The sequence below is a fragment of the Apostichopus japonicus genome, chromosome 19 (genome assembly GCF_037975245.1).
Source record: "Apostichopus japonicus isolate 1M-3 chromosome 19, ASM3797524v1, whole genome shotgun sequence".
NCBI lineage: Eukaryota > Metazoa > Echinodermata > Holothuroidea > Aspidochirotida > Stichopodidae > Apostichopus > Apostichopus japonicus.
Window position 1 is genome coordinate 22,249,361 of NC_092579.1, and position 133,798 is coordinate 22,383,158.

Below are 133,798 nucleotides of genomic sequence, written 5' to 3' on the forward strand. Positions count from 1 at the left end.
ATTTTGTAATCACAGAAATATTAATAGATCGAGGATGATTTTCAATTCTAATATTTTCTCAATATATGACAAAGACACCTTGACTATAATAGTGACTCAAAAGAACTGTATTATTTACAGGATACTACTATCAAATTGAATCGAACATACCAACGCTAATTTATAAACCTATCTAGCTGTATTAACGACCGATCACGTTACTTCTACGAAACCGCCTCTTAACAATGACTTGCGCAGCGAAACATCGCCCGTCATGGAAACCTTTCTTCCCTGAAATGTTTATTTTTTTGCATAATCGTATCGATGTTATGTACAAGTTCATACAATATTCGGGTTATATACCTTTTTTTGACTCGTTTCCTGTATTCGTGTATGTTAACCTTTCTTTTGGATTGCCCAAATTGCTCGGAAATGATATATATTTAGCTTTTTTAAAGAAAAGATAAAGTGGCTGAACACTTAATTATCTCTTACGTGATATCGTGTACTATATGTAATGACACCAGGAATGATGGAACATTAAATTTGTGGGACACAGAATATTCTGTATTGTAACCCTCGGTGATTAGAAGCAGTTAATGCAAATGTGGGGTGGGGGGGGGGGGGGGGGTGGGAGACTCCGCATATTTCTTTTATGTTAGAACGAGGGCTGTCTAATAGTGTGTGAATATCAGGGTTCCCAAAACCCGGGGTGGGTTGGGGTGGGGTGAGGTGGGCGGTGAACCATGACCACCACTAATTTGCGAAATAAAGATTTCCACGCGATAATGCCATGGTTAGTCATCATCAGAAGGCCACAGGCGGCAATTCCATCCCCATTGAACATTTGTCTGACCCCGTTTACCCACCACACCCTACCCACTACACCCTACCCTCCGGATTTTCGTAACCTATGTCGAGCCATAATGGTTTTCTTTTCTTTTCTTTTTTGATGTCACGTTCGTTTTCTCTAATCAGTCGAAGGCCTTGAACGGTTGAAAAGTGTATGTTTGGATCAAGTGTTTTTTAATGATATACACTGTTATAACTTTTATCATTTTAAAAATTGATGCTGCACTTACTCACTTATATTACATCTTTAATATGTTGATATGATTCATGTTAAGAAAAGAAACATGATGCATGTGTTCGAAACCGTTTATTTTTTCAAAAAGCCAGGATGGTTTCCTTTTCTTTTCGTTTTTGATGTCACGCTCGTTTTCTCTGAAGAGTAATCAGTACCCGCAAAAAGTAAATATTACCTTGGATAACAGGATGCAGTGTAATTGTACAGTAAAACGTATTAATTTACAAATTCTCGTTAATCTGTGGTTTAAGCCCCGGTCACGCTTGGATCACGAACGCCTGATTCAGAGGAAATCTTAATAGAGTTTCCTTTTTGGTTAACAACTTTACCTACTCTATCATTAACCTTTTTCTAATGAAAAAATATTACAAAATTTAAGAAGTCGTCTTTATATATCTGTATCTATATCTGCAGTCTATTTTACCAACTGCTTATAAACAGTTAGTCCATATAGACATTGATCTCACTTTCTAACTTTTTTTCCTAATATTTCACACCAAAAAAGAAGATATAATAATATATAATAATAATATATAATAAAGTTTTTTATATTTAATCCACCTCATATGAACTCCGACTCATATTAATTTACAGGTTCAGAGAAACTGACATCTGAAAATAACCTCACGCCCATCCCCACGTCCCACCCCCACCCCACTACGCCCCCCCCCCATTTTAAACGATACGAACATGATTGTGACGTCACTAAATTCACTCTGCGTTCATATACATCCAAGCTAGGTGGACCAGATAATACCCCATGCCCATAGCATTGTAGAGAATGCCTATATTTGCCAAATGTATATAGATGTTTAAGTACGGGTATATAAGACTTCAAGACACAGAACCAAAGAAGATTTTTGCCATTCTAAAATTCCTTACTCTGTTTAAAAGCTTGTATGAGTTCTATCTACTCTTTATTGTGAAATTTGACTAATCACAGATTACGAGGAATAAATTTAAAAAGTCTAAAGGCGAGTGAAGCTCTAAATCCTATTGACCATACCGCCAAACCGGCCATTATAGCATCGACAATTCTCTTCTTTAGCTGTTTAGTTACTTGTATACTTCGCTTGACTTTTCTAACACACTGTTACAGCGTGAGTGAGACATAATAATAATATATATATATATATATAGTATATAGATATATATATATATAGTATATAGATATACATATATTTAGTGATACTATACATTTATGTAGGTAAAATAGTCTGAAATATTATTACACTTTTAATGGGGCTAGGAAGGTATCTCCTTTGGAAACAGGACCCAGCGATTGAGAGAGGCCTTGGAAATAATGAAGGTTGTCTGGACAACGTGAATCTCTGACGTCACAACCACGTATATGCACGTATTTTTGGGGTGCTTTCTGGTAAGATTCAAAATGTCACTTTTCTCTCAAGAACCTATATTACATCAGATAAGTACATCCGCGTTAAATGAAAAATTTAGTTTTGTGGTTTTTCGGGCTAGCTATATATACTTGTCTTATGAACAGCCTCTGGACTAATTTTATAATTTAATAGTTTCTTTGTGTTATACTTTATCGCTTTAAGATACGAATAAAATTATGTACTAAAGATTCCTCCCGTAAGTGCTTAAAATGTACTGCCATATATTCTTAAGTTAGGTAAGTTCTTTTCTTGCTTTTCGGGTGCTCAATTATTAAGAAAGAAAAAGCGAAAAGCAATCAGTTCCGAGAAGATATTTGAGGCATGTTATACGTAGCGTACGTTTTTTTTTTTTTCTTATATTCCTTTCTGTTTGCCTCATTTTATTTAATTGCTGACAAAGAATGACAAATATGTTCTTAAACCACATTTAACGCCATTAATAGCGATCTATATAAAATGCTTAGTTACATTATAAACACTGCCACGGTTTTCGTTGAAAAAAAAAGAATAAACCTGTCTATGCAATTAACAAAAAACGATGCAAATTTTTTATAACCACAAAGCCAGAATAACCTACGGGTCTGTTTTCGGTCACTTCTTGCGATGAAGATAACATTTAGTGTACCACTATGATGAATATTTCTAGGAATTTGTGTTCATTTCAGGTTTTGTCGATTTCTCTCCGTTTTGCAATAATTATGGTTAAAAAAAACCTCTGAATACATAAAAATGTATTAACACAAGGCACTTATTTATCCGTCATCGTTACTGTGTTAAATTAAAATGCCATTCAAAAATCATGATAATCATTTGACGTTAACGATGTGATTTTAATTTATAATAGACATGCTTATACACACTGCATACGAAGGTTGAATCCTGATATATTTAGCTCAGACAAAAAAATGACTTTTTAGGGAATTCCTGAAATTGGGGAAGTGTAAGGATACGGTGGAGAAAGAAAGGGGGGTATCATATAGCTTGGTTGGGCGGCGGGGGGGGGGGAGGTTGTGCCACTAGTCGTTTTGTGATATTTGCATCAAAGTCGACCAAAATTCGACTCAAGACCATTCGTGTAGAATGTTGCACAATGTATCTACAATGCTGTCTGTGCAAAAAACGTTTATGAAATGAAACCCATCCATCTTTTTCGCCTAATAATGTCTTTACATACATATGCCATATACAGAAAAGGAAAGGATTTGTAAATAGTAACTACTGCTGGCATCCCACTCAACATGGCAAATACAGAAACGCCAACGCGCGCGCGCTCTCTCTCTCTAGCTTACTCTTTGACATGATTTGCTTAAAAAAGTATAAAGTAAAATTAGAAGTACGCCCCCACTTTTAGTTGGAATCTTGACGTAATAAACACTTCTATTATTTCAAGGAAATCAGCCACTCATTGTGAATAATCGATAACGTATACGACGTAACGAGGTTTTAATATCCGTTATTTTGACCTACTGATGTTGTTTCGGACACGAATCAATTTTTCGCGGATTTTCAGTTTCGATAAACTGTACTGTAAAATATTATCTAAGAAATAATAGCTATCACGTGGTTTATATATATATATATATATATATATATATATATATATATATATATATATATATATATATATATATATATATAGTACATGAATCCGATCACACTCTGCATGGGTCATCATTGGACGTTAAAGCCTATACGATAAAGTAGCTGCAACGTATGTCTATGTAGAATGGTTAAAGTGTTATAATGTTTTGTACATAAAAATACAAAATCCGCAGTATAGACTATTATATATAGAAATAGAAATATTCTACCATCAAACCACTTGTTCTGTGATTGTCTTAAATTCTAAGAATTTCAACTGTATTATTTGTAACATCCATCATTTGACACATTTGTGAGGATTACGCACTCCGACATTGTGTTGCTGTATTAACCGAACGAGGCTGTATGTGTGTGCCTGTAGGGAGGGAAAGAGGGTGATTGAGATTAGGGGAAAGGGTGGTCAGATTTATTACCTCCCCCCCCCCCTACCTCACCGACCCAAATTCTAAGTAATTCAGAGAAAAGGAATCGTGTTAAGTGAACACAAGTTAAACAGTGTCTTATCACCACAGTCGATATAATCAGGATGAACTCGTCCCCGTATGTATAGCAGAATGGGAAATTCTTGTTAAGTCTATTCTGGTCACTCTATCAATTTCATCTCGACATTCGATCAATCATTTACAGTGCCCCATATAGTAATGAGCTTGAAAAGAAGTCAATTAATCCGAGAAAAAATAAACAAAATCTGATTTCATCTGACAGAGCAACTAATTTAATCTGACGAAGCAACAATAACAGTAAACAAAAGGAGAAAGCCTTTGTTTAGTATGACTCATCCTTTGTCTTCTGCATACATAGGTGATCTATTGTATGGCGTTCAGACGTATCCACCGTCTGGAATGTAAAGGATATGTTTCAGAATCCCGCTGTCAGGGGACTAGAAACAATATCCCTGCTTTGACTAGCTAGGTTCCCCCTTTGGTGGACTGAGCAAAGTTTATTCGTTTCTCATTTGTTACGGTTAGTTCACGACTGACTTCCCTTTTTTTAAAGAACAAAAAAACCTATAAAACAACAGACGGTTGTGAGGAGTTAAAATTCAGTAAAACTCTTATTCCACATACCGTTAATAGAGCATTTCATTTGATCACACTAGACTACGGCAGGGATTCCCTTTTGCGCGTTCCCACGAGCCAAATCCGGTTGTTGAACGATATTAAAAAAATAGATATATACAACAACAACAAAACAGAGGCCCACATTCTTGGTATGCGGCTTGAGTAGCCTACACTATACCAGCCTATCCTGTACGTTGCTTATTCTAGGTTTAGTGTGACATTGATGATTCTAGGATTTTGCTGGCCCTCGAAGAAAATTAATTTAGCCATTGACCTCCGTATACATATTTCATGTAGCCATACTGCTATACATATATCGTGTAGAAAACAAAAAGACAAAATGATTTATCGGTAAAATTTACATATACATCACGAACGTCACAAGAGTTCTAAACTTACAAGGAAGTACCCGTAGGTATACTGTCTAAAATTGCGATTTGTTTCATATAATGCGACCCGCAGAATAATCATTACCTATATTCTTGGAAGGTATTCACATTTAGCGGTTAGGTTAAAGGTGTGTGCACATAACCAATGATAATTATATAGGTATTAAAAAAAAACTACCCTGTTTATAACAACAAATAGTAGACTGAATCACTTTGTTTCGTATGCTATGCTGCACGCACACTTTGTACTCTCATGTGTCAAAGAACAACCGGCATTTCGCGGAACTGTGTGTCATATAAACCGTTATCGAGTCGTTGCCATGGTAACACAGATTGCCAATGTATATAGGCTTACATACATTGAAGTATGTTTAATTGCAGCTCTCGGCATACGCAAATAATCATAAAACCTTTCATGCATATCTTCTTTATACAATATTAAATAGGGAAGGGTAGTGACTTTGTAAAAGTTTTTGAGATGGACAACGTGGGTCTGACATAGACGTACTGTCACGTATTGTAACCCTATTTGCTAATGATGGTTGCCTGTATATGTATACGATCTTGGAATAGCGACATTTATACTTGGCTATACTTCAACGTTATAACCATGCATGTATAGATAAAATAGGTATTTGCAAAACAATGATTCCTAAAATAAAACTATTGACCTATACTCCGTGAATTCTTGGCACGCGCTAAACTGTTTTCTGACTGAACACAGTATACTGTGTGTACGGTGTACCAAATAATGGTATATTGCCATGGGTTGGTGGACATAATGCATAAGAGAGGGAATTACGTATTAGGCAAACACTAATACCTAAGTGCATCCTGTAGATATAACATCGGATATTGTATATAGGTTTCATTAGTATAGAAACCAGTGGCGGAGATTTCTTGTCAGAAGTGGGGGGGTTGCAGGCCATTGATGAAATAAAAAGTCATAACTGCTGGCTCACTATCTAAGTGGAGCGCCACCATAAGTTGGCGCGAAGTGCACAAGAATTTTTTGGCAAATATTGCCTCCCAGATTGCAGTAAATGACATTGCCCAGGCCTTGAAAAGCTGCATTTAACCAGGGGCGTTTGCAGGATTTTCTAACCCGGGGGGAGCGTATTACTATCTAAGCGGAGCGCCACCATTGGTTGGCGCGCAGCGTACAAGCAAATTTCTGGTTTTGGTACCCCCAGATCACCGGAAATGGCACTTCTCGGGCTTGAAACTGACCAACCATAATATGTACACTTTTGCCTGAGAACCAAGTTTTTTCCAAATACTTTTTCTCTCATCTATAACCTTTTTGAAGATTGTCACCAGTCACACATCATGTTCGACTTCATCACATATCCTGTGGATCATTGCTTTTGTAGGTGATTCTTCATCGCGGCCCACAATATCCGTCAGCCCCACTTTTCAGAATTTGAAAATTCACAATTCTCGTGAATAAATTCACTTCAAAACATACCCATAATGTTGCACAAAATATCATCTATGGACAACCGATATAGAAAAACCTCCTTCAAACCCTAACAGACGGGTCAAAATTGCACGAGTATGATGAAGTATGATGAGGAATGTTGGTTAGGGAATTTTCGAAAATTCAGACGGCTACTAAAAAATTTCGTTGAAGGAAATAAAAATATACCAGATATTTCCGAAACCGAACACTACACACATCGACAGTTTTGAGCATGGGCGCAGATCAGTCTTGGATAATGGTGGGGACACGTGTCTGTTCTATGACACTATCTAAGCGGAACGCGACCATGGGTTCGCGCGTAGCGTACGAATTTTTTGGGCAAATATACCTCCCAGATCGCCGGAAATAACACTTCCCAGACCTAATGATGCTCCTAAACCTCCTTAAGTTTTAGATCTCATGGCTTAGAAATTTAGTTTGGAGAAATACATGGGCGTCTGCAGAAAGAAAATCAGGGGACAAATAATCCAAGTAGACTTTTGTATATACGATGGGTCTGGTGTCCTCTCCCAGAAAACAAATATAGACTGCCGCAAATGCGATTTCCGTCCTATATTTAACAACTGTGGATAAAATACAATAAAATGAGAACTGCTGCATGTCAATTGCACAATGCTGGATCAAACTGCGCCAAAGTTCAATACAGGGGAACTTGAAATGCAGCTATTGGTCAAGACAAATTGGTGGGGACACGGTATATCATGTCCCCACTACTGAAAAAGTTGGTGGGGACGCGTCCCGCTGTCCTCACCAGGATCTGCGCCCATGGTTTGGAGGCTGTTTATCGTGGAACGCCATTTTCATGCTCACTGATATGATGTGATATCTGCTGTTTGCTTTACAAATTCGAATAATTTTGTCACTGTTCCTCTTTCTCTTCCCGTTTTCTTGCCGTATTTTCTACTCCATCCTTTTCTCCTTTTCTCTCTTTCTTCTTTTTCTTTTCCTTCCTTCACCTCGTTGAAGTTGGCAAGTGTATACAGTTCCAAAGCTATTCAACAGCAAAACGTTATTTTGTGTATGTCTGTTGTGGAGTGAAGTTAGCGCTATGAGCTACTGTACAAGTTCCAATGCGCAAGGTGGGGGAAAGGGGCTAGAAATAATGTGTGGGTCAATTCTAACTCGGTTTTCTATCGGTAATTGTTGATGTAGCCTACCAGGTAAAAGGTTGAAATGACTAACAATTTCAAATTTAATAATATGATTAATTATGCCATTTGGAGCACATAACATAGGCCATAACATAACATTACTGGCAAAATCTAGGGGGGGTTGATTGTGTGGGCCAACCCCCCTCTTCAAAAAGTGGGGGGTTAAAACCCCCCAACCCCCCCTGTTTCTCCGCCACTGATAGAAACGATAAGTATCAAGACGTGGAGTGAGTAGCTGACGTCATCTAGGAATTTATGTTAAAGGGGTATTCCTGTCAAGTAAAACAAATAACGAAGGTCAAATATCTTGGAAACCAAGGGAGGTTATTCAAACATCTCTCAGGTAGAAAGAGAGAACGAAGCTAGATAATATGGGCAGATTTATATACATATATATATATATATATACATATACATATATAAATATATATATATATATATATATATATATATAATATGGGCAGATTTATATATATATATATATATATATATATACATATACATACATATACATATATAAATATATATATATATATATATATATATATATATATATTTGTATATATATAAATATATATATGATTTAGGTTCCCATTTAGATCAAAACAGTTAGATATTTCCGAGTCGTTGAGTGAGAAAACGGACAAACGGACAGATAAACTAATCAAACAGTCAACACAAGGATAAATTTTTCGTATTCAATGTGTTTTATATCAGTGGTGATTTATATGATACGTACTGACTATCCATTTACGAGGTCAACCTCCAGCGAAGTTTGAATTTTACAAAAGTGACACTCGGTTTTAAACTTGCCAGCTCTGTGATTTTCCGGAAAAGTGTCAAAAGTATTTCATTACATGAGTTAAAAAGTCAAAGGTTTAAATTAATAATAAAAATAGTAATATATATATATATATATATATATATATATATATATATATATATATATATATATATATATATATATATATATATATATATATATATATATATATAAATATATATATATATATAATATATATATATTTATATATATATATTCATATATATTCACTTTTCGCGTCCATTAGCAATTCCCCGCCCCCAAAAAAAAAAATCACCTTGCTCCCTTTTAATTTGCACCTGTGGATAAATGCTTTGCACATAAATGTGTTGCTTATCCCCTTCGGTCCTGTCTCCCACCTCTAGCCGAGAAAAATGATAAAGTAGTGACCGAAATAACGGAAAACTCTAGTGTTAACAATGTTACTATAGCCTCCCCGGTTTCCAACATATATTCAAGCTGTAAAACACATTTAATTTCCGGAAGGCTCATTAGTTTAAAGGCTAAATCGAAGACATTAGCTCCATAGTCCATGTTAAACTGTGATCGTAAATCAATTGTTTTATACAAATTGTAATTTGGTTAGATTAAGTTTTCTTGCTCAAAAAATCGACCTTCATCGTGTAAAGGAATAACCAGTAAACTGTGACTCATTATTGTCGGTAGGGCTACTTCCACGATTGGGCATTAAAAAAAGGAGAAATTTTGTTCATTTTATGTGTATATACTGTTTTTGCTTTTAACTTTATCGAGCAAACGCAGGATACCCTTTTTTTTAAATGTACTTTCTCTCGTCGAGAAATATACATTAATATAACTTACGTTACTAACCATACACCAGGAAAAGCGATTTCCGAAAAAACAAAATCTATTTATCGTAAACTTTTTCAATAATTGAAATTACGATTGACCGTGATTTGTTAAGGTCACGTCGTGTATGTGTTGAGGTGGGACGTTGTAACAAACATGGCCCGAAGGACCAGAATGAAGTAAACAGCAAAAACATACTATTAAGTTAATATAAACCACCTGTCAGGAATAATGATCATCTTGATAGAACCAGGTCGAACAAACTGATCTTTAAAGCAGCATCTTTAAAAAACATTTTTTTAACACTTTTTGTAGGCGATTTTTTTACCAAAGCTATCCGATTTATTAATCATAATAAGATTGCAAATTTATCGCAGTAATATTCTCACGTAGCTTTGTTTTTCCTCCACATTATCCCATATTTCTTTTCCTATATATAGACACTTTCAATATTAAGACTATAATCACATGTAAAAAGGCAATGGAACTTTTCATTTATTTTTTTTTATGTATTTGTCGGTACTTATAATGAAATTTGGCAATATATCAAATAACCCACAATTCTATTGGCAGTTGTATTTTACAGCACATTGCATACATTTTTGTTACAAAAATCAAGTCAAAATGCTGCTTTAAAGGAGGGAAAACGTTCCAACTTGTCTCATGCATCGTTAAAAATGTAGTTACTAAAATACGCCACAATTTCAAGAAGAAGAAGACGGGTTGTAAAATGAAATGAAAATTGAAAAATACCAGTAAAACGAGTGTCCAATTATATTTGACCTATTTGGTTAAGTTAAGTAGGCCGATGTATATGGCTTGTTAGATCTCGCATATATCCATGTAAAACCGCATGTATTTGGCTAGCCTACATATACCGCCCGTATATTTTTTATACAGGCCTAGTATAATTATACAAATATAAAAAAAAGGTGAATGAATCGAAGGGCATGGACTATTGAACCATTTAGTTTGGGAGATATAAGTTATGGAGAATATTTTTAATGCATGCATCCATGTATCCATCCATCCACCCATCCATCCATCCATCCATCCATCCATCCATCTATCCATCCATCCGTCCATCCATCCATCCATTCATCCATCCATCCAACCATGTTGAAAGGTCTGTTTTCTCTTTACGTAACGTATAAGGTTGACACTCCCGCAATCCAACTATTTCCCCCTACCGGATACCCCAGGCAACCTCCACCAGCCCCCCCCCCCTCCTCCACGTATCATTGAAGTAATTGTCAACGGAGGCCACTGGCTCGAATCCAGTTGATATGCTAACAATATCAACATTTGTTAAAATTTTTCCCATCATTATGGGATAGTAGATATACACGCTTTTGTGCCCTAAATCACCTTTTGACCTTTTGTGTGCACGTTCCGTTCATGATTTCACTGTCGAAAATGCAATCTTGTCTCCCTCGCCACTACACACTGCCTCTAGTTTGGACAGTTTGGATACGGACGAAACTTCAGACATCAACAAAACAAAAACATATCTTGACCTTGCGATGACCTTAACGTTACAGGCCATGGTACTGCAAGCTTTCTTTGCTCCTGCAGTTAGAGAGCGTATTATTTATTCAGTTACCCTGGATAAAATGATCAAAGACGTTACATTGACCAATCGACGCGTCAAGCCTTCAATTTCTTGGAAAAGGCGACTTCTCTATCCTTGAACCATTTAACTGACCAGGTCAAATTCCTACCGACTGGAGAAAATTAGAAGCCTCGGGTTATGTTTGTGTTGAAATTGTTGATGATTGGGTTTCGAGTAAAACGGAGACATATTTGCAGAGACGGAAGCTGTAAAACGACGTATATTTTTTTTTGGAGATCAAGCAGTATAAGAAGATTTATGGGGAAACAGTAAAAACAATCGATAAATAGGTGGGTGATGAATGCTTCATTCGCTGAAAGCATTAACGTGATTATTTCGACATCTAGTGCTATTGTCAGTTTTGGTTCTGCTTTGTTTCTATGCATAGGGGGAGGAGGAAGCCTCTAACAGTGTCCTATAGAAAGTTTAATAAAAATCACATTTCAACAAAATTCAGTTTACCCATACAAATCATAAACGATACACACCCATATCATTTCCTATTGTCGCATGAACATCCTATATGTTCAAAGAGTCTCAGTGTATTGCTTGAAATAAACGTCATGCAACGTAATAATATGGAACCTTGACTCAGGGTTTTTATGTGTAGGGGGGGGGGGAGGGGTTTGGAAATCACATCTATGTGAAGCGGTCCTGAAATTGTTACTTAAGGCGACACAACGAAAATTTTTATAGGCCATGGCCCCGCCCTTCCTTCACCAGCTTCAGGGCAGTAGAAGCGTTATGTCGGTTGTGCGTACCCCTCCCTCCTCGCCCCGGCCTGGTTTGAAGCTCCTTGAATGAATTGGCTATCTCGTGACAGAGACCTTTACAGAGCAGTGCATTATGGGAAATAAGATGGTTTCATCATGTCGGGTCTACTTTATGTAGTTAAGGGACGAAGTGTGTGTGTGTGGGGGGGGGGGGGGGGCAGCGGTGCAGATTGGGCATGTGTGGGGGGGGGGAGGGTCAGCGGTGCAGATTGAGCATGTAACTCCGTTAAATCCTACATATTATGTTGGAAGATTCACGTCTCCCTTTATTACAGTTGGCCTTAAGAACCACACTCATTTCAGAAATATTAATAGTGGATTTGTATCGGTGATGCATGTACAGTCTGATATACATGCACGACACAATAGATTATGTATCTGTGTGACAAGCCCAGTCTCATGATGGTGCCACAAAGACACCGTACGGGGTTGAAAGTTGAACTAAGTATCTCCAGGGCAAACCCTGTGTTATATACTCTTTGAAATCAATTTGAAATGCCGTCTGGAATGTAACTATGGTGAGAAGTGACCGACAGATGAAAATCTAACTTGTAACTAACCTGTATCAAGTCTACACAATGACAAACCTTTGTGTGAAGGAAGTCAAATACACAGACTCTATTCTTGTAATCTCTTGCTTTTCCCAACGTTTTCATGGAAATTACTTGACCATTGCGGGTCAAGTGGTGGGTATACGGACATACACAGATTAGCATATATACGGGGTATGTTATATAGCACATGTTTGACCTGACAAAGTTCCCTGCTAAAGCTGGCTACGGATCATAAGTCCATGATAGCTGGATAGAAGCTGTATAGGCAGATGTTCCTCGCTAAAGTTGATCAGAAGCTATTCTCCGCTTTATCTGGTCAGTAATAAGTCAATGATACCCGGAGAAGAACAATTTCAATGATATAATCATTTCTACCAGGTGGCTTAGAAGAAATCCCCAGCTTTGATAGAGAGATAATTCAAAACTGTTGGTTATAGTAAGTTGGTTATAGTAACTCATTCAATAGCTGGATAGGATAAACCACTCCCAACGACTTGGCTACAGGAATGACTGCTCTGTTAGCTGGCAAAGGACCAACTCCTCCCCATACGAAGTGGCTATAAGAAAGAATTTCTTGCTCACTGCATGGCGAGTGATAATTCCCTGTGACCTGGTTATATAGGAACAATTACAAGTTGGTTTCTGCAGTGGCTAGGTGTAATTCCCTAACAGCTGACTATATAGGAACAATTTCCCCCACTATAGGCTTACCTGCATGGCCAGACATTATTTGACCGCTATTTGGCTGTCCAGGGACAGGGTTCCACGTTAGTTGGTTGGGAACAATTCCCTGTGAGCTCATAATATCATTGGGCATATCACTATTCGTGTCATTTGCGTGAACTCAGAATTGGGGTCACTGCTAGAATGGTTCGCAATAAGAAACTCCTTATATAAATTATCTTTGCACTTTTAGTCACGTGACAGTCTGACCCGAGGGTACTGTTTGTGTGGCATAAAAATGAACCTAAATATAATATACCCTTTAGGGGTGTGGTTTTACTCCCTATTGTGTTCTGTGAAATCGCGGGTCCGACGGTGGTACCTTTTGCAGGCGTCCAACGGGTTACCAACAAGAACAGAAATTATCCATTGAGAGTTATGTATTAAATGATGGGGTTAAGGGAACTTGTGTAATTCTTATAAAGTAGGATTTTCATAGAGAAAAAGTATCACACGGCAAAAAAATATATGTACTTTTACATAAACATTTTCATGTTTTCATTCCTTTAATTCGAAATCACACCAGGTAGCAAAACAAGATATTTAAAAGTCCCGGAACTAGGCCATCGTAATAAACAGTTGAGTTTTGCACAAAACAGTATGCACACGGGCTCATGGTTATTAACGGCGCATATACCGGGAATAGATTTTACCAGAGATACGAAATTGCGAACATAACACATTATAAACGCCTCATCCTAGTCACGGGGAAGAGAAGAAAAAACTAGGTTTAACAAAATGAAAGCGGAAAATATTGTAAGCATCCTGTTGACATTTTGCATTCAATTCCTGAACACAGCTAATGATAGTTGAAATTGTCCGCACAGTTTGTATATACAATAAAGGGAAGTTGAATCGAACAACCCTGTGATGTCATAGTTGCAAAACTGAGAGCAAATATTTTCTGTTTTCCATAATATTTTCCCCTAACTTTATTGTTTAGCTTAGATTCAGAACAGGATTACAACTTAAAGTTACTTTCTTACGGGATTTGCCGAGGCTATCAATATCCGAAGTTGACTACAATATATTCATACGTTAATATGCGCCCCAAGTTTGAAAATGGAAACTGGATGTAAACAGTTTGGAAGAAAAACATCAACATATATATTTGCTTCAAGTTCACGTTTAGTACAAAACATTTCATCATCAAATGTTGTTATCTCGAAAAACGATACAGATATGGGAATTGAATGCGAATTTCAGCAGGATGCCCCTCCTCCCCTCCCCTCTCCTCCCCCTTCCTGATTTCAAGTCTATGTCGGCGCCCATTTTATATGGGTTCTGTAAAGAAACTTATCCAAATATTGTTGAATTCATCATCAGCATGGCGGCGTCGACTTCATCATCGTATGTTGCTAAATCATCATCGTAACTTTTAACATCATCATCGTAATTTTTAACATCAATCACCGTCATATAATGTTCACTATTTTGGCGTTCCATATAAAGCTAATAACCTACCTGTGTGTATACGTGTACATCGATTTCTTCGGTTTTGGAGCAAGGCTGACCCCCGTATAACCCGCCATATGCCGCTATTCATCTTTGTTCCGTGACTTCTGTCTCTCACTTCTCAAGTTTCTTTATTGTTACCTGTGCGATTCTTTGTTCATCGAAATCGAGAGATTTACCTGAGAGTATAGAGGACTGAGATGGGCAAAGGACATGCCGTCTGTAAAGTCACTGATATAAATTGGTTGCAAAGTGGGGAAAAAATAAGAATTTCCTAACTGTTGTATCGGCGGAGTTTGTACCTTTACTAGGATTGGATTTCTTGTATTATTGGTATACAGTCTATAATATTAGTAAGTTATATAGTATATGAACTAATTATATTCATGTTACATATACGAAGTAGCAAAACAGGGCTTTTCCTTTAGGGTGGGTTCAAGGGGAAGGAGTGGGGGGGGGGGGTATCAAAAAAGTTTATTTGTAATTGAAGTATATCTCGTTGCGAGGTTTACATGGGGTTATATGAACACACTGATGAATTAGGGAATTAGCAAATCATGAATGAACCAAAATGAACCAAAGGTGCTCCGTCTTGTACGGCTATATGCCACAATCGAATGATTAATTACTGCACTCGTTAGTTGGTTTATCTTTAATTCAGGAAATAAATTGTCGTACCAACAGTTTTATGAATTACAACAAATTACAACTTATAATATTGGACAATATCTTAGAGATGTATATGGTCCATCATATTCAAACAACTTGTACACAAGCGTAAAAATGTAACATATTGGATAAGGATGTCATGGAGGCTATAGTGGGCCCTCCTATTGCTCCGGTGCAACCCGATTGCCCGACCAATCAGTCGGCCCATTGACATTATTACAAATGTGCATCCGGCTTAGGCCTACTTGAAACAACGCAATGGCTCAACCATGTCACCATATAGCTACCTACATGCGTGACTGTAACTTGAAGTATAGCTTAACCATCCTCAGACAACTGCCTCGAGTGCACAAAAAATTCTAAAAATAAGTTCTTCGCAAATGCGAAACTTTTTCTAAAGATGACGCTACCAATATGGTTAATTTTAAGTTTAGAAACGCTTAGACTTGGTTTTAGCTTCTTTTTTTTTCTTCTTTTTTTTGGCTCTCATATTTTGCGGGACAATATAATCTTTTATCATCCTAGTCAAATCATGGTTATAGGCCAAGTAGCCCGGCGGCGGTGGTGGTGGTTATGATTCTTGCATAACCACAATTCTGGTTCAGTAATAATTTATGGAGTATATACGTCTATAGGCCTAACTTGAGAATGATCACAATAGGAGATTTGTTACTCCATCAGAGCAATCTTTTATAACAGTTCTTAACGATCTGTGTCTGAGATCAAAGACATACTTCTTCGCATTGATACCAGCTAGTTAGCATTGTAAACACTTCCCCCACATTGTGTCGGGCTATTTAACCCATTGTTAATCAAATTTACTCACACAGTAGGGAGGAAGTGATTCTCAGCTAGTAACCCTCCTGGTCGAGAAGTCTGCGCAAATTTAGCTCTTGAAAAAAAAAAGTTTGGAGAGCCACACAATACCGCAAACTCCCTTTTCTTCAGGCTTGAATAATACCTGGCGCGATTGTGGTCGACCACAACCATCGTTCAGTTTAAAAGTTAGGTCTAAAAAACTCAGACAGGCTTAACCCACAAACGCGGAGGAAAATGGACCAAAATGTCACCAAAGCGGTTTGGTCAATAATTCTCATGACTGTGTAAGACATTAAAAGATCGTGAGCGAGGCTGCAACGTGAGATACTGAACAGTTCTGTTGTTAACGGTACTGCATATACGAATAGCTATATATATATATATATATATATATATTTATATATATATATATATATATATAATATAATATTATATAATATATATATGTACTAGCGGGACAGCTAAGGTTAAGTCAGTCTGGGGTATCACTACACCGACAAGACGTTTAAAACTCTCAATAACTTGAAGGTCGTACATAATATATTCACCTCCACATACAGTTACTGGTCCTGTTAATCCACAGTATAGGCTATATACTGTGGACTATATACAGTCCACAGTATAGGCTATATACTGTGGACTATATACAGTCCACAGTATAGGCTACATACTGTGGACTATATATAGTCCATAGTATAGGCTATATTCTGTGGCCTACGTATATTCCACATGCATGCGTCAGTGACGTGCACACGGTTTCAAAAGTAGGGGGTCAAGTTCTAAATTCAACCCCACCCCCTCCCGGACTGGTTGTTAGAGTCATACAGGCAGATGCAAAAATGTAACGAAAAGAGAGGCGCGACAGTGGTTCTATGTAAGGGTCCTCTGGGGTCCTCCACAAGAAAAGACAAATGTGAAAGTTAAGACGTCCAATATTGAATACTTCTGAGGCGTGTTTGTACTATACCCCTGTATGGGGTACAGCTCTTTGCATCGAAACACTGAAAACCGCACATCCTGGAAGACATCATTTACTTTAGTGTATAGTACAGCATTCACTAATTGTAACATATATACTGACACATATTTAGCAAACAAATTTGAACTGAAGATAAATTTCCGTTTTGAGCTCAAGTCTCGAATTGAGGGTCACACACTGATAGCTCACATTTCAAGGAGATTATATAGGAAAAAACTATAGAATTGAACGGGGAAAAATATACAATGTATCCAAAATATCGTTATATGGTATCGTTATAATTATTGTAAAATAGTATTAACCAGTGTGCCTCTCTTTTTGGTGTACATGTTAAGAGCTAGAAGATCCTGGTTGGCATATATGCATCAAAGTAGTGGTTTTCGAAGCCGAAATAAGTTCATGAATTTTCTCAATGTTTCTCCTGCAGTAAGTGGAACAGTGTCTGTGTGTCAAGAGATTAGTAAGTTACAAATATAGTCCTGAATTTCGCCCACGTAATCTTCCCCTATTCAAACTCAAGGAGCTTGAGTTATAACAACTCCCTGTTCAAACTTGGGATTCAATGCACGCGGTCAATTATTCACAGTATTTATAACTAATTATATACCAGTTGGATAAATCCTAGTATATACAATCTTTTAAGATCGAAGTTTGATCCAATTACGCAACATTGTCAGCAGGAAATACTTGACATGGCTGTTTCACTGGAATGATTCAGTTTGTTATAGGCTATATTGGGGGTAAACGCTATACCACGATCGCAGAACAGGCTATATATAGTGTGTATATACATCCGCGTGAAAGGTAGGACATTGCCAAGTACAGTCTGTAAATGTATCAGGTATATATTAGATCCTCCTGCAAGCAGGAACTCGCGAAGAAGCCGCATTGGCTTATCAAAGCCGCAAGCTGACCGAAGTCAGTCTCTAACATTCATATTTAACGTCAATGATTATGAATTGTTAATTGTCAACAACTCTGTAACTGGACGACATACATTAATCTGGGAGTGACTCGAACCGGGGACCTTATGATTGAAAGGCACCGGCGTTAACCACTGAGCTAACACTCCATAAATGGATCATACTTAAATGACTTTCTAGCCATGCTTTCAAGCCATGTTTTCAAGCCATCGTTTCAAGCCATGTTTTCCGTCATCAACATTATTTATGATGATTGTTTGTTAAATGGGATGGAATTAAAGCTAATATATCAGGAGGATTGAAGGTCGCCTATATGCACGGTCATGGTGGGTAAGCGTGCAATGATAGACTAGTCCAAGCATGGACTTTCAAGCCGATGGCCCAAGTCATCAGTTATCATACGGGCAGATGGTAGATCATTAGGACATTTAAGTTCTACATATGCTTTTCAGCGACCTTCGACCTATGTGGATGTCAGAAATCATCTTGTTGCTCTACCCTGCCGAGGTATGGAACGCCAAAAGGCTAACCGGATTTCATTGAATAAAGCCAAAGATTTGTCTTACGTGCTCCTTTTGGCGTTCCATGTATAGGAACAGAGTCAATATATACAGTCCGCTAACCGATGAAAGGCCACTCATCATTTTCAAAATTATATGATAATATTTTAATACATCATGAGATTTAACCTTTCTGATGCCACTACGCTAACGCCTCGTCCGGCCTATCCCACCCCCGCTCTCTCATACCCCAACAAAGCCTCAACCCCCCACCCCCCCGTTCCCTCCTCTGTCCCTTCTTACAAACATAAAGTTTGTCTCTTATCAGGCACAATACGACATAATTTACGGTCATGCATATTGGGTCACGTTTTTTTTCAAATTTCTCCAAAAAAAACAACAAAAAAACACACACACACACACACACACACAAGAAAGGTTTCAAAGTAACTGCATTTATAACACTATGGTTAAAAATAAATCGCTTTATTAAAACACCTTTAAGTACCTGTGAGAGGAACTAATTTCTTGTTCATTGAACAAACTGAAGCGTGAAATAAAAACGAGTGTTAAAATAAAGGAAGTCATACTTGAAATCAGGAAGTTCTCTCTAGGGTTTGAAATAATTCCATGTATACGAGGGTTGGGTGATTCATCTTATAGCAACGACACTTTTTGGCAATATCCACAGACGATTGTTTCCGTATAGTGTAGTGGGTGGTAGCTGACCAGCAGACAGACTTGTAAATATGCCAGATTTAGAAACACTATTTTACTACATATTAGACTTTATAATACCATAAGCGATGTTCGTGGACTATTGCAAGCAGTGTGTGTATTTAGCCACCCTTTGTTTTAAGGCTTGGAACAGCTTATCACACAACATTGTGGAACATTCACAATGGGGGTGGGCGGAGGGGGGGGGGGGGGGAGGGGCAAAGCCTTACAATTCGCCTCACTTTTGAAATCCTGTGCACGTCACCGCTTAAATAAATCCCTTGATCCACAATGTCCTACTACTACTAGCCTCTCGCGTTCTAGATACTACCGGTGTCTTCCGAAATTTGCTGGTAATATTTATGGAAACTCATTATTGTGTTGGCTGAAAACTACCGGCGATTTTGTAAGACAGTATTATTGACAAAACATCGGGCTTCAGATTCATTGAAAAATGTTTGAATTTACTATCTTTTGACCAGCCCTCATTTATTTTATTTTTTCTTGTGTTCACGAAGCATGCACTGTACAGCAGTTGTCTCAATGATACATACTTGATCATGTATTGCACATACGGACGTTTTGACATTCAAATTTACCTGAGCTTATTAGCCCCGAAGATTTTCGCAGGCCTTAACCCTATACAATATGTACAATGCTCCATACATAGCTAATGAAAGAGAATCAATCGTTTTAGACAAAACAAGAATCTGTCTCCCGCCCAGTCATGTCTAGCCAACCACCCCCCCCCCCCCTCCCCGTCCCCTTTCCCTTCCCTCACGCCGGCCACGCTCTGTCACTCTGGTATTTATACTCTTAGTACATAACATTGTTACTTCGTAAACTACACACAAAAATACACAGACGACATCGAAAAAGTACCTCAAAAATCATTGATTTTTACACCAGTAACAAAAATGCCCAAAAGATATATACTTCCGGGATTTATTACAAAACAAATTGAGGATTTTTAAATAGATAGCCTGCAGGGAATTTGTGGGGCAAATGCGGATATTTTGGCTCTTTTCCAAAGTAAATATTGATCTGTAAAATTTGTTTTGCTTTTATTCCAGTATGAAAACGATCCTTCCATTCCATTTGTTCATATAGGCTATATATATATATATATATATATATATATATATATATATATATATATATACTGGTATTTTATAATGCTGCACGCCAACGACCTATATAACTGATATAAATAGCCGTTTCGTCAATAGCTTATAATCGGCCATAATGGTCATAGTCATCGAAATGATTTTAACAACCTCGTTTGATAAACTTTAGTTTGTAGAAAACAATTCCAGGAAACTTGAAACAGTATAAGTTTGGTGAATGGGGTGGTTTGTCTGTATGGGACGATTATAGGAAACCTCGCTATTCGAGTTTGCACGAGTAGCTGTGACATTTTTGGGTATTTACTGGCCTCCTTCCAAAAGTGCGTGGTTAAACTGCCAATAAAAAGAAGGATTCCCAAAGCAATAACTTCAGAAATAAAAAAGTTGCCACTTTGATGTGGAATAACAGTGTTGTGTAATACAGACGTGAGAATCCATTCAACATTCCGCGTTGACTTATGTTATTGTATCATTCTGAACAAGGCCAGTCATATTCGCCCATATACACTGTATACTCCTCTCTATCATGCCCATGCGGTGATACCTATTCGGTTCCTCCCCCCCCCCCCCCTCCCCTTCTCAATTGCAGATTTATGAAAGGATCACTATTAGCAGAATTTTAGTCTCGATGTGTTATATTATATATGTTATACTGTACCTATCTACGTTAGAATAAAGTCAATTCATTTCCTACAATGTAATAATATAACTACGTTGACAGGTTCATGGGGTCGTTTTACTCCTGTAGAATTACCCAGCTACAATATATTATTTACTCTACTATAGTCGCATTTAATGTGCTTTGAGATAATATTATATTATTTTTTATATGTAAAAGCGCTATATAAGTATATAATGATTATTATACCAGCTGCAGAAGCAACCTAACGTCACCACGGACCGTTTAAAAAATCACGGCTAATATTATCTGCAGTGTATACTCGACCGGCGGATCACATATTAATGATATTATCCGCAAACATTGTGTAAAGTCCAAGTAAAACACCGGATACCATGCGTAGGTCCATATACAGCCGAGAGATTTCCTCTTTGATGTGATCTCTGTATTGCGTTAATTGTCCTTGACGGAACATGACGATTGGGTGCCCGGGTGAATTGTAAATCACCCCATGCTTCTCTATTCGACGAAATAGTTGTTTCACAGATTGCAGACGGCGAGACTTGAGACATCGCGGCTGGACTGAACCCTCATTGATTATAACGATAAAGAGAAGTTAATACCGTGACATGTGCAATGAATGTAACATTATTATGTTCGTCGATAATAGCAGAAATGTCGCAAGATGCGTGGTCTATATATAGTTGAACAAAATGGAGTCGAGACATTAAAGTATGGTTTATAATACAGAGGTAGGTCATCTGTTAAGTTATACCTGGGCCTCTATAGCGCAGTAAAAGTGTGGATTTAATTCTTAATATTTTCATGCCAAACTAGACTACTGACGTAATAGAAAAGGCATCGCTATTGTTTGTTTCATGATATCTTTTAGGACAAACAGTGGCTCTTGCAGAAAAATAAGAACCGTGAACTTTGGCCCCGCTGTAAATATCAACACTATCGCATCCTATTTTAGTCTGGTTAAAATTGCTTAAACTTCTCAATAGTACTTTTCTAAAAGTCTTGACCGCCCCACCCGCCACTCCCACCTTCCAGAGGATAAATGTAACTTGAGGGAATACTATCTTGGGTGTGGCTGTATACAATGCAATGAAAATTGGGCATTTACTCAAGGGCGTAGGAACCGGGGGGCTGGGGGCGCAAGCCCCCCAGTGAAAAATAGGGGGAGGAAGTATCATTCCGCCCCCCCCCCCCCCGCTCCGCAAGTCAGAAAACCCCTTTTTCATTTCCAAATGAGAAAAAAATCTCATTTGGAGCACCAAATTGCATTTAAGGCCAGGTGAAAATGCAAAATTCTTTACAAAATGGAGTGGGAGTTGAAGTGTGCTATATTGCACCAAATTGCATCTGAGGACACCTGGAAATGCCAAAAAATTCCAAAGGGGAGGGGACACCCCCTCCCCTTAAGCCCCTCCCCCAGGCCGGCCATCAGTCTTCAGCCCCCCACTCAAAAGTACCTTCCTACGCCACTGCATTTACTAGAAATCGTTTCCATATTCATTTGGTGTGTGTGGGAGTTACTTTAAAATTGGTTATCAGAATTTGGGGTGAGGGAGTAACAAGTTACGTTTACCTAAACATTACTCAAGGTGACTTATTGTATCTTTCAATTTAATAAATATCTTTGAATGGAGGATTAACTGGACAAAGTGAACACATTCTGCTGTAAACCGGTATCTTCTTGTATATATATACCACACCCAATTCCTGCTACATCTGGGTTTATAACACATACGGAAGTTGTTACTTTACACATCACAAGTGTTCTGTCATTTGTGTAATCAGACTATATTAAACTTACATACCCGTCGTCCTGGACACGAACTCGGCGGCAAAGCCGTCTGCTCGGTGGGATATTACAGGGCTGTACCGGCATCTTTACCTAACACTTCAACCAGTCATCTATGAAGCCTCGAGGCTTTCAAATAGCACCCATGTTGGCCTGGGAATTCCAAGTAAACGAGGAGAGATAAACAGCTGCCTGTTGCATTTACAGCTGAAGCTAGACTATATATAGTAAACAAAATCGTAATATACTGTGCAGTTGGAATACCAACAATTTGATCAAACTTAGATAACAATATTTGTCAATATGCTGATTCATGTTCCAGCTGCAGTACCTGCCTGTGATTCGTGAAATTTCTCTTCAAAATGGGAAACTGACTGTAAATCGAATAGAAGTTTATTAATAGGCGGATTCTGTTAACTTTCAACAATTGCTCCTATTTCTCTCTCTGGTCACTCTTGATGTATTGAACGCCAACAGTGTTCCCCGACTAGGTCCCATGTATGTTTTCAATGATGTAGAATGCTCATGTTCTCAATGAAGGCTGACAAAGTTATGCTGATTCATGTTCGAACTGTACAATGTTTGTACTTCAGAAAGTTTCTCTCAATATAGTATACACTATATCGAATTAAATTCTGTTATACGGTTTCTAATAACTTCAACGCTATGACTATCTCTGGTTACTCTTGATATATGGAACGCCAAATGTATCTCCTACTTGATCCAATGTATGTTCTCAACCAACGATATAGGATGTTTTTTTAGTGGTCGAGTTTATCAAATTTACCTCAATTAGACTTTAAGGACCACCTACAGAATTTTTTTTCATCACAAACATTTAATGGCCTAACTTGAGGTTCCAGGTTCTTTTCAGGCAGGTATTTTGATTGTTGTGAGATGCACTTTTGAAACTTTAATCAATTGTTTTCTCTGGCTACAAATTGGTGGCAAGAAATAGATATGACCAAGGTAACACTGCATGGATAACAAGATAATCTGTATGATGGGTTCATGTAAAATCTGTTTGACCAAGCAGAGAAATGTTACATTGAGCATATAATGTATCTGTGTGTATATGGTTGACTTACACCCTGGTGTTTCATTTTTCTCCTTCGCTTGGTGACCCCCCCCCCGACCCTAGTTTGAATACCAGGAAACTATACTAGCCTCAGTTGTAGTAAAATATTTGCAAACTAATTACTGTCTTACAAAGTCAAATAAGACAACTCCCAAACAGTGTGAGACGTATAAAGTCATTGGAAAATAACGTATGGTCATTTTCTTCGAGATTCAGAGTGACCCCGATAAGAATGACATGCCCTTTACACTAACCTGACCGTACTGATATATCAATGTCTAGCCATTTCTGTGTGCGTGCCGTGTCGAAACGGGATATTTGTTAATCATGATATACAATGCTTTACTTTATATCAGCCTGTGACTTGCGAAGGATTGCAAACTCTGTGGGCACAAACTTCTAAATTCCCTGATTTAGGCATAGGGTATGAGAGGGGGAGGGGGGGGCATGAATCTTACTGGAAGAGTCAGGGGCGCACCAAGGATGTGGCCCATGTTCTTGAAGCCGACTAGCCAGGAGGGGAGGGGATGGCTATTGGGGTCCTACGTCAGAAAAGAAAATAGAAATTTTAGGCTCCAAATGCATGGTTCATTCTGAGGCACGTTATAAGACTATCAGTTAGGTCCAGATTTAACTCTGGGTTGTGGTTTTGCTAATGACATTCTTGCAGTTTTGTGTTACGGTGGAAAAAAAAAACTGGGTGGGGGTGGCGCTTAGAAGTGGTCTTATTCTTTCATGACTCAAAGTAAAAAAATTAAAAGCATATCCGGGATTTGAACCATTTCCCCCTATTGGCGATGTAGGTAGCGAGAAATGACCCTCCAGGACACCCTCTTTGCACCTCTTTGGACAGCAAGGCAAAATCGACTTTTGAAATTTCGTTATGAATAAGAAGAAAATAGAAAACCGGCTAGAAAACTATAACAAGTGAAAGAGCAAAGACATAAAACCACACTTGTATAGTCTGTGTAGGCTACATATGTTCAAGTTAACCGCTTGTACTAGCAGAACTGCAGTGAACGTTGTTATTTTGCTTGTATTACCGAATAGTTTCCTGGAAGAACTTGTTGGAAGTTGTATTGCTATGAATAATAGCAAGTGGGCTACGCCTAACTCTTGATCAGTAATAACCGTTAGATTATCTGTCGGTCGGTGAGGTATATTCTGTGAATTATATCCTATTTGGATTTTATAAGCATCAAGAATGGTTATATTCAGGTAAGCACTGCGTGGGATCTATAAGAAGGTCTACTGCATATTGTTACAATAAATATACATGAACCAAAGTAGGTTCGCGTGCATGACGTCACAAGGATGGAGCTTGTTGATTGGATGGACAGCGATGCTTGGTATGGATGATTAATTATATCGAAATACATAACTTTATAATTAATGGCAATATTCAATGGACCGAGAAATGTTTAAATCACCGATTCGGTGGGGTTAGGAGGGGCTAAAGAGAAGAGGGAGACGGAGAATGGGAGAAAGAGGAACACAATTTGGATACGATCAATCAAAGTAAATTATGCACACCCACTTTGCTTCACTGACTTGGACAACATTTCAATGGTCGGGGGGTAGGGAACGTTCTAAATTCCCTCCGACTGATTAAGGTAAGGGCATGGACCTTTATGGAAGGCCGTCTTCGTCACTGAGGAGTGGTCTCATTCTTTGCTGACTGAATAGCCTAATAAATATCTCCCGACTGAAATTTAATCCCCCCCCCTTCCCACCTCCCCTTACTGGAGATAGCCTGAGGTAGTGGCATGACCCCTACGGTGGCCCCTCCTCTCTAGTCGATTATATATTTCTTTCTTTTTATATATAGGTTAAATTTTACAAAATCAGAAAAGAAAAGGATGTAAAGATTTGCAATAAATCATTAACCAAGGAATGGTAATTCTGTGTCACTTTACAAGAAACGTTTCTGGTGATGAGCAATGTAAAAATTATGATGAAAAGGAAAGTATTCCAATCTATACTGGAGTCTGAAAACCCAATCTCAATAGTATTGCTCCTCACTCGAGATATGGTTGGTTGAATGTAACCAATTTTGACTTGCATAAACCTTCGACTATATTCAAGGATGGTGAATCACCGTGACGTCATCTGTGACGACGTCGGTTTCTATGACGTCATCTGGGCTGTTCAAAAGCTTCACTTGAAGTGTCATGAAGACATTATCCATTCTGCCTGATCCTGCAGAAAGTGTTCGCATATGATTGGCTAATAGTGTTCCCAGGCACTCAAGTTCAACCAAACAGTTCGCATATAAGGTTCTCTATATACAAGCTTCTCATTGACTTCTACTATCTTGACTCTATGCCTGTCTACTGTTACAGGCCATAATACAAAAGAATAAGGATATTAGTATAGGTTTTGTTACTTTTACCCAATCGGGCGTGTTATCTTAACTTCGAGGAACTATATGCGCGCCTGTATACACACGAGCAATTCCTCCTGTGTACACAAGAATGACCTTTTACTCTAGAGTTGGTATGTTGATAGAGGGAAGATGATCAGTACTTTTCCACTGAAAGTGTACCAACGGTCAAACCACAGGAGAAGCCATATTTCCATGGGAGAACCATGCATGGACAGCTCCTTGTCCAACCAGGCCTTAACTTGCTATACTGCAGTGACCCTGTGAAAGTACAGGAAAACTCGCGGATGTTGCATTACTTTGCGGTCATTTATTATCATCAGTGTATCATCACGCGAACTTTCAAAAGGAGTCCTATAATTTTGCTTGTTATACAGTTTTCGCTTACTAATAAATTGAAAACGACCTTAATCAAGTCCTATGCAAGCAAATGTACATTCAGGTTGCAAAGAGACTATGGAACGCCCAAAAAGAGTCTACAATGGTGTAGCGAAAGATACCCCATGACCTGAAGAATATGTCTTTAATGTCATGATTATTGCCCCCCCCCCCAACCCTTAGCCTGCTAAAAAAAAATGCTGAAAGTTTTTTCCTAAAGGTTCTGAATCACCAACATAATCATAAATTATATATATAAATATATATATATATATATATATATATATATATATATATATATATATATATATATATATATATATATATATATATATATATATATATATATATATATATATATATATATATATATATATATATATATACTGCGCAGTGTATGACTTTATCCACAAGAACACAATGTTGAGGTAGAACCCATTACAGCAAGTAAAGAGAAAAGAAACAAGATTATCCCATAGACAGTCGGTTCATTTTGATAATATAACTTATTTCTTATATTTTACCTACAGAGTACTCAATTCGCGATAACAGTGACTATACTTGGCAAGCTTTTCCAATCGTTGGTATTTCCAATTTCGTTTGTATGATGAGGAAAGAAGAGAAGGGTGCGAAGTTTGCGATTGAACGTTTCTAATCATCCTCCTAACCTAAATGGAACACTGGATGCATCGGACCGTAGTCTTGATGATACATGGATGCCCTACTTTGATGGTACCACCCGTCACGGGGTAAGTGAAAAACTCAAAACTGTTTACGACCGAAGTGACTCATGTAGGAAATATCAGATATGACATAAATTGGAGATATATGATAGGAAAGTTACCCCCTGCAATGACCTCCACCCTCCTAACCCCCCCCCCCTCCCCTTCCCCTTCCCGTTCCTCCTCAACCCTGAAACTTTCGGCTTATAACAATAACAAACAAGCGTAATCGTACTAACAAGGTTTTTCAGACTTTGACCTCTATTGACCTCAAATGACATGAAAACCTCCAACACTTTCAACAGGGTTCTTTTAATCACTAAGCCAAAAACCATACGCTCTATAAAAGTCCAGTTCAGCCGTCACGTTTACTTGTTTCAGTTATCGTGCATATATACAACAGTGTCAGATCCACACAGACGCACGCACGCACAAACACACACACACACAAACACCAGTACGCCATCACGACCACATAGATTCCTAATGCCTCCTGCAAGTAATAAAAAATACGTGCCACCAAAATGCTATATAATAAATACAACACATTTATACCCTTGACTGAGGTTATGATCTCTCCTTTATCACAACCTTCAAACAATAGTTAAACGGAATCATCTATAAGCCAGCGGCTAACAGTGGGTTTTTTTCAACCCGTCAATGTAGGTAGAAAAAGAAAATGGTTAAAATGACAATGTCATAGATGATGAGAATAGCTAACGTCTCTCAAAAATGTACCCGTTTGTTATGACCATCCGCTATAAACGAACGTGATGGTAGTTTCAACTAACAATACAGGCCTATAATCAGTATATAACACCTACCATGCAGTATATATAAGTACCACGCTATAGTTGGATTCTGAGAATTTCGAAAATGGATCAAGGTCATACACCGCACGGTACAACCGGGTAAACCACAACAAATATATGCGTCGCCATACTGTGTCCTCCCCATAGATATGTATATATTTATTGACAGTATCAACCTATGTGTATCTTTTGGCACAGTCTTGTAGGGTATAAAGCCCGTAGTTGACAAGAGACCACCATAAAAAAAACATGCCAAATGAGTTATTTGCCCCTTTTGTGAACTTTTCCTTTTTTTTAAATATAGAGAGACGAAACCCAGCTATTATTATTAATATTAATAACAATCAAGATGAAAAGACACAGTATGATGAACGCCCCCCCCCCCCCCCTTTCAGGATATAAAACAGAATTAAAGGGAGTCTCAACGTATTGAATGCTCATTGAAAATTCTACGCGAAGACTTAAAAGTTTATACGTCCAAATATCGCTGTACATATTGTTAATGGTTGTGAAATTCGTATGAGAATCTTTGTTTTATCCAGTCTTTGGCATAAAGTGGTTTTTTGGAAGATTAGGTGATAGGATCTTTTACAAATTCCTCAAACTAGGCTATCCTGCTGGTAGTGTTACCATGCAGAAGCAACTCGGCTTACTTCCAGAATGAAACCATGGCAACGAAGAGCAATGTGAAACTAGAAGAGACAACATTGAGATTTGGACATCAAAGATTGACAAGATGGTAGCTCCCTGGATTGATTTTTTAATCAATGATATCTCCTCCCGCACCCCCTCCCCCCCCCCCTCCTCCAACCGTAAGCAAGACTTTTCTTAACTGAGAAAGCGTTTTATATGTCACTATATGCATCTGTATCTAAAGGACGCGACATCCTTGATTTCCCTTTGGTAAGATAAGGTGACATACGTCCCCGCTATAGTCCGAGGACAGACCCAGCATGTTATGTATCGTCCCCGGATTAAAAGAGTCCACGGAAATTTCTGCCCGCACATATTAGGAGGCGTCCTCGTTTCATTACCAGTGTCGCGGAACTGATCCCGAGTCAGCAAGTAAATGCCCTGCACACTGCTTTATGTGCAGTGTTTTCTGTCCGGTTATCTGTTATTAAAAACATCTTCAACGGAAGCCGCATGCTTGGCAACTACAAAATATAACGTCCGATGATAACTCACAGATACAGGCATTCCAGATTTTAACAATTAAAACCCATTTTTGATTTGTAATGAGATTTTGTGTTTCTTTCTGGCATTGGGTTTTTATTTGGACAAAATACTTGTTTATGGATGATGTGTTCTTCTAATCTTGGGAACTTTGGCCATGATCCCTTTTCCCCTCCACACCTCACTATACAATCGTACATTATAGTATAGGTATACTAGCCCTTGATATGATATAAGGGATAGACATCAAACCATATCCCTGGATTTCCTGGAAGAGATATGATCATATTATTATAAGAAGATATACGGAGTACATTCACCAGAATACTTGCTTGTCCTTTACCGTTCGCGTTGCTATGGTGAAACTGAACGCTCCGCTTCGCGTTGCGTACCGTGCCATATTATAAGGTCACATGACTCTATATCCCTGGTAGGCCAACTGTCATGAACTGTTTGGCCTACATTAATTATTGTAATAGGCTCGGCTTGACAAAGCGATTTTAAAGAAGCTTGAAGGGGCAAAGGTTTACAATACTGGAGTCATAGCATCTATATATACTCACCAGTAAACAGATTCTAGGCTGCTCCCCTTCAAAGCTAAACCGAGTTGTCAATTTATCACATATTCACCCAATTTTTTTACACCAGGAATATTTGAAGATAAAGCAAACATTTTCTCATACAAAATGCCAAAAATAAATGGAAAGGGTTTGATCACATTTTTTCAAGAGATGTTTCTCTGTTACTTATTTGGAACTTGGAGTATGCCGCCCTAGACCAGTATAGTCTATAGCATTATCTAGGTATAATATTATAACTATAGCACATTGTTGAAAAAGCATCAGTAAGGTATGTACATGTGTTATCTCTACAATGCATACATGTAAGTCACTTGAAAAAAAAACCGGAACTTACTTTTGTGTGAACTTCTTCCCAAAAAGATGTTACTTCTCATGATTGCTAACTGAAATGACATTTAGACGTTGGAAAGGTTAAGAAACAACCATTAATAGGTCTAAATAAAGCTATATATGGATGCCTATACTCTACAGGTCGGGGAAATGTGAGACCTCATATCAGGCTAGTCACAACCAGGTGTTATGGTCTGTCTTTTTTCTTCTTTTGAGGGTTGATTATACTTTTTCCCGGGTGTATTTCTTCCCCAGCCAGTAGGCCTACTCGGGCTGCTTCTCATCAGGAGTCCGAGCCATTCCCATCTGTATGGGAGCTTAAAGTGCCATCAACATAAGAAAACTTTGCCCGCAATAAGCAATAAACATTTTCCAGAAAATTGTTCAATTGCTCAGTCACCAACGGTTTGAATGAAGTGAAAAATTGAAAATTTTGCAGAAAATAATGTTGAATTGAAGAGATACGATAAGTTGCCAATTAAACATTTTGCAGAATATTGTTCAATTGCTCAGATGGAATGAAGTGAACAATTGAACAATTTTCAGAAAAATGTTGCATTTACGAGATATGATAAGTTGTCAATTAAACATTTTGCAGAAAATTGTTCAATTGCTCAGTTAAAGCAACTGAGCAATCCAACATTTTTCTGATTTTTGATAAGATATTATCTTGAAAATGTCAACTTATGGGGCCAAGATTTTCTTATGTTGATGGCTCTTTTAAGCTTCCGTACATCTGTATTAGTTCTTTCTTTTGTATCTCTCCCTCATAGTTTCGTCTGTCTGAAGATACAGCCTGTCGGCCTATATATACTCATCCTAAATTTTGCATACAAGAACGTTCGACAGACGGTATAGGCTATATATAGGAGACTATATGCATGTAAGCAATTATATTTTATTGTTAAGCGGTTTGCGGTTATTGTCTCGACGGGCATGCAACAAAAAGTGATATCAACTTAAAACCGTATTTCCGTTATAACTTAGTTGATAACTCGTCGCCATGGAAATGGGTTGTAAACTGAACACCGTAAAAACTGGCTATTACTCCTGCATGTGTTTTGGACTCAGATTAAGTATGGCACATAATAGGATTGACAAGTATGCCGTTTCTTCTAAAACATAATCTTTTGAACACCGGGCTGGATATGAACTTGTCAGATTTATTTGTATAGATTTACCATATGCATAGATTTACCATATGAATATGCATAGATACATATAGATATACCCAAAATGCATTAGATTTATACAATCGCCACACCCCAATTATCCATATGCACTTTCGCTCCCTTATACTATCCATGAGGGAAGTGTACTTGTGTGTGTAGGATGTATGTTGAGGAGGTATGATTTGATTTGATTTTGATTATGGGTATACACTTTCCTTCGAATATAGCCTGCCTATGTCCTTAATTAAGCCAAACTTGTGTCAACACTGTTTACGTTCACCGTCCAAGAAACTAATGACAAACCAATGACATATCTCCCTGTAGAAGCAACCAATTTCTCATTAGATATTATAGTTGCGTTAGTCATCTATTATAAAGTATTAAATATTACAAGCTAAAGATGAAGCCTGAGCTTCTATTTTAATTTTTTATTTTGCTAAACCAGAGTCTGATTATTTACCATCCAAGTCTATTTGACGAAAGATTTAATATTAAAGTCGAGTTCAATTTAAAGAAACAGCTCAGTGACCAACAGCGAGAGTTTGACAAAATGCCTTCTTTTTTTTTCAGGGCAGGAAGTCATTGTTAATTCAGCCAAATACCAACGGGTTTGTACTTTTGGCATGAAAGACAGAAACAACAAAAACAACATTTTCAAATGTTTCTGGCGTCTGTAGTAATCACTTATCTGTATAGCCTTATATACAGTAGTTTCCAAAACAGTTATCTGTTGCCAGATACAATTTGGCTCGCTTGGGCAGACGGTATTCATTATGACATTCCTCTGCAGTCTTAACAAAGAAAAGAAGAAGAGTCGCGGAAACGTGTAACATCCGCTTCGTTGGTGAGATGGATGATAGGATATTATCAAACAGATTCATAAGATGGTTTCTGTAAAGGTATTCACTGAGGTTACGTCAATATAGTCTGTTTTTATTTTAGTCAAATCTTTCGCGCCAAAAATGTAAAAAAAAAACCTTTAAAAAGCAACATTTACATTAGGAATCTTTCAACGAAACCAATGAACGGGGTATGCGCGTCATCTAGTTTTTAAAATGACCTTTGACATTGTAATCCACCATATAAAGGTACCTAGCTTCCTGTATTTTACTACGACTGGAGTCGTATAAAGCTATTGCGCATGCTCCCCACTGTCTCCACCCGATTATCTACAGAGTGAATATTCACTTTATATATATATATATATATATATATATATATATATATATATATATATATATATATATATATATATATATATATATATATATATATATATATATAAATATATATATATATATATATATAAATATATATATTTATATTTATAGGCTATATTTATAGGCTATATTTAAGTAACAGCTTCAGCCCAAATCTTATATGCAAATTAGGCTAGATCTAGCTACATGTCTTAACTTTGTACCGGCAAGACATCGTCCCCTTTGACGATATAACCATCATATTTAATAACAAGCAAGCAAGATAATTTTACGCTTGTACTGTGAAAGCAATTAAGAAGCATCTATCGTTTTGTTTCCATTATATATGTGCCGTATTTGCTTTGTAAACACTACCAGCTGTTTTTTAAACACACACTAAATGTGAAGTACTGTAACTTATATCGATGCAATCAATATTAATGTTTCCATGTTTTGGACGATGAACTCCGCAAATATTAATACAGATTTCCACGGTTAAATCTGTGTGTATGTATATGTATGCCCGGTAACTGCGGTAACCGAACGGTGAATTCTGCACAAAATAATATTATTTATGGTGAAGGTGTGGTGTAGTCTTCTGTAGATTTGGTATATATATATATATATATATATATATATATTATTGGTTTGCCAATTTGAAATGGGGTCATTTGGTTCCGATCTTCCTATGTTTTGCGAACGATTTCTTCCACCATAGCCTGCAATGCAATGTGATGATGAATGGAGTGCGTCCACCTTCCTCAGTATTTGAGAAAACGGTGGCCAGATGCTGAGGATATACTCTCATGTGTCCGAATGGGTTGGGGGGGGGTGGTGGTGATGGGTGAGGGATATAACCGATGGCGGAGTGGTGATTCGACGATCATCACATGGAAAGGGTTTAAATGAATTAGTTCTGTAGTGGCTTTCCTAAACATTTAGAGATATTAAAGCATAAGCTAGTTGAACTAAAACCGTCCATGTATTATCTTTATGCGGTTCGTATAGGTGTAGTGCTTGTAAATTTTACAAAACGTACATGGAGTACATTGTGGAAAGATAAGTAGAAAACAGTTGGGGCAAGCAAATAAATCCAAGCCTCGAACAGGAATCGAACCGTTGACCTGTGGATTACTTTTTTATCACTTTTCTTAAAATAAATTTCTTTGCTCTTTTCCACTGTGAATAATTTCCCAGTCGGTTTTCCGTTTTTCATTTACTTGTATAAGTATTAGGACATACGCAAAATACATTACGCAATAATAATAATATTACGCATTTATAAGACATTTACGCAAAACTAACACTTCATCTGCTGCAAGGTTTATCCCACTCCACACCCACCCCTCCCCATTACCTCTCTCCTATAAGCCTAGTTCCCCCTCCCCCCCCCCATTTGAGAATTTATTGTTCACCCTGTAGGGAAGAGTCACTCACTGTGCTTGAAAGTTATTCTAAGCTTATTCACTACCAATATTTCTTTCCTAATTAAATCATGAACAGCCACACGAACAGAACAGAAACTGTGATAATACGTCAAGGGTCTCAAAAGAGCAAAATATTTTATTGACATTCCTGCCTTTTTTTGTTTGGAAAGAAACTGTATAGTCCTTACACGAATCTAATCCACCTGCAAACGTACACACACATGCACACACACATACAAAATCTCAGCGTGAAGTTTAATCACCATCACAGAAAATCCAATAATAAACTCTTCAAGGTATATTACCCCTATTTTCATTGTCCAGAGAGCCAGAACAGAATATATCAAATGAATACCTGCATGGGGTTAAGTCTATACACACACCCGCCGCCACTATAACAAACTCGTGCAAGGGAGAACTTTATAATCTCATTGGATGTTTGAACAACAAGAAGCAAAAAAAGCTTTCTCGGCTGGTATACACAGGAAAATAGTAGTTACCGTTTGACCATACAACTTCGAAATGAGTTTCTTGGAAAAACACCCGCAACAATCTCCTAATTAAAGAGAGAGAAGGGATTTAAAATTAAATCCCCCTGGACTCAATCGATGGGTTTTAAGCATAGGTCAAGTATAGGGTATTTCTTTTCTTGTAGTTATTCTCTGAATTGTTCGACTTAACAAAAGTAGGACGCGGGCTGTATAAATAAATATACAATTACAAGGATCACAGACTATCAGGCAAGGATGCAACGATATACACTATACATGATATGTCATCATTTACATGAATCATATGCATGCATTACAAACAAGAGATATTTTGTTCAAATACTAAGAGATATTTTAACGGAAAAAAAAGATAAACACATACGACCATCAGTCCTTAAAAAGGGTGTGAAGACTCGCGCAAAAAGAAACGTCTAATGCCGTAATCTGACCTAGTTTCGAATGAGGTGTAACAGAAGTGTTAGACACCACCATCGATCCCAGAAAATACACACACAGCTTGTTACCGTCGGTATAATTAGACACTAGTGTACAGTCAGTACATACAGCTGCGATCAATACCCACAGCACAATGTACAAACGATACAGCGATAGATATCTCAGGTCCTGCTAAAGATAACAAGGTATCACGTTTCATTACTGTCTGCATTTTGTAGCGACAAGATAAAAACTTTACTTGCAAGCAACTGAAAGTTAACTTTTTAAAGATGGCGGCACGCTGTTTGGGGCGAGTCTTCAATGCCTTTAAATTTCGTGTGTATATGAAGTTTTCCTTCCGAACGGGGATCAGGTTTGGGAGAAGGGAGGAACAGGGATGGGATGGGATGGTGGAAGAAGGGAGAGGTCCAGTTGCGGAGATAGGGAGAACATTCGTTGTTCTTTAAGCAGGTTGTTGCGCATAATTTATATATACTCTTTATTTATTCATTTATTATTTATTTATTTCATTATATATTTATATTATATATTTATATTTTTATATTACATATTTATATTTTATTGATCAGTATTCTATTAGGCGATCAGTTTTAAAAGTACTTGGTTCTGACAATCAGCAATATTCTCGGACATTCATGTACACAGATCCTGGGATAGAGTAGGGTGTAAACACCCCCCACTCCCCCCCCCCCCCAAAAAAATATAAACACACACAATAAAAGTATAGATATTAGCACAAACTTGCGTGTATATACCTAAACATATAGTCCTTATTTGTAGCGTATAAATATACCTCAGAATGCCTCAGAATAATAATAATAATAATAATAATAATAATAATAATATTCATAGGCCTATGAGAAGATTCCATATATATTGTGAGATTATGTAAGATATCCTATAATGGAGAGTATTAGAAAGTATAGGAGAAGAAGGAGAATAAGAGTTAATGATAAAACTAACTTATCATGTTCTACATATTTTTATCATATAATATTAAGAGGCAAAAAAAACCCGGTGAACTTTGACCCAAGACGGTGGGTGTTGTTCTCTTTGAATTGATCTCAGTTCCTTTGGTTCCTTTGTTCTCATGTTTCGTCAAGAGTCCTTCTAAAACCCTGGGTGTAATACGAGCAGTTGAGAACACCGTGAAAGCGAATCCCCCAGCCTTATCTTTTTCAGTTGAAGCAGTTGCCAAGTGTCTTTTCCACGTAAAAGATTTCGCCTGGATTTCAAAGGTTTTCAATTAAATGTGTAAGTCCCTAATCCTCGTACTTATAGTTCGAGATGAAAGTATAACAAGAAGAGTATATAACTGTGTCATTGAAGGTCTACGCCCTCAGTCGCACGATCTAACAGCGTGCTAGTGAATTATGGAGAAACAGGCACTGGATTATTTTGAACCTATATATACTTGGCTTTATATTAAATTCCTGTACCCAAATGTGATCTTTCCTGCTCGTAAAATTGATAACATTTCTCAGAAACACAATCTTGAAAAAAAGAAAAACGAATATAGATAGGCTATATTATGCGTAGACGAATCTGACATTTCTGTCACCCTCAGGTGCAAAAAATTCATGAGAAATGATAAGATTATTTATCAGATAAGCCTAGGCCTATAGCTTTCATATGAACAAGATGTTATTATGTTATGAACGTTCTCGTGGGAGACGAACTTATTTTTATACTGCTATATAAAACCCATCTCAATACAGTGTTACTAACAGGCTATTTACGAGCTATTTTGTCTCGATGTAACGTTATTATAATTTTTTTTTTATTAACCACATTGAAACTGCCTTCACTGTCTCTAGAAAGTGAAACTCCGTAAGGTAATCTGTGACGTCATTTGGGATCGTTGAATGGAATCAAACATCATCTTTCTCAAAAGAGTAGTTTCCCTTCTTGGATAAACGCTGTCTGTTATTTTGGAAGTAATTACAAAACGGACAAACAGAAAAGTGAATTGACTTGATGAAGTCACTCGCTTTTGAGTCATATTTCACGAAACTTATAAGAGTTTGTATATTTCTAGGATAACTGATAGTGGTATTCACCGTTAGCCTGTGGGAGGGGGAGGGGAGAATCAAGAGAGAAAATGTTGACATTCGGAAATAAACTTAAGGTACCGTACCAGAATATCTATTTGTAGTTTCGCGTCATTGCTATATGCAGAGCATATGTACGTTCATATAGGCCTATTCATAATATATAATTGTATATAATATAAGATATTTCTGAAAAGCAATTACTTTATAGGCACAAAATATAGATGTGATAACGGTATGCCTGCAAACTGTTATATCAAACAGTACTTCTGTTCCAACTGTATTTTATTTGTTGAAATATGACCCTCTGTGCAACTGCATGATGTTCATCAGTTAAAGTGACTGGACTATTTAGTCTAACAGACTGACCATTAAAGTCCGAGTTCCCCGGATGTGACACAAAATTCACTAGGCGGAAACATAGGACTTTTATGTCCTCACATAACGTGTCAAAACAAGGAAGTAAAAATATTTTCAAGGACATATGGTGTTGAAAATCGTTCAAGGGTTTTAATTGTTTTAATAAAATTAAAAGAACGTGTTTCAGTTACGTTAACTGATAATTAATAAAACAAAGTATTAACACTTAAACCTGCACTGAGAAGCTGACGTCATCATCAAATTGGCCGAGGACTTCGCCCTCTGGTCTCCCCAACCCCACACCCACCCCCACCCCACTTGACGGCACCATCATACATCCAACCGATAACAGTGTGACTCGCTCCCGAACCAGAAATTCCCTCCTATATAACTATACGCATGCATGCACATGCATGTTCGTCTAGTCGTGATGTCTACAAATGAGGCTATAAACACGATGACGTCACGACACGAGTCCGTCTGCAAGTATTGACCCATATCGACAACCATACATCCTTCCTCAAGCATCCTCCCACAAGTTCCTCTCTCTATTCGTTCCCTCAAATTACCCCCCACACACAGCATGTGCATGAATTATACAGCACCTAACCGAACCACGTTTTTCATCTCACCATAACTCACCACCTGACCACGGCCGAAACTCTTCTCTTTCCATAGCTCTCCACGAACGAGATCGGATTTCTAGGAATTATTCAGATGAGAAAACCAGCCTTTTGAATCTTGTCGTTTTTTTTTCCATTTAATTTGAAGCACTCAGCCCTTTTCATCTCTTGAAACCATTTGATATTTTCCAGATAAATGAACAGCTCAATGACGTCACATATTATGTGAAAGAAATTATAACCGCATTGAAAATGAATACACGGAATATGGTTTCCACTCAAAATTCGCTTCTGTAATTGATATTTTCGAGGTCTTCTATTCAATCATGATTACGCTTTCGTAATCTTTGGCGGTATCTTCTCATCCCGACACCCTGATGACGTCATGAATATTTAATTATAGTTACGTTAATGATATGATATGATATCATATGATATGGTATATAAGAGTGTTATAGTTCGTCGCATATAATGAGTAAGCTTGCGAAAACAAAGCATACATATTATGTTTGAGGCAAGTTGAACGGCATCATCTCATAAACATATTAGGATCATCACAGAAATTTCATTTTCGACAGTGTATGGATTCTTGTTTTCCCCGGTTTTCGGGAATAACGAGCCAAACGAAAAGCATATTTCATGTCACTTTAGACAACAGTACACAATCACATGAGTTTATAACGGAAAAACACCGAGATACAACAATTGGACCTTGTTATGGCACCAACATACAACCAAGGAAAAATGATTATGGCAACACTGCGATGCGACGATGTATATACATAAACTCAAACACATGGAGCCAAATAATGACACCTTTGGGCAACTCTGAAAAATTATTTCTTCAAGGGGACACAAATTCAACCATCAATCTTTGGCTCATATATATATACAGTTATACGACAGAGATCTTTGTGCAGATCAACACACCCAGCCAGCTAAGACATATGATGTTCCATTTGTGAGATATCTCACTTTTTAAAGTCGTGTTTGGATGTTGTCATTTTGTAAATCAGTGATGTCATAGTATCCACTGTTCTGCCTTGCGTGTGAAGAAAACATGCACTAAATCTGTGATATCTGCAGTCAAACTATGGGATAAGACTGGTTTTTTGAGCTGTTTCCGGGAGGGTTGTTCATGACAGGGTATCTCTTACATAAGGAATCAATAATGAAGGGCTGGGTTAGTGTCACCTTTTAATTGAGACAAATATTTGACAACCTGCAATTTTGTTGCTTATGATAGCTCAATTACACAACGTGCTGAGACTTGTTAGCAGTTCTACTCACTTCACAAGTCATTGACACTTTAATCAGATCATAATGTCGGAAAGGGATTACGTAATCAGCAGGATAAGTACATGCACTGGGTTGAGAAAGTCGATAGTAAACGATTAGCCAGCGATCGATTGGATTATAACACTTCTCGACCAATCAGAAGACGCTATTCTCCTCACGCCCGTTCTGTCTTGCATCCTCTTCTCCTTCGACAAAAGGCTAAGAAAACGTTGTATACATCTACGTAGAGTGTGATATCTGTGATATCTGTGTTTACAGTAAATGCTAACAGCTTTAGCCAGATTGTATCCCCATTGTATTGCCACAAAATCATCGAAACTTAACATATATACCACCACTGTATATGTTTAATGTCCAACCATGTATATGTCAAATGTCAAAAACCATGTATTTTAGATCCTCCTGCAAGCAGGAACTCGCGAAGAAGCCTCATTGGCTTATCAAAGCCGCAAGCTGACCGCAGTCAGTCTCTAACATTCATATTTAACGTCCATGATTATGAATTGTATGTATGTATGTATGTATATTAGATCCTCCCCCAAGCAGGAACTCGCGAAGAAGCCTCATAGGCTTATCAAAGCCGCAAGCTGACCGCAGTCAGTCTCTAACATTCATATTTAACGTCCATGATTATGAATTGTCAAATGTCAACAACTCTGTAACTGGACGACATACATTAATCTTGGAGTGACTCGAACCGGGGACCTTATGATTGGAAGGCACCGGCGTTAACCACTGAGCAAACACTCCAACACCCCATAATTTCACCTCCCAAAAAACACCCCATGATTTCAAAGGGAGTCGTCTTACGAAATAAAATGTCGCGTAAAAGGAAAGACAGAAAAAAAACTGTTGTTGTTGTTGTTGAGTTCCGCAGAAGAAATTATCTGGCAAAATGTTTACACATAGTGAAATGTTTAGAAGAAATTTGTAGATAATCAATCTGTTTGTCCGTTCCTCGCCATCCTTGTATCTTCTATAGCCCCCCCCCCCCCACCCTCACACAAGAGCATAGTTAAATGCCATTTCTATGGTAACTGTATACCGCTACACAAATATAAATATATGTATTTAAAAAAGAAAAGAACAGTTTATCAAAGTAAATGCAAGAAGGAAAGCTGTCGTGAAATTGTTGGCATGAACCTTGTTATTGTTGTTCGCTTAAGGAGACGTAAACCCACCCATCATCTTTAGTTTATATGACAGAGCTCCTTGTTATGTAAACACCCCCCCCCCCCCCGAACATTTAAGTAAGAAACCTGTTCCGTTTGAGAGATATACTTTGGTTTATATGACAGAGCTCCTTGTGATGTGTACCCCTCCCCCCGCCCCCACAAAAAAGTAAAAACCTTGTTCCGATTGGGAGATCTCCTTGTTTGGCGAGGAGGGAGCGGGGGGGGGGGGTTGGGGTTAGGAGTCTCATTTGAAAATATGTGATATATCATAATGCCAATAAAAGATCAGTAACCTTTGACCTTTTATTTGTTTTTCTTTACACATTTTCAGGGTAGACTGTTTACAGTGTTGACAATAAATTCAAAGCAATGTCATCGTTATACTTTCAAGAGCTTCAATAACGTAGAGCTAGAAATCATGATATCCAATCTCCATTAACAGAAAAAAAAACAAAAAAAAACAAGTTAAACAACACTTTGCAAAATAGAAGCACATGACTCGATGACGTCATAGATGGACTTGTTCAAGTCTTCTGCCATGCGTGAGAAGGAATGAAGATTTTTCCTTGTGTGTGTTTGTGTACGGGGAGGGGGGGTGTTGAGGTTTAATCACATGATGGCCCGCCTTCAAGCTACCAATGCCAATTTTAGATATTGTGTCTTAAATAGAGTCTAGTTTCTAGCATATTTGTAAATTATTGAAATGATATAAACAAAACTTCACTTTTAATGACGTCATGCGTGTTATAATAAAGAGACCGCCTAAGTATCAAAACAAACAAAAAAACTAAACTAAGGATTATTTTCATGATATGACTTGATTTCCATGCAAGTCTACTTCCTGTTTGTGTTTTCAGTTTATTAATCCCTCAGCTTTTTTATGTTTCCCCTTCAAAAATGAAGTAGCACTCAAAATCTATGTTTGGAATCATATATCTATTTTTGGAATCATATACTATTTCGCAATGCTTCCTGAAAACGGAACTGGGAGCTAGCAAGACTTATACTAACGAGTACTTTTCATTCCGTTCTCAAAATATCGAATTGTATATTATATATTAATAACATGTAATAATCACATACACAAGAACGTCAGCGCTGAATAGTATCGTGCGTAAAATGGGGGCGGGGGCTTTTACCGCATCTTCGATCTCAGTCGGGGGATTTTTTTTTTTTAACTCAGCCGTGGAAGAATCGTCAACCACGTATATTTGGTTATTTAAAGCTCTACTTTATTTTAGATTGTAAACACTTTCATATTCATATCCTGTATAACCCATGTAATACTGGTAACCCAACATAAACTATAACATCATTAGGGAATCGAAAGAAATTCGATTCGTTGTCAATATACAGAACATTTTGTGTAGGCTGTTGTTACCACCCACTCATTGCATGATTCATCGTTTCCTGGCTCGAATTTGGTGTTCTAAATTCTAAAGAGCAACTTGTTGTGGTTTTTAAAGCTCCCTCACTTTTCATTTTAAACGGTCTATTGGTTTTATATGATCCGTTTATGGAAGCGAATTCAACTCAAAAAGATGTCAGATACAACAACACACGTGATAATATCATTAAAACGTGAATTCAAATACAGAAGGCCAACGGGGCCAAAATGTCTATACGTATCACAGGACGGTGAAAAATTGGTTCCCTGATTGGTTGTGTTTGGCACCGGGTATGGTCGACATGCACTATATCCTATTGGCTTGCCAGATTTTCTAAGGCGCATACATATACGTTATACATATATACGATATACATATATATATACACCTATACATATACGCATATACATATACGCATTTAACATATACGCATATATATGCATACACATTAATATATACATATACGCATATATACATATACGCATATATATACATATATACGCAGACATATACGTTATTCATTTCAGTTTGATTTTGTTGTAATATACGATTTATCTATTGTAAAAGTAGTTTATATATTACATGTGGATTAGGCCTATATTTCCAAATAGGCCTACAACTTTTCGACGAATGTACTACCACTGCCACTATTTTACATGCACTTCCTGTTCTTAGTTTAATTTAGACTACAGCTTTAGTCGTTTCATTTCTTTAAAATTTCTGGCAAATATGATTCCCCCCATTTGCAAAAATAAGTTCAGTTCCTTTTTCATTTTCTAGTTATCCGTTACAATTTTTTTTTTCACTCAATGTAATCGTGTTGTTTACTTTACAAGTCTGATCATATGTAATTGCCTCCGATGACGCATATGTGGGGCTTTCCCAATTTTTTGGCTTGCTATTGTATATATATATATATCTATTCATAAGTACATAGAAACGGTTTGGCAAACACACTGAAAGCTATTTATAGTCAATAGCGTTCTTGGTAGTAATAAGGCCAATAGAGAGCAATCATTTTGAGCAGTATACCGCGAAAAAGGGCAAAGGGGGATAAACGATAAAAGTCACGCGTGCATGCAGTTTTAATTATTATCGCATATAAAATATCTCCACATAAGCAAACTCTGTGTTTTTGTATTTAATGAAGCTATGGCCTGTTACTGCAGGTTACACTGACTTAATATCTACCCCCAGAGAAGCCTAAACGTTTCTAAAAAAATTTAGACTCGTATATAAGAGAGTCGACGCGAAGACGATTTCGCGGAATACATACCCCAGTGGTGCCATGGTTACCCCAGTGGTGCCATGGTTACCCCAGTGGTGCCATGGTTACCCCAGTGGTGCCATGTTAAGTTCATCCCGCTCTTGTGTCGTTTAGTTTTGTTGTGTTCATTTTAGAGCATATGATGGTGCATTGGGCGCGTTGGGTTGGGGGGTGGGGAGGATGGGGTGGTTGAGGAGGATGGGGAGTGGTTGGGGGGGGTAGGGGGAAGGATGGGGGACGGGACTCCAAACGAAGAGCATGAAGCACATTCCCAGCCTAAACGCTTGACCAGTGACTGGTGACCAGATTTGGGGTAATTCTAGCATCTTTGAAGGAATGATACTGCTGACCGTTAATAAAATAAACTTTAAACTGTATGGGTTGTCAGCTGATGGATTATACGTTAAGTCAAACGTGCGTCACGGGGGACCATAACTCGACTGATAACCGTGTAACGAGGGTTATCTGATGGATAGGGCTGTGGTTGAATTCCTGAAGACTGGCCGATAACACTGACATGCTAAGGATGAACAGAACTTTTCTTGCAAATGCACGTTGCTGTTTTTTTATTTATATAATGCAGGGAATGATTTGCACCTGATACTTCCTGTACATCATACTCATCTCTTTCCATGAATCATGTCTTTTCATGTTGTGTATTTTTTTAGAGCACATAATTTGGCAATGTAGGTGAAAAGATAAGGAAAATACAGCCAACTGACGCAACGCATGATAGTATTTTACGTTGGTTAATTTGTTTGGCAATCAAGAAAAAAAGAGTCAAACCTAGAGAGAGAGGGTAGTTATTAAGTTTCTGACACGCATACATGCACATACGCACGCACACGCAAACACGCAACGAACGCACGCACAGACACACACACACACACAGAATATTGAACTTAAATAATATAAAATTTAACAAATTAATCCAGATCAATATAGAAGAAAGGAGTTATTGTACTACGTTTGGAAGATTTTGAATCAAATACTCGAATACTGCTTTAATCCAACAGACAGCCTAACATAAAGATAAGATAAGAAAAAGAAAAAAAAAATCGTAAAGTAACTTTTGAGTGCTATGGTGTGAGGAATATTAATAGCAACTAGGTCTGACAGAAGAGATCCTGTTACATTGAGTTTTCCTCCGTACATAGTGACATCCCAACCCGCACATTTTACGGAGATATCGTAGACAACCAGCGCAAATAGTACACATAGCATATATATATATATCTTACTGTGGGATGCATATATGTAACACACACACATATCTAAATATATATACATATGATGTACCGTCGTCAATATATGGCGAAAGTTTCCGCGTATATATATATATACAGTGTTTCATTAAAAACCTGTGGGCGTGTGTTTTGACCGCAACTGTGGGGGTTTTTGCTTTGCGAAAATTTGGGAATTTTGCCAGAGTGAATTTTATTGGGGGAAAGGGAAAAGCTGAGATGAAAAGGGTCAAAAATAGTTTACCACCTCTTCGTTTTTTTTTCTCTCTCTTTAAATAAACTCGAATTATAGGGCATAGCCGATACTCATGAATCACTGACTTCTCACAAGCCAAGATGACTTCGTTATACTCTAAATGAAACACACATATACGCCCCTACTACATTACTTTCCTGTAAGTCAGTTTAGAAGCATCACGAACTTACAAGACTGCGTGTACATGTTCCTTGTACACGTGGTACACTAGTTTCGTTAAGTATAGCCTACTATATGCGCTACTACAGTGTTCAATAACAGCCTTGTGCGGCCTTGTGTCGCCACTACCTCGTTTCCCCTACCCCTCCCCCCCCCCCCGTGGGACCCCCCCCCCCGTGACAACTTCAAAGAGAACTTGAAGAGACTATTAAACATTGCCTCTCAGCAACAGCATTTGATTGCCCAACTTAGTCAATACACGCAAGCGTCAAACAAATAAAGAGTGTTCTATAAAACATATCGTGCTCTATAAAACATACCGTGCTCTATCAAACATACCGTGTGATTCCAGGTATTGTCACTTTCTCTGTTTTGGTGCCTATATACTGTCAGAGCTTGCCTTGTGTTCAAACCAAGCTGATGTCAGGCCTATGTATTACTATCTGTGCAAAAAAGTACCTGAAATGGACCATAACTTGATATTGTTACATTTTTTTATTGCCATGCCAAAGAAAACAAAAATCTACAAATGATAAGTGTATGATACATAGTATGCAATCCATGATTCTTCAATATACACCTTGCTTTTTCTGTTGGCAAACCCTTCGGAACTTAATCTTTGTTAAACTTTGGTGACCTTTGGTCGGCACAAAGGCAATAGGGCTGAATCAACTCATGATATGCTCTGCGTGAAACGTTACGGTGTACAAGTATTATTTCATCGTGACGGTCTTCTGTTGACGTTTGTCCCTGTCAGCCTGATAAGCAATGGGTACACAGAAAATCTGCTTACTCGTCTGTTAGTAAGATGTTATACCTTTAATGAGTAGGGATGCACCTCAACTCGTAGTGCGACTCTTATTTCACAAAATATGCGCATACATGTACTTGCAAATTTTAATCAGTACTGAAAATACATGGGGCAATGTGTACAGATGCTAGACGCCGAATTCTTAGGTACTCAACTCATTGATCTAATTCGTAAACTTACTCATGCATTGAGTGACGATACTTCCTTAATGCTTACAATAAACGATGTGAACGAAGTTACTCATCGTGAGTAGATTAAGAATGTTGTAGTTGGTCGAAATACTAACGTGACACGTACATTTACAGATTGTTTCCAAGTATTAAGAGTGATCAACTAGTGATTCTACAACTCTACATAGCGATCATAGCGATTAAACTACCCGCCTCGTAATTGTGCGAACTGCCTTTCGTAGAAGTACTGCCCATGCCATTCAGTTAGTACTATGTAGTACCAGAGCGACGCAACGACCAAGACATGCACGATAAGACACAACTGCTCCTTCTAATTTATGGACATATTTGTTGATATTTTGGAAAATCAAGGTAAGCTGTCATGTGTTTTGTTTAGTACTATGATGTATGTTATTTTTAAGTAGTTAAAATAAATATTTTCTAATTTTGATGCAATTATATCACATTATTCTGAACATCTTACTGATCATTAGCGGGAGAGGCCTCGTGTTAAACTCTGCGGTTAGCCTAACGTATTGAGTCATGGTTCAACTACAACGTTAACCCAACACAAAGCTTTTGCATTGATATGCCTGATTTTGGAACCAGTCATTTCGTCCAAACAAAGTCAGATTACAACAAACTGCCCAATGAGTTTAGCAAAGTTAGTAATATTGCGGAAAAACACGGCAACAACCGAATTTCGCCTTTCCAAATAGTCAAAGGTAATGGCGGAAAATTATTACTAACAACATGATCATCACATGACCACTGGCGTACTGTATGCTATGGAAGCAATCTCCATAGGCCTAAGCAATTTACGTTTAGTTTGACGTTTTCTTTGCACTGCAGCAATGCACTGCATTGAACGTATGTAGGATCCAAGTGCATATTATAAGTGATACTGTAATAAGCCCGCCAGCTTAGGCCTACACGTACTGCCCAAGTTATAAAAGTAGTATGTGAAAGTATTGGACACATTGTTATGATGTGATCGGTGTGGTAGCTACTGTGAATTGAACAATGTAGTCAGCGTTACCAACGGCATATGCCCAAAAAACGCTAGATTTGCAAAAGTAAAACCCCAGAAAACGCTAGATATAGATTTTCATGAACATACTGTATGTAATGTAGCCTATTACCTTCCATCACAAGTTGCACTTATTCATATGATAGACAGTTTTATGATTATTTTAACAAATTTCAAGTCATAATTGCTCAGAACCATAACAAAACAACTGTAGAATCAACAAAATTACAACTAATTCAGACGAAATTTAACTGCAAGAAACGATTATCGTCTCAATCCGCGGTAAGGCTGTGTGCGTATAGTGTGTACATAAACTCACACAATAGCCCACAGTTCCGCTCCTCACATTTTCTACATGCACACGTGCTGCACATGTACTAATAGTGGTACGGACTGGTTTGATACAGTAAACTTTTTATGTGCAGTGGTATACGGAGTAGTATAATTAGTACAGCTAGCACATGTAACAAACAGCAAACCACAGGGAAATTTGAACAGCTGATATAAACCTTTTCAAGCCTGCGCAATATGTTAATCGTGCAGGCGGACTTATGAAACTAAATCATTCTAAAATGTTAAGGCGTCTTGTTCTAAGTAACTGATATAATCCTCCTCCCGGACTTAATAACAGCTCTTGCGTTATTTAATGTGAACATGGCTACTAGGTTAAACTGCACAAAACATTGTACAGCATTCTCAAATTACTGCAAGGTACTCAGGATACAGTATTCTTTGAAAATTGTTGGTAATCTACTTGTTGTGTTAGAAAGATAGCTGTGGGGGAATGAGACTAATCTGTGGGGGTGCAAGGAAGAGCTAAACTTAACTATGTTGGGAGAATATGAATCATCTGGATTGATGAGTGTACAGCTTTAACCATAGACTTTCCCTAGTAAATAAGGTACACATACAGGTCAGTGTTCAAGTGTAATTGAGTACTGTAAGATACATGTACTATGTACAGGCCTGTGTTTCTAGATTTTAGTGGCTGTTTTATATTATTGGCATAGACATGTGGTGCACATGGTGTACTACACATCAAGGTGCCTAATTTGACAGCCACTTTGAATTTAAACAACCTGCTTGCCTTTTCTTGCAAATCCAGACAATCATTTGTGTCCTTATCTTGTCATGATAAATATATTTCACTAAAGAGTCACTGACTTCGAAGACTCCTTTAGGAGGATTTCCTTGCTAACTAAACCTGGCCTCCTGTTCAACACTAATGAACTGTTTCTGTTAAATTGCACATTATGAAAGCACTTGAATTAGAGTTTAACTTCCCATGGTAGTGCCTTTGCTTTGTTTAATGCAAAACTTTTTTATGCCTCTCATTTTCAAACAGGTGCTGTACTTCAAGGGCAAGCAAGATTTCTTCACATTAAAGTTGGTACATTCTTAATTGGCCTCCCTGATTTGATTGAAAATTTTAGCTGGAAGAGTCCATTGTGACAATACTGAAATACTTTCTCAAGTCTTCAACTAAGAATGGCTTCTTCTTCTTTCAGTCTTACTGATTCAGAAAATGTGTACACACAACATTCAGGCATCTTCAGATGCTGCCATTGTAGATATGAGAGCAGAACTCGAATTAACCTTCTTAACCATCTTCAAATGGTCCACTCAGGAGAACAGAACTTCAGAGTTTTCTGTGGAATTAATCATTGTGAAGCCTCATATAGTATTGTCAATTCTCTAAAAAAACACATAAGAAGGAAACATGGCAAGAACTATCTCCACACCTGTGGTTCAGAAAGATTGACAACGTCGGGCCTCAGTCCTCAGCGCCATGTCTCATTGGATCAGGACCGAATCACTTAAGTGCAAAACACATTCAGATTAAGGCGGAGAACGAAGTTGTGAAGTAGACTCAATCATGGAAGGGTTTGAATGCTTCATTGCCGCCTTTTATACATTCAACATCAGCTTCCCAAAGAAAAGTAACAAGACTTTATTTTCCTGGATTTGTTATTGGGCTTTAAATCCAAAAAGATCCCAAGATCTGTTGCAACTTTCGTAACAAAATATAAAGACTTTTAATGTTTATATGATGCAAAGCTTTGCTACCTGAGGATTTTTATCTTTTTGTGTTCGTTACTTTTACATTTTTGTTGCACACTGTTGCAATATTTCTTGCCTTAATTAGATCACTTATGTACTTGTCGAGAGAAGACATTTCTATTTGTTTTGACGTAGAATGGGGACTTTTTCTGAATTTTGGATAATCAGAAGAAATCTCTTTGTGGGATAACAGGATGGAAAGCTCAAAGCATGTTCAGAGATTCATTGCAAAGGAAGAGATCGGTATTTGTGTGATTTGTCATGGTGGTTAAATTATACCATCAAAATAAAGCAAGGGCTGGTTTACATAGAAACCAGCATTAGTGTTTCAGTCTGAGCTTGCCTGATTTGATCGCAAAAGTAAAGATAAGTCAAGGCCAGAATTAATTGATTTTTTAAGCTTGATTGATTACCAAATGGTTAGCATTACTGATTCAACGGTTCCAAAATACATATAAGTTTTCTGTTATTGCATTTGTTTAAATCAAAAGCTAACAGTATCACATTGCAGGATGTGCATACTTAAAGAAATCAGTGTTTTAAACATTTTGTTCTGTGTTTTGTTCATGGTTGTTTATTTATCTGTGTTAGTCATTTATCTGTGTTTCTTGTATTTCACCTAATTCAGTTTTTAGGGTTTGTCCTTGCAAATGTGTCGGTGAGGTCTCATTGAGTTTAAGTGTATAAAGTAGCTGTTTTTTAGTTAAAGTTGCCAAAATACTTTAGAGACCTATTGCAATATTTATAAGAACCTAAGAAGATGGATTTTGTCAACTGACTTTACCACAGTAGCAGTTGTGTTTCTCTCGAAGTTAATCGTAATTTCTCATGCATTTTGCTGCTTGATTATTGTCAGAGGTTTAGTATGTCATGGGGAAGTACAGCATCAGTTTATTATCATATGTATCTTAAGAACTTCATTATCAAAAACATGGTATTTGTGTTTTGAGATGTTGGAATATGAAAGTACTCTTTACAAGTTAAATAAAAAGAGAAATAAACTCTAAATTTCTGTTTGTTATCATCGCTCATCTGTGTATATCTACTAACTAGCATATCAGTACTATAAATATGTATTAGTAAGTTTACATGCCTGACCATGTAATGTTACTACTTTGGTTAGTGAAATCAGGGACAACACTGAAAGCAGTACTTTCACTATCTGCCTAGTAATTGTAAACATTTAAACTAGTAAATCAACTGCTCCGAATCAGTATCTTTACTCAATACCGGCAAGTATAAATACTACCACGGATAGTAAAATCAGGGATCTAAGTTTACTCGCATTTGTGAGTACTTGTGTTTTCTGTGTATGGTAAGCCGAAGTAAACTCTCTGATTAAGTCTTGCGGTTATAGGGTGTTTAGCCGCTGAAATGAGGTATGATAAACCTTAACCTGTTACTCGAAATTGTTGATACTTCATTTCTGATTCTTCTCAATTTCGTCGTCCATACGTCACCCCCCTCCCCCCCCCCCTGCCACCTTACCTTCCGAATTCCGCCTTTGGCTCTAGGCCTATGTGCTATGTCATACCCTGTTAATGCATTTTGTCGTTAAAAATGTTATCAATCGCTTCACTTTTCGCCACATTAAGTAGCCAAAAAGCTATGTCACACAATCCGCGAACAATTTTCACCCCCCCCCCCCTTCGCCCACCCCCAATGTAGCTGAAAGTTGATTGGTTATTCATAGAGCAAAAGGTGATCATTGTTATACCAATGGTGAAGTTTTGACATGATTATTTCCCCAACTCAAAAATTGTCCCTATTGTGCCTGTCTAACCCAACAGTTTTCTATATACAAACCATGAAAAACCGACAAAAGTCGAAGTCGGTTTTCTTTTCTATATATATTTTTTTTAGTATGCTACATGAATAGTGTATATCGTAAGACACTTTATACATATGCTGTACATATTGTATTCTGTGGGTCTGTAGTTTAAAATCGAAGGAAAACTTGAGTTTTTCAGAAAAGTCCACCCCCCCCCACGAAAGAACATGGCCCACGAGAAACCAAACGACTGATCAGCTGTCAGCCCCAGTCTTATTGCATCGAGACTGTGACTGTGTGATCATCATAAGGTGTGTGTGTGTATATATGATTCCCCTAGAAAGGGGAATGTATACCACACACAATCTTAGCCAAAAGGCCTACAGAAGCGACATATTTCAGTAATCGTGGTAATACCACTTTTGCCTTCATAGGCTAATGATTGCAAAAGAAAAGAAAAACGTGCGTATAGGCCTATGTACATGTCTGAGTTCCTACTATAGACAGAAAGACGGTCACTCCGCTCTTCATAAATGGTTGTATAGCGTTTCTGTACACTGGAAACCGACCATTGTAAAGAGCCATTTGTTAAACCACAGACTAACAAACAAGACCATTCCAGGAAACTTGAGTTATCGTCTCGCGTGAATACAAGCCACAGATAGATGTGTTTGTTGGATGCACACCAAGCATTCATAGATAACCACCCACCCCTATATGTATGGACGGACGAATGGACGGACGGACTTTTACAAGAGTCACTAAACAACTCTTCTCACACTAAGTCGTGTGAGATTCGAAATTGATTTTTTTTTTGCGGTAGAGCGTTCCATTACCAGCCGATGAGTGGCATATTGGAGTTTCTACAAACCGGCTGGACATGTTTCGAAACAAAATGACGAACTTGAGACTTCTGCTTAAAGCCTTAAAGCAATCATTTTCGATGAAACCGCTAATAATTGATTGAGAAAGAATGTTAGGGATGTTTAAAAGTAAATATTCTTCTATAGAGACTTCTAGATAATGTATAGTATAACATATAGGGATTCAAGTGACCAGAACTAGATAACAATTAAAAGCTAGTGAGTTTTTTTTTTTTGCTCAACTATTTTTCATTAATTTTGGATATCGAGTTGATTTTATTTAACTTTTTGCTTCTTTTTTTTTGGTCACCCGGTGTTTAAAGCATTATTCGTTAACTTACAAATTAACCTTCACTCGTGATTCAAGCACTTCGTGTCAAAATGGTGAACATCTAGAGCAAAAAAATGCTGCATAATCTATATATTCCTTTCCCTCACTCATATATAATTTTATCGTCTATAGGATAAAATAGATTGCGCTACATTCATGGGGGGTTAATATTGATTAATGATCATGTTGTCTGAACGCGGTTATACTCATAAGACAACCCAATTAGCAGTAGTAAAGCCGTGTTTCAATTACTGTTGTGTTTTCTCTATCTTTAGGGATTCAATTAAGCCGTTTATAATTACGCTATTTATCAAAACTCGTTATAGGACCATCAAAAATATTCTGAAATGTCAACTAAATCAATAATTGACTATCTTGGCAAAAGGAAGTCGAAGTTGAGAACCAAGGATTGACTTATATCTATAATTGCGCGTATATCATTGAAACAAGCCTATCTCTCTCTTGTCTCATTACCGATTTTTTTTTTTTTTGAAATTTTATGGACAAACTATAATTCACATATGTATACGGGTGTTATAAAAGTACCGGGATTAGCATGCCATTTGCACGAGACTTCGCGTTGAAGGGTGTCACTATATTTATTTAAGGGATATTTCTTGGAAAATTGTCACTGCTGTGATTTCAATTACTACACCATGGCATTCTTTCTTTCTGTTTGAAGTAGAAGTCTGACAATGAATTAAATTTAAATGATTTGTCGATGACGTACAAAGAATGCATTGTCAATCTGTATTTCTTTGAATACCGTTGCGTTATTTGCGGGTTACTGCGACACACCTTGAAGGATTCTATTTATTAGCGCGGGAAACCACAATGCAGGGCGGTATCAACGTTGCCCACAAATATGCTAGATAGTCAAAGAAATGGTCACCAGATTGGTCACTGAGGTTCAGATTCTTTACACACATTCTACTGTCACGATGAAACAAGGTTGTCTCTCTTAATATTTCTGTCTATGAACACTGTTCTTTATGTCTGGGGGTAACATAGCGGGAGGGGGAGGGTGGGGGGGGGGGTAGCACCTATAAAGGAAAATACATTTCGAAAGTTTTAGCAATTATCAGCGAGCTAATCATAGGGGTCAATGCTCATGACCTTTAAGTCGCCCAGGTGACCATATTTCGAAGCGAGTCAATGCCAGTATAGCTAATTGACTGACGACAGGGTTCATGGCGGAAGGCTAGGAGAGGGACGGGCTAGAGGAGGGGAGGGGTTAGTCAAGGGAGGGGTAATGGTTCTGTTTGCTCGTCATCTCATATCCAAAGCTTTATACAACAGGGAAACCAATTGCAGGAAAATATACCCATATAAACGATGATTCAGTTCGCGATATTTCAGCGTCATAATATAATGCCAAATCTTATATTTTGTCATTGACTGTATTAAGTCTTGCTATAAGCTACTTGAATGAGTATCGTGCCCCCCCCCCCCCCCCGGTTTTCACAACTATCTGTAGAAGGCGTTGTATACACCAGTAACATCTTTGCATTGTTGTTAATGCGGCTCGCTCGGTTTCTCGTTGTACAGTCTTCTTGAATTCCAAAGCTCTAGACTAAAGTAATATATTTTGCAAATGTTTCAAGAAAAATAATTCAGTTATAATTAAAAAAGAAAAAGAAACCAGTCGAATTACAAATGATCAAATTTGTATTTGATATAAACTAATATATTGGTCTTCTCGGTCAATAAATATTACACAACGGACACGGAATATGCTTCACTAATACAGTATAGTGCATATAGATCTTTTCTCAAATTTACAAACACTGTACATATTTACATTAAATGTTTAAATATAGAATAGGCACACATATTCTCTTTTGTCACCTATAAAACAGGTGCCCATCGTCTCTACTTAACAACGCTTCATTCAACAACAACAAAACAAAACAAAAAAGCCGCCTGACAGAATGAAAAGAGGGACGTGTCACATGACCGATAAGTCCTTTTTTTTATATAGATAAACAGCGCCCGTTGACAACACAAAGAAAGAAAGAAAGAAAAAGAACATTGGGCGATACCACCTTCACAGAAAGGAGGAAATGGATTGTGATATCACAAATGACTTTCATAATGAACAATTAGGGTATGTATGTCTGGTAAAGAAAAAAAATAAAGAACAAAAAAAAATCGCCTAACCAGAAGAATACCACGCTATGTTAACATACAACGTTTAAATAAATACTTGCAAAAACGAACGTATTATAATGAGGATAGAATTGTGTTAATAATGATGAGTAAAATACCGCTGCTGGTTGAGCCGGTCTTTCCCAAACAAGGAACTTTGCCCCCCTGTTCCAATAATCGTGTGCGGTTTTCTTTACCCCCGAGTTCTCGAACAAACAATACAGCTTAGTACTATAGAGTGGTTAGTTATGTGTGCGCATACAATGTATAATCAAATGCTTGGGTGACCTTGCTAACTTCTTGGAAACAGACATTCTAGTTTGATTAATGGCGGCTCTTTCTTTTTACGTGCGTGCATGCTGTGTGTATGCTGTGTGTGATTTTTTTTTTCTTCTTCATCTTTTTGGCTTCGTCATTACTTGTGCGTAGAAAACGAGGTTACACAAATTCAGAGAAAAATGACGGATTGCTTATTATGAATAGAAACATGATTTGTAAATTATTTTGCTTACTTTAACACTTTCATTTCGACATTTTTTACAATTTGCAAATACTGGCGCGGTAACTCTCTCTAAACAAAAATATATATATATATATTTAAAAAAAAAGCAACGTCAAAGTGAAAAATTTCTAACACAAAATGCTGTGTTTTCGTGTTGTCACAACACTCACACCAATACAATGAACAAGGTAAATGATATAACAACCATTTATGGTGACACTACCAAGGAGAGACCGAGTGGTTGAAATCTCACAATTATTGCTCCATTTCTATACCCTCCCCCAAGTCCCCCTTCCCCATCCCATTCTTAAAACCAGTTCCGCAATACCAGGCGGGAAAAAAATGGTCAACAGCTTAAAACATTGTTCTCGAAGTCTTTTTGTTAGCACAGTGACTGATATTTGAAATTTGCTTGAAAGTTAACATTCCTATTTTTTTTCCAACCACCATTTCTGCATAGAAGATGTTGGGGGTGGAGAGGTCTGACCAAGAAATTAACACCCACATCACTTCCAGTTAAATAGTATGTGGCGGTAGCACGATATACACAACCAGTATGACAGAAAGACCCACATTTTCGTACGGACAATAAAAAAAAATTAAAAAATGAGTCCATTTGGTACGAACATACAATATTCATTGCTTCCTTGCCATTATTAAAATTTGCAAATTTAGCCACCGTGTAAAAAAAAAAAAAAAAAAAAAAACATGCTGCAACACTAAGTCCTTTGTATTCTGCAAACAACAAATTTTGTTATTATTCTTTCCTCATTTTGACAGTTATGCTAACTGGGACGGAAATAATGCACTACCTTTCCTTTAAAACGAATTAGTGTTGCAGCAACCCCTACAAAATCTGAAACTATAGTTTGTTGCCTTGGTGATATTTAGTTTTTTTTCTATATTTTTCTTTTCATTCCCCCCCCCCGCCTCGTCTTCTGCCTCTTTCATTTCATTTTTTAAAGGTAAACCAAAACAATGTCTGTAAGCTTTTCCCCCAAGTAGTAATACAGTAGAGATGGTTAAACACTTTAGGAAATAGTCAAAGTAATGTGATTAAACAGAAATTTTGCTAAAAAACCGAACAACTTTGGTTTGTTTGAGTAAATGATGTCTCAGAAAATGTATTAAGAATTCTATAAAGTCTTTGACATTATCTGGCCTCCATAATTGAACAATGGTGGAGAAATGAGGGATAAAAAACTTATCCACTTACCATCCCCTTAACAATGAACAATAGACTTATGTATAAAATTAATAGCTATCATTTACACACATAACAGAGTGGTGACCAAAAATACGTCCAAGGTTCTGCAGTTAAATATCTTACTAGAAATTTATTTCTCAAATCTCTCTCTCTCTCTCTCTCTTTTTCACATCTTTCACATTAATTTGTAAAAACATTAGTTTTGTAAGTTTTGTAAGTTTCATAATTATTTTGGCTGACAATAATTGCACAATATCATGTTTGTCTTTCAAGGCGACAAATGGCGGAATTTTCACCTCTTTAAATTTTAAAAGGGAAAAATAATTTTCACTTTCACTATTCCCTTCCTCGAATTTTCTTCTGTTCGAAAAAAAAAAAAAATTCTGTGAGGTACAACAGCAGAACTTTGGCAAGAACCCACCACTCTCCACAGCCTCTTTTCTAATGAAAAAAAAAATCTTGTTTCTTGGCCTAGGTTTTTCTTTCTTTTTTTTCCTTTAATATAATGACACATCTCAGGGTTTTTTCCACCATACATTGATAAGCAATCACTTAATTTTCATGAGAGGGCATAAAAATTCTGGAATGAACACACAAAGAAGTGGTAGATGAAGTTGTACAGTTAATGGAGTATCCAAAAATATATCCAAACTAACAGATTCTCAACAATAAATACAATACAGTTTTATCATTACAGTAAATTTGGGTGCACAGTAGTACTGGTAACATCCCTCATTGGATCAAGTTCCACCTGTATGATTCTTTCATTTATTTTTTAATGTTCACTAAGGTATGTGAGGTGTTGCTATCAATTTATAATATGAGAAAGACACAAAAAAATATATTTTAAATTGACTATACTGTAGGAATTTTGTTTTACTTACATTGATTTCCATAACTAATATAAGTAACTTAAACTTAGGTATGTGAAATGTAATTTGATAACAAGATAACTGTTTAACCCCCCCCACCACCCCCACCAATAAAAAACCTAATAAATTAATGGAAGAATCTAACTAGGAAAATATGGGACTTGATCCACTTGTTTCTTATTGGGTTTTAAAATATCTCTATCAAATAAGTTAGATTCATTCACATGTAAAATTTTCTGTCATTAATGATCGACACAGATTCAGGTTAAAACAAAAAATGACCAACAAAAAAAGAGCTGGTAATTGAGATTGTTTTAAAGCAGGCAACAGGGTTTACTGAAGCTTCTAGAATTGAGCTTGATTCTTCAGCTGACAAATTGATGACATCATCAACAAAAAAATGTTTAAAAAAAGTTAAAAGAAGCACAAGACACTGCTTTACAATATAAAAGACAGCTAATTTTGTTAGGTCTGAAAACATTCAACATTTTTAGCTTGCATTGCTTGCATTTTCTCTCTTTCTCTCTCTCAAGAGTGAGCCCTGAAAATGAAAATGAGAGGTATAAATTGTTGGATCGATGCTGCATGAAAACATTTTTTTGTTGTTTCATTGAAAACTGAAAAAAAAAAAATGCAAACCCTGAAACCTGCTTAAAAGAGGCCATTAAAGTTAGAGGGGAAAAAAAAAAAAAATGCTCCGATACACCTCAAAACATGATGTGAAAGATATGGTTAAATGAGTGGGTATTCTACCTGATAAATCTCAATACACTCCTACTAAAAACAACAACAAACAGAACACTTAACAGATTTAACACTAGGCCTCCTTTACCTAAGACTTGCCAAGGGCTTCCTCCTTGCATTGACAGATTTTCCAGCCTCACAATCAAAGAAGTTGAAAACAAAGAGATGACAAAACTGGTCCCTGTAAAAAATTCGCCCCACGAGGCCTGGACTCACTGCATCGTCTGCGCTCTCTCTCCCCATCTTCCACACGTACTCCTATCCTGATAGTATTTGCTATAGATCAAAGGGATAATCCATGAGGTAGCTCTTTAGTTTACCCGGTAAGTCTAGAGTTTTTATTTTGCCCTGTTCTTTGAGTTGGCTATTTATGGTGCACCGACATAAATGTTGTAAGGACGGTACATCGGAACGTAGTGGCTTTTTTATGGTGGCATCGGTGTCCTTCCTGCCGGAGGGCTCCAACCAAACGAATTGACCGCTGCCTTTCCGCTGTTTCATTTTGTTAGCGTTCGTGTCTATCTCTGCCTTCGAAAGCTCTATGTAGTGTGTTATGAGTCGTACCACACAGTCGAAAGACGGGGCATTACTTTTGATGGCGTCATCTGAGTCCAGACTAAATTTCCCCTCATCGTATTCGATTCTAACACTCGTCGTCCCTCTCGGCGTTTTAACACTTAAGGAGAACAAGTAGTTAGCGTCCGAACTGTCGCGAACTAAAAAAGTCCCGTTGTCGGCTTCACGGAGCTTTCTTTTAGCGTCCTTGTACGTCATGGCACCGTGGTACCATCCTGAGGTATACAACGTGTTCAAAGCTGAACACAATCTGTCCATGTCTTCTTGGCTGCTTCGCCCAGACCCCGACGCACCTTCTACGACAGTTCGGACATTGCCCCGAGCATCAACACTCATTTCCCGGGGAGGCATGTGGAAAATCATTAACGTCCCAGACAAAATTAACAGAGCACATCCACCGTACCCAGATCGCACAAGTAGACCGAACAATGTGTTTAGTAGTTGTTTGCCTGAAGCAGTCAATAAGGTAATGTTAGCTTTTCCGACAAATTTGCCATGAACAAAATTTGTATGCAAAACGTCATTGATGGTAAATCAAAACGATGCCCTTACTAGCTTAGTATCCTATTCATAACATGAACTATACGGGCTAGACTGTTAGGTCTGATCGAAGGAGTATACGGGCAAGGATGTAACTTACGTAGCAACTAACCGACCGTTGAAATACTCGTTGTAAATTCTGAAGTTTGAGAAATTCCCTTTAAAAAAAGAAATTTTGAATTCCAATTGGAAGGAATATATCGATCGAGAACGAGAATGGTACTAGTGCTGGCAATAGTTCAACGTAGGCAGTCGTTGGAACTCCACATTCAGAAGTGAGTAAAATATACTGCTACACTGTAAAAGTGTAAACAGAAACACACTAACTGGATAGGCTACTCAAAGCTCTACACATGAAACCACAGTACCTATTCAATACTATGGAAGCTTCGATCGTCGAACATAAGCATGTAGCAAACTTCAACGAGATGTACCTTCAAGTAAATCTGAAAATCCTCAAAAAATACATTTTATATGTATTCCTATTGTAGTACGGTTTTGTTGGACTGTGTCTTTGTGTGGTCTCACATCCGCTGTCTTCTCGAAAATGAACGAGAAATACAGGTAACTTGCGGTACGCCTACGGTGCGACACACTCACACAATACACTAAAGAAGAGGACTGTGTGCGGTTAGTTTCTCTAGGAACTGTGTGACTAAACCGGCAAATCAAGCTCCGCCTATTATGAATAAACATTAGTTCCAGAAAAGGCTTCTTGATTAATTTACTAGGGATTTTTGTTTTATGTAAGACGTTGTTTGTTCTTCTATAAGTTATTTATGATACCAGTGAGTTTAAAATAATTTTTTACTGCTGTTATAAAATAATGTTGTGTTCTGAAAATGCTTTACAAATTACATAATAAGAATATTGTAATATAAAAAAAATTAACAATATCTGTGTAGTAAGTTCGATCTTCTAAATCGTAGTCTGCTTGCAAATGAATCTTATTAAATCGGGATTTTCCCAGTAACTATTTACATATGCAACATACTACCGAGAATTGCCAGGTCATAATGTATTGATCCCTGTTCCAGCTAGAACTCCCCTAAGGGGTGATCAAGCATAACGATTTTTGAACAGGGAAAAATGACGGCCAGTTTTTTATTCAAGGATAGAAGAAAACCTTGCACATTTTTTCTTCGAAAGGATAATTGCAGCAAATGAATTACACAGTCGTGTTGAGTTCTGGACGTTACACGTATTAGAGTTTACGAAGTGGCAATGATGTATATATTATGAAAACAGCACGTTTAAACGTCTTGATATGTAATGTACACAACACTTATTTGCCTCGCTTCGGGTTTGTATGATAGTTGAAAACGATTAAGTCATTTATTAAATGTCTTAAGTTCTTAACACCGATTATAAGTTTTGAAAAATCGCAAAAAATGGTATTACGTAAGCCCATGCAAACCACAACGATGAGAGATAAAAAATATCAGCATGATTATTTTTCTCCCTGTTATTTTTTTTTCGTTATCCAAATTCGGAGATTGCATAGATGGTTGTAGAATTATGATCAGGAATATGTGTGGCCGATGCGCGCAAAATGTGAATCTAGAAATTATCTAGACAAAAGGAACCAACATGATTTCGAAATTTAAATGTTACAGCAACCTTACCGAATTTGACCCGATTCTCAGAACACGTGCCCTCCGTTTTCATGACAATTGCCGTGTGCGAATAATGACAACATTACACCTAGCATAAGATCACAGCGGTTTCCGTGAAAAGAACACACCCTTCATGTGATTGATCGGTTCTATTTGCAGCAATCCAAATCAAATTTGCACTTTCATTGTAGACGGTAAGGCATATTGATACTCTTCTTTGGTGGACGGTAATAAAAGACAAAGAAACAATGGAAAGTATCTCTTGACGTAGCACCGCCTCAATTATTTAGCATGGCTGTTAATTCAGGCAAGAACAAGGGTGCATGTGACTTTACGAAACAACGCACCTGTCATACTTGAATTTTAAAAGAGGGCGACATTACTCTTTAGAATTATTCAGCTGTATCTATTTGTACCTGAGTGCTACTATAGCTATCGTTAGTGGATCTGTGTAGTGTGACCGGTAGAATCCAGCGTGAACAAAGCATACCGCGCAATAAACTTTCACTCATTTCAATAGACTTTGATAAAGAAAAGAAAAGAGTTATAAGTAAAAATAAAATATTTCCATGTATCAATTTTATATGAATTGTCCAATCATTTTCTCATCAATATAATTGGTAAAGTTACCTTTCATCATACTAAGGCCTACACACATTAATTAACACCATGTCACCCAGTTGATTGCTATTTGTTTTATACCAGCAGTTTCGTAATTATTTCAATCATCGTAAAGAACAGCAAGAACGGCTGTTTGTGTAGTCAGTCCATCGATGACATCACAGAGTATTGCGCAATACACACACACAGATTAAGTCATTATAACCTGAAATACTTAAATACATCAGCATAATACAAGCTATATTATGGAGGGATAAGTTCAAGGTTCTAGGTATTATGTTGTAAATACTTATCAATCTAACTATCTAAGGAAAAGGTTGGATTTCGGCTTGTATAGGCCTCTATACTGATTGACATGCACAACCGACAAAACTTTATCCGGTTATATACACAGGTCGTCTTTATAACAAAAGGGCGCTTTTAGTACTAAGAAGAAGTATGGAGAAAGGGGGTATTCTTTAATATAAACAAAAATGCATCATGGGATGACCTTCAACACTATTTGTCTACATAAAAAAAATAAAAAAAAAGACTTGCTTGGATTTTCCGGTTTCAGGAGTTTTAGGACTGCAAGTTTGTGAGTAATCATCGTGAAACCCCTGGCACGTGACCGTTCTTAGGTGAGAGTGGGAGTTTAACTTTGACTCATACATCCTTACCTTTTTCACTGTAAGGCCGTTATAAGTCTGAACACTATACACGTGTGTGTGTGTTACAGGGAAATCCCTGTATAGTATACAAATATTATAATATATATATATATATATATATATATATATATATATATATATATATATACATATATATATATATGTATATGTAAATGTAAATATGGATATAAATATACATAAATTACGTGTGTGTGTTACAGGAATCCCTGTAGTTAACCAGGATATACTGGTATGCACAATCCGAGTATTAGTAACGCTGAACAAAATATAGTGTAAAACATTTCCTTATTTTGGGAGTAATTATTTGTGTTTTATCATTTTTTTTTTGGGCGGGGGGGGGGTCTTCCTCGTTTAATTCTTCTTCTTTTTTCTTCACTCTTGATATTGATATTCAATTGATACTCATCAAATACAAATAACTTTTCAACTAACAATTCTAAAAAGGCCGCGGCTTTATTTCACCTTACCCTAGTCAGTTTTACTTCATCGATTCTTAGAACGGTGCACGTGTTATAACATTGTGCTCGTCCATTCCCATTGTATACCATTACATTGAAATACCACAATAAGAGGTGGCGAAGCAAAGGGTCATCGTTGAGAAATGTGATCTCAAGTTTTATGGAGAACTTCGTGCAGCGATACAGCAGAGGCTCGGGCAAAACAGAAAATAAAAGAAAAGAAATAATATACAATGACAAACGTTTCTAAGAATACTGGTTATGGAATAAACGGAAAGATTGCATATCAAGAGAATTTAATTCCCGCGAAATGATTAGCCTATGGTATTGTGATCTGCTGTATGATAATGAACTTTGATATTTTAATATGTGTATCAAGGTATAGGGTCGAGTCAGTTCTCTGTGTAATCTGCAAAAAAATCCGGCTATTTTTGCCTCGAAAATTTGAGCGATCCTCCCAGAATGTCTTGGTTCAGAGCGGTTACCTGCTGCATGCAATGTACACACATTATACAAAAGGGTGTGAAAATCGTATAAATATCCGATCATGAGACACTGTATATGCATTAACAAACGACGAGTTATATCATTTTTATAATCTTTAAACTCAAACTTGATCGTGATTATTGGTCCACCGCTGGAAAACCCCGCCTGAAATAGGCCCTGCAGTAATCTTTATCGTTTTGTGTTTATTTTATTTTTTATTTCATTTTCTCGGAAATATGATTTAAGAAAACATCTTAAGATTTAGATTACAGGAAATAGAACCTTAAGAGTCAAAAGTAAGGCCGGAAAAATAATAATTTCAAGAAACAAAACTTAAAACAAATAAGAAGCAAGAAACTGCATCTTCAAGATTCCAAGCTTATCATCACAACGACCGGGAGTATATCCATCAGGAATCTGTCACTGTATACAGTCCAATCTCAGATCGAGTAATTGTAACCAAACCTATAGGTGTCGTACTTCACATTGACTTACACACTATAAACTCTTTTTAGCCTTTGAAGAAGATCCTGCCAGGATCGAAACGTCAGGCCAACTCACTTTTACACACTATAAATTCGTCACTTTCTAAGGCCGATAGAGCATAGATAGAAGTTTTCAACATGTCATGTCCTAACCCACCATAGTATGTTCATAGCTGCTGGCTTGGGCTATCACAACACATTCAACTTTTGCCATCATGATCGTTTAGATTCTGAGCTAGAAGAGCTCAAAGTTTAGCATTGGGCTCCTCAACCCATCTGCCAGCTCTAGCTGCAGTATCTTCTTGTGTCACCCAAGAGTTTCTAAAATGCATTTAAATCGCCTTCAACCTTCAGATTTTTAAACCATCAGTAGTTTATTTCGTCATCTTGAACATGCAAGCATGAAAAGGTATATGGTAATGACTCAGAAAATGTTAAAATAATCAATACAGTTTAGGTCACTTTAAGGCTATATTACCTCACTATATAGACGGACGTACACTACTCTATTTGTGGTATAATACCCTACAGTATGAAATACCCCCCCCCTCCCCGTTTTCGAAAGAAAATGAGGGCGATATTGAAGAACTTAGCATGCATAGACTCCGGATGTGTGACCTGATTAATTCACTTTGGCTTCGGCTTTGAGTACAACGTTTCTGTATATGCTGCCGCTGCCGAGTTGGACGAATCTAACCGTAATAGTAATTAGCGACTTTGCGATCCGCGTTATAGTCACTGCCCCCTCAAAGACCCCTACAAAGGCTTTAGTGACCCCAAGGACAGACCCACTTTATAACTTCCTTCATTCCGGCCCTCCATACAAGTTCCTCCCCTTACCTAAATCAGTGGGTGCAAATTTTGAACCCTCACCCCCTTCCCCCTTCACTGAATGTTTAAAAGTCGTGTCTACATGTGATTTAGATGTATATATCTGTGATAGAATAATATAGCCTATACTTGCAGGCTCCAGAATATGAAACATTTCTCCTCTCGCTGCTTTTTCTTTATATTTTCATGGCGGAATGTTAACATTGATTGCAGTATAACTATACTGTTAACACCATGAATAGGTTAGAATTCAGCATTTGTTAAAAATCTCATATCCACCATCAATTGCAGAAAATAAATTTTGTAAGCAAAAATTGGAGCATGGGTCACGAATCGATGGTGTGATATTCAAGTCAGTCAAGTAGTCTTCAGCCTTAAATCGTTAATATCTCCAAAAATGGAATAAGATTTTTATCTTGTACAAGCTGTTTAGGGAAGTTGTTCAGTTGTTCCGTCAGTATTTTATGACGTTCATTCTGCATAGTATGCGTATGACGTGTTCGTATAACACCATAGTAGGCATGTCATGTGTAAGTAACTTCCGGTTTGTAGAATACACATTCCGCGTTGGAATAAACACAGGAAAAAGGGTGCCCTTCTTGGAACCACTCTATACACATACATGTTATAAAGCGACTTTTCCTTCACAGAAAATACGGCGGACTAATATTCCATATTCCATTGCATACAAATATATGCAAATATATTTAAATATGTAAATATATCATTACTACCGTCTTACTCTCGAAGAATACAATTTCTTGGGAGCATGGAGTTCGACCTCCGTCCTCCCCTCGCCTCACCCCGTCTGACACTGATATATAAATATTGTAGTCTTTATGCTTCAGGTTCGTAAGTCCTTATGCTTCAGGTTCGTACGGCCTCTTGAACAAGTATCTTTGAAATATTTCTCTGCCTATAGACAAAGAGGGAGGTACGCCGGACCTACGCTGTAAAATTACCCTAAACATTGATATAACCAATCTATACCCGTTATATATATATAGGCATATATATATATATATATATATATATATATATATATATATATATATATATATATACCAAAAATGGGAATGAAAGAGAAATATCACCGATGCGTACACTGCCTTGGTAGTGTGTTCAATTGGCACAGATTCAACCATTATAGAAAGTGCAATTCGTTAAAATAATACAATCAAGATTTTTTTCCTTTGTTCGTGGGTTTCCTTTGTTACATATCTGTGACGAGTCTGTAGAACGATTTCTGGATTGATCAGCATAAGCTACAAACTCCATCCGTAAACACACCATGGTGTGCCGGCTTTTTTGCCGTGGCATAATTAATTGCCATAATGCCTTCTTGCAGTGGTACCAAAATGAGTAAACTTGTATGCATAGAGCCTATTATTATTTTAACATTTTATGGATCTATTTTTCTTTATTTGAAATTATAATATTCTTTATCTCGATTAATAAAGTCACTTGTATGCAGATGTTCGGGTTTTCATGAAGTTCATTAGTGGCATTTACAAACAAAGATATTAAAAAAAATATATGTAAAACTATACATACGTGTGTCAGTTTGCAGATATTGTGCTCTCCATCCTATATATTGAACGATATACTGGCATCTTAAAGTTTACAACAAAATGACTGTACTATTACAGTTTCTTTGCGATGCCCAAATTTAATTACAAACACACACACACACGCACATACAAACAAAACACAAAATGAATGATTCTGCTATTGGATTTTGTCAAGTTTCGCTCATGTTGTCTTACACGTATACACAGAACTTTGTTAATGGACGAGATACTATATTACGCACCTTATAATCCGACACGGGGCATGCGCAAGCGATAGGATGAAAGAGATGAAAGTTACTGCCGGAGTCAAAGTCATTGCCACCGGGCTCAAAAGTGGGGCAATATGTATATATATATATATATATATATATATATATATATATATATATATATTTATATTTATATATATATATATTTATGTGTGTTTGTGTAATGACTTTTCCGCCTTTCTTGAACCCATTGTCCGTGAACTTGACGTGATGCGATATTTGTGTAGACTCATATGATATAAGAAATTACTTTATATTTAAACACGTGACTTCCTTTTTTGCAGTTTCAATGCATCCTTAGATGCATGTTATTAATCACGTAGACACTCGTATGACCGTCTGCGTGTAGCCGGTATTTATACTTAATTGGGCCTACTGTGACACGGTTAGTTGGCGCGGACGTCTGTAGTATGAAAGGGCATAATTTGAAGCCATCTAAGGCAAACGTATAGGCCGTGCCTGGCGTTGCGCTATCCGATTTCAAGTCGGCGCTATAAATCTCGTACTGGCAAGGCTTCTTGCTTTAAATGTATATGTATGCTGAAACCGGGTCACAGTTTCCGTATCAAACAATCTTTGTAAAGCATCGTAGAAAGTTTCTAAAATGTTACCGTTGGTTTTCTCTTACTAGTAATTCACCTCATTTCTTTTGATTTCTTTTAATTCATTGGAAAACTTTTTACTGCACCGTATTGACCTCACGTTTGTGGTAACTTGACCAACTATATATATATATATATATATATATATATATATATATATATATATATATATATATATATACCCCTGGCATCGAAACTGTGACTGTGTGATCACCGTCAGGTGTGTTTCACGATTCCCCTTAGAGGAGAACAGAATGCTACATACACTGGCGGATCCAAGGGGGGCCATGCCCCCCCCCCCAAAGGTGAGCCAAAAAGTGTTTCCGAACATCCGCTAAATCATATGATTGGAAATTAAAAAAATCGTGAGGAATAGCAGTGGTAGACTAGTCTAAACCTTTTCGTTTTCTGGTTTAAAATTAAATGCAGAGCTCCCAACTGACCCGCAATGCGCATTCTAACACCCAAACCCGCTGACCCGCACAAGCGTCCGAAAAAACCGCATTGTAATTGTCAAATATACATAAAAAAATTTGCATCAAATTTTGACTTAGCAACCATCATTTCTTTAGCATTTAGCATAATAGAGTATAAAACCTCCTTTACAGCATCATTTGAACCTCAAATTAGCCTATATTTCTTTTCATTGGGGCGAGCAGCGAACATTTTCATGCCACGGGAAAGAATGAATTATCACCTACTATTCAATTTATTGCTGTTACACACAAAAAAATGCATATTTCTCAGAAAATTTTGGTGACAAAAGCCTTTCTAAGTGCCACCATTTTACATGTAGGCATCACCAGGATTCCAAAAAATTCAAAAGGGGAGGGGGTGTCCCCTCCCCTTTTGAATTTATACCCCTCCCCCAGGACGGCGATTCGTGGCATGGACCAGCATTTGCCTTCTCAAGAGTTGGGAGCTATGTAAATGTATGAGCATGAGGATTTACAGTTTAACACCATTTTGCAGTTACAGGCTGGTTGTAAGAAATTTATAACCTATGAGAAATAAAATTTCTTGAGAAAGATGATCCCAACTTTGTTTTATAAATATTTTAGAAAATTACACCTGGGAAACATTGTTTTTAGAAGTAAATTAACATCACCATTGTACACTTTTGTCGCACCAAATTGCATTTGAGGGCATTCAGCAATAGAAAATTTTCCAAAGGGGAGGGGGGCACCCCCTCCCCTTAGACCCCTCCCCCATATCACTCTAATGCCACTTTGGCCCCTCCCAAACAAAGGCCCCTGGATCCGCCAGTGGCTACATATGATCTTAGCCAACAGGCCGACAAGCGTTAATTCGAATCTTGAATTCATGTTTTTCTTCACGACTTAAAGAGAGAAAATCCGCAGTCGCCAGACACTTGTTCTCGTATAAATATTTATCACAGGCAAAGTGAGTCATGTTTTGAACTGCAGTGTTATGGGAGTAAGTGTCTCATAAAGTGCAGAATGTCTACCAAAATGAACGCCAAAAAAGCCTAAGTTTTCACCACAAAATTAACTTGACATGAGTTTGCTTGTCATTTTCAGCCTGAGCAAACATGATGAGACTCATCACTGCGGTATGCTGTTACCATAAAATCCACTACGGCCGAGTCTGTCGGTTTATACACACATGTCGTTCGGTCATGTTATGACAACAATATATGGAATACCGATATGTAAATTGCTTAACAACCAAGCTGAATCCTTACTGACATTTCTAAAAGAAAACAAAACAAGACCTATTGCTCAACACTAATCATAAGTTGTTTAGTGGGCGACTTCGCTTTACCATATGTTTGGATGTTTTCATTAACTCGGGTAATAGTTAAGTTGAAAAAAAACTTCTCCATAGCAACCACATTCCCGCTCTCTAAGGTCATGATCGTCTGCCAGGAATGAATTCATCCTACGCACGTTACACATATAGTGGGAACTTGTCTGTTATACTCATACACAACCAAAACCCTGCAGTCCGTGTCCCTTTTGGACAGTTCACTGAATCATTTAGGTTAATGCCAATCAAGTTTCCTACTGCGCAATTCATATTTTTCCAAGAAAAATTATTAAGCCATCTTAATGTTTTCACAAAGAGACTGTGAAAGCTGTATACCAATCTTGGCAGGTTTGGTGCAAGCAATCCCACCAGGTAAATTCCTGTCGTATTTCTCAGTAGATCTATAAAGCTATGCACCTGTACAACCCGTTCGCTTAAAAAAGTATGACGACATCATTACTATGGAAACGTCGTACGTGTCATCGAAGGCCTCTTATGTGGAATTACCCGCTAGTTAAGTACATACGGGAAGTAAAGGATAGCCTATACACATAAAATCAATTGAAAGTGCGGTGCATTTTGTGGAATATAGTTCCAAGAAATCGCGGTCCCTGAGGTTGAACGATGTGAGATATAATTCAATATATTATATTGCCAGCAGTTTGGACAGAGTCATTCACATACATACAATCTCTATAAAAGCGTGTTTTCGTGAATGCTCCTACGCATGCGCTAATCGTAGCCAGGTCAAAATGATAACTATATAAATAGACAAGCACGTAAAACATATATTTGACATATTGTGCGGGGCATATGATTATACGAAAATAAAGGAGAAGGTTATATACTTAGCGTTTCTTATTTCTCGGTGAAATGAATTATTGTTTAGCTACAACATTGTGTCCATCCAGTTACAAATAACAAACAGTATATGTTTAGTTTGTATATATAGACTGACAAGGCATTTTGGTTATTTGCAGCCTGTGCCAGAGCAAATGGTAACACATGGTATGTCCACTTAAGAATAAAATAAAAAATATCATCGGCCGAATGTATTTTAGTTAAGTGTGTAGATATGCGTGTGTGTCTGGCGGAATGGGGGAGGGGTAAGTTCCTCGCACGAAACCACTTTGGAAATACCAATGTAATCATATTATTGCCCATACAGAAAGGTCTTAATGTTGCTCCGGCAATGTTTAAATAATATTAACCCCACCTCTTTATATTTGGTGAACCAATATTTACAGACTGGTGTCTCCAGTGCCCTCCCGCACATGCTTTCCCCCGTACGAGAACTACGGTACTGCTGAATGTCCATACGTCCATAATTTCTTTGTACAATGCAATTTAACCGATTATATAGTCTCGATTGCCAGATGTATACTAAGAGACATATGCATAATGTTATTTCGCATCGTAAATACCATTCCACACTGTAGTTGCACGAATAGAGTTTTACGATATTTGTGGTTGCGACACATGCTTATTTTGATAAATTTCTGCTGGCCAGCGAGATTGACTTTCTGACAATTTACCGCTTTTCGCGGTGAGACGACGTTTCAAAAAGGTATTAAAATACATTAGTTTTTTTCAACTTTGCTTGTCGGAATGTTTTGACTATTAGTTTTGCGGAGAGTTCCCATAGTAAACCATTTAATAGAATGCCTTATATTTATTTAGTTCAGTAGGTATATTTGTCCCACTGCAGGGTTTCGAGGAGCCTATAGCATCCACTGATCCAACAGCCGAAGCGGAAGTAATTCGCTCACGTAGAAATACCCGTATGTGGGAATTTCCCCCTCGATTACAATTATTTTGTGTGTGGATATTTTCCTTTGTTCGTTACTACGAAAAAAAAAAACAACCGAACGCAACGTCGTTTTGCCTTGAAAAATAGGTAGAGCATATATCTTACTTGTCAATTAATGTGAAAACACCTATATAAAAGGGAGCATAAAATTAACGTAGCCTATATCCACAGTGTAAAATTTGTATAGACTCATGTCTGTAGAACGAGGGTATACTTTTCCAAGTATAATGAAAGAAAGAAAAAATGTTATTGTATACCGTAACAGTCAGCGCCAGTAAATATTAAAGTCGCTTATCTCTTTTGGCGAAAATGGATATACATAACCGTTATTTAAGTATTTACATAGGCTTAGGTTACTACTTTGGCCATGATTGCTGTACTCTTTAATTTCAGCAACGTGGGAATTTTGTTCTATGATAATCCTAAAAAATTGAAAAAAAGGGGAAAAACGCAACTAATTGTTTTGTTGCTTGGGAACGGAAACCATACATACCAATTATCAGGGGACGGTTAGTTTACAATAAGCTGTTAATCGAGTGTCTACCGTGTATGTTAAACCCTGTGGGACTATAATATACCATATTAATTATATACGAGTATATAAATTCGAATATGTACACGTTTATCTTAGCAGCCAATCAGAAGGCCGATTTATATGGTTGTATTAAAATCGAAAAAACGCATATTAATTCGAATTGATACAGTCACGTATTAATTCCATTATATCCATGTATTAAATGAGGTATATTCGAATCAATACGTGTATACATATATTCGAATTAATGCAACCACTGCAGATCATTTCTGATTGGCTGGTAATATATACGTGTAAATATTCGATATATTACACGTATATTTTCGAATTCATACGCGTATATAATATGATATATATTTTTCTCACAAGGCCTATAAACGTGAGGTTTATCGCAGGATAATGCACGAAGGGGGGGGGGGGGTATAACTCAAGCGATGTACGGGGCCGTATAGGCAAAGTTCATCCAGCGATAGGATCATAACCCCGCGAGTCCATTATTCTGCGATAAACGCACGGTAGACCGTTGATTAACCCTGTTCGTTCATGCAAAGCATTAAATAAACATTAATGTTCATTTCAGAATGTTACAATGCAATACAAACTTTAAGAGAAACAATAACATCAATTGTCTCGGACGGGTATTCCACGATTTTATTGACTTTTATCATATATAGTTAAAAGTCTCAAATAATGTTAATACGCAAATGATATAATAAGAATGGCAATAATTAGGCTATGGATACGTTGAACAACACTACGTTGTACAGCATTACGATCTGACGCAAGGGTATATACTGCGCCTGCGTCCAGTGGGCATAGCAACACGAACAGGGAATTGACTTAACGGTCACTGTGTACGACAGATACGTACTTAGTACACCGCACTACATACTTTGCTAATATATATAATTTTGGTCGTCATCAAATGTGAACAATTCCATATGGAACGTTCTTAAACAAGCACTTGACTTTCGTAGTACAATGGCTTTAACATTCTGATCGGGCGAAAACATTACTTCTTTTAAAGAATGACGTTTACTTTTCCTTGAAAGGTGCATTTCTTGAATACGTTTTGCTGCTGTATATCCGATCAGTAATGGCATGCCTAGGCCTATCATGCAGTTATAGACGTGTTAATATCGACGGTGTTTTGACATTGGCTAGTGCACTATGGTGTGTATTTGTCTTTTGTTGGTTCGACTCCTAGGATCGTTGCTCTCAGGACATTTGAACATTTGAATATTTTGTTTATTCGAAGTATCCAATAGCTTCTAATACTATTATTTATATTTTGTTTCAATGGCCGGCCGCTTAAACGCCATTATATTAATAACATTTATAGGTTAAATCGAGGTTATCGATGTTACTCGCCCCCTACGGTATATATACTTCAGAGGCTGCAGATAGCCAGCTTTCTAGGAAATTCTGGTGATCAATTGGTCAAAGGGGGTATTTACACGGAGGGGCTATAATTGTCATACCATATACTTGATCTGGTTCGTTTCACAGAAGTTTTGTGATTGGCTTGAGTTTGAATTAGTTAAGGCAGCTAGCTGGGATTAGGTTCAAGCTTGTCGAGATACTTCTCTGTTTGTTGTTTTGTTTTTGTTTTGCAACTTATATAGTAATCCGTCGGTGAGTTTACCGTGGATTATCCGTAGGTTAATGCACGCGCGGTCAGCTGACGATAACGGGCCAATCAGATTCGAGAATTTTGAACAAGTATATAAATGAAACAAACAATATGGTACAATAGTAAAATAATCAAATTTACATGACTATTTGCATATAGGCTTTAAGATACTACAATATAGCAGTATTCCCTTCGTTACATGACTGACTTTGGATTGGAAGAAACAGAAACCTCAACAGATCTGTTCTCACTGATGCATGGTAGACGAGCTTTGTACTTATATATTTCTTGCTTGCAACTGCAGGAAATCAAAACTAGAAGCAAGAGTAAAACCGAATTTGTGAGCTCTGTTTTCAACGGAATCTTCTTTGAGCTCAGTGTTTAATACCAAAACTAACTTTAATTTCTTTTGTTCTGAAGGGATATTATTGATTTATATGTTACACATTCATGGCAATGTGGAAGATGCAATATCATAAACTCATGGAAGCAAAATACACTCCAATCACTTCCATACTTTGAATTTGTTCCAAGGGATTGTGGCCCTGGGCAGGGATACAAAGGGGGTGGGGCACAAATTAATGAATTTTTAGGAAGTTTGAAAGGAAGCTATACCGGTATGACATCTTCTATAGAGCTTCAACACAATCAAGGAAGCAACAGAACATATAACTCACATTGCATATTAGTATAATTTGTTCAGCACACTCGCCAATGAAAACACATGAGTGGAGTTTATACTGCAGGCCGGTATAATACCAGATGAGTATCAGGTTTGTTTAACCGTTTTAGATATCATCAATTGACTATTTGAAAATTGATTGTCTCAGTGATTTATGACACATATAGATCTAAGGAAATTCACATTTTTTCTTGTACCCAAGTTTGAGCTAGCAAATCCGCTCTGCCACCAACCATCCACCTCTTATCCCACCCCCCCCCCACCCCTCTCCTTTCTCATCACCCGTTCGCCAGTATCGACTTCGCCAATAAAAATTCCTTAGTTATCTGTAAATCAGCGAAAGCAGGCTAACAATGAAATGATACATACCCCGTTTGTCCCAGTACAATTTTCAGAAACAAACACACACATTAGAATTTAAGGCTTGGTCGATCGCACCAGTCGGGGTATGGTCACGTGCTCTTTTTGCGTTCGTATTTGTGTTATCATCAAAATGAAACATCAATCAAAAGCGAGCGTTCACACATTTTACTCATTTAGAACATTATACCATCTGCGCGTATAGCGGAGGTGATCACCTTATTGAGCGCCGTTTGTGACAATCATCAAATCAATCAGGCTGATAATTCAATCGAGCGGTATATTTAACAGCAGGCTTTTATACGCCATTTTTTCTTGACAATGACACCATGTCTTAATGATTACTCAATTAAGATCACGATATGCTATATATCATTATCATAAGTGACCTGCACCCACTTATAATAGATCACCATATAGATGAACACACGTTAATTGCCTGCAGAGGGAAGTATGCGGGATTATGTTAGGTTTAAAGAAAATAATATTATCAAATCCTCTTTTGGGTAAAGTATACAAGAAAATATATATTTTCTTATTTCCAAATGGAGTTATATGGGACGGTACGTATAAGACAATAAAATATCTTTTTATTAAAAACTATAGAGTGTTTAAGTGCGAGTCAGGTGGAGGGGCAACCTGCACTCTCGAGTCCTGTATTTTGTTTGTACACATGAAGGTGGCGCGGATGGGTGTGTGTGTGGTAGGGGGGGGGGTCAATATAGCCTATACGGGGGGGGGGGCAGCACCCTTTTCCTTGGCCTGGTAACGGGCCTATATCTGCCTTTAAAAGAAATGTACGATAATTAAAGAGGATATCAGATGTTATACGACAGTCGCAAAACATCGCACCAGATATGATGAAATTATTCAGTGACAAACATGTACGTCAAAGGTTAAGCACATTAATACAAATATGACACCTTTAATATTTGTCGAACACCAAGATTTTAGTATTGGATTAAACACGGTTATTGATAGATCGCTAATTACAAGGGTTAGTTATGGTGCGGCATATTTGAGGAGAGGAAGGCCGTCACAGCGGATGAGGCTACAGTCCTGGGACCGGGGTGTCAATTATAGGGGCCAGGGAAATATGACTAAAAATGATGTCATGTCATTTGCATATACTTAGGGACGAATGCATGATGGAGACTTAAAAAAATGGGGGGGGGGTGTCGGTGATATAATGTCCCGGAGGGGCGGGCCAGGCTCTCTGGACGCTACTGGACAGCTGGTTGGCGGTAACCACATACACAATCAGTTCGATTGATTTCAAATCATCAAACCTGCATACTGAGTACGTTCGTGTACTCGTATTCCAACATAGTAACCTGAACTCTCCTCACCTGGATGGATTTAAACTCAAGGCAGTTTGGAATCTAGTATACCCACTAGTTCCAACTTTATATGGAGACACAAACCCAACCAGTGGCGTAGGAAGGTACTTTTGAGTGGGGGGGGGGGGGGGCTGAGGACTGATGGCCGGCCTGGGGGAGGGGTCTAAGGGGAGGGGGTGTCCCCCTTTGGATTTCTTTTGCATTTCCAGGTGGCCTCAGATGCAGTTTGGTGCAATCTAGCACACTTCAACACCCACTCCATTTTGTAAAGAATTTTGCATTTTCACCTGGCCTTAGATGCAATTTGGTGCTTCAAATGAAATTTTTTGCTCATTTGGAAATGAAAAAGGGGTTTTCTGACTTGCGGAGCGGGGGGCGGAACGATACTTCCGCCCCCCCATATTTTTCACTGGGGGGGCTGGCGCCCCCAGCCCCCCCCCCCCGGTTCCTACGCCCTTGAACCCAACCATCATTATCGATCTACTTTGATAGAGATAAAGCCAAACTGATAAGACAAATCCGTATTCCCATTTGTGTGACATAACAGATTTAACATTCCTTTCACACACAGGGCCGGAGACTTGATCAAGTCAAAAATAAGGCCAGGGAAATTGACATTGATTGAGCGATGTGTGCTTTATATGTGTGCTTACAAAATAGCAGCCCCCATGCATGCATTTTTAAAGCAGTTTATCTCCCAAAAGGAAAAGAGATTTATTTTTTTCTTAGCGGTTCAATAGGTGGAGTTGTTCTTCACAAAGAACCCACATGTCATATAAGCTCAATATGATGGTAAGGTTTGCATCCCCTTGTAAGTAGGCCTACTCACACTTAGAGCCTGGCACACGTATTCGTATTCGTACTCATATCAAGCCTGGGGGGTGGGGGTGGGGGAGTTTTACTTGTACTCGTATAATCAGGTTATTGTACTCATAATTCAAGTCTGCCAAGTTATTATTTGTAAATACTTCACGTATGCTTGGTAAGAAAGACGGCAACGGTACCAGCCAATGTAACTATGCAGCTACAATGTCACACAAACACATGCACGCCGCTGGAGAACGTGCATTACGCGATGTATTAATGTAAGTCAGTTCTGTTTCTCATCCAGTTTTACGATATTTCGATGCATCGATATTTTGTGGACTAAGGCTTAGCTATGTGGATATCATGGGCATAAATTCCAGGAGTCCCGTAAAAGCATGTTGAACTGAGCTTCCAGGAATTGTTGATATATTAGCAATCTGGAATGATTTTGTGTTCCATTATAATTATAGTCCATAAAACGATATTGGCCATGTTTAGTGTTTTCCACTGAACATTCAATTGTATCTTAAATTTGTAGTTGGAAAACCTTTCATAAAGAAAATAGATTTTGTATTTTAAAAGGGTTATAATATTATAAAGACATTTCCCTCGCTTTTCTGCTTTACAGGCTGCACAAGACCAACACACAGGACTGTGGTTAAGGAAACGAGCTCAAACACAATGGAAAGCGTTATTTTTGTTATGAAGTAATATATGCGTGCGGTCGGACCAACCCTATTCTTAGAATGATATAGTCTGTGGTTATACATGGTACACGCATGGAGGTTTTACAGTACTTGACCGCGAATGGACAAGGAAATATCTGATTATGCATGGTATTAAACTATGTGTGTACAGCCAGTAGAGAGATATACTATTGGGTGCGCATATATCCTTTTCAACAAGAACATTTCCTATGGAACAGTTTGCGAGCACAAAATATGGATCATTTGTTGACCAGTAAACAGCCAACATATGGATATTAATGACAATGTGTGTGTGTGTGTGTGTTTATATATATATATATATATATATATATATATATATATATATATATATGTCTATATATATATATATGTCTATATATATATGTCTATATATATGTCTATATATATATATATATATATATATATATATATATATATATATATATATATATATGTCTATATATATATATGTCTATATATATATGTCTATATATATATATATATATATATATATATATATATATATATATATGTATATATATATATATATATATATATATATATATATATATATATATATAATATATATATATATATATATATATATATATATATATATATATATACATATATATATATATATATATCTGTTCAAAGTATCTCTTTCGAGATCCGGCTTTAGGAATCACAAATGATTTTCAAGTTGGTTAGCATCATGTTTGATCTCTAGAGTAAGGCAAAATATGTCACCAAAAACAGAACTAGTATTGTTCGATACAGGTGACAAACGCCTACAGTGGAATTACGATCTTCCTTACCGGTTTCGAACCTCTGGACATACAATCAGCGTCCATAGCCTAGTGGTTATAGGGTGTCCGCGTACAGAGCGGGAGGCCCGTGGTTCGAATCCCGGTGGAGGCTGAAAGTTTTTTCACTGTTCTTGATTTTCCAACTCATTACGATTTTCATTTATATATATATATATATATATATATATATATATATATATAATATGTATATATATATATATAATATGTAGATATAGCCTATATATATATAACCTATATATACAGCCTATATTTACAGCATATAGCCTATATATATATATATATATATATATATATATATATATATATATATATATATATATTTATAACGTGGGTTCTATTTGTAAGCTATACCATATAATATAGGCAGTATACATATGAAACATACGTTCACTTAAGGTTAGTTTATATGTGTGCATGTGTGTCTGTGAATAGTGAAACTTTCTAACACGATATACACGCTTTTCCTGGAAAACTGTCTGGATGTCTAAATATCCTATACACTCACCTAGTGACATAATGCAACGTTTTGTGGAGAAATACTATGGAATAGTTTAATAGCCGTCAATTTATTTTCTCAATGAACCGACTCACATTCTAGCAAATTCCAGCAAGTATCACTTAAAATCTATATTTTGTTGGTCAATTGGAAACCATGAGTCTCGGATCACATTAATGTTTATTCTATTTTTCAGTCGAAATTCCTTAATATTGTTTCAATAAAATTCATAAATTTATTACGTCACAATAAACGGTCCGCGATGATCAGCGATGAATTTATATGACAAACGTATTTCGGAGGTACGTAAACGCATCCATATATTTGAAGGCCTTTATGTAAGTGTGAGATGAAGCTTGCATAGTTTATGGACTTATAGTGACTCACATAATAACTTTGGTACTTAAAGGCACAGAATAGCCTCAATTATTGTGTCTGGTTTCAAAAATAAAATAATCCGTAGGATGATTTGCAACCAATTTGTCACGTTTTAGTAAATAGCTTGCAGATAACTTAAATGGTCCCATTCCAGGCTGCATAGGTTATCTTGTTTTGAGTTGTCTGATATATGCACACAAAAAACCAGTTGAGCAATGTATATAGGGTGAAGAAAAGGGAATGTGTGTGTGTGTGGGGGGGGGGGGGTTGGATTGGATGATGACCTCATCAAGTGGAACATTTTCTATTTGCTTATGTGAGTTATATAGATGTTTATTCATACATATACGAACATTATCTCTGACGATTACTATTGAAAGAAGAACGAGACCAAATTCCCTGAGATCAAATAGCCAACAAGTTAACGCACACAGACACGTACACACACACACACACACACACACACGCAAACATGTGCACAACATTCATTGTAAACGACGTAATGTTGATTTAAAAGACTTTATCACTTTAGTATTTGTGAACTGTGAGCAATTATTTAGCACTATGAATGTTAGCTTTTTGTACATGTGAGAATAATACAAAAACTAAATTGAATAATGTTTCGCTGTTTGATTATGGGAAATTGGTTTTTAATCGGTTTTATACAATTTAATTAAGCGCATGACATTTTCACCGGTATATATATAGATATATACATACATAGTATCTAAGCCCAAACAGCTGTATGATTAATGTCAAACAATATAAAGTATTTTAGTATACTCCCTGCATGCAGCACTATACTAAAGTCTACGGCTTCAAGTCTGGTCTCTCTTTCTTTAATATCCTGAAGAGGTCTTTGTCTTCTGGGCTTTGTGAAGAATAGGTCTGGAATGGCAGACAGACTGTTATAATATGGCTTAGTTGACTGGAAGTCACGTTTCGACTAACGACACACTGACGTGACGTGACGAATAATTCAAGCACAGTTTATCTTCCTCAATGATGATAATCTTTTCTTCTCCTTTTTAAAAGAAAGAAAGAAAGAAAGAACAAAAGAAAGAAGAAACAAACAAACAAAGAAAATTCAAAAAATATTCCACCCCACCCTTCCCCCCATCCTCCCCCGATCAAAGAATTTCTATCATGTTCAGTTCGACCATGGAGGTAAAACAGATTTTACCGCCATGCATGGTTCGACACATAGAGTCCTACGTGTCGGTAAAAACGGTGGGATTTTTTTTAAACAAATCTCACTTCAACCATGGAGGTAAAACTTTTACCTCCATGCTTCAGCTAAGAGACAATTACAACGAATTGAGAACCCATGCATGCACTTTATTCCTATACCCATACAAAGGGTCAATTGTCATAATATAATAATAGCAGATTCGTATCTTGCGGTTTTTCTCCCAGTCCGTCTCTGACAGTCAATTGGGCCGGTTGCGTCACAGAAAAACTGGCAACCCTGCGTGGTCTATAATGTTTGGTATGTTAAAGACTGTAGTTTCCGGCATCAAACAATGTTAATCTGACAATATGCTCCATTGATCCTCGGCTGGGAGTAATGTCGATAAACGGTTAACCGGAATTAACAGACAGAAGTTTCTATAGCAACTATAACCTATATTTATATATATATTTACACACACACGCGCGCATATATATATATATATATATATATATATATATATATATATATATATATATATATATATATATATATATATACCCGCATATAGGCGATCATATAAACCGTGGCCCTGCTAGAGCTCACGTATACCTCACCACGTCCTGTATCGGTTTCGCGAATTTCCAGCTAATGAATGCATGTGATTCCCCAATAGGTTATAGAAAAACATGCATACGTCCTTTGGCTCAAACCAGGCAGTAGTTAGTTCGAAATCAGTACTTTTCCAATAACCAAGGAAGGGGGATTCTCCCTCATGTGCGTTAGATACAGTTTCACAGATTTAGTTAAGGGCACCCGTTGCATGAAGCTTTATTCTAAATTGGGAGACTTTGTATAACGTCTACGTATAAGGTTTTAGGAGGATTATGTCCACGCCGTAGGCATTGCACTTTGAACATGTTAATGATGGCTAACTGCTCCAAAAGAGCTAAGAAAAATATTTTTCTGTTTGGATAATAGGATAAAGAAATTGAAAAGATGCCGTAGTATAATTTGCTTCTCCTACCCATTTTGTATATATATATATTTGTATTATTTATATTACTTAAATGAGCCTAAATGGCTGTAGCAAAGTTCAACTTCTGGTTGAACCTCTTCATGTGTCAGCCTATACTTTTAGTAACCATTCAACTGAAATGTAACACGGGATTGGCCTAAAAAAACCCTTCTATAAACGTGTGTGAGGACCTGAAGTATGTGAGGACATGAAGTATGTGAGGACCTGAAATATGTGAGGACCTGAAGTGTATGATGACCTGAAGTGTGTAAGGATCTGAAGTGTGTGAGTACCTGAAGTATGTGAGGACCTGAAATATGTGAGAACCTGAAGTGTATGAGGACCTGAAGTGTGTGAAGACCTGAAGTGTGTGTGGACCTGAAATATGTGAGGACCTGAAATATGTGAGGACCTGAAGTGTGCATGTGAGGACCTGAAGTGTGCATGTGAGGACCTGAAGTGTGCATGTGAGGACCTGAAGTGTGCATGTGAGGACCTGAAGTGTGTGAAGACCTGAACTAAACGATATAAACCCTAGCATGTGGAAGTTCCATACTATTTCCATTCACGTGATTCGCTATACTTGTTTCAATAAGTTTCAGACCATTTTCTGTTTACAGGCCTATTCGGTTCACCAGAACGCAACTTCCTAACTACTTATTTTATTCAAAATCTTAGCGAAGCGGGGATGAACTTAGTAGTTTACAGTAACACTACTTTGTATTATCAAACATTTGAAACTTGACTTCACAAAGGTTACGTGCAGTGCTAGCCTTAGCTAATATTAACCCGAGGCCCACGCCGGAAAACAGGCAAAACTGAAACCACATTTAACAATAAAAGGTGGAAGGTCGATAAAAGCTGAAAATCGACAGTTTATTTGTTTGGTGTATATGAACCTAAATAAACTTACTTTTAACAGTACATATATAAATGGACACAGGTGTCAATGTATATACACCCTTTAGAGAAATCGCCTAAAATGGCGCTGTGTGGAATAGATGGCGCTATGTGAAAACTTTATTGCACTATAACTTAAAAGTTTCCATAGACATTATACGGAAGAGCAGTGCCTCATCTGGCCACGTAATTAATGTGCATGGGTTTGCACACATGCCAGTCGCCAAAAGTGGTTACACCCTCTGGTCATAGGCAAGGATTCATTCATGAATGCCACCAAACGCTTTTGGTCGACCTTTGACCGACCCTTCCTGCCTTTTCTGTGATACAGAGGGAGGACAGTGGGAGTCTGTGCATCGGATTCTGACCACACCCAAAGAAAATCCAATTTAAATGTACAATAGTATTCCGCGGGAACTCGAACGAATACAAGTTTTAATTTATTTCACGACACAGTGGATTAAGACGTAATTGATTCTGCACAATAACGCCGTGTAAATGTAGCCAGGAAATATAACAGTAATCAAAACTATATGTGTGAAATGTTTCCCCGAAAAGTAATAAGGGCGGTGTTGAGGAACTTAGCATGCATATCCTCCGGATGTGTGACCTGATTAATTCGCAGATGACATTGCAAGAGTCAAACCTGTACCGCCTAATATTTGTCACAGGGGTTCTACACGTAATGCGTAAGGTCGGCATGTACTATATATATTTGAGTAGTCAAATGAGCGCACTGTATTACAGAATACTTCAATAATAAATGTGTTCCTTATACGTCATCTGCCGTACAAGCAGTTATTTTCGTTATAGATATACGGTAGCCTATTTTCATGTTTGCTTTTATTTAAAGCCGATTTAAGTTACCCCTATGATCCCTATCAACAAAATGGACTAACCTACAAAGCTTCCGGTACATGGACTATTGCATATAGGGGTTAACAATTTCGGTATCATACACAACATATTTTAACATTTTGACATGCTAATTACATAATATTATCAACATTTACTAATTTATGATTAAAAAGTACAATTTTAATGTTCCTTCGATCATTTTATTCTACCTGTTGAATGTTTGTCTAACGATGACAAACAGTGCAGACCCTACGATTTTAGTAATAGCAACCTTTTTGAGAAATGACGATCTAGCCGTCGCTGGCCAAAAGCTTCGGCTTTGAGTACAGCGTTTCTGGACGAGTCTAACCGTAATAGTAATCACCGACTTTGCGATCCACGGCTGGCAAGGTCGGTCAAAGTGACTCCATAGTTTTAACTTTCGGGAAACCAAAAATGGTATTGTTACAAGAATTTAACAATGAATTGAGCACACACAGACAGACTTTACACGAATCGTTATTTTATTAGATTGAAAACGTATTCGTGCAACTGTGTCGCGAAAACAATAGCTTACAAATAAGGGAACTTTCATAGCACAGTCATAAATACTCTATAATAGTTTGTGAAAATCAAATTCTGATGAAATCATAACTACAGATAGGCTATAGGAAACAATCATTTTTTTTTTCTTTTGCAGCTTCCCTTGCATATTGAAATTTTCTTTTATGTTATTCCAAAACATTCTACTCATAAAATTTGCAAATTGTTTGTAACCTATACTGCACCGACCATTGGTTATAAGTTCACGAGACGGGGCATCTGTCTACAAGCGATTGGGAACCGGGGGGGGGGGGGGAGGTGGAGGGTTTTTCATTTTCTGGCAACGTTTTCTTTTTCGATTGACACTAATTCGTATCTAGGTGGCATCCAGTTTCTGATTTTCCCCATTCCAGATCACAATAAACCGTGCACAACCACACGGAAATTCCGCACTACTTTTTGTCAAGCAAATGTGCCCCTTGTTTGATTTTCCTCTGGTTGACGAAAGTTCCAAACTGTTTATCCCTTATAATCTGACTTCGACGGTTAAAAGTAACTTAATAAATCTTTCAAAACATCTTTCATGAACAACTTACTAACCAAGGATAAAATATGGACAAACGTCCTACGTTCTACAAATTTTTAGACTATCGGACGGTTAAACTTTTATTTGAGACCACAAAACTTTGTGTTTCTTTCCTATCGGGAAACCTGACCTAATGGTCTCTATGGCTAGCCACCCTGATTGATGGGACTTCGGTTTCATATTTAGTCATTTACCGGTCTGAACCAAATGTCCATAATTCATTTTAATACATGATATATCGTCTCGCGTCATAACGTCGAATGTGATATATATATATATATATATATATATATATATATATATATATATATATATATATATATATATATAGATATATATATATATGTATATAGATATATATATATATGTATATATATATATGTATATAGATATATATATATATATATATATATATATATATCTATATATATATATATATATATATATATATATACATATATATATATATATACATATATATATATATATACATATATATATATATATATATATATATATATATACATATATATATATATATACATATATATATATATATATATATATATATATATATATATATATATATATATATATATATGTATATATATATATATATAGATATAGATATAAACCTAGATAGATAGATAGATAGGTAGGTAGGTAGGTAGGTAGGTAGGTAGGTAGGTAGGTAGGTAGGTAGGTAGGTAGGTAGGTAGGTAGGTAGGTAGGTAGGTAGGTAGGTAGGTAGGTAGGTAGGTAGGTAGGTAGGTAGGTAGGTAGGTAGGTAGGTAGGTAGGTAGGTAGGTAGGTAGGTAGGTAGGTAGGTAGGTAGGTAGGTAGGTAGGTAGGTAGGTAGGTAGGTAGGTAGGTAGGTAGGTAGGTAGGTAGGTAGGTAGGTAGGTAGGTAGGTAGGTAGGTAGGTAGGTAGGTAGGTAGGTAGGTAGGTAGGTAGGTAGGTAGGTAGGTAGGTAGGTAGGTAGGTAGGTAGGTAGGTAGGTAGGTAGGTAGGTAGGTAGGTAGGTAGGTAGGTAGGTAGGTAGGTAGGTAGGTAGGTAGGTAGGTAGGTAGGTAGGTAGGTAGGTAGGTAGGTAGGTAGGTAGGTAGGTAGGTAGGTAGGTAGGTAGGTAGGTAGGTAGGTAGGTAGGTAGGTAGGTAGGTAGGTAGGTAGGTAGGTAGGTAGGTAGGTAGGTAGGTAGGTAGGTAGGTAGGTAGGTAGGTAGGTAGGTAGGTAGGTAGGTAGGTAGGTAGGTAGGTAGGTAGGTAGGTAGGTAGGTAGGTAGGTAGGTAGGTAGGTAGGTAGGTAGGTAGGTAGGTAGGTAGGTAGGTAGGTAGGTAGGTAGGTAGGTAGGTAGATAGATAGATAGATAGATAGATAGATAGATAGATAGATAGATAGATAGATAGATAGATAGATAGATAGATAGATAGATAGATAGATAGATAGATAGATAGATAGATAGATAGATAGATAGATAGATAGATAGATAGATAGATAGATAGATAGATAGATAGATAGATAGATAGATAGATAGATAGATAGATAGATAGATAGATAGATAGATAGATAGATAGATAGATAGATAGATAGATAGATAGATAGATAGATAGATAGATAGATAGATAGATAGATAGATAGATAGATAGATAGATAGATCGATAGATAGATAGATCGATAGATAGATAGATAGATAGATAGATAGATAGATAGATAGATCGATAGATAGATAGATAGATAGATAGATAGATAGATAGATAGATAGATAGATAGATAGATAGATAGATAGATAGATAGATAGATAGATAGATAGATAGATAGATAGATAGATAGATAGATAGATAGATAGATAGATCGATCGATAGATAGATCGATAGATAGATAGATAGATAGATAGATCGATAGATAGATAGATCGATAGATAGATCGATAGATAGATCGATAGATAGATCGATAGATAGATCGATAGATAGATCGATAGATAGATCGATAGATAGATCGATAGATAGATCGATAGATAGATCGATAGATAGATCGATAGATAGATAGATAGATAGATAGATAGATAGATAGATAGATAGATAGATAGATAGATAGATAGATAGATAGATAGATAGATAGATAGATAGATAGATAGATAGATAGATAGATAGATAGATAGATAGATAGATAGATAGATAGATAGATAGATAGATAGATAGATAGATCGATAGATAGATCGATAGATAGATAGATAGATATATATATCGGCTATATATATATCGGCTATATATATATCGGCTATATATATATTGGCTATATATAGTATATACATAAAGGCTATATAGGCTATACATATAGGCTATATGTATATATATATTTATTTCTATATATATACCTGTATATATATACCTGTATATATATATATATATATATATATATATATATATATATATATATATATAAAGGTGTTTTATTTTTTCAGTCTTGATGACTCATACGACCTCACTGCGCATGCCCGAAATTTCGTTCCGTGTTGTTATAAGCCTATTGTTGGATTATGTTAATTTTTTGGAACTTCCGTTGTTTTTAATGAACTGACCAAATTTCACTACGTCAGTGTGCAGACGTGTGACCTATACACTTCATGATTACGTCTCGCTATTTTCATTGTTATAATACCGTTAGCCTTTATTGTCGATCCTGTCTGTTTTCCAAGCACTTTTTTTTTATAAATTTTACAGCATTTAATAAGATCGTTCTCATATCACTATAATGTATAGCCTACACTTCCCATTTACAAAACTACAGTTCTAACAGTGAACACATACAGGTAACTACAAGTATTTCACAACCAGTTCGTATAATATTTAGCCTATATATAGCAAATGATTTATTTTTGCCAATACCAACTTCATCCCATTTTCATATTATTACCACCATATTCGCGTTTCATAAAAGTTCTTAAAAAAAGGCCAAACATCCCCATTTTCTATTTTTATCACAAAGCAATAATGGCTCTCTGTAAGTATATTATTAAATATCGATTATTTTCATTCTGATATATAACAGCAAAACTCAACAATACATTGATTCTTTTGCTCCATGTATTGTAGTTTATACGTGGCGAGTTATTCTACTGTATATAATATATATATAGCTGACTATAGCTGTTATAATGTTTAAGTTAGAAACCTAAACGGTCTCTTTCATAAAGGCAGGAAACAAGTATAATTGTTCTTCTTCTTGGAAATTCCAGGGTTGCTATTTTCTTTGTCCAATGCAGCAAAAGAAAGGGAGAGAGCCAAAAAAAAAACAAAAAAAACTTAGTGTCTACTTTGTTACGACACAATGGGACTAACTATAGGGTTGCGGTAAAGGGGCTTTCGTCCCATTTGTTTCCAAGAAAATAAGAACGAAAATACCTTTTTTAGTTAGTATAGCAAATATCAATTCGTGTCTAAACATATCGCAAAAGAATCTTGTCTCGGTATTCATAAAAGTAACCTTCTTTTGTCATGATCCAATCTGGGAATTTCTGCTTCAAAATACCAACATATATAAGGAAAGGAACACGTAATGAAATAACTAACTCAACAACATGTTACCTTATTAGGCTTTATCGCACAAACTTCTGTATAGAAAAGCCAACTCATGTATACGGTAGCTTTGATAAGGAAATAGTTTCGAACGGTTTTCTTTTCTTTCTTTGACGAGACCAAAAATATCTTGTATTGGAATAGTCACTTGTCCAGTGTATCTGTCTATATGTCCACCTGTGTCTCTTAATGTCTTCTTAGTATGTTTTCGTTTCAATTAGCCTCTGAAGAAGATCATGTTACGGAGTGTTAGCTCAGTGGTTAACGCCGATGCCTTCCAATCATAAGGTCCCCGGTTCGAGTCACTCCCAGATTAATGTATGTCGTCCAGTTACAGAGTTGTTGACAATTAACAATTCATAATTATGGACGTAAAATATGAATGAAAGAGACTGACTTCGGTCAGCTTGCGGCTTTGATAAGCCTATGAGGCTTCTTCGCGAGTTTCTGCTTGCAGGAGGATCTAATATACATACATACATACATACATACATGCTATAGGCACGCAACTTCATGCCATCTAACTTTTTACAAAGAAATAGTCGCTCGTTATAGAATATAGAATGCCCGATATACAATTGTATTATTGTATATAACAATGATTGTGAAAAATTGTGATACGAAGGTTATAAGGTAATATTGTACGAGGTTCACTCATATTTGTTATACTGCCATGTAGAATGAGTATGGTTTGGAATATTACTATATAGGCCTATACATATTCTCGTTTTAAAATGTAATTTGTATTGTTGGCAAATATGTTGTTAGAGAATCTAACAATGGTCACACTCTTATTAAAACTGCAAGACGTATTTTAGTGTCAGCCGGCAAACTATTTTTCCTCTCTGGGACATTGAATTGTATATAGTTGGACACTCCGCATGAGTCTAATAACAACTTCGAGCGTCGCAACCTGTAAGAGAATAGCCTATTTTTGAAAACGTTTATCAATTGTCGTGATGGTTAGAATTTAGGAGGGGGGGGGGGCAATTCTGATACATTTTTAATTTTTATTTGTCTACCTTTCAAATCCGTACTAAAGTTTGCTTAGAGGAGTCAGCCCGTCTCAGAAAGAGGACAATTGAGGGAGGGTGGAGGGTTGGGGGAGGGGAGGGAGGATGGGTGGAGTTCTACAAGTTTCCTATCTTGTTATTCTAGTTCATTCCAAGTATAGCGTACCATACAAGTACATGTCATGGGTCACGCGCGCCTTAATTAGCGCTAACTAGGCCGCCTTAAGGAAGTTGCGCCACTATAATTCCTATATAATATTTGTTTTACCCGCTAATGAACACACCACTGCATATATCATGTTTTTCTTTAATATAAAAGCCTGCCAAGTTCAACAGTAATATTCATTCATTCGAAAAGTGCACGTGATATATTATACTGCAGTTTCTGAGAACGTCGAAGGCAGCGTGGGTTCAATGTGCATAACTTATTATGTCTGACTCTTGACAGCTAAAATCACTGGAGGTTTTGTTAAAATAGGAAGTTTATCTCCCCCCTTAATGGTCATGTGGTTATATTTCTATTCTCGAACGGAACCGCAAATTCATTTTCCAATAAATTTTACACAGCACCGACATAACCACATCCAGGTTATGTTAGCGCAATATAAACATTCTGTGTGCATGTAGTATAGTGCAATGACAAGTATAATTATATATGTATATACACTATACTGTATACGATGCATTAAATAAAATACGGTTGTAGGCCTATATTGTGTATGAAAGGCAAAACAAAATTATAGGGGGGTGTTCATGAGAGGGCCAAAAACCAATCAAAACAAACCATATAGCTGTGGGGTAGGCTGTGGAGTGTGTGACGGGAAGGGATGGCGGGGGGGGGGGGGACGGGGTGGGGTATGGGGGATGGGAGGAAATCTCAGTGACCAATCAGATTGGCAAAATCGGAAATGAATAATTTTGGGAAAAAACGGTCAACAAGAGCAAAGTGAAATATGAAAATGAAAATATGACTTATAACTCAATTCATGGCTGAAAATCGAAAAGTGGGCCCAAACGAATCACCTTGAATATTAGACAACTAACAGTCGTATACCACCAATAATTTAGGCATTGATATTTATTTGTACTTTTTCAAAAGTACGATTTGGTAGTACGCAAAATATTGGTAGACAGTCTGTAACCCCCCCCCCCCCCACCCCTAGTCCAGCACACTACCACGCACATGACGTTCACGACTAGACTTGACAATAACTGTTTGGGGGCATGAGGCTAAAATAGTCATTTATAATAACTTACTGACTCATTCGGTACGGCGACCGAAGTTGTAATAGCATTGGGTAAAAAAGGACACATTTCCAACTCAAGTTAGCAAATTCACTCCTCCTCTTGCTCTCTCATATTTCACCTCCATCCACCTTTCCTTGTCTCCCCCCCCCGCACCCCCGTCTCCCAGTCCTTACTTCACCCCACTTTCTCCCAGGCTGCTGTTCGGAAGCTGTCTCAGCGATGACAACCAATCTCTTGTTGGCATATATGTTGACATATGTAAGTATCTTGTGCTCTGATTGGATGAAATCGACCTATTTCAATTTTATTCTACATATATCTATTTCACGACTTATGGCACACTAGGCGTCGATTTAATCCAATCAGAGCACGAGAAAATGACACATGTCAATTTAATTCGACATATGTCGATTTCAGGACATTAGGCACTCTAGATACACAGTACACTTTTACTGGACGGCAAAAATATTACGGAGGGCGCTCGACCACTAAATTATATAGTCCAGATATTACTCTGCGCTGGTGATTCGTCAAGCCCACTGTACAAATAAAATACATATAGCATATGAGACCGGCGGTAAAGTTGAAATCCTAATGTTACGGTCACTGGTTTTGATGCTGTTATTTATTTTATCGTTTAAGTGACGAAGTAGACAACGATCAAATCCTGGAAGGGGAATAGAGATTGGGAGTGAGGAGGGGGAGGGGGACGGGTAGCCTGTGAGGGGGTTAACCAATTACTCTCGTCTCACGAGTAAAATCATAGTCAGAAAACTGATGCGATTTAGGCGGTAGTTCTCTTATTTAGCAGCAAACTGTGTGTAGTCAAAACATTGGAAAATTATTCGTAAAAGTTTACGACAAAAGGAATTAAACTTCGAGACGGGAAAGTTCACTTGTGCAATATAGTAGCCTACTTGACAAACGTGTCTGTAAATGATGTGCACATGAACTCATAGACTGCAATGCATCTCTGGTCAGTATTATAAAATAAACTATAAGCTATGCATGTAACTCATATACAGGTATGTTACAGTAACGTTTAACACGGTCCTACATTATTTATTTTGTGAACCGAAACTGAAACTATACAAAACCACACAATGCATCATTAGATCAATGCATTCCTATAAGACTGTTCTGCCTTGTCAGCGAAATATCCAACCACGCAGGCGGCTATGACAACAGAATACACGCCCTCACTTACCTATGCGGTATCTCATCATGTATTTTGTCTCTCCAACGAAATGGATTATGTGCCTGTTATTTTATTCCGATTACATTATCTACTCAACTTCACATTCAGTAAAAATAGCACACGTTTCTAACACAAAAGGAAATGTAAACAGCGACACAGAGTTTTCAACTTGGGAAGGACCGTGAGAGAAGCTGGTGATAAACATTATATGTTACACCATCTTATTTTATTTTACATATTAACCTTTAAAAGGGTGACTCGGTTAGCCAAAGCTAATCTTCCCCGAGGCCCTAAAATACAATCAATATAAAAAGAATAATATTATAAAACAATAAACAAAGAGTAAGACTATTAAATATACAACAGTAAATCACAAAACTGTAAAAATGGGTATAGAACATAAAAGCGTAATGAGATGATTAAGACTTGAAAAATTCATTGACTAAACGTTTAAAAATAGGTAAAGATTTGGCATGCTTGCATTCAGCTGGCAAACTATTCCATTCTTTGGCAGTTATGAAGGAAAATCTACGCTTGTGATATTCCGTTTTACCATCTTTCAGGTATAAGTTACTTTGGGTCGTGGATCTTAAATTGTGATTATGAATTTCGTGTGTAAAGTTGAATAACTGGGTTAGATAATTTGGGGAGAGGCCATTCATGGTCTTGTACATCATGATCAATCGTCGTATACGTATTTGCGTATCGACAGGGTGCCACTTTAGCATTTTAAATAATTCTGTCGAGCTTTCATATCTTCCGGAGTTCGTAATAATACGCGCTGCTGCTTTTTGCATATGTAACAACTTTTGTAAATCATTTGCTCCACACGTACCCCAGACTATACTACAATAATCTAGAATGGGTCGTACATACCCATTATAGAAGATAATTTTCGTATTTAAATCAATATATGGTTGTATGCGTCTCAGTAAGGCAAGGCGATTTGAGACTGTTTTACAAACGTTGTCAACCTGAATATGCCAGGATAAATTGTTATCAATTTTTACACCTAATAGTTCTTCATATTTGACAGTCTTGAGAATTTTGCCCCCGAGTGTCACAGAAAGAGTATTTGCATTGTCAGGTAATGAAGCCAGTCTCTGACCAGATCCCATCAATAATACCTTCGGTTTAGTGGTGTTGATTGCCATTTTAATTCGGTCACACCAGGCACTAACTTTTTCCATGTCTCTTTGCAATTTGTTATTCAAGTTAATGGTAGATGTATCACTGGCATAAAATGTTGTGTCGTCAGCATACATATCCGCTGAACAATATTCCAAAGTGAGATCCATATCATTAATATAAATTAAGAACATAAGTGGACCAAGAATGCTTCCCTGGGGTAAACCACATGCAATTCGTCTTGAACTCGATAAAACACCATTTAAGTATGTGCATTGACTTCTAATAACTAAATAGGATTTGAACCAATTAATCGCTTTACTCGATACACCATAAATACGTAGTTTCGTTACCATAATCTCGTGGTTTACCAAATCGAATGCCTTACTGAGGTCTAAGAAAACAGTTCCCAAAATATACCCCTTATCAATAGATTCCATCCACTGATCCACAACCTTCAATAGCGCCGTTTCGCATGAATGCTTTCCCTGAAACCCGACTGTGTATTACGTAAAAGGTCAAACTTATTCAAATGCTTACTGAGGGCTAGGTGGACATGTTTTTCAATTATTTTTGAGAGAATTGGTAAAATTGCAATCGTTCTGTAAACCATCATAAAGCTACAAGCTCCATGCAGAACAGTCGGTAATCTGACCTGGTGACCCTCATTATGTTCAAGATATGTGACGTCAAGCTTTTTTGAATTTTAGCACTAAATTTGAAAAGTAGACAACAAAACTTTACAGCTGAATATCTCTTAAAGAAATGGCATAACGATGATTTCACTCCCACACACACACTACAAAACAACATGATCAACTTTTAAGAAACTTTCGAAGAGAAATTACACACTTACGGCGGGTCACGACCAACGTGAACGAATCGAGCACTGTGTATCCAAGTTTCAAAACGTGAACACGTGAGTAAAAAAAAATGGCCAAAATTGAACTTTCCGTGCGTGAACATACTCGATATCCGCACAAAAGCATCTTGAAATCCCAACACAGATTTAGGTACTTCTTATGGTTTAATCCGAGTTCTAATACGGACACTTACAGATGTTTTACGACGGCTATTGTCAGTACGAAACATTAGGTCCATTCTTAAAAACAAAAATGGCGGACTGCTTCATAAGGTCATGCATATTCATTGTATAGTAATGATAACGTCATCAAATTACGCCTTTTCTGATGAATAGTCATGAAATATTAGATGACTGACAACCATTCCCGGTACTAAAAGCACACGCAATTTCCACTGCTTTTGATCCGGTGTTTCAGAATATATTTTTGACTTGCTTTGGTTAAGTTAAACCTGAGATTTGAACCATTTTTAAGTATGTGGAACATGAGAAAAGCAAAAAACCACTCGGTTTATTTGTTTTGTACAAACTTAGGGCATCAGGATTATTAATTTTAATTGTAAGGACAGGGAAATCAAAACATGGTAGCCGAGGTTGGGGACTATCCAGGAAAGGGATGGTGTGGAGAGGTATGTGTGTGTTTGTTGGTGGGTGGGCGGGAGGGGGCATCAGTGATATGGAACAGATTGGAGGGAAAAGCTTATTGGCTGCCAACACAAAAATCTAACCCATTGGGGTGCTAATGGAATAAGAGGGGGGGGGGGGGAGGTTGACATGGAAATAAACTCATCATTTGGAAGTCATCCTTAATGCATCGGTAGTAACATTCTGTGCGATCACCACTGTCCTACAGTACCAGTAACAAATAAAGACCAAATAAAGAAGAAAGATCAGGGTTCTCCAAGTCCTTATTTATCCTTGGAAGTTATCTTTATTATAAACTCCTTGGTACTTAACATGAAACAAAGCTATATAAATTTCAACACAAATGTGTAGAGGAATGAATACAAAAATGAAAAGGTTATGTATATAATATTAAAATGGCATAGAAGGTAATATATGACTTTTATAATTGGACTGTACATGGAGGTAAGATGTGGTACATAGACATTTCAACAAAAAAGGTGACAAGGCAAAATAAAATATGATAATTTTAAAGAAGCTCACCATACACGAAGCATGTAGAGGTGGACAGGTGTATACAAAGTGAAAGAACTATTAAGTATTAAAAGTATAGCAGAAAAGTAAAACAGAAAGAGATGATAGTTAAACCATTCACGTCACATAATGCAATGTGATTATCAGGCAGCAAAGATGGCAGTTTTCTTTTTTAAATAAATGAAAGTAATGTGACCAGAAGTATGAGTACAGTATGCTATGATGTGGAATCAATATAGCACAGGGCACTGAACAAAGGTGGAATGAAAGATACCAAAAAAATGTAATAATGCTTTATAAATTTCAACAAAAATGTGTAGAGGAAAGCACACAAAAATGAAAAGGGTAATCATATAACATTAAAATGGCATAGAAGGTAATATATAGAGATATTTGTAATTATACTGTATATGACCAAAAACAGCTAACTCTGTACACGGAGGTAAGATGCACATAGACATTTAAGTGAATGAGGAGACAAGGCAAAATAATATATGATAATTGAAAGAAGCCCACCATACATGAAGCATGTAGAGTTAGACAGGTGTATACACATTGAAAGAACTTTTTAGTGTTGAACGAAAAGCATTATAAAACAGAAAGAGATGATAGTTAAACCATTCACATCACATAATGAAATGTGCTTATCAGGCAGCAGAGGTGGCAGTTTTCTTTTTTAAATAAATGAAAGTAATGTGACCAGATGTATGAGTACAGTATGCTATGATGTGGAATCAATATAGCACAGGGCACTGAACAAAGGTGGAATGAAAGATACCAAAAAAATGTAATAATGCTTTATAAATTTCAACAAAAATGTGTATAGGAAAGCACACAAAAATGAAAAGGGTAATCATATAACATTAAAATGGCATAGAAGGTAATATATAGAGATATTTATAATTATACTGTATATGACCAAAAACAGCTAACTCTGTACACGGAGGTAAGATGCACATAGACATTTAAGTGAATGAGGAGACAAGGCAAAATAATATATGATAATTGAAAGAAGCCCACCATACATGAAGCATGTAGAGTTAGACAGGTATATACACATTGAAAGAACTTTTTAGTGTTGAACGAAAAGCATTATAAAACAGAAAGAGATGATAGTTAAACCATTCACATCACATAATCAAATGTGCTTATCAGGCAGCAGAGGTGGCAGTTTTCTTTTTTAAATAAATGACAGCTAATGTGACCAGATGTATGAGTACAGTATGCTATGTTTTTGAATCAATATAGCACAGGGCACTAAAAAAGGTGAAATGAAAGATAAAAGAGTAACTTAAAGATAAAGAAAAGAATATATCAAAAATGTACATGTAGAAAAGGTGTGACTAAAAAATAAAAGTGATGTAAATGTTGAAAGCATCTACAGAATACAGACACAGCAATCAATGAGCCAGTCACAACACATTACAAACGTATGTACGAAGAGGCAGCACATGAAAGGACAGAGTCTTTTACAGTTTATGTGGGACGTAGTGAAAGACGGCATGTGATGTTGTCACAAGATCAGCTGATATATGAAATAACTTATAGTAACAAGGAAACACAAGGTCTAATTGCTCAAGGTTTATGAAGTACTGAAGAACTTTCAAAAAGAAAAAATGAAAAAAAACCCCATATAATGGAATGAAGTGTAATCCAGATACATGGTAGCTTTTGCACAACACATAACAAAGGTACATACAGCAGCTGCAGCACAAGAAGGACGGAGCCTTTTACAAAGTTTTTGTGGGACGGATTGAAAGACTGCATGTGATGTTGTCACAAGATCAGTTGATATATGAATATGTGTTATATGAGAAAATTAAACTTAACAAGGTGGCATGCTCCATGACTGGAACTTTTATAAGGCTTTAATAATATCGGCAAGCATTAGTGTTGTGTTTAAAAATGGCACGGCAAGGTATTGTTTTATGACAAACTTTGCCTAAGGTTTAATTGCTCAAGGTATATTAAGTACTGAAGGAAATTTAAAAGATATGGAGAAAAAAATAATTCATTGTAATGTATCATTGGGTGGCAAGAAGGCAGGTTTTAAGGCAGCACCAAATGCTAGAAGGTTTTAAGGCAGCACCAAATGCTAGATGATAAAGTATTCTCAAATATATAATAAAAAATAAAATAGATCATGAGATGTAAAGGCTATGTAGTAATGCCACAATGCACAACTACTGGCGATAACATTTTTTCATGTTTGCTATGTTTCCCTCTAATTTTTCCCCCCTCTAATTGTGTCATGTTTCCCTCGTATGCACTAATATTAAGATAAGTAATAAAATTGGACTGAAAACACCAGAATGTCCTTAACTTCACAAAGTGGTGAAAGGTGAACTAAGAACCATCCCAAAAGCCCCTTCCCAAAAAAGGGCCACCTCTCACAAATAATGCACCTAAATATCCACTTAGTTCCTCCCTCCCCTCCATCACCCACCAACTGAACCCCACAGCTCAACCACCCCTCTCCCTCCTCCACCCCAAAAGCAAAAAAAATAAGAACTTGAATAAGTAGAAACAAATTTTGACCACACTATACTTTTGTCTAGAATAGGACTTATGTTTTGACATCCAACATGTAAACCAATTCACTATAAATCACTACAGTATTGCAGTATTGAAGGATTAAGGCAGCTAAAGATGTTCATTTTGTGTATATTTTCATCCACAAAGCAATTACTCATCATTCATAGTGCAAGACTTTTTTGATAAAACAAAACCTACCACAAATATCATCATAAGTAAACAAAGGAACCTCACTACTATTGCTTGACAGTTTAAAAGACCTGTACTCTTTTTATCTAAAGTTTACTGACAAAAGCTTCACAACACATTCTGGATTGAAAGTCAAGTCTGATTTTTTATTTCACATGTTAAACAAACCTTGATGATGACAGTAGTTTTGGAGATAATTTTTGAATAATTTCTCATGTAATCAACAGTGGTAAGCACTCACTTTATTGGCAAACTCACTGTTTAAAGGGGCATAAGTACCTAACAGTAAAAGGAAATAATAATGTTGGATGTCAAAACCCAAACCTGTAACTTTCCATTATGACTGCTGTGACGGCACCTGAGAATGAGAAAAACAGTAAAAAGTTGATACATCAGTTGATGTAGAGGCTAACTTATATACCATTGTCATCAAAATACTCAGTTTCAGTTGCAGCAGCTGCAACTAATTTGCAAAACTCATCAATATCAAACAATTCAGTTTCATTTTCTTCATCTAGTAATTCATTACCAGATAAAGAGTCTGCATCTGAAGAGTCAGAGCCAGAGTCACTGTCAAACTGTTCTTGATGACTAACAAGATGTGCTGGATTAGAGGATTCGGGTGAGATTTCTACGGTATCAACATTTGACAGGGTTTTATTCTCACAACTCTGACACTGACAAAATATGGAACAGATTTTACCATCTTTCCTACATTTACACCAATTTCTGGTGCAGCCTTTCTTGCATTTGCAACCTTCCTTCAGGTGCTGAATGTTGCGGTTAACTTTCTCCAAGTTCACTTCGGTATCCCACACAACACTAACTTTGTCATTTGCAACAGTCCAACCATGGGAAGTCAATTCCGGAACTGTTACATTCGAGGAGCATGCCTGAGCCCATACAGTAAGAACCCAGCAACATCTCTGCCAATGCAACCGGAGTGCATCTGTTGAAGGCATCCACTCTGACTCTCCAGAAATTCTATGGAAGTGTCCATTTCTAATAGACTCAAGAAAGGTTGTGTGATTCTCAAGGTTACTTTTTTCTGTTAACCAGAGGGATAAAAGAAGTTCTCGTGGACTCTCAGCCTCAAAGGCACTGCAGTGCTTTCTGAAATAGACTGAACCTATTAAACGATAGAAGGCTAGAAGACCTACTTCAGAATGCCTGAAGTCATCCAGTTTTCCACAAGCATCAGGTCCAGTGATGAACTCACAGTCCCTGAAGAAAACATCCAAAAAACCCTTTTTAGAGTGACCTTTAAAGAAAGAAGTAAAATCACAGCCACTAACCACATACAAAGTCTGAAAGAAAGTAGGGATGTGGTCAATTAGACTTGGTCCAACCTTCTGAAGGGAGACATCACATGTTAGTAAATTAATAAGAACATTCATATCTATAAACAAATTGTCATTCTTAGCAGCTCTCAACTGCACATACACCTGCTTTGAGGTAAAAGAAGACATAAGCGGTAGTCCCACATGGAAGGTGTCTCGATCAGGGGAATAAATAACTACTCGTTCACAAGTGGTTTTTCCTGTGTGGAACCAAACCCTAGAGTCACCTTCTTCATGATTGGAGGTCAACTCACTGACTACAGATATAGTAGGGTTGTTCTTTGAAACAGATAATGCTTGATCTGTGTTGTCTCCATCGAAACCACCAGCAGTTATCAAAATAATAGGTGCAGTATCAGCCTGTTCAGCAATATGTAGGAGCTCCATAGATAAAAAATTCACTAATAACCTCTTCTGACTTCGAACACAAAGAAATTTTCTCCAATTAGAAGGACAGAGCGTCTCGGGAAGTATTTCAGTGTACAGTGCCTCCTCAACAGTGCCATCACGACGGACCCGTTCAATATCCTTCGGACTACAACCATGCCTTCCCGGGTGATCGAACACAATATGTATTTCACAAGCATTAAATTCCCTCATTGCTTTAACAACCCAACGTCTATACAAAAAAAGAGCATACTCTCTGAACGTTTTGTGTATTCTTAAGGGGGGACAATTGACCATGAACATACCTTCAATTATACATGATGTTTTTGTTTGGGAAGATGCAGGGCATAACTTTGAACAGAAGGCATCTGGGTACCTCTTTTGCAACTCTGATGCAGATTTTGACTTACAGGCTTTGAAGGGTAATCCATCTGGACAACAAATGGCACGTGGAAGGGAAACAAATTGGTATAGACACTCAACAGGCTGATTTGATGCCTTTGATAGAGCAACCTGTCTCCTTAGAGACAATATCTGTAGCTTTTGATCTTTAATTTCGTATGATTGCTTCTGAATAGATTTTTTCTTGACAGTGAATGTCTTCAAATTTCGCCTGGATCGTTTAGGCGGCTTTGTGCCTGAAGTGTTCAGAACAACACAACGAATAAATGCAACAAGATCTTCCTCCCCTTTGTCATAAAAAGTCTGCAGATCCTGCGACACAACTTCTGATGAAATCTCACCAGTGAAAATATGATGTATGCGATCAGGTTGCGGACCCTTATTAAAAATCAAACCAGCATCTGTCAACTTACCAAAGTACTGCACGACATTCGCCTCATGCGATTTGAACAATGACAGAGGAAGACTTTCCTGAGATCTTTTAGATTTGTCAGTGCACTGAATTTCACTTTTCAAATTTTTTAGTACTCTAGCCCTATATGGTAGGTAATGAAGAAGACGGGACATGCTTCCCATGCCAGTTGTTGTCATGGCCATTTTAAACTCCTTATTAATTAGCATTTCGTGTGCTTCATCAAAAGCTACAGAACATCCATCATTACCAGAAATACTGACAGCAAATGCACCTTTTTTGAAATTAGAGAGAATATCTGGTGGAAACTGCTTAAGTTCTGCCATGTGAAAAGGGACTAATTTGAGGTATATTGGTCTGTCCATTGCATGAAAAATGGGAGCAAGCTTTCTGACTGAAGCAGTACACAAACTGAATTGCCGCAGCCTTATTGCCATGAACAGACTAGCATAGTGTAGCATGTCTCTATGTATGAAATAGTGCCAAAACTGGGAAGTGGCATCTGCTGTACTCATAGTTTCAAAATATGGGAGAAATTTCTCCTGAAAGAACGAAAACATGTTTGTAAGTTCATCAATGTTATGAAAAACATTACTACCATTCACACAGATCTGTTCCTTTACAGAACTATAAAGGGACTGGTAAATGTTTACATCAGCTTCTTGAGATGTTATGGCTTGATTTGTAGCAAATGTTGTAATTTGTTGCCTATAAAAGGCTTCCCATGACTGCATTAAGAATATATGAGTTTTTCTGAATCCAGATGCTGAAGCAACAGCAGCATGTGTAGCTCCACGATGGAACATACTCAGTAGGTTTCTCAAGCCTGCGTCATTATACAATTTCATTAATGGTGCTTGTATGTTCTTTAGAAGATGCCACTCCCCAAGGTATGGTAACAACCAATCTAAATCATCACCATACATTCGTTTAGCATTATGCATGTACTCATATGTTTTAGCATCCCCTGCGACAACTAGATGTTGAATGTTTTTACCAACTCCATGCTTATCATGCAAAATATCTATAGCATGTCTCATTGTTTCTGCATTATCTGCAGGTTCTCCTAAAATGCATGTGTAATGGACAGATGACTGTTCTGTTACACTGGGTGTCATGTGTGTCAAAGCTGTTTTGAAATCAGGAAGAACACAAGTGAGCCCCTCATTGTGACATACATACTTTGTGAACATATAACAAAACACTTTTGTCTTCATGTTTGTAAGTGCATTGTTCTCATCATCTGAGAGTGAAAACGAGTCAATATTAATGGATACATCTGAAATAAGAGGATGGAAGCGTGTCGGAACTCCTGATGGATATGAAGACTGAACCTCATGATACTGGTTAAGGGTAATGGAGTCAATCTGCTGTGAAGTAGAAGGCACATTATAGTTTGAATCAGGAGTCACTTCTGTAAGTGTTTCTGTGGAAGTTGGCAAGGGTTGCACAGCCTGAATGGATGTGCCATGAAATCCCCTGTCCAGCTGACCAGCAGACACAGCAGCATAACTTGCACTTCTGTCAATGTTATCAATTGATGCCACTGCAAAGCCACGAGAAAGTAGGGATGGCTTATCAGCCATTTCTTGGGCTGCAATTTGTGTCTGAAATCGTTGATATGTGGATTTGCTGACAGTAACACCAAAGGAAGAAAGATAATGAAAGCATGTTGATGATGATGAACTGAACCTGTCAACCACGTCTGAGATAGCTAGATGGATGGGTGAAAAGCAGTTATCGTTAAGTGTATATAACATGTTAGCACAAATAAAATAACGCTTCAGCATTTTCTTCCGATGTACTGTTGACGAAACATGAAGCTGTTGAAGAAAATGTGTATGCCAACTGAAGTCACCACAAGACAGCAGTTGCTTCTTCTCAACATCATTGAGTGTACTGTGGTAAATGAAATTCCATAGGAAGGGGGGTAATTTGAGTATTTCAGCTTCAATGTTGATTTGATCTATCCCAGAATATTTGACTGCTTGGTCCTGTATGGTCTTGGTTGCAGGAATCATTTGCTCTGATAGTGTATTACAAAAGTACTCCGAGCTGAGCTGATTTGCTGGAACTTGGTTTTGCTTTCTAAGTAAATCTACCTGCAATATGAGATCTGCCTTTTCTCGTGAAAAATGGAAAAGAGATGTATGTAAGCATGTAAGTATATCAGTCCCACATCGCCGGATGAGAGTACCAAGCCTACGCTGTTCACTGATGTGAGAAGCAATAAAACAATCACCTATAGCAGACTTAACTTGGGCGAAGAACTGCATTTTGTTTTTCTTACTTGGCAAGTCTTGATTGCTATTTTCATCCCGTACTGATGAGCAATTGTTAAAACTTTTGGAATAAAAATCATAGACTGTTTCAAGTAAAATTGCTCTATCCTCTAATAACTCTCGACCTAAAAATAGCAAAGACTGGGCAAAGGCATAAACCTCACACTTATCAGCACTCTCAAGTGTGGTTGTTCGAAAGTGGTCTAACAGCTCAGAGAGATATTGCTTTGAAGTTTTTACACTCTCCAAATACTCTGAGCTAATGGCATACCTTGAAACTGCCTGATAACAGGTGTTGCACAGTAAACTATCTCTTTCAAAAGTGACATCTGTCTTAAGGGAATGTTTAATATAAGCAGTAACAACACAAGGTTCTCTGTATGAACGCATTGCTGAACTTGTCGAAAGACATATGGAACAATCCTTAAAGATGATTTTGTTTGTAAGAATACAGTAATGAGCATGGCAAAGAAAAATTCCTGACCTGTTACAGCAAAGCTCAATAGCAGTGGCATCATCAATGTCAAACAAATTGGTTAGAGTGCTACGGTTAACAAATTTTGATGTCTGATGCACATTTTCTTGACTAGTGCAATTTGGCAACTGACATGTATTTGACGAAGGTCTTTTCGAGGGAGGCCTAGATTCATCTTTGACTGAGCTTAGTCTAAGTTTACATGCATAGCAAACACAGTCATAATCCAATATATTTTTCTGCCTTAGCACTATAACCAACTGAGAATTAGCAGGAGTGGCTTGAGCTATGTGCCAGTAACGCGGCTTGGACTCTTTACATACAGTACATGGTCCAGCAACTTTCTCTTCATGGTATAACTGACAAGCTGTTTTCTTTGGCATGATGTCATGATAGTTAAAAAGTAAAAAAAAACAGAATGACAAGTTCCACACGAAAATTAGAAACTTATATGATACACATAAGCACATACTCATTGTAGTCAGGGTGCAAATTGTTATCTCCCTGTTTCCTAAACATACAATTGAATTAATACACTGAGTAATCAAAACTTTGGACTCGTCAGTAAGCAGAGATTTAAATTTCTAAGCTACAAGTACAAGCAGAATGCAGGCCTATGTTGTACCCACATCCCAAAATCCTAAGGCTGCATGTGTCTCAAAAGGTTCAAGATCATTCGCCAAAAAAATGAAACCCTGCTTTGTATTGAAATGTTGGTTAGTGCATCTGCTAAAACTAGTGGGCAAAACTGCAGCTAGAAAATAGAATGCTGTTTATTCTACATAACTATTAGGAATATATGAATATGTAGATAGGCCTTGCCTTGAAAATGCCTACTAACTTTACCCAAGATTGAGAACAGCACTCCACCCAAAGCTTAAGTAATGTATATATTTCCTAAAACTAAAAGTGACACTCCAGTCAACAGATATATAACAGACTTAGGCCATAGCCTTACTTTATATCTAAGCTTACGCCGTGCCCTGCTTTGTACTAGTACTACTAGGGCCAAGACCAATGAGGCCTTAAAGTTGAAGTTATTAAAATATGAAGATTTGGGCCTAGCCTAAAAAGTACATGACCATAGGCCGGTTGGCTACCCCTATACTTACTTAGGAATACAGAACCCTAATACTAATAGTAGTATCATACTTAAATTTAAGAGCGATCCGCGATTAGGAAACTATATAAAATTTGTCACAACGAATTTAAAGAATTTACGGTGTGGCGAAGCCCTACCTACGTTGCTAACAACTATGTCCAAGGCTTTAGTATGATAGTAGTTAGTAATAGTACTGTAGAAAAGTAATACTAGTAATAGTAACTAATAGTACGTAGGCCTATACTATTACTATTTATATGAAGCCAATGTGTTAGGCGACATTACAGTGCAACAACAACGTTAAGCCGTATGTACTGTTTCTAACGATTAAGCAAGAACTTGGTATGATGTTTGACCTAAATTTTTGTACACTTTTTACGGGTGAACAAAATCCAAACTTACAGCTTCGATGCTTTAACGTATTGCCAACATTTTGAAACCATCATTATGATAATCTACATTCTAATACGGAAACCTTACAGATCCGAAAAGTCAGAGTTACTTACCTGCAAATTCTCCTCGCCGTTCCACAAGGGCAGAGAAATTCATTGATTGAAGCTAGATGAGAACGAGTTCAACCGAATTCTAACGAAGATGTGTCTTTGCACTATATAAGGATGCTCTAATACCATATACGGCAATTCTCGGTGATCAAGATCATGCATAATTCATGTTTTAACGTGAGAATCGGTATTGGAAACGACTCGGCTTATTTCCGCGCCATCTCCGATTTGCCACTTCCGGTTTGTGCATCGGATTCGTGAAAGTTGCGCAATAACGGTCGTTTTCGGCGAGGAGAGTTTCCACTGAGAACGGCATTGTAAACCCTAACTAATGGAAGTCGGCGATGACTAAAATTAGTCGTTACGTTCACCGATGACTCATCGATTAACGAAAATTATCGAGAAAAACGGCGGGTCGGTTCATGTCCCATTCGTTGTCGGTTGTTTTAGTTTTGGTCAATTTTATTTAGTGTTAATGCAAACCACAGATTACTAAAACATGTCGTAGAGGAAAGTAACATATTTTCCTCCAAATTGTATACTAAAGAAGCATATGAATGAAGAAAGCTCCACCCGATGCGTACGAATTGCGTGGAAAATGTACAGCAATCTCGGTCTTTATTATGAATAAACCAAACACCATTGCGTAATACTCATGTGATCGAGGCTTCGGCTACTCGGCTCTTTTATAAACAAACCTTCGTACAATCCACATCTGGCGGCCGATAGAATTGCCCTGTGCAGTACGCACTAATACAGTCTCCACACCGGTCCACCATACCAGAAAGCATATGAAAACTTGAAAACAGTTATAAACTATAATTTATTATAGTTCATACTAAGAAATACAAGGTGAGGCTTAACATCTTCTCCTTAATTCGTAAAGAGATAACTGTGTGGCTCTAGCGAGACTCCGCTATTTAACAATATATAACAGTGAGTCTAGCCTAGGCAGCCATAGGTTAGGGGTGGGCTTTTACTAGTATTAGGGTATGCGTAGCCTAGGCATAGGTAAATATCAATTAAGAACAATAACTGTGTGTGTAAAGTAGTGCAGGCCTACAACTAAGTACAGATTGCTATAGTCAGACTTATCCATTTGTGATAATTGCTGAGAATCAAAAGATTAAGCCTATTCCTAATCACAGATGTCAAGCACATTTGCCAGCCTTAATTTTACCGTCCGTAGTACTAGTAGTAATATAATACAGTAAATTAAAGTGATTTATGACATGATTTATGACACAGTCGGAACTTAAATGACACTATGATGTATGTTTGCAAAACTATGTCCATCTAATCACTATCAAAGTAACTTAATGTGTGATAGCTTACTTACATCTGCTATAGACTATTTTTTGCCAAATGTAAAGAAGAAAGAAAATTTTGTTTCTTTAGAACCAGAACTTTCTTATCGTACTTTTCTGTTTGCAATAAAACAAAGGATAGTATCTTTTACTCATTTAAGATCATTCAAGTGAATTCCAGATGCATTCCACACATTTCAGACTGTATCATACTAAGTCCCATTATGACACCATTTTCTATGATAACACTGCCCAGAAGTTTGTTAAAATACCCAAAAAAATGTAGATGTGCAACGGCTAGATATGCATATGAGAGAAATTTATTCAACAATCAGTTAACTTTGCCAGTTCAAAGTCTTATGTGCGTCAAAATTTGACCCACCATGCCATAGCAGACCAACGTATTTAATGCCCGTGGTCTTAATGGGTTTGGACGTTGAAGAGATATTAAAAATCTGGGCAATTTTCATAGCAGTGGGTTACCTTGGCAAATGACGGCAAAGTACGAGTACACTTATATGGTCTAGTCTACTAAGAAAGGGATGTATCAGGATTTCACTTGGATGAACGGAATCAGGACTCATTCGTTCAATGCTTATAACAGTACAACATAGTTCTAGAAAGAACTTATTGTGAATATTTCATTCATTCTTTTAATAAGACACAAATAGATTTGTAGCAGTCTCGCTGTTATTTGGTAACACAAAAGAAGTAACTTGATAGTGATAAAGTGGACATACATATAAAGTGCAAATTTACACTCATCGCATGACTTCACATTTGAGGAAAACAACAACGAAACTAACTTTCTGTTGCTATGGTAAAATAATGAAATTTCAGACAGGGCATCGTATTTGGTAGTACTGCCTCATAATACAAAGTTCCCTGAACTATACTATATTGTAACATTCGAAAGGTTGCCCTCATATCAGCCCAACCTAGATACAGGCCAACATTTGACCTGTTTGAGTCAATCATTATTTCTTTAAGTTATCTTAGGATAATAAGTTACCTAGACTTCTTTGCCGATCTAATCCAGTTTAATACGACAATTCGCTGTGTATAAGAATGACACTGCCGATGACAATATCTTCATGATCGCTGCTGTCCAAGGAATGTTCGAAGCAGCCATTGGTGTCATTCAAGATTTATTTCTACTTTCATGAACAGAGGGGGAAAGTTGGATCAGAAAGATTACAAGTTAATTGATACAAACGATTATAAGCTTGCTTAACAATGGAAACAAATTGAAAAAATTCTTACATGACTTAAAAAGGCACATGGTACTGTAGACTTGGAACCTGTGGTATAACCAGGCTAGTATTACTGATGCTATGACTGTAGGTAAAGGTAGTGGAGACTTATCTGTTCATTGGTCAAAGTACCGATGCTCTGGCCGAGTGGATAAAGGTGTTGGCATCTAGAGCAATGTGTGGTCGTAGTAAGGTGGGTTTTTCATCCAAGAGCAATCTACGGTATTCCCATGTGAAAATGAATTTCTAAAATGAAAAGATTCCAAAATTTGAGTTGAAATGTTGAATTGGAAGCCACCCAAGTTGTAATCCATAAGGCCTTGCGGATTTCTCCCACATCAGTAAAAAATAACTGCTGATAATGGTTATTCAATTATTAAAGTAAACATAAACAGCTCAGGGCATGTAACCTGATTAAATCTGAACAACCCATGAAGTTGCATGAATAATAGATATTTCATATTTTACTTTTGATTTTGTTCCAATTCTGATGATATTTTTTTTTTACTTTTCAGAAAACTGCAATCATGAGTGCTCCCACAGATGCTCCTCCACCATATCCCGATGGCGAGAAAGCAGGTATTACATAAAGCTAACACTCGTTCATTTAACAGTAACCTATGGAACAGTAACCTACAGTAACCTAAAACAGTAACCTATGGAATTCTTTTGCTCAGAGGTGCCAGTTGGAATGCATAAACATGTATCATTTTTTGCCAGTTTTTCTTTGTTACTGATTTATAACGTACAGTGACGTGCTCGCGGCGCGCAGCGGCAGGGGTTGGCCGTGCACGGCAGTTCTGAATCCCGCCCAGTACAGAGAGAATTGTAAACATTTCCGCCCGGCACTATTCTTGACGATTAATTTACCAAAATTTACCAACATATGAGAGAACAGTTGGGACTGAAGTAGCTCCAGAATCGGAAAAAGATAGCACCATTTGCCATCTAAGTATACTTGCAAAGATTTTCCAAATGGGAGGGGGACACCCCACCACTTAGACCCCTCCCCCAGGACGTGGATCACGCAACCTCACAAACCCGTCCGGCACTCAGATATTCCTGAGCACATTCATGTACATATATATATACAGGTAGGTCCTGTAAAAATTCTTAACATGGCTTTGTAGTTTCAGTTCAAATGAAATTGAGATGTCGTCCATGGTTACATGGTAGTGTTGCTTCTGACTGGCACCCCCTCCCCACCCCACCCCCTAATCCCTAGCAGGTAAAGTGATCACCACCAACTATGGTCTTGGAGAGTACAGTTGGTAGAGCATATGACTCACGTAATCATGAGGTCACTCTGGTTGGGGATCTTGTTTTCGCTCCACTCTTTCTTCATTTTGTTTATAATTTTAATCAAGTCAGATTTTCTGTTAGAATCTGTAGGTGGTTAAGTTGAGCACCCATCAGCTCTGTACATCAACAGACTAATATTTGAAGAAGGAAATACCGATGACCCACACTGCAAATACTGTATATAATTTAGCGGAAGCTTCCTCAGTTTACATGAAAGACGATAAATATAACTTCATCAAGTTACGTCTGTTCATGGTAGCAAACTTCAGAGTAGAGATAGGTACATCACCGTCTCATATTTTGGTATCGCTTCTTTGTCGTCGACATTTTGATTTTGATTCTGATATTGTCTGATACTTTGGTCATAGGTGGTCGTACTGTGATTGAGCTCTCAGACTTAGACAGGAGTTCTTACGACGTAAATTCAACCTCAACGATATCAACATTGCATCGTCATCTTCAACATTGTCCGTATAACTTTTATTCCAGCAGTTGCTTCTTTTCTACATTGATTTTGTACAACCATTACAACCATTTTCTCCTCTTGTGATTACAGATGCACCTCCTTATACCGAGGGCACGGCTTACCCTCCTCTCTTGCAACAGGAATATCCACCAATGGGGCAACCTCAACTACAACAGCCAGTCCCAGGGTATCCGGCACAACAGCCAGTCCCAGGGTATCCGGGCGGCTACCAACAAGTAAGCACTTTTCATTCTCTGATGAAAGACGTTTAAGTTGACTGCGCTGCTCATACATAGGATTAAATAACGGTGCCAAGCGTGATTGGAAAGTCTTGTGCAGGGTTCGAAGAACTCCAGCACCCCCTTTAAAGCCTCATTAATTCATGGTATTAAATATAAATTTACAAACTAATCGATCTTTAACTCTACAATTTTTTTTTATCAGAACTATTGTAATTTGTGTAGTAAAATAACCACACAAAATTGCCAAATGAGAGGCCTATTGAGAGATATCGAGACGTTACATCGATCTCTGTAAATGGGCAAAGATTCTGGCAGAAGAGAAAGTCACCTGGAATCTGTAGTTCCTTTACTGCACATTGATACAAAAATAAAAAATAAAAAGGGTTCCTTAGACTGCAAGATTTAATGCATATATAATGAGGTTTGGAATTTGACACATAATTATGACAAAATGTTGAAACTACTGACCATTCAGGAGGTGATCAAAGACGAAGCTAAGTTTGACGGTCCAGTCCCCAACTGGAACCTAAATTGCAGACTTAAGTTTGTTTCTTTGAAATGAAAGTTCCATTCCAGGGTGTTTTTCGAAAGTAATTCCTTCAGAAATGCCTTTCACTGTTCATTAATTTATTGTTATTATGATATTTAAAATTTAACGGTAATCCTGGTTTAATTGCTATCCTGCCACAGCAATATTGGCAACCACAGCAGCACACTGCCCATCAGGTAAGCATATTAGTCCGCATCCTTCCTCCCCCTCCTCCCAATTTGTTTTTTTGTTTTCTGTTTGGTGATATTCCTTTGCACGGGTATAAATATATTATATACATTCAACCTTACGTGGGTTATGATTTTACATATTTTGCATCGGACAACTTTTTTTCTTCAGTTTTTGCACTGTTGCACCAAGTTTGCTGCACCGCACTGCATGTATATTGAAATGAACGTTAACCGAATTGCAGTGTATTTTTATATTGCAGTATGAAAGTCAATTGAAAACTTAAATTTTAAAAAAAGTCCAAACTAACCAGAGTGTTCCTTTTGGTCTTTCTTTTGTTTGTGAAATTGGAAAGTTACCTGAATATGCAAATGACAGAAAAAGCAATCTGGGTGCCTTCATTTGCTACCGTCATGATTTTTAGGAGTTCCTCTTCTGTCCCAACCCCCACCCCCTCCACTTCCCATGTGGCACTCCTCCCAATGAAACAAAAGATATTTTAATTTCTTATACTAGCACCATAAAAAAAAAATACTTAATACCTCATAGAATATCAATTTTACCCCTTTGTGCAAGATCTACTTGACAACATAGGGTTTTTTGTTACAAATTCTGCCAGCATTTTCACAATAGGCGTACCTTATTTGCATAAAATGTTCTCTTCAGAGGTAAATTTTGTTTATGTCAAGAAATGCTTAGTCTAGTGATCTCCCATTTAGACTGCACAGTGTTAGACGAGAGGATGTGCTGGTTGCTATGGAAACAAAACAAAAGTCACAAAAAAGGGAAAAAATGAAAAGGGGAATCTCATAGTTTCTTTCTAATGTAATGGTGTTTTTGATTCTTCAAGACCTTGCTGTTCATCACATTTTAAATTTATGTTGATTTGCTTTAATACAAGTTAGCATTTAATTCCTTGTCCTTAATGTTGAATGACCTAATTCAGTGCTGCTAACTACATCAGTATGAAGCATTGGTAGAACAGTTAGGTAATGCACAATCAGTTATTCCAAAAAAACATATAATTTCACATGTGACTGGTAAAATATTGATTCCTTATTTGCTTGTCTATATCAAGTTTTTGATTGTGTAAACCTGAAGTAGTGTCAGGAACACCTGCCATAGACGGATCAATATACATATACATGACGTTACTATACATCCGTATATGAAGTCTAGGTATAATTGAGATTCGAGTCATTTAAGATGCAAACATGTTTACTTACTTGGAATTGCAACAGTGAAATGAAAGTACAGGTCTACTTGTTATCAGAGAGTATTCAATGGTAAATTGGCATAGGAGGAAGTACTTCGTAACATGTATTGGCACATATAGTATGTTTATATAGTAATGCCTATAGTTTGGTTTGCTTGTATGGTTGTTGTGGTTGTATGTATGTGTTAAAGTGGTTGCATGTGTTAAAGTGGTTGCATGTGTTGTTGTGGTTGCATGTGTTAAAGTGGTTGCATGTGTTGTTGTGGTTGCATGTGTTAAAGTGGTTGCATGTGTTGTTGTGGTTGCATGTGTTGTTGTGGTTGCATGTATTGTTGTGGTTGCATGTGTTATAGTGATTGCGTGTTGTTGTGGTTGCACGTGTTGCTGTGGTTGTGTGTGTTATATGTTGTTTAATGTGCTGTTGGATATTTACTTCACCTGCAAGATCATCACCACTCCCTCCAAGCATGCTCTAAATGTCAAATAATAAAAAAAATAGAAAATAATAGTTCAAATCTAAGATCAACTTGCATTTTATTATCACCCTCAAACCGATTTGCTTCATTGAGACATTTTAAAAATTGTGATTGCTTACACTGAAATTGGAAATATCTTGGATAGAGTCAGAACGTCTGGGAATGTACTGTACTGTATAACTCTTCCAGTTACTTAAACATGCTGATGACGTATCATGGTGAAGTTTGGGTTAGATTAAAGCATAAACATAGCAATTCCACTACAAATTGATCTGGCTAAGTTCTTAAGATATATACAGCCAATATCATGTCCTTGTTTGCGTATTGTTTGCATACATTATAGTTTTAAGCCAACAGTAATGGTAACTTTACGTTGATGGTTGAAATATAGTTGAACAGACAAACAAACAAACTATATATATGTCTTTCATTTCCTTATTACAGTTTGCTAATGTTAATCTATATGGAATGTATGTTCAGTATGGATGATACATCTGTGTGTATGTTTTCATACAGGCATGTATGCGTGTTTGTGTCTGTTTTGTCAGTGCATGTATGATGTACATGCATATGTATGCATGCACATGAATATGTATACATGTACATGAATATGTAAGCATGTACATGCATATGTATGCATATAGTACAGCATGGTACTCATAGCAGAAAAATGTTATTGTTCATTGAAGTGGCCTCTTTCTCAGCTGTTGCACATTAAATGCTGCCTACATTTTCTTTTGCATTTGATCTGTTACTAACAGCAATATGCAGAGAAACTGACATGGAAAATTGATTTTGAAATCTGAGCAGAGAAAGTCATTTTACTAGAACTGAGGTTGAACCAGTGTTCCTTTGCTGGGAGAGAGTCATTCATCCTGCTAGTATCCAGAACAAAACAGGAGAAGAATTTCTCTTGAAATTCCTTCCCTGTTGCTGTCTGTGTTGCCACCATGGTGTGATCCCTGGTAACACACAAGGTGTTGTAGTTTCTATTAACACTGGCACCCCTCTGCAAATTGTGATCTCTGGTTATACATGGTAACACACAAGGTGTTGCAGTTTCTATTAAAACTGACACCCCTCTGCGAAGATATGGAACTACCTACCGACTAAGGAATGGATAGCTCAGTTTATAAAGTAGAGCGCTCAGAGGACTTGTTATCCCGATCACGGTCACTGGTTCGACACCTGTTCTAGCCAATGTTTGCTCCTTGCTTGTTGTCAATAAAAACATATCAACTTCAGTGAAAATTTGATGTTCGGATCTTGCATGCAAAATGGAAAGAAATACAAACTGACAGACTTTGCAATCAAATGTAAACCATCGATACTTCTTCACTACTTAAAACCTGTATCTAGTATCTGTAGTATCTGTATCTGTAGTATCTGTATCTAGTATCTGTATCAAGTATCTGTAACTTAAAACTGTATCTAGTAAATGTTGTATCCTAACTTGTCCTTGATCTGACTGAGCCATGTATAAATGCAATTGGATTGGATTCCAACTGAAGTATCCATTCCTTGGTTAGTAATGTGATCCCTGTATAACCATTTCTATTGGAAGAAGCTGTCAAGGAGGAAAGGTGGGGGGGGTGGGGGAGGCGGGTGGGGGTGGAATGGGAAGAACGGTTTAACCTTGACTTAGAAAATTTGGTGTTCACGACATTCCTTGTAGTGGAGCGTACTATTCTGTGTTTGCAAAATATAGGCCTGCTACAAGTAACAGATTATTGCAGTTTTTAAGGACCCAAGCTTTTTCTTTTCCAAAGGGGATTGTGGTTCCACCAGAGTCCATGCACTTCAAGGAGGCTTAATCAATATATTGTATTGGCTCTTTAAGGTATCTTAGTACTAACCTAACATTTAAAAAAAAAAATTCCTTTCTTATATTCCTTATCCAATTTATAAATACACTCAAAGAACTACAGTAATGCAATGTTCTTTGTGATGCTAGTGCTTGAAGATCTTGCCCAAAAAAAAATCCACTCCCAATGTCATAGATCATCTCAAAGTTGACTAAAGCCTTGTGTCTTACTAACAGTGTTGTAGACATCAATTGATCAGTAAAATGTTAATATTGATTTTCATATTTTTTTGTTATCAGTAACTAGAGTTCAACATCTGCTGTGATGTTTGCAACCACCTTTTTTTTATTTATTTTTTTATTTAAATGTAGTCAGATGGGTGGATTAAGTGCTTTAAAGCAACTTTTGAATTCCCGATATAGGTCATCCAAATATCTATTTTTTTTTTTTTGCTTTTCAGGGAGGATATCCGGTCAGTACACAACCGATGGCTGGAGCGTCCACCGTGCACATTCTCCAGACACATTTCCGTGACATGCCGGTTCAAACTCAGTGTCCAAACTGCCACAACCATGTGACCACACTGGTGACATTCGAACCCGGTGTCATGGCTTGGCTGATGTGTTTCATCATGTTCTTGGTGGGGTGAGTATATTTTGTTTATCCCATCGCTTTCTAATGACCGCTGCCTTTAGAGTGTGTGACTTTCTCATCATTCTGTAAAATGTCCCTACGAAAAAAAAAAGGTACAGTCATTTGCCGCAATGTGGTGATTCCGTGTTGAGTGGTCAAAGAAAGATGAGGTGAAAGTTTTTTCGAAAGCTGGAAGTTGGCGAAGAACTTTGCTGATGGATGCAAAAATGAAGCATCACATTTTGAATGTGGTGAGTAAGGCACAAGAATCCAAGAGAACTGGTGAGGATGGATTGGGAAGAGGATATTAAATTCAGGGGCACTAATATTTTATTACCCCCCATCAGTGCCGATTGTGTGCTGGGCAAAATGTTTAATGGCCGTCTGGTCGTGCCAAGACGGCCAAAATTTGTGTTCGGACACAGAAAATCAGTCTGGGGGGTTATCAGGAGGACGACTCTAGCTGTTAACATCAAATTTGGATGACATCGTAACTTAATACCCCCAAAATAGATCAAATTATGGATTGGTATCAATCCTCCATCACTTTAGAGTTACTGAAATAGCCAATAATACCAAAAATAGTTGTAGGGCTACGATTTCTCCCAAATGGGGAGGATCACTGGAATAACAGTGGTGTTCCATACACCAACCCTAAATATCACCAAAAAAGAAAGAAAGTTTCCCTTGCTAAACTATAATAATGAATCTTAAGTTTTAAGCTATTTTGCCATCTAACTATTCTACAAATTGGGGGAGTTATAGCACTATGCTGCCCCTGTTTTACCCACAGTTTACGTTTCATTTGCCCCTGTTTTACCCACATATGGATCATTTACCCCTCAGTATCCCTCTGTGAAATGATAGCACTGTGCTGCCCCTGTTTTACCCACAGTTTACGGATCATTTACCCATCGGTATTCCTCTGACTGAATTTGACAGTGTTAAACCGATAGGTTTTCATTGCGAGGGCCTATTTTTCCATTAGTTCGTTCATTCACTTTAATCAAGGTTTTTAACATCATAACTCGCTTTATCTTTTTTTGCCCTGACAGGTTGTGGTGTTGCTGCTGCATTCCATTCTGCGTTAATGGACTGCAGGATGCGGACCATCATTGTCCGACATGCAGGCACCGAATAGCCCATTACAAACCGCTGTGATCTCACTCCGCAAACTATAGAAATGATTCAAAGGTCAAAGGTTATATCAGTACATCCAGGAATCGATTGCTAACAATTAACAGTTAGTCAACTATTGCAAATTGCAATGAAATGGAAATTTTCATTTTTTACAATTTTAATAAAAATAGATATCAAAATTTAGCTCTATTGTTTTTTTTTTCTTTTCGTTTTGGTAACAGTGTACTTACACAATTTGTCCAAATAAACGGAGTAGCTAAAAATAAAGATTTTTTAGTGAACTTATGTGAGCATATTTTATGGAATTACACTATACACATAAATTCAAGTAAAATTTGAAGTGAGATTTTATTGATTTAAATTTTATCATTCAACTTACATCCTGATGGATCGGTGAATAGAATGAACAAGAATTTTTTAGAGGTAAAGCTGAAAGTAGCTGTTTTTCCTTTGGTTTTCAAGCTTTTTACATGTCAGTGTACCTTGAATCATGACCAGAGCTAAGTTCTGTAGATTGTCGGGCGAATTTGCCGAACAAAATCCTAGAATTATAGGGGTTTGTTGCAGTGTTCTAAACGAGCCATGAATTAAGTCACCGACTTTCCAATGCATATAGTGACTGACTTTATTTGGTTTCGAGTCTTTTCCCTATAAAACATCATAAAGACGACAATAATAGGCTTCTGTCCCGATTCTTGTATGCAAAGTATGCTAGACCTTTTTGTGTATTTCTAAATACAGACAACACTGAACAGCTATTAGGCAAACATTCCAATGAAATATCACATTTCAATGATAAAATCAACAAGTAAGGGTTATATGATAGCAAAGGAAAGACCCAACCTCTGTGATCCACTTCCCGGCAAGAATGGAGTGTTTCGTCCGGTGAACAGACGTTACATTCGATTACAAACATGTCTTGAGTTAGGAACAAGAAAAGGAAGATAATGTGTTCAACAAACCGTGCAGAATTTCCTTCTCTTCCTGGTATATCATTGTCACTTTATCTGCTAGGGGAATGTCCCTTGAAATCCCCACGATTCTTAAAGGTCAAGTAAGATAGACTATAGTGACAATGAATAATAACTGTGCTTCGGCCTGGACAAAAAAGAAATACGTAACATTTTACTCATTGCTTCGAAAAAATGTTGCAGTCGTTTTGAACACACACAAAAAAAAATGTAGATGTTGAGAAATAAACACACAGGTGTGTTTAACATTCACACCGAGGACCCCATTGTTTTTTTCCATTGTTCAAATCCACGTACCCTAACCTTAACAATACCCCATAACAATAGTATTCTTTCGAGGACGTGGGGATTCTTTAGATATACATCCGAGGACCTGGCATTCTTTTGTTCAAGTCCTTGGTCAGAATATAAAACAAGTGCACACACACACACACAACAAATTACAGCACCATTTTTGATATGTTCTCTGTTGCGGGAACAGTGTAATCATTTCCAAATGTCAAAAGCAGTTTAGTCGACATCCATGCTATTTGGACTTAGATTCGTAAGAGTTTATTCAATTAAATTATTTACTTGCTGCAAATTATTTTTCCACTTTTTTGGAGGATATGACCTTTTTGTTTTTTAATTTTCATCTTTGTGATTATGTAGGGTTTATCTATTGCTGCACATCGTGATTATGTCGGTACTTTAGGTATCGTGAAACAAACACATGAATATTACCAAGTTTACAGAGTAGAAAATCAACAAAACTGCATATTATAACGCATGCAGTATGTCTGTTTCAGTTTTCTCTCTTTCTTGCGCTTGCTTAGTCTATTTTCTAACAAAATGCAACTTTTTGTTCTCATCTTGAAATGGTTTATTTCAATGTCATGTGAAATTTAAACTCCATGGGTTGTGACTCTTCAAACTAATTAAAATGTATTTTTTTTCTTGTTATGTCTGTGATTCAATAAAAAAGGGGGTGGGGATGGGGGAAGAGCTGGGGTATATTGCACTATCATAGGTACCAAGATAAGAAGCCATAGTGTAAATCATACTGCATTACAGAGGTGTTTAGTGAGTTGAGTGTAGAAGTGCCTGGGGTGGGGGAGGGGGGAGGAGGAGGGTTACGGTACCTATAACATAGCAATCCTTGTATCATTATTTTGTGCCTTTTTTTTATTGACATTATATGATAGAAGTTAAGTCGTTTGGGGATTGAAGTAATTATTTTAAAATTTTTGAATTATGAAAGTATTCTTGTCAACTTTTTTCAATAATGAGGTACAGTATGTTAATTTGAAATATGATTTACATACACAATTTAATCTAAATATGATTAACATGTACAATATCATCTATAGCGTTTTTATCTTATTTTACTTTTGTGTTATTCTGTCTTTCGTTTTTGTTCTTTGTTTTTTTTTTGGGGGGGGGGCGGGAGGGAGGGAGGTTGGTGTGAAAGTCAAACCTCCATATTTGTGACATACCCAAGGAGATTGCAATCAAAGGGTGTCATGAAGAAATTTCAAATGCTGGACAAATGTGACATGTAGTGATAAAAGATTTATGTATTAATTCTTGAATGAGAACTTTGCTTAGTATTTGTAAATATATTAGCAAAAATAAAGAGATCTGTCATAAATTGTACATTTTGTTATATTCTTTATTACTCTTCTTGATTACTTGCATGAGAGGAGCTATCAATTGCTGGTACAGGCGTGGGTCAAGAGGTGGTTGGGGTGGGTGGGGAGGGGAAGGAGAGGTTGTGGTATATATATATATATATATATATATATATATAGATATATATATATACATCTTTAAAATGACAGCATAATTTGAATATTAATTATTGATCTCATGATTTAATATGAAAAGTGAGAATCTTTATTTTTGGTCCAAATTTGATCATTTTGTAATGATTTTGTCTTATGATTTTGTTAAAATTCGACCAAAATCACGACTTTTTCAATTCTTCTCAATTGTTGCAGAGTACGTACGGTAACCTTAGTGTTATACAACATTAGTGTTTAAAGACAGTCCCGATTTTAAAAATGACAGTATAATTTGAATATTAAATATTGACCTCATAATTAATATAGATTTTTTATTGAAGTGAAAATTCGAATAGAATTTCACTTTCAACATGAGAGATATTTGCTGCTGAACCCTATGAATCGCTAAAAAAAATTATATTCTCCTAAAAAATATACCTACGGAAGCTCACAAATGCCATCTTAATATTTCATACATTTACGAAAGCATCTCTTTTAGATCCACAGAATGAAAGTAAATTCTTTTTGTTGCAATCCTGATTAGAAATACTGTTTTCTTTCCAAAACAGTGAAGAGTGCATGTTGGTAACATGCTATTTGTGAAAAACTGAGTCGTGCCCTAATAAGGAGTGTTCTTTTATTCCCTTTTGTTATTTCCAAAGCAAAACAAATATCCCTTTGTTGAGACATTAAGAAGACTTACTATAGAAAGGGCCTTTTTGTTGCATATAGGAGAAGTTTCGACACTTCTATAGACGAATAAATGAGCCTATAACTTAAGATGACCATATTTTCTGGACTGAAATCGGGGACATTTATTGCGTGACTGATATGGGGGAGGGGAAAATTTTGGAAAATTTTCAAGTGCCTCAGGTGCTTAGATGTAAAATGGTGATACTTAGAAGCACTTTTCAAATCAATTTTATTTTCAAAAATGTAGCTTTTTCCTAAATGAAATTCACTTACTTTACGTGGTTCTTTGAGAGCTTGTGATTTGCTCGTGCTCACACTATAAGTGTCGTTGTGTCGCTGTAGTTGCCAAGTATACGGTCGAAAGAGTGCCTGCAGGCTAGGACGATCTAGCATATATTTAACAGTGTTTCCACTGTACACTGGCCCACCTGAAATACTGGTTATAAGTTGACTAAATTTTGCTTTTACAATTATTTGACTAATAATGTGTGATATTTTCGAAATTCCTGAACATTTTGACGAATCGGGGACATTTTCGGGGACACTTGTTCATCGGGGACAGCACACTGTAATCGGGGACTGTCCCCGAAAATCTGGGACGTCTGGTCACCTTACTATAACTGAGTGTTACTCTGCGTATATTACATTCAGCCTTTAATTGTGCGTCCGTTTCCAATCACCGCATGTCCCTCTATACCTTCTTGCATTATACATTTCAATGGCAATATACAAAAGAAATTATTACCAAAGATACAAACGAGTTATATATTTAAAGCATGCATAAAGTAAAACAGAAACCAAAGGTACAAAAGATACTTTTTAAGAAAAAGTCGCCCAGGAAAGAACCTGGGCACGAAAACCAAACTACTGAACGACTGATCCGCTTCTAACCCCAGTCCCCTTGCAAAGGTACAAAAGAGATATTTGAAGTATGAATAAAATACCAAGGCAAGCAGGCTGACAGACTGCTTGGCAAGAGCATACCATATAGATACAACCTTGTAACACTATAACAAAACTGTATGGTTAACATAACTGTATATATGTAAAGTATATATATTATATGTTATGTGTATGTTTATGTTTTGTATGTATATATATATATATATATATATATATATGCAATGGAGGTAAAAAATGGAGGTCTGTTCAAAGTATCTCTTTCGAGATCCGGCTTTAGGAATCACAAATGATTTTCGAGTTGGTTAGCATCATGTTTGATCTCTAGAGTAAGGCAAAATATGTCACCAAAAAACAGAAGTAGTATTGTTCGATACAGGTGACAAACGCCTACAGTGGAATTACGATCTTCCTTACCGGTTTCGAACCTCTGGACATACAATCAGCGTCCATAGCCTAGTGGTTAGGGTGTCCGCGTACAGAGCGGGAGGCCCGTGGTTCGAATCCCGGTGGAGGCTGAAAGTTTTTTCACTGTTCTTGATTTTCCAACTCATTACGATTTTCATATATATATATATATATATATATATATATATACTTATTGTTATTATTATATAACTTATTGTCATGTAATAGGATGGTATACGTTAACTTTTACTCTGTTAAACTGCTTAAAGTCCCTCATCGCTAGGTTGTCCTTATCCGCTATGCTATGCTAAATTTTTTCACACACAAATGCAGTTGGGTTCAATCCATTTAGGTAGCATACTTGGTTTTCCATGCATCCAATGATCTCACACATATCAAATGTGTTAGAAACTGTATTGAAAAAAAAATGAAGAAATTAAACATATATAAAATCAGTAGAGAATCCATCTGCAATAAGTTAATTGTCGATTTATTCATTTGAACCTGGCTGCCAATATTTACAACGTTCAAAGAATAGTTCAAGTCAAAATTTCTTTTTGATATGTTTAAGAGGAACATAATCTAAGCATTCTAGTAAAATTTGCATTCAATTCCTATGTACCGATTTTGAGATATTGACCGTTGAAGTTGCCACCTTTCTTATACCAAAAGTGAGCTTGGAGCAAACATGTGTGATGTCATAGTTGCACACCACTGACAAATTATGTTGTGTGTTTTTTTCTTTATTTTTCAGTCTATTGATTTGACCTTGGATTGGATAGGGTAACTAGTTTGTCTGAAGGGGATGTGAAGTTTATAAAATAATATAACCTATGGTACACTCACATTATGGATGCATCCAATTGTGGAGTATAAAATAAGACGTACATTTTAAAGAAAAGCAAAACTTTTTTTTGCATAGATTGTCTAGATTATATGTTCCTCTTTCACATATCAAACAGAAAGTTTGACCTGGACTATTCTTTTAAAGGATTGTGAATGAGACATTTGTTATGTTACGAATTCTTGTTACGTCACGCATAATATGACAAGGAAAAAAGTGGGGCATGAGCGATATAGTTATGTTCCTTTAGCTGTTCTTATTGACATGTTGATCTTTTGAATTTTCGTTTCTAGAAAATAGAATTTCATTTTATTAGAAATTCAAAGAGGGATAGAAGGGATTTATTTAGCCCTTCGTCTGCCTTACGTAACAAAGACGTGTCTTTACGTTCGTGCTAACGTGCGTCTCAAGTAATCTGCGAAATTTTCACATAAATTTGTTTAAAGAAATAGTTTCTTTTTTGTTGATTGTTGCCCTGTTGAATTTTCCCTACGTGTTTACTTATACCCCTTTCGTTTCCCTTTGCTTATGTCTCTGTGATACAGTGTACACCTACCACCCCTCATTGGGCCAGGTCTTATTATCGGTGCGAAACGGAGCATGTAGTCTTGTTCTTTCTTTAAAAAGTTCAAAATATACAAAAGCCCCCGATCGCAAATACTCGTTGATCAAGCAACTTTAGATTAGCTAGCCGCGAATATATTTTTTTCCGAAACAGGTTTGCAATTACAGAGTTGTCAACTTTACGACGCGAGTTCACGAGTTTTGAATGAATATACGCCAAAACAGTAGTATGCACCCTGTACGAAACTTTCACAGTGCGATGTTATCGATTAATGCCTTCACAGAAAACTTTGATCAAAGTAGATCATACAATCATAACAAACTAATGTGCCAATTATGTCTAAACCGATTCCAAAGATACGAAAAGCTTCGGGTAATTTTGCAACGTTGCAACGAATGGATGCAGACATTTTGGTAACCTCGAAGTGAGGGTTTCTATGGTGATGACGTTACTTTCCCGATCAATCATGAGCGACTATTAACACACAATAGCAAACTTGTTTGGGGAGAAAAAAATTCGTTAGCCGGCCTCCCCTCCATTATCGGGCATAGTACTTATACGTTGTCGTAGTAGTGTACCCTTTGTGATCAATATTAAGAACAGTTTAATTCTACATTTTCTTGAACCGACAAACAGACCTGTAGAGTGAGTATACCATGCACCGAGTACGAGTGTGAGGACAACGTCCCGAGTACACGTTAAATGTCCCGATGGTCCGAGTACAATTTCCCGATGGTCCGAGTACAATGTCCCGATGGTCCGAGTGCAATATCCCGATGGTATGAGTACAATGTCCCAATGGTCCGAGTACAATGTCACGATGGTCCGAGTAAAATGTCCCGATGGTCCGAGTAAAATGTCCCGATGGTCTGAGTACAATGTCCCGATGGTATGAGTGCCAATGTCCCGATGGTCCGAGTACAATGTCCCGATGGTCCGAGTACAATGTCCCGATGCTCCAAGTACAATGTCCCGATGGTCCGAGTACAATGTAGAGATGGTCCGAGTACAATGTCCAGATGGTCCGAGTACAATGTCCCGATGGTACGAGAACAATGTCCAGATGGTCCGAGTACAATGTCCAGATGGTCTGAGTACAACATCCCGATGGTCCGAGTACAATGTGCCGATAGTACCGAGTACAATGTTCCGATAAGAGTACTAATTACAAAGCCATCAGTACGAGTACATGATTTTCAATTTGGCTGAGTACGCGTACACACACATGTGTACTCGGAGTACACAAATATATACCTGTATCCGAATAAAAGACAACGAAGCACTATAAGTCTGCACACAATTAAGTCACTTACCAGGTGTGTCGCAATTAATGCCAGTAAAATCTTCATCACAGAGGCATATGTACCCATACACGTCGTGGTTCTCACATGTACCATTACTACACGGGTTGTTAAAACATTCATCAGTCCCTTCAAAGAAAATAACAGCAGTTTAAAAAAATATTAAAAATCAATCACAACGTAAGCAACGTTTATGTCTATATCAAACGGAATCTAATATATGGACACACGATAAGAAAAGTATACACAAACTATAAACAAATGGAAGAAACATGATGTTTTGTTACCTATGGTAACCGTAAAGGAACAGTCTGCTGTATTGCCAAACGAGTCTACAGCGAAATATCCTTTGTAAGTGACCCCTAGGGGAAACAGAGGGCCGCGCGGACCTGCTTCTACTCTGGTAAACGATCTATTCAAGGCACTGACGATGATTGGGTCGTTCCATTCTATTGGTGGTATCTGGCTCGCAAGCCGAACGTATTCATGAATGTCCTCCGGGCACTCGATTGAGAAAGTGTCTGTTTTGGGTGAAGAAAAGTATATTCATATCTCGTCGAATCTCGTCTGCGTTTGATCATTGAAAAAGTCCACTTTCATGCCAACCCACAAGAAAGTGATAACTCTCTCTATGTCTCACCTCACACAACCGCGACGACTCCAATCTATATACCATGTATATTCTGTTTCAATTCGTATTCACCCAATAATATCATTAAATAACCTTTTTTTCAGAAGTGCTTTTCCAACGTTACTTTTCGGGAGTTATAAAATTTGTTGGAAAACAAAAACAAAAAACGAAGCAGTTCTTACCAACTACAGTTATGTTGAAAGAACAAATGGCTTGGAAATTTCCACTGTTGTCTGCGACAATATACTTAAATTGACTTACTTATTTGTTTTCTTTTATGATATATCTGATATTGTTCCATTAGATGACAAGAAATTAAGTTTGTTTTTACAAAGGCATATACACACATATAAAGTTAGAAGCAGTATTTTAATTAAGGCTATCTATAACAGGTTAGTCCTCAAGATATGTTTTCATTTTCTAAAGTTTCTTTATTAAGAATGACAATAACTATGCCACTATAAGTCTTTGTTTATGTATAATACCGAATACGGCCGTTTTAAAAGCAACCAAAACAGGCAAAACAGGCATGTATCAACTATATTTCCAAAATAATTGTATCATGCGTTGAGCAAGGTCTTGAATGTACGAGTTTTGCGAGGTTTCTGTGTGTGTGTGTGGGGGGGGGGGTTGCCCAGACCCCTGACCAATTGTTATATATATTTTTTCATTTACAAATTGCTATGGTAAGATTTGAGTGGAACCAACATCCATAGTATAGTTTTAACGTAAGCTCTACATGACCCACCTCACACCGCTCACCCCTACAGTATACTATCAAAGGTATACAACGGACTAAATTATTAAAATGTGATTTTAAGGCTCTCAAGAATTTCTTGAAAATTATAATTAACCGGTCCCTGTGTTCCTGTGTGAAACATATTCAAAAGCAAAGCTTACTTACCTTCTGACGACGTTTCGCTCCTAGATGCGGACATGAGCAGCATCCAGTAACATAGTATGGCAGGGAACAATTTCGTCGTCATTTTGAGTCATACAGCAATGTGCAACTGTTTTCTTCTATAGCTTATTCGGATCTCAATACATGTGTGCTATCTTTATCGTACCAACGCAACTGCTATATATAGATGTATAGAGCGTTTTGTATTATACTAAAACTCGTTTAGTTTACAAACTATATTATATTGTTTGTTTTTTTTGGTGTAATTCGTCAGTGCGTGACGATTTTAATACAACTTTTATTTGTATCCGAAACAAAGAGCCTAGAGGTGCAAAGAAGGGATTCGAAAATGTTAAAGAAATTCGAAAAGCCTTCCTTTATATGAAAACTATTATAGTGAGACAGACCTTGATGTTGTTGATAGTGCTATACTTGTGTAACATGTAAGCATCATGGTGAAATTTGCATGTAATTCCTATATATAGCGTGTTCAAGATATATGTCACATGTATATATATAAATATATATATATATATATATATATATATATATATATATATATATATATATATATATATACATATACATATGTGACAAATATATATCTTGAATACGCTATACTAAGGAATTGCATGCAAATTTCACCATGATGCTTATAGAATCATTACAGAATGTATGTTGCACATTCATCAATTCGAAAATAAATTTACCTTGGACCATCTATATCTGTCTTTATATTGAATTGTTGTGACTCCACGCAAGTTTCCGGAAGGAGGAATGGCAGCCAGAAGGCAACCGATTGTTCCCGCCTAAGAGATCAATACTAAATTCGATCGATGAGGACAATAATACTTCCATATAAAATTTAAAAAAAAATACATAGAGATAGAACTACGGATATACTGTTGTTACTTCTATCACATTAAAATACGTCACATTTGTCGCATGCAAGGCCTGTTGTCAAATATAACCTTGCCGTTGTGAATTTTAAACCGAGCAGCTATATTATAGTCAATACCTTAATGTAGTTGGGTCGTTATAGAAGTTAATAGCGCCGCGGTCGTTAGCCAATATTTTCACTTTCCGAATTCCTTCTAAAACGAGAACGTCTATCAGGAGGTGTGTTAGAAAATTATTTGTTTGTATGTATTGTAGATCCTTCTGCAAGCAGGAACGCGCGAAGAAGCCTCATTGGCTTATCAAAGCCGCAAGCTGACCGAAGTCAGTCTCTTAGATTCATATCTAACGTCCATGATTATGAATTGTCAACAACTCTGTAACTGGACGACATACATTAATCTTGGAGTGACTCGAACCTGGGACCTTATGATTGGAAGGCACCGACGTTAACCACTGAGCTAAAACTCCACATTATGACAGCAAAACAAATACATTTTGCCAAAAGTAAATAAATAAATAGTTTCTCTCCATCTTCTTTTATTCGGTATTTGGACGTTCGCATGGTATTCATTGAACAAACACACTGCATAATTAAGTTACATAGATATACATGCATGCAATAACAAAACCTTTCTATAACAACACATGTAGGCTACTGTCCTCTCTCAGCAAAAATGTCAATTAACATTTACTGTAAACAACTTGTATGAAACTCACTTATGATATTCAATTAATGCTTCCATCAAATAGCATCCTATACATGAAAAGTATATCATTTTCTTTCTTACTAAGTCCGAAACTTGTGGTCTAAGGATTTCAGGTTCGAGCCCTGGCCAGATCATTACGTTGTGTCCTTGGGCAAGGCGCTTTATTTCCATTGCCTCTCTTCATCCAGGTGTATAAATGGGGACTTGCGAGGTAACTTGTAAACATAGTTGTGTGCGCCGGTTTGTGGCTGCACCCTATGGGAAGTCCCCCGGGGGACACGTGGTTGTGGTGCACTGTGGTGCCCCAGGAGAGATTGATTGAATTGTGCACACTTTGGTGTGTAGGTGTGACAAGTTACCAATGACCAGGGTTAAGTTGTTAAGTCGTGTGAGAGGGCCTTGGCCCTGAACAAGACTGTAAACCTAAAATTATAATTATTATAGAAACGGACATTTACCGAAAGCTGTGAGAATGCTATCCATATGAAATACCTTTGAGTTATCGCTTTTCTGTTCTAGACTTGAAGAGCGAATTTGAAATTTATACAAGAATTCATTTCACACAGATTACTCGCAGTTCAACTTCTTACTAACCAAATCAAATTTTAAATGAATAAAAAAAAAGAAGTGATAATACGAATGTCTTTGTAATACAGGATTAAATTCCTGAACGAGTATTTTGACCATGCTGCACAAACGTCTTTTATGAAAAGATTTCCTAACTACAATATCCTTTACCTGGAACGAAGTTGCTATGAAATGAAAACTGCTTTGTGTGTTTTGTTTTTTTAGGTGGGATTAAAATATTTTTCATATCCAGGACGTTGGCATAGAATATTGTAAGTCTCATGGCATTGTTTATCTTGTAACATCCACGAATCTGAGAGCAAAGATGCGACACAGTCTTGAAGTCCCGGACTATCGTTCGGTTGGCCACTTCGCCAAGCACTACAAAATAAAGAAATTATAAAACTTGTGTGCGGCCTTTCGCTATACGCTGAACTGCATTAAACATAAAAATAAATTGAAGGGGTGGATTGTTTTCTTACCCGAATTAAGATATATTTAAGCCTATATGCATAGGCCTACTTCTGCAGGGTTCGGGCATATATATATAGGTTTCCTGATTTTCATCAGTTTCCCGAAAACCTGAAATTCCATGAACCTGACATTTTAGGCATATCTTGAGCTATCATTGGTCTGCAGCAGTTTGTATATAGGCTCAACTTACACCAGCATTATGTGGCAACAGCATTCAAATCTTTGTATCGTCTTTTTTTGGGGGGGGGGGTGGGGGGGGAGGGTTCTTGCACGGAATACAACATTTTTACGTTTTTACGACATAATATAATAATCTTCGATCACATCACTCTCAGATTCTTAAAAAGTCATATTAATGAGGAAAACTTTAAAAACATCCGCTAATTTAATAATTTAGCCCTATTTCGAAACAATCAAGTTTGGAAAATACACTTAAATATGTAGCGAAGGTTACTCATTGCCATTCCCAAATATGTGCGATACCTCTCCATTCTAAACCTATATATACCTATTGACATAGGTCCTCTTAATATATACCAACCTCCTGTCTCCAACAATCCCACCCGCTCAGAGCCAGGCCCGTAGCCATGCATGCCGGGACAGTGGGGTACAGCCGCCCCACCTCGCGGTGCAGACAGCTGTTCCCCTCAACCTGTGCCACCATCATAAGTACCAACATTTCACAGGTGACACGATACGTCTATTTTGCCCCTCTTTAAGATGTGTGTGCACCCCCCCACCCCCAACTCTCCAAATCAGAATTCCTGGCTAAGGGCTTGCTCCGACTGCATGACATACCTGCCTGACTCGTTGAACGGTCGGCCATCCATCCATTCGAAGAATTCACGATTGGTTGAGTTGCGAACGATACCAATCCAAAGGTTGTTCTCACGGTTACGAACAACGTCCACTATACCTACGATAGTATTCTGTTTTGCAATAAAAAGAGATGAAATCAATTGCAGGGTTAAAACATTAATCCAGTTGTCATGCATTTTTAAGGATCTCGCTAAGAAACGTGCATGGCAAGCCAAATTAAACGGGGGCCATCACGGCTATCTTCAACGCTCGTATGGCAAGCCGTTTTACTTTTTATTCAATATTTAATGATATCTTTAATTATTTGATGATATCATTAAATCAATTGTTGATATCAACAATTCGAATTGTTGATATCATTAAATCAATTAATGATATCATTAATTCAATTCATTTCTTGATATCAATAATTCATTTAATGATATCATTAAATGAATTAGTGATATCAAGAAATGATTTAAAGATATCTTTAAATGTATTTGTGATATGTACATATCACTAATTTGAATTATTGATATGTACATATCACTAATTTGAATTAGTGATATGTACATATCACTAATTCAAATTAGTGATATGTACATATCAATAATTCGAATTAGTGATATCATCAAATATGACGTTATATTTACATATCATTAATTCGAATTAATTCGATTTAGTGATATGTACATATCATTAATTCGAATTAATGATATCATCAAATATGACGTCATATTTACTGATATCACTAATTCGAATTAATGATATGTACATATCACTAATTCGATTTAATGATATCAACAAATATGACGTACATATCAAGAATTCGGCCATATTTAATGATATCATAAAATATGGCCGAATTCGTGATATGTACGTCATATTTGATGATATCAATAATTGGAATTTATGATATCAAAAAATTCGAATTAATGATATCATTAAATATGGCCGAATTCGTGATATGTACGCCATATTTGATGATATCATTAATTGGAATTTATGATATCATTAAATATGGCCGAATTCGTGATATGTACGTCATACTTTTTGATATCATTAATTTAAATACCGATATCTGAAATTGAATTTATGATATCTTGAATTGAAATATTAATATCTATTATAGTTCATCTATTTTAAGATATCACATATTTAATTCTTGATATCGTCAATTTTAATTATGATATCATCAAATAAAATAATGATATCAATAATTTCCTTGCACCAATTAAAGATATCTTGAATTAATTTAAGATATCATTAAAAGAATTTCAGATATCATGAAATAATTGTTGATATCAATAAATACTGAATAAAAAAAATAAAATGGCTTGCCATACGCTCGCGCGATCTCGAAACAACCAATCAGTGACGCTTATTCACTCATGTGATCCTTCAGTCGACGCGTCGTTGAAAGTTTACGATGTGATCATTTGGGGCAAAGTCACACCAGGTTGCCGAATAGTTAAGGCTTCGATTTGTAATACAGCTTATATACTTTTATGAAACAACTACAGACGGAATACACCGAAGAATCTGCCATTGCGTTATACTCTTGTAATGTCTTTCGTAAGGCTATTTCTTGTATATTATCAGAACCTATTTCTCTTTATTCTCTAAGATACTTATATGAATATGACGTCATGAAACTGAAGCTTGATAATCTGGTTGTCCGACAATCGTGGTGTTGCTAATTGAAACGGTCCAGTCTAGTGTTCTTCCCTATAGTTAGAAAAACGGAAGGGGTGAAGATACTCCTCACCCCCCCCCCCCCACACACCCACATTTTTCAAAATTGAGAGGAATTGTTCTCAAGCTTCCCTCGCCCCCTACCCGTCCCTATATGTTATATGTTGTTCTGTGGATACAAAAAAGAGCTTAATAACAATGACACGGCTGCCTTGTCGCGCAAAGATATTTAACCTCACATACATGCGCCCACTTCACCTATTGCAGCATAACCAAAACCAAGCCCCTAGTCACATCATTCAGACAGCCTGGCTTGACGAGAACAGGGAGGTAAGGAGCTACAGCCATGGGCCCCGGATTCCAATTATGCATCCGGGGGGAATATGTGATGAAAAAAATTAATATATTCGCATTTTGATTGTATGATCAGGATCTCGATGACGTTAGTGTCCCGGGGCCCCACTGCTTACAAAATTAAAGATAGACATTACCACTAAATTGGTCGAATTTAAAACTACCACATTTCCTCCACACGTCTGACAAATTCGTCTGGAATTCTCGAAGGCCCTGGTTCCATCTGGTATCATGTATTCCCCTGGCATATTTTCCACCGTGTGCCATGTATTACAAGCTATATTCCAGAAGAGAGAGAGAGAGACCACTTTCAGGTGTAAGAAAGTATCTATATAGTTAATTGGGTGCGATTGGATGCGAGAAATACTAGAGGTGATGGGGGGGGGATGTCGATAAGGGAAGCATAGTTCCTTAAATTCCTGTATAATTTACACGTATTGTTCAGCGTTCAGGGAAAAAATATCTACCGTGTGCCTTTAAAATGAAGGGTCGAAACTGAATACCTTTAAAATGCGAACTAACCTTATGTCCCTCTCTGCGGTTCCTTTCACCCTTTTTCATTATCTACTCCCAATCTGCCATCATCTGCACTAGGTGACCAGACTGCCTCATCTACCCCTCCTTCCAACCACACACATATCGCTTTCCGATCTATCTCAGCAGCATGATCATTGACTAACACTTTAGTTGAAATGGTATCTCGTAAAGTAAAACTGCAAAACATTTATTTCCCGTCACCAAGGAGCCCATCCCCACCCCACCCCACCCCCACTTTCACCCGCAAACAAAGCACCATCATTGGCACCACCGCCACTGAGTCGTATTCCGCGTCTAAACACGGGGCTATAATTTCCTTCGATGCGCATTTGGTTAGGGATGAGAGAGGGGAGGGGAGGGGAGGGGTGTTGCCAATCTCAAGCATGGTATACGTGTTCGTAGGAAACACAATGTTTCATACTATATATCAGAAAACGGACGGAGAGTAACAAAAAAAGGATAATCGGAGAAGAATGGGGCCATATATAGCTACGAATTTAGGCTGACCTTTGCATCCGTATTCTGAAGATGTATCCTCTAGTTGGACTGTACTGTCAGGTGTCTTGGTCAATATGGATGAACAAGAGCATGAATCTGCGGAAACGGCCGCTTGGAGATCTGTGATTGGTTCAAATTGTGCCGAAGGGCATGTACCTGAAAAATGCATAGACGTTGATTACGAAATAGTCTGTTTTGTTTCAAAGTCTGTATATTATGACCGAACCGTGGTCATCGTGGACACATTAATGTTACGATGTAGATCTTTAAAACGTAACCATTTTATCTTAAGCGTAATTGTACACTATACATGTCTGATCATGTTTTACCTCCATGGTCGTCTGACGTACAACAATAACGATTTATTTATGTAATTCAAGACGTATACTGTGTAAAGATATCATATTTAGCAACACGCTCAAATATTGACTAAAAACTATACTAATGATAAGTTTAAAATACGTATAGGGATATGTTGGAATATATTTTACAAAGAAAACAACCATAAAAACGGTTGAAATAAACCTTCCAAGTACAGATAGATGGATTATTATATATTATATATATATATATATATATATATATATATATATATATATATATATATATATATATATATGAATAGATCTATATACCATGCTACCTTTTGTCAACCCCCACCCCAATGATTTAGAATTTTATTCACTTCCCCCAGACCTCCTTACACAGTATCCACCACAGGTAATTTCCGTTGCGGGAAACTTCGGTGCTAAATATGCCCCCATGTTACCCTGGGAGTGTGATTACAATTCCCAATGTTGAGTATGTTCAAAGAGCCCTTTCCCTCTCTTGTGATCCTAGCAATGTCATTTACATATTCTACAGTGTTCTTTGCAAAGAGGGCACTTATGTAGGGGAAACAGGCTCTCGGTTCTGCCTATGTTTTAATAATCACAACAACAGCAAAAATCAATTCATGATAATTTTGCAAGAGTCCCAGTGTCCGAACATTTCAATCTTCATAGACATTCTCTCAAAAACCTAAAATGTATTTTAATCGCTTCTAACTTCAAATCTGTAACTGAACGTAAACGGACTCGATTAGATCTTTCGTATATTAAGTCTCACATCACCGGTCTCAACGAAGACTCGGGACCCCTATAAATGATTAATAGTTCAACAAAATGTACTCCGTTCTTCCTATTCTTTCCTCCTTAATCCCTTTCCTGTATAGTCATGGTTTATTTGTTACTAATTCCAGCAGTGCCACTCACACTTATCTAGCATCATACTTTAATTGTGTTGTAATTTACACGTTTTATTCCACTGCCAAGTATAGCTGACGAAGGTCCCAGGGGGACCGAAAATTCCAATTTGTTTATATATATAAATATGTTTCAAATATATATTAATATATATATATATATATATTTGAAACATATTTGTATATATGTTTATATATACAAATATGTTTCAAATATATATTAATATATATATATATATTATATATATATATTATATATATATATTATATTATATATATATAATATATCTGTTCAAAGTATCTCTTTCGAGATCCGGCTTAAGGGATTAAAAATGATTTTCGAGTTGGTTAGCATCATCAATTTGATCTCTAGAGTAAGGCAAAATATGTCACCAAAAACAGAACTAGTATTGTTCGATACAGGTGACAAACGCCTACAGTGGAATTACGACCTTCCTTACCGGTTTCGAACCTCTGGACATACAATCAGCGTCCATAGCCTAGTGGTTAGGGTGTCCGCGTACAGAGCGGAAGGCCCGTGGGCCGTGGTTCGAATCCCGGTGGAGGCTGAAAGTTTTTTTCACTGTTCTTGATTTTCCAACTCATTACGATTTTCATTTATATATATTCATTTGCCTTTGTCGTTTACCTCCATTGCATATATATATATATATATATATATATATATATATATATATATATATATATATATATATATATATATATATATATATATATATATATGGGCCTTTAGTATTTTTTTCGTTCGATATAATATCATATCCTCAGTCATAATATAGATTCATACGATATTTATACGTCTATAGTGAGTTTTCACTTACATGCCACTTAAAAGTAAGTTTTCAATGGCAGTATCCGGAAATGAGTCTTCTCGTTTATATTTCGATCCAATGAATAAGAGGAAGGAACTTTTCGATTTGGTGACAATATGTCTACGTAACACAAAACCTTTGATCAGCTCTAACATGTTGCTATTCTTTAGGATCGTTTCCAAGAAGAACAACTCATTAATTAAACAACACCGTGCATTGCAGGGTAAAAACATCGATAAAAGCAAGACATTGTCACGTAGCAGGAAGCATACCGTAATAAGGACGAGATTTTTCCGTGTTTTATAGCATCCTTCAGTGTCTGCATGCGTTTATTATTCAATAAGTCCAGCGATTTACCAAAATTTATTAGAATCATTACAAAGTATGGTATATAGTTCTGCAACCTTTCTAGGCCACGGCTGGTCAAACAATTTGGCATTCGTCGGCGACCCATTAATCACCACACCCACACACTACCCACCCACCCCCCCCCCCCCCCATGTACCACGATCAAGTTATTCATATAGCTTCATTAGAATATTGTTGCTTGAATGAGATATCTGGATCTCTTAATTCCTTGCCATAAGTTCGTCGCTCTTGGTTTGAAGGCGGAAACATAGCAGAGATCGCCACCAACTTTGTGTACATTTCATCACAATTTTGTGTTCGAAACGTTGTGAAAAAGTTATTGACTACCATCAACCCCCCTCTCCTTCAACACACACACACACACACACACACATATATATATATATATATACGTTTTTCATTTATATATATATATATATATATATATATATATATATATATATATAAACGGGTTAAACGTGTAAACTTACCCGTGACGGCACTCCAAAGAGAGAACACGAACACAATTAAGACTATTTTAAACAGTCTCTGCATCGACGAATAGTAATGTTTCATCGTCATCTCGCTATCAGTATACTGTCTCCTGTTTCTTCTTCTTTTGTCAGAGGATGACAAGATTGTTACCTAACTCATTGCTCTCACTCGCAAGAAATAGAAAACACTTCTTTCCGCGTCAAGTGGAACAAAAGTTAGCTGATTCAACTCCGATAAAGAATAGACTCCTCAACAGTCGTTCCGTCTTAAATATAAATAATTGAAGCACAATTGAAATAGAGAAATTTTTATTATTTTTCTCCTCCGTTCATGTTGAAATTTCCTGCTGATGTCGATTTGTTTTTTGTTTGTCCCAAATAGGATGTTGTTTACACCTTAAATATATTGTATTGGATCTTGAAGAGTACAAAATAAGATTACACGTCCATGTTCGGATATTTTCAACATAAGAATTATCTAAAGTTGTAAATAATTCAATATCATAAACAATGAACCTTTCTGACAATAAAAATAAAATAAAATATATATATATATTTCAGGCTTTACACACAATAAAGTTGCATTGAGAAACAGTAATTAAAGTAAAACAAATAAATATCGCTGCTCTGGTCTGCAGCCAGTCGTCTCGTGTCGATGAATATAATAAAATAATTACAATGACTCGTCAAATGCAGTGTAATTTAGTTTTCGACTTTTCTCTTTCTGACATATCTGAATCGACGTATGATTGATTTTTATTTCTTCAGAGTATACAAGTATAAATTTTTCAACATATCAAGTGTTTTTCTGTAGTTTCTTATTGATCCTTGTCTTATTTTTAAGAGTATCGACTGATGAGGGAAAGGTTATTGCCAAACGTAATTCCTTTCTTCGTGCATGATGGGTTAAGGCTTGGGGTGGTTTTGGGTATATGGTGGTGTGGGATAGGGGTATGAGAGGATGTGTGGTTGGGGAGGGTGGTGTAGGGTAAGGGCAGTGTGGTGTGGTGTGGTGTAGGGTATAGGCCAGGTATGATGATATGATAGGCGGGTCAAATTGGTCAGGTTGGTGGGTCAAGGGTATGTTGGTTAGGCGTGTGGTTGGGTGGTTATAAGGGCAGGGAAGGTTCTGAAGAGCTGGAGTGGCGTTTGGTGGGTGGGACGTTATAACACTGTATAGTAGTTTCCGTTCGATTTGAAATGCCACCATAAATAATTGGGCGTACATATTTTTGCATTTCATAATTTATCACATGGAGAAAGCGAATTTAAAGTAATTGGAATTTTTAATAATTTTACTTATTTATATTTTCGTAGGAAGTAAAACCTTCAATCTTCCAGCTGATTGACTGCATTTGAGATGATATTAATCTTATCGATATATCTAGCTTCAGTCAACTGAATTCAGAAAACAATTATTTGAAAATGGCGGGGGGAGGGGGAGTCGATTTGTTATGGACTAAATGCCTGTGGGGGGGGGGGGGGGCTCAAATGGGAGGCGGTATACCTCTCCACGTTGAGAAATATTTGTATCGTTAGCCGGTGCTTAAAAGAGAATATTGCGATCTCTTGCAACTTACAAAGAACTTTTTATAAAGAAATTTCACGATTATTTTTTTTTTATTAAGGGTACATCATGCACGTACAGGTTTTGATAGTTTTGACAGTTTTCTGAACATATTGCGCTTTAAGTTGCAAATATAGAATGGCTTTTAACATTTAAAAATATTGTGTTCTCATTTTATTGCCTTTACAGGGCATGAACTAAACGTGGTAGAAGTGTGACGTATCATGTGATGTGACATTCTGCCATCTCGAATTTCTACACCCTGTTGTGACCTGACACTTGTTGAGGGTAAAGTATACGGTAACCTCTCGATGTACATACCCATACAAACAACAGAGGATCGGGAAAAAAAGTCTAGTGCCGGGGGGAATGTACTAAAGTATTAACGTTTGTGTGGGATTTGCATGAACATATTAATATGCTTCGAAACTATGAAACTTTGAAAGACGAATTCTAGCGTGTTTGTAGTCCACGAGTTCCGAACACCATAATACGACACAAAGACGTTTTAACTATACTCTCGGCCATATACAGATAGTCCATTTTACCGGGACTATTACCAAGACGATTGTTTGTGTTTAACGTCACCGTGGTCATTGAAAGTAACAGATAAACGTAAGCAATGGTAGAAGGCATAGGGGGAGTCAAAGCAACTTCCACCTTACTGATCCACTCTTAGCCCCAAATATTCTAACATTGCTGGAAAA

The 133,798-nt window shown here is 37.1% G+C and overlaps 5 protein-coding genes and 2 long non-coding RNA genes across 9 annotated transcripts; 2 read left to right on the top strand and 5 right to left on the bottom strand.

Annotated features, from left to right (window-relative positions):
• Nucleotides 1-2,209: 2,209 nt before the first annotated feature.
• Nucleotides 2,210-76,241, top strand: LOC139959385 (uncharacterized). 2 transcript variants are annotated; one of them, XR_011790078.1, is made up of 4 exons: nucleotides 2,210-2,444; nucleotides 27,435-27,653; nucleotides 31,299-31,408; nucleotides 32,268-32,787. It is a non-coding gene; the product is annotated as an uncharacterized lncRNA (long non-coding RNA). The 2 variants fall into 2 exon arrangements; XR_011790079.1 differs by lacking the exons at nucleotides 31,299-31,408; nucleotides 32,268-32,787 and adding an exon at nucleotides 75,894-76,241.
• On the bottom strand, nucleotides 53,780-59,328 carry LOC139959735 (suppressor of cytokine signaling 2-like). Its single transcript, XM_071957557.1, has one exon. The coding sequence runs from the start codon at nucleotides 58,539-58,541 to the stop codon at nucleotides 57,879-57,881; it is 663 nt and encodes a 220-aa protein (XP_071813658.1). The 5' UTR covers nucleotides 58,542-59,328; the 3' UTR covers nucleotides 53,780-57,878.
• Nucleotides 76,242-92,646: 16,405 nt separating the features above from the next.
• LOC139960009 (uncharacterized) lies at nucleotides 92,647-102,690 on the bottom strand. Its single transcript, XM_071958007.1, has one exon. The coding sequence runs from the start codon at nucleotides 101,410-101,412 to the stop codon at nucleotides 96,052-96,054; it is 5,361 nt and encodes a 1,786-aa protein (XP_071814108.1). The 5' UTR covers nucleotides 101,413-102,690; the 3' UTR covers nucleotides 92,647-96,051.
• LOC139960013 (uncharacterized) lies at nucleotides 92,647-102,848 on the bottom strand. Its single transcript, XR_011790280.1, has 2 exons — nucleotides 102,545-102,848; nucleotides 92,647-95,996 (listed from the first exon to the last, which is right to left on the bottom strand). It is a non-coding gene; the product is annotated as an uncharacterized lncRNA (long non-coding RNA).
• A 383-nt stretch (nucleotides 102,849-103,231) lies between these two features.
• On the top strand, nucleotides 103,232-115,703 carry LOC139960012 (lipopolysaccharide-induced tumor necrosis factor-alpha factor homolog). Of its 2 annotated transcripts, XM_071958009.1 has the most exons (6): nucleotides 103,232-103,393; nucleotides 105,617-105,680; nucleotides 106,960-107,105; nucleotides 107,802-107,837; nucleotides 111,787-111,971; nucleotides 113,015-115,703. In XM_071958009.1, exons 2-6 carry the CDS (start codon nucleotides 105,629-105,631, stop codon nucleotides 113,118-113,120), a joined length of 525 nt encoding a protein of 174 aa, XP_071814110.1. In that variant the 5' UTR covers nucleotides 103,232-103,393; nucleotides 105,617-105,628; the 3' UTR covers nucleotides 113,121-115,703. The 2 variants fall into 2 exon arrangements, with proteins under 2 accessions (XP_071814110.1, XP_071814111.1); XM_071958010.1 differs by lacking the exon at nucleotides 107,802-107,837.
• Nucleotides 115,704-117,985: 2,282 nt separating this feature from the next.
• LOC139960010 (uncharacterized) lies at nucleotides 117,986-122,280 on the bottom strand. The gene is made up of 4 exons (XM_071958008.1): nucleotides 122,080-122,280; nucleotides 120,832-121,065; nucleotides 120,557-120,673; nucleotides 117,986-118,245 (listed from the first exon to the last, which is right to left on the bottom strand). Exons 1-4 carry the CDS (start codon nucleotides 122,159-122,161, stop codon nucleotides 118,142-118,144), a joined length of 537 nt encoding a protein of 178 aa, XP_071814109.1. The 5' UTR covers nucleotides 122,162-122,280; the 3' UTR covers nucleotides 117,986-118,141.
• Nucleotides 122,281-123,506: 1,226 nt separating this feature from the next.
• LOC139960021 (C-type isolectin Sp-CL4-like) lies at nucleotides 123,507-132,165 on the bottom strand. The gene is made up of 5 exons (XM_071958029.1): nucleotides 131,522-132,165; nucleotides 128,616-128,762; nucleotides 127,709-127,848; nucleotides 125,523-125,653; nucleotides 123,507-124,631 (listed from the first exon to the last, which is right to left on the bottom strand). Exons 1-5 carry the CDS (start codon nucleotides 131,610-131,612, stop codon nucleotides 124,472-124,474), a joined length of 669 nt encoding a protein of 222 aa, XP_071814130.1. The 5' UTR covers nucleotides 131,613-132,165; the 3' UTR covers nucleotides 123,507-124,471.
• Between the last annotated feature and the right edge of the window lie 1,633 nt (nucleotides 132,166-133,798).

Coding starts and splice junctions, on each gene's coding strand:
- LOC139959735 (XM_071957557.1), bottom strand. CDS start 58,541: ATGATTTTCCACATGCCTCCCCGGGAAATGAGTGTTGATGCTCGGGGC.
- LOC139960009 (XM_071958007.1), bottom strand. CDS start 101,412: ATGAGTATGTGCTTATGTGTATCATATAAGTTTCTAATTTTCGTGTGG.
- LOC139960012 (XM_071958009.1), top strand. CDS start 105,629: ATGAGTGCTCCCACAGATGCTCCTCCACCATATCCCGATGGCGAGAAA. Junction 105,681..106,959: donor TCCCGATGGCGAGAAAGCAG/GTATTACATAAA, acceptor TTGTGATTACAG/ATGCACCTCCTTATACCGAG. Junction 107,838..111,786: donor AGCAGCACACTGCCCATCAG/GTAAGCATATTA, acceptor TTTGCTTTTCAG/GGAGGATATCCGGTCAGTAC.
- LOC139960010 (XM_071958008.1), bottom strand. CDS start 122,161: ATGACGACGAAATTGTTCCCTGCCATACTATGTTACTGGATGCTGCTC. Junction 121,066..122,079: donor GAGCGAAACGTCGTCAGAAG/GTAAGTAAGCTT, acceptor CACCCAAAACAG/ACACTTTCTCAATCGAGTGC. Junction 120,674..120,831: donor TTCCTTTACGGTTACCATAG/GTAACAAAACAT, acceptor TTTTCTTTGAAG/GGACTGATGAATGTTTTAAC.
- LOC139960021 (XM_071958029.1), bottom strand. CDS start 131,612: ATGACGATGAAACATTACTATTCGTCGATGCAGAGACTGTTTAAAATA. Junction 128,763..131,521: donor TCTTTGGAGTGCCGTCACGG/GTAAGTTTACAC, acceptor TGCATTTTTCAG/GTACATGCCCTTCGGCACAA. Junction 127,849..128,615: donor TTCAGAATACGGATGCAAAG/GTCAGCCTAAAT, acceptor TCTGGAATATAG/CTTGTAATACATGGCACACG.